Raw genomic sequence first — 144,179 nt, forward strand, 5'->3', positions numbered from 1 at the left:
ATGTGAAAGCCTTTTGACAACAGATGACAGAGGAATCCTAAATGTTTAACCAATACAACTGTCACCAGCTCACCATCCTGGAGTGCTTACTTCAGGCCGGTCACAATGATGCAAGTGAATCATCCCTTAGGTTCTCCTCTTCCCACAGATTTGTCCTGTCACACCAAACCGGAAGAACCAACACCAAGTCTCAAGTCCAGTTTGATGCCTTTTCCGCAGGCTATCGCTATTTCTTGGAACAAAACAAACAAACAAAAAAGTTAAATAAACAAAACTCCAATGCTTTGTATAGGCTTTTACATGGTCTTCACCAAAGGCTTGTAGTCCAGACAGTTATTCAATAAGTCCAGACTTTTTGAGTCATTTCCCTTTTGTTCAAGGCATTCAGCCAGGACCCCACTGGTCCACAGGTTGCTTTTCTTAGTCCACACACCATAGCTTTCTGCTGAATGTTTAAGAGTTCCTTCCTTTCATGTTCTATGCCTAGATCCAGGGATCCCTGCTAGAGGCTAAGGGCTTCCTGCAGTCTCCTTTCACCAGCACATCCTGGGACCCCTGCCCAAGCCATCCACTCTAGGCAACCCCCTCCTCCTTGTTCACAGGGAGGACCTGAAGAGTTTTCCATATCTGCAACATCTTCATCCTCTAGCCCCTTTGGGCTCCCCCTCCTCACTCCCTTAGCTGCCCTTCCTGATATTATTATCATTGTCCCTCATCAGGGCCACCTACTCCATCACAGGGGAGCTGAACCTGTTTCCCTTAAAGGGTCCTGTCACCCCTTAATAGAAACATGACATAAAAACAAAATGGAATTCACCAACTGCAAGGCCCTCAAGAGGAGAGTATCATTCACTTGACAGCTACATGTGTGACATTAACATCGACACTATAAATCCATATACAGCTCTATGTTCTCCACTAGCAGGGAAAAGCTTACCCAGGAGGCTTTCCAGAGGAGAGTAAATATTCCAAAAATGTCATGATACCATTTTACTGATAATATAGAAGGTAACAGACACAATTACGTTTGATTTGTGACCCTGCTTCACAACAGAGAACGCACCCCCTCACGCGTGTTTTCATGCAAAAGTGCTTACTGATAAAGGAAAGGAAAGAAATACAGAAAAACATGGACCTCTCCCTCCAAGAAACCAGTGGTAGCTGAGGGCTTTCTGGGCTTCCCAAAAAGCACTAGATACTTAAAGAATAGGGCATTGAGGTCACCACAATCCTAATTTTAAACCTCACTGAATGATTACCCATGTGAGCGAAGGGCCTGATCCAAAGCTGGCTAAGTCAACAGAAATCTTTCCAATGACTTCAGCGGGCATTGGAGCGGTGCCTAAATGTATATATTTTGTTAAAACACATAACCCTTAGTATTCCTGTATTCTTCTTCTCTGTAACTCATGTAACATCATGCCTGCTTAAATTAAGGAATATTTTGAAATAAGGAACTATTCTAGTCCTCAGTTCTGCTCCCACTGGAGGTTTTTATATATAAACATTTGTCTGTCACTTTACCAGTTCCCTATACTTCAGTGCTGGTATTGCAGACCTGCAGGTATAATAGGCTTTACAGACCAAATTTACAGACTTTTCTTAGGATGGTGTGTGTGATGCACTGTACCACTCACCAATATATATGCAGAACATTTTAAGAGTGTTCTCTGATGGATAGGAATTATTGCTTTTAATATCCCAGGATAGTTTTGCTAAAGTTACTTAAGAACCTTGTCAGTTGTGAGCTCTGGCTTTCATTGGAGTTACAATCCATTTTTATATCATGTACAGTGTATGATGCTGTGAGTTAAGGGAGGCAGCAAAAGAAGACCCATTTATGCTGAATTAAGGTCAGATCCTGTTCACACTGAAATCAATAATAAAACTGCCACTGACTTAATGACCATTGGGATTGCCTCTTCAGACAAAGCCCTCTGCTCCACTAGGGTGCTGGGTCTCTTGTTTTTCTAATCAGAAAAAACTGATTTTGCCTCAGTGGGTTTTCTTTTCTTCATTTTGTTCTTTCCTACAGGGAATCAATGGGTGCATCTCTGGATCTGCTGAGTGGCCACAAAATATTAGTGCGTGTGCCATATGGAAAGTGTTGAAATGCATTTGCATGTTTGCTTAGGGATTACACCACTGTTAGTTACAATTATTCCTGAAACATAACCCAAGAGCAAAATAAAAAAGATAGTTAAATTAAAACAGCTCTAAAGCAAACAGAGAATACATTTGCTTCCTGTTAATTGCACTTGCACAGAAAAATATTTGATGGAGATATTTGTGGAGGTTCTGTTTGCGTGATAACTAGCTCTTTGGAAGCCTTCAACGCCAACCCCACCCCACAGGTGTAAAGGTCACAAATGCAAGAACACAAAGGTCAAAAGAATAAATCTCAATAGCCATTTGAGATACGATCCCGCTCTGAAACAGACTGTCACAAAAAGTGACAAAATAGAAGCTATGAAATGATGGGGGGGGGGGAATTAAATAAAAACAGGGGTTACATAACCAGGACAAGATGTATGTGGGAGATGGGGGATGGAGAGAAATTGATCCATTGCATACACTCTGGCTTTTCATGCAGAAATGGATTAACTCAGCTGCAGAGGCCAAAACATTCAGCTATTTTGATGAATTCAAACATATACACAAAATTAACGTACTTCAGCAAAAAAACTCCCCTGGTACAGTTGGCTCATTGAACAACTGATTACTTAATGAAATGGGAGTCTTGGCATCTTGAAAAACATATTTCAATGCGTTTGTTTTTTAGATAAAGCAAAGGGTTGGTGTTGTTTGCAAATGACTTCATTAATCACTCCCTCAGCTCTGAGTCCAAAGGAGTTCCTACTACAGAAAAGCTTTGCCCGCGTTAACCTTCAGGCTGCCAGTGACACCCACAGACTCTCTTCCATCAAATCCATCTGTCCATCAAAATTGAAGAATGCTGGCAGCAAAATGGTTAAAGAGATGTAAAAATCCAGACACTACTGGTGGTGGTATTGTTGGTTGGTTTTGTTTGTTTGTTTGTTTGTTTTTTGAATGAACATACTTGAATAACTGCAGTGGAGGGGATTTTTGTTCCCACCTTCCACAGAGGGGAAAGACAAGGTGAAGACGTCATCAGAGCTTTTAAAACTAAGCCTCTTTCTTTTATTTAAAAAGGAAGATTTTTCTATTGCCTGCAGACAAATTCAGAATTCATCACTGTTGCCAGACCACCTGGGACATAGGGAGGATGGGAGCTTTCCAGATGGGTTTTAAGACAATTCATTTATATTTATATAGCCAGAATAAATGTTTTTCCTGAGATAGCATTTCCCTTTGCTGTATCTAGACCACCAACAAAAGAGGGAGGCACAGAAATTCTACAGCATTAATAGTCTTGGTGTTTACAGCTTTGGCATTTATTAACTTGTGGGAGCTGTTTATTGAGTCATAAACAGTACTAATGGGGATATTATCTCTATATTATAGAAGTATTACAGTATTTGGTTAGTTAAGAGAACAGTTTAAAGCAGTTACATAGTTTCAATTTATCACAATTACCAACATGATCCCATAATGGGAATTTAATTGCTAATTGTTGGCTTATACTATGAAAAAAATACAGTAATAACTTATGACATATAGCACATGCACATGAGTGCAGACCCAAATGTGCACACAGGCACACACGCACTTCTATAATACCTCCTTTCTATCCTATCTTCTAATATAATGTATTTTTATTACAGTGACTAAATTCACCAGGGCCTCTATTCAGCAGTCCATCCCCGTTCAACAAAGCATTTAAGCATGTGTGTCTGCTGCACTGTGTTCAATGAGATTTTTTAAAAAATGCTTAAATGGCTTTACTAAATAGAGATGGGCTTAAGGTCATGCTTAAATGCTTTGATGATCTGGGGTCTAGCAGTGCAACACAGTTAAGGAGAAAACCTGACTCCACTGAAGTCAATGTGAGCTTTGCTGTTGACGTCAATAAAGCAAGAATTTTATCTATGGTTACTACAGCTGGGATCTGATTCAAAGCTCACTGAAGACAATGGGTGTATTTCTATTGACTTCAGGGAGCTTATGGATCATGGTGACCATAATGGGAGCCCTGAGTTTCCTCTAATACATGCAAGTGGCAAGTTTGTACCACTGAACCTTCAAGACAATGTCATTCTTCCCTTTCATTGAGGACATTTTCTAAACTACCGTAGTTAACACTATGAACTTGTACTGTTAAAGAGTATTTCTACCAAGTTGCTTACCATTGGCTTACACCATGATCCTGAGAAGTGGCTGACTCTGAACTGGCTCCTCCACTTTTTACTATGGCTAATTCTCAATGTAAAACTATTAGCTAAACAAGGGAGAGAGGAAGTGGACAGATGGCTCAGCTGAAGGGTAGTGGAGGACAGCCAGTTTATTTACTGATAACATGTACCAAAACAAAACAAAACCTGGCAGATGTTTCAGACCATCCAGCTATACACAGTAACAGCCTATATAATCTTAATATGCTATACCTGGATGGAATTTCTTCCTCTCTCTTCCTTCCCGTCAAGATACTAGTTTTATTCTCCCAACTGTTGGATCACCCAGATGAGAAAAGTTTTTCTAATGGCTCCGTAATTCCTTATCAGGAACCGTGGGAGCATCTGATGGTGTTTAACCAGAAATAAGCTGGCAAGTTGCTATTGGTGAATGAGGGATGTTTCTCTCCTATTGTTGTTGAGTGACTAAACCTTCTGAAGCTTCAGACATCATGGTATTAAGATCTTTGTAGATCCTCCATGGGAAGTTTATACCTGGGGATACTGAATTGCCTTTTGAGCTAAAAGACAGACCAAAGAGAGGGTCTATCAGTTTGTTTTGGTGCGGGGGGGGGCTCCTTGTCATGACATGGAATCAGCTCCTTTGAGTGACACCTGATGTAATAATGAGGACGAGTGAGCTAAACACTAACTTCACACATCTGGGCAAAAATGACGCGGTAGCATGAAGGAGAGTGAATTGCACAAGGAGTCATTGGCACTGATCTGGGTGTACATGAAGGTGGTACAGTTGGCACTGCTGTCCACGAGAGCTGGTGTACTGAGCAGGGCATGGAAAAATGTTATGAGGAACATTTCGTGGTAAGTTGATGCTGGTTCATGACGACACTGTTTATGGGTGCCTGTTATACATGGTGACTGTACCAGACACCTTTACTGGAGACACACAGACGTGGATTGAAGGTGTTGGGGGAGACAGCATCTTAGCAATGCATTAGCTGCACCTGGTGGCGGGTAGCCCTGGCTGTCATATGACAAGTTGTTTCGCTGAAGCAGCTTTTTTGAGGAATACGTAGAATTCCCCTTCTGTCAGGTACCGCGGCGCTCGAACCCAGGTTGTGGGCGGGGAGGGGGAAAAGGGGGACGTGTCAAGCAAGAACCTTAGTCTCTGTGCCACGAGCTTACATGAGGAAAGTGCCGCTAACACCTCACCACCACAGACTACTGTCACTGACTCAGCTAGGTCAGGAGACGAGCAGCAGACTGCTGATTGGACACCACCAAGCATAAAGTTTCCCGTTCCTGTCTGACCTTTTGTCTGAGCAACTAGTTGCCAGGTCCACTGCTGACCAGACTCCTGATATCAAGCTCCTGACCCTTGTCCGTTACCATACCTTGGCCCTAGCTCCTGCCTTCTCAGCTGGTTCTGCTCCTGCTTCCTCACCTGAATTCCAGTGACTGACTCCGGCCTGACCCTCGGTCTGAGTTCTGACTCTGATTCTGGCTTACTCCTTTGCATGGCTACCGACTCCACCCTGGCCCTGACGGGTGGTTTGGCTTCTGATGCTGCCCCACTGTGGCCCCTGACACATTCTCAGGTACTGGGTTGAGCTAGTAAGTCAACATTGGGTCCTTTCAAGCTCCAGTCAGCATAGTGGGGTGAGGCAGTACCTCAGTGTGCATCTCTTAGCTACTGTCATGCAGAGCTGGGGTGTCTGTGGACAGAAGATATATTTACGATATGAGGGAGGCTCTTCTCCAGAGACTGTTCATTAAGATCAACGGTAAGGACTGCCTCCCACTTTATGTGATAAGTGCTTTAAAGTTGTGGCCTTATGCCATCTGGAAACATAATGTTATGAAATGGTCTTCATTCAGGCATCTCATTAGCAATGTGAAGAGAGAGAGGAACCTGGTGGCAGGATTAAGGGGTTGAAATAGTCAGGGGGGTTGTATGCTTTATGTTACATTATACAAACAATAAGGCTGGCTGATGATTGGCTGGGGCCTTTTCATTGCCACTTGTGAACAGAAGATCTGGTGAAAATTATTTGTACTATGTAGTTCCACACAACTTTGCCAGGCGCATTGTGAACATGGTGGCAAGGAATGAAAATCCTTACATGAACCTGCTATGCACCATTCCTAGTAGATTTTTCTGTGGTTATCCATGTTGCCTAGTGCATGAGAAAGAAAAGAAGGCACAGACAGAAGCAGGGAGAAAATTCAGTGAGTATTATTAAAAATACACAGAACAGCATTACAAAATAGTCAAAAGACAGAAAGATGGTAGTTCTCAACCTTTCTTTCCAAGAAAAACAAGTCTTGTTACTTATCTACACATAGATCTTGTCAGACATGTGAGAAGGCATTATCAAGTCTAAAATAGCTTAAGGAGTGACTTGATCACAGTTTATAAGTACCTACATAGGGAACAAAAATTTGGTAATAAGGGCTCCTCAATCTATCAGATAAAGGTATAACAGGATCCAATCCCTGGACGCTGAAGTTAGACAAATTCAGACTGGAAATAAGGTACACATTTTTAATGATTTGGAACAATTTACTAAGAGTTGTGGTGGATTTTCCATCACTGGCAATTTTTAAATCAAAATGGAATGTTTTTTCTGTAATATATGCTTTAGTTCAAACAGGAATTAATTCTGGGAAGCTCTGTGGCCTGTAGGACATTGGACTGAATGATCACAATGGCCCCTTTTGGCCTTGGAATCTATGACATTATGGAGTCTAATCTGTGTTTAAAATGTATGACCACAAAACAAATCTGATTTAAATGATCTATTAAACTTCTTTGTAATACAGAATCATAAAATAAGCTAAGTATTTGTCTTTCTAAATTAAGCACTTGTCCTTCTCCTTGAATTGCAATTTGAGATAAAAACCTGTCATCCTCAATCAAAGAATTTAATAATTTCACAAAAGTAACCAGAAAATACTAGTGCAGAGCTGAGAGTCAGGATCTTTTGAGTTCTAATCCCGGTTTTTCTACTGACTCACTATTGCCTTGGGCAAGTCCCTCCACACCTCTGACCCAGCTTCCCCACCCTTCTTAAACTGGAATAATACTTACCAGTTCACAGGGGTGTAGTGATAATGAAGGAATTCCTGTCTAAACATGGCTTTGAACTCGTACAGTGCTATATACGTACAAAGTACTGACAGGAACTCCACTTAATCATCACAATCTTGAACGATAAGCAGGGTATCAATTTGTTTCAGTTGGGAAAGTGCAGTTTTACACTGAGGACACCTGTTCACTAAGACTGGACTAAAACCACCAATTCATTTCACACAGATTCCCCAAATAAGTTTTGACGTCTATCGATTTAGGATGTATGTAAAGCAAAAATCAAGAGCTCAGAGTTTCTGTGTTACACTGCAAGATATTTACTTCTATATTGGTAGGCTGTAATTATCTCTGATACCAGGAAATGTTATGCTGTGCTAGAACCCCTCCATAAACTAACTGGCTTTGACATAAACAACACTTAAGATTCAGCAGGGATACATCAATATAAAACTAAGCAGCATGAAAAAAAATTGAAAAGAATATTAAATTATTGTGCTGATATAGTCTGACTTAATGTTGTCAGTGATAATTTTCGTTTGTTTGCAGATGAGAATGGTTTAGGGTCAGTCACACTTTGCTACATTTGATTCTCACTGTAAGATTTCTGAATATTTGTGCATTCTACATATAAGCAAACATGAAGTTCAGTTTAAAGGATATTTTTAATTGTGCTCATGTACTTACAGTACAGTACTTTGTATTTTGAAAGAATTACAAAAATTCATGAACTATATTTCTACATTGGAGTAAGAAATTTAAATTCAATAAAATCTATATCTGTGATTCTTTTATTTTTTAAGGAAAGTTTACAGTATCTGTCCAGACACGCTTGGTGAAGTTGCAACAGTAATTCAAAAGAAGTGACCTGCATAGACCAGATTATTCTTCAGTGCCAAAAACATCCTCTATTAGGGGTAAATATTTGATCCTTTTCACTGGAAGAGATGGTGGCTGCCCACTCCAGTCATCTTCATACTGAAAGTGATAAACAAGAGGATGAACTTAGAACTCCGTTTTGAAAACAGAAATAACTAGAAATGTCACAAAATAATGTTAAGCAAGTTATTTCATTTCTACATGCAAATCACCTGTGAAAAAAACAGATGTGTAAAGCATATCTTCCTAAAGAATATGGTGGTGTTGATTTTGATCAATGCTACTGAAGGTTTTATTAAAAATATCCCATCATCTCCACTTCTGCACAATTTTTTTTTAAAAATCAAAGACTAGTGTGTACTGTTTTGTTCAGTCACACAACTATACTTCAAAGACATGGAGGTCAGCTAAGAGAACAAGACATTTTGTAGGAATTGTCAGCTTTCAAACGAGTAGACAAAACAAAGAAGAAATGTAAGTTAGAAGATCAAAACTTCAGGACTACATCACTGAGTAAGAATACAAACTGAAATTTTGGTTTGTCAAATATAATCATCTTACACCTAGACAAAATTACTGTCGTGCATATTAAACCACAGCTCGGATAAAGATTCAGCTGAGAAAGTCAAAGAATCAATAAAAGGATTTACATTCCCTTTGGTATCTTCTCTTTCTTCTTTTCTCACTCATTTTTTCATTAAAATGTACTCATCTAAAATAAATTCATTATTATATATTACAGCTAACCATCAAAATAATAAATTGGATAAATAATGCCACCACAGCCAGCCTGGACATAATTTACTAACTTGTTTGTTCATTTACTATAGTGCAGGATATCTCAGTATGTTATAAAAACAGGAGTACTTGTGGCACCTTAGAGACTAACAAATTTATTTGAGCATAAGCTTTTGTGGACTAAAACCCACTTCATCGGATGCATGCAGTGGAAAATACAGTAGGAAGATTTTATATACACAGAGAACATGAAACAATGAGTGTTACCATGCACACTATAATGAGAGTGATCAGGTAAGGTGACCTATTACCAGCAGGAGAGAAAAAAAACCTTTTGTAGTGATAATCAAGTGATTCCCCCCTACTGTTCCTCACAGGTTCTTGTCAACTGCTGGAAATGGCCCATCTTGATTATCACTACAAAAGGGTTTTTTTCCTCTCCTGCTGGTAATAGCTCACCTTACCTGATCACTCTCGTTATAGTGTGTATGGCAACACCCATTGTTTCATGTTCTCTGTGTATATAAAATCTCACTCTATTTTCCACTGAATGCTTCCAATGAAGTGAGCTGTAGCTCACGAAAGCTAATGCTCAAATAAATTGGTTAGTCTCTAAGGTGCCACAAGGACTCCTGTTCTTTTTTGTGGATACAGACTAACTCAGCTAGCACTCTGAAATCAGTATGTTATGTAATTTCCAGCTTTTTTTTTTTTAAACAATGAATGCAGAAGTGATTCTCCTATCTAGTGGATAACTGAATACACCTCTGTGGCTTGGGGCAGGTTTTTTTTGTTCTGTGTTTGTAAAGTGCCTAGCACAATGGAGTCCTGCTCCAGGACTGAGGCTCCAAGGCACTACGGTAATGCAAATAATAAAATAAGAATATAACCAACAACTTCCATCTTTTTGGTCTTGTCTGCAACCTTGCTCCCCTTAAGTCCGTTCACTCTGCTGCCACTAAGATGGTCTTCCTAGCCTGTAGCTCTGTCAGCTCACTTTCTGTAAGCCCCTCCACTGGCTCTACTGCAAACACAAATGTCTTTTCCCGACCCTTTACAGTATAACCCTGCCCAAATTATCCCTGATATTTTATTATATTGATCACAGCCTTTGTTCCACTTAAGATGCCAATCCTAACTGACTTCTTGGTTCACAAGTGCCTTTGTCTTTTCTCCTTTGCTGTCCCATAGACACTGAAGAAATTCCCTGTCAAAATCCATAAAACCAATCCTCCCTCAAATCACCTCTGCCATGACGCCTACAAAACACTGTCATCTGATAACAGTGAGGCAAAGTGGCAAGCTGTGATCACAGCCACTGACTGGCTTATTATGACTACAAACAGCACATTGCCTCTCCTCACTACCACTCAGGTCCTCCATCCCCTCTTCAAGATTCACTTCAGGCACACCACCTACAAGAAATCCATCAGTGCTCAATGACTAGCCTGAGGCAGTTGGGCAGGCAGCCAATACAGCTAGGAGAAAAATATGAAATAAATAACGAGCCAACATATTTGTATATTTTTCTGCCTCTTTCACACACACATCCCCCCCTCACATGGTGCCCATCCTCGTAGTTTTGTAAGTGCTTTGGGTCAGAAACTGCACCTATCTGTTTGCACAGCACCTAGTACAACAGTGCCCTAATCCTGACAAGCATCACTGGATGCTATCACAACATAATCATTGAGTAGTATCTTTGAGTAGAATTCTGAACTCCCTGTTTGAAAAGTGCCCTCATCAAAACCTGGAGCACACACTTTTAAAATCTGAACACATATCCAGTATAATGTGGATGCTGTAAAAATATATACAGGATCTTGCTTAGAGGCATACAAGAAAATTTTTCTGAATTAAGGAATCCAAGAAAATGACACCCAGGAAATCTTAGCAACTCAGCAGCACTGTCCCCTCACTAGCCCCTATAGACAGTTTTATAGGCTCCAGAAGCTTGAGCAAGTAGTGAAGCCAGTATGTTGTCAGGATGAAAACACAGCACTTGTATATCACTGGTGAATATATGCAGCTGCTGAATTTAAAATGCAGTGAACCCTATGCTTCTAAACCAGCAGAAGCAGAGGAGACTAAATGAAACACATTCAATATCAGCAGTCAAGGGCTGGGTCAGAAAAGCAAAGTTATATGTGCGCTAAGATGCTTTGGATTTCTTTGCTGTGACATTTTTAAAAAAAGTCAATTTGACTAGCTTATGCACAATTCTATTTTAAACCATTCTATTCTCACACCAACACAAGACAGCCAGGTCAGATTAATCTTTGCCGTTTGCTGAAATGACATTTTTACTTACTCTAAGTACTAGGCTGAGAGAGACATATTAGTTGATTTCTCCATGCTACTCCCACTACCTACCAAGGAAGTGGTGTATTCTGTGCAAATTTCCACCGAGTTATAGGAAATTGTAGTTACATTTTGCAGAGTCAGTGGAATTTGTAGACTTTCCTGATAATTGTGACTTCTGAACATAAGGTTTGTGTAATAGAAAGTGTGAGCACCTAATAGTCATGCCCTTGTTCACAGGAGAGCACAGCCATTTTCCTTCCTATATTTCCCTAGAAATCCATTAGAGATGTGGCATCCACTGTGCACAAAAGAGCTACAGAGTTCCCCTGCTTTACACTGGTTCTCTGCTTCACCCAATACCTCACCACAGAAACAAACTGCTCAAAAAACCTGGGCAAGATCCATAAAGATCAAGTCCCAGATATTCTTTGTTGGATAAATCAATGGTGTTAATATGTTTTGACTTAATGACAGCAGCGGCAGCATGAAAGGAGCTTTCAAGTTTTGTGCACTGCTTTTTTATTTTAAACGTCTTAACTTTACCTTTATAGGAACCTTTATTGTCTGGAAAGTCGGAACTGGATTCTCTCTCCAATTCAGCCCATTGACAAACTTCTTATAATCTACTTGTTCCTTGCCATCTTCAAACCTAAAAGCAGAATATTTATATATATTTTGATTCAATTGTTACCTATTTTAATATACTTTGTCATATTTTACATCACACAACAAATTGCATATTTGATCATTAATTTAAAAAATATAGAAAATGGACAACTGGCTAAGGAGAAGACTCTGCAGAATATGTTTCTCTATTGTTCTATATATTACACTTCATATAAAACTTTACTCTTCATTATTGTCTGTCACATAAGACTTTTCATGGTCTTTAAAGTGTATGAGAGTTCAACTCATTTCAATTTTTTAAACATTACTATTAACCAATTTTTCTTCAATAAACGAAGGTTATGATCAGTGGCAGCCTTATAGTTTTGGGATAAGGAGTGAAAATGTTCTTGGAGGCACCCTGTAAAATCCTGTCTTTATGTCTAGAAGAGAACCTGCTGGTGCTATAGACACACAAAAATACAGCTGATCTGGTTTATTTTGCTACTTTGATTTATAATCCTTTCATAAAAATAAGCACCCATCCAAAATGCCCTGGGCACCCATTTTGTGATCACCAGTGCTGAGTATAGCAGGACAAATGCTTGCTTTCTTAATCAAAAAGTAGGAAGTATGTGCCATAAAAGTTGACTGGCATTAACCTTTGATTGCACATATTATTTTAATACGATCTATGGTGCACACACATTGAATTTCATAAGACTTACGACATGTGATTTGTTTTTATTACCAACCTGTAGTATTGCTTTAACCTTCTGAAGAAAAAGTTAGAGTACTACATTATGTTGACATCCTAAAACTTCATTGATTAGACCCTTTGAAGTTGTATGTTCTCAGTATAGGTTAGCCTTTTGCTGGTTTGTGGAAAGTCAAGATATAATCCACAGCACAGACTCAGAGTTCTACAGGTTAACCGAGCAGTTTTTTTATATACAGGAAAAGTGAAAGAATTTAATTACTTAAACCTATACTGGACCACTTTCATCTAAGACTGTATAGGTGCAATCCAGTGACTCCCACTGACTTCCACAAGCATTGGATTGGGGCCAAAGTCCTTTGATCTGACTGTGAAAGCACCCTGATCAGCTAGGAATGCCATCTCTGAACTAGTACCCTTAACTAGAGTGAAAATTTTCAAGCCTGGGTGATGAAAATTAGGCTCCTAAATCCATATTTAGGCAGCTATGTAAAAGTGGCTTGAAAATATTCCAAATTCATACTGGTATATAGTAGGTGGCTACAAAGCCCTTGACTCGCATGGACTGCACCTGCTTACACAAGTGAATTTGAATAAGGAGATGCCCTATTTCTGAGTTATGAGTTTGGAGTCAAAGGTACTAGATGGACTGGAAAGAGATGCCCTACATTTGAATGATCAGAGTTAATATGAGTAGATACTATAATGCTTTTCAGTAATAAAGGAAGTTAGATTTGCCTCTTCCAAAAGGAGACAACTAAGATCATGTGACACCTTGTCCCCCTTTAGTTTAGCTCTAGATCATCATCAAAGCATTTGAGGTTAGAATATGGTTTAAGAATCATTCCTCCCCACAACACTTGGAGAACAATTTTCTTCTTTCTTTGGCAGAAGACAGATAGCTCTTGTTTGTGGCCTCTGCAGAATGTGTTCGCCTTGGAATACCCCAACGTGTAGAAGCCTGCTTTATCAATTTATAAGAATGTAGTGCTGAATGACTCAACCTTTTTACAAATGTTTTTTTTTCCAGCCAGGAAAGTTGCAACCCAAGTGTTCTTTTTCTAGATAGCAATATTTACAGAACTTAAGTTCCTTTGTTTTGAAAAACACTTTATTAAAATGTTAATCTGATAGCCGTGGAAAGGGCTATGTCACTTTGACTTAACGGAATATTTGTTGAGTATGGCTGTGCTGCTACTTCAGTTTGTTTGATAGCTTCTGTATTTTCTGGGTATGAATAAGTGTTTAAGCTGGTTACAGGGAAAGATTAAAGGACTAACACAAGCTGGTTTGTACAACTGGTCAGTCTGAGCTGAGTAATGTTGGTGGCTAACCTGTGGTAAATATACTGATTAGCATGTACCTAACAAATGTATACCACACTACCTGTCTGTCATAGGGAACAGAAAAACCAAAAAAATGTTTGTAAAAAGTTAAGTTCTAAATATTGGTACCTGCGAGTTCCTTAAGGCCACAGTAGAGACAGGTGTGTCTAAGGTGCCAAACACACTGGGCTGGAGAGAGAGTATAGCAGGATGATTTAATTGGGGATTGGTCCTGCTTTGAGCAGGGGGTTGGACTAGATGACCTCCTGAGGTCCCTTCCAACCCTGATATTCTATGATTCTATGATGACCAGGGGAGCCTTTTGAGTCCTGCTGTCTGCCTCAAGATCTTTTTTGGTGTGGATGGGAAATTATGCCTACCCTCCTGGAGGGAGCATAGCACCCCCAAAATGTACAGAGTTTTGAGGATAGGTTCCTGGGTAAAAGTCACCAGGGCTCACGCACCAAGAGATAGCAAAAAAACAGAGAGGTCCTGGACTGTTGTGGGAGGGAAGTTCTAGGGACAGAATTATTCTGGCCCAAATCTCATTGCTCTGGCCCTTCTGAGGATCAAAGATGCCTGTTTGTCTTCTCCCTCTTTCTGTTAAGCCTGGGGAGGTGGGGTGCTCAGAGGAATGTGTGACCCTCGGGGTGGTACCATGTAAAAAGAAATTAACAGTTTTGCATTGTTCAAATTAAAATTGAAGCAAACCGTAACGGTTTCGTCGTGTGTTGGCTCATACACATGTGGAAACTTGGGGGCTATACAATGGAGCTAAAAAACAGCCAGCAAACAGCGGCAACCTGAAGGTGCTGCATTTTCCACAGCTCTACTCAAAATGCATCTAGTTTGCATAAAGTTAATCTTTGATGCATGCACTCTTCTACTGAATGTTCATCACTGCATCCCATATAGGGGTTACAGTAAATTTTGGAGTTACAGTGTGTGGGCCTCCTGGCACAAGGAGCAACCACTTGGGATATTAGGTTCCAGAGGCACACCCGCTCCAGCCCTCCCCAGCTTGGCAGCTGCCCCCACAGGCTTTCCTGAGTCACAGCTGCCAAGCCTCCATCTGCCCTAGAAGCCCACCACAACCACCTCACAGCAGCAGGGCTGAGAGAAACCACCCCGATGTGTCCTCCACAGCGATTATTTAGCATAAAATTTACCATTTTTTTAAAGCCACAAGATGCGTGCAGTATGGACAAACTAACTCATGAAGATAGCTCAGAGGTTTGAGCATTGGCCTGCTAAACCCAGGGTTGTGAGTTCACTCCTTGAGGGGACCATTTAAGGATCTGGGGCAAAAATTGGGGATTGGTCCTGCTTTGAGCAGGGGGTTGGACTAGATGACCTCCTGAGGTCCGTTCCAACCCTGACAGTCTATGATTCTATGATCTTATATTTGAAACCTTTGTCGTACATTCCCTCTCCCTGCTTCCTTTCCTCCATTTTATCTTTCCTCATTCACCATGTCCCTATTTAGTTTGTAAGCCCTTTTAAATTGTCTATTAGTGCACTGTTAGGTGCACAGTGAATAAATAAAAATAGGATCAAAAGAAAATACCAATTATTTCAAAATGCAAAATTTTATTTTTCAAGCATTTTAATTGTGCTTGTGTATTAAACAAGCTCATTGTTCCTTGTATGTTTGCATAAACTTAAAGAAATGCTATAATAAATGTTGCATTTTACTGGTAGAAACAAATAGGAAGCCTCTGCATATCTTAATACATCATGGTAAAAAATCTGCACCTGCTCTGTAATTTTAAAAAATATATTTATACCAGTGAGACACTAAGAATTGCCTTAGTACTTTCAATGCACTGTAACTTGACATTATTGGCCAGGATTCTCTCTTCACTTGCTTAGATTGGGATGCTCCTTGGAACAGAAATCATGGGTGAAATCTTGGGCTCACTGAAGCCAATAGCAAAACTCCTATTTACTTCAATGTGGCCTAAATCCTTACTCTGTTTGATAAGAGCCACCGACACCTGCGGCATTATATACAAATGTTAAATAATAGATATTTATGGGTATTACTTTTTGAATAGAAAATTAAAAGTTAACAATAAGTTATTTAGAAAAAAACTGCAAGCTGTAGGATATATACCCCCAGCTAATGCAGTAGCTAAAGTTGCCTGTGTTGTGGGATTTGCCTTATTTTCCTCCTTAATACATTTAATAAATTCAGAAATGTTCATTAGAAATACCCAGGGAAATAAAAATCAAATTTTTCCTCATCCATAAAAACAGGTGAAGGGACATCAGTGATAAGCGACACTGCTTTAGATTAAACAGTGGACTTTCCAGAAGTGAAACTGGCTTATCAGCAGCAATGCTACTATGTTAGATGTTTCATGGCTGTTCAACCTTCATGATAAATGGGGGGATGGAGGGACAAGATACTAAATATCCTTCAAACACTCCTATTACCTGCAAGGTAGAGTCTGAGGCCTCCCAATAAAATGGAAATTAATTCCAATTAAATCCGTTACAGGAAACATTTTCCTGACCACAAACCCAAATAAACAAAAGTCACTATTAAATACACATCCTTACTTAAGTGGTATCAACTACACAAGCCTTTGTTTAAGAATTTAAATACTTTCCTCTTATCTGTAATGTAAGGACTCGCTGTACACACTGACATCTTTCAATGCAACGAATCTTTATCTTATCACTCAAATTACTCGCAGTCCTTTATCATATAAAGCAACTTTTGGAACAAAGTGATCTTGCAATAGATATTAAGCATCCTCCTTGTCCTCTAAGATTGCATATTATTTTAATAATAATTTTAAATGAAAGGGGTTTGGTGGATTTTTGGTTCTGAAGTGACTCCATTCAGCCCTCCCTTACAAGAGAGGCTGTCAACTTTCAAAAGCTTTCCCTCATGCCAAACAAGACACATTTATTTTTGAAGCCTATGATGTATCAGGTCTGCCAGGTCTTCTTCGGTGTTAGTTAGTAAATAAAGGAAAACTCCACTTCATTCCTCCTCTAGTTGCATCTATTCAATCACAGTCTTTGAGACTATGAGAATTCTAACTCTAAATGCCAATTGTCCCGATGCACTTTTTCTGCTGGACAGCTTTGTGGGAGTTCTAAAAAAATGAATTTTATACGTCTTTTGACCAATGCTTGTGACCCAACCATCAGAAGTGATGAATGGCCAGCAATTTGTAGAAGGCATCCATCTGGCTACCACAGGAAACTCCTCTGAATGCTTTTGGTGCATAGACAAACTGGGCTTAAAAACAATGGTGCCTTAGGTTTCTTAAGGCAGACTTGCAGGTAAAGAGTGACTTTAAAAGATTTCTCCCCAAGCAGTGTCCTGTGAGCTTGGTGAAGTGTAGAGGGCTAGATTTGGGCATTAAGGATTTAAAGGTGGTCAAACTTTCCCTCACCTTCCTGTTTGAACAGAATCCTGTCATTCAATAGTAAATCCCTGAAGCATATATTGAACTTCCGCTAAAAGCTAGAAGCTTGCATGCATGAAAGCATCTATTCCTGACAAGAAATAAGACCTCCTCCTGCTTTTGACATGATGTTAAGAGGTCTCCATATTCTCAAAATAATTTTCTTAATGATTTCTAGTAGGGGAAAAAAAAGAGACCAAAGACTATATTCTAAAACTCAGACTAGACTGTTGGCCAGTTGGCTTAGCCCTGCTTCAAAGATGGGGCCTGGACTTGATAACTTCTCGAGGTCCCTTCCAGCCCAACATTTCTATGATTCTGTGGAGGCCTAGCAATCTGCGATGAGTGTTCAGATCACCAACTGGTAAACCTGTTTTTATTGTGAACTCTGCCCTCTAGAGTCTTGACACAAGGGCACTGAACATTTGTGCTTTTCTGTTCTTGTTCTGATCAGTGTAGCTGATCAAGAATTCTACTTCAAAGAATATATGTACAACCAAATTAACACTCCAAGAAAAAATACTGAAACTATTATGTAAATTCTGCTTTTGCCAATAATTTCTCTCCCTTTTCTAAAAAACTTAAAACATATATTTCAGGTAAGAACAACACCAAGAGTAATATAGAAATAACAAAGAAGGACTGTTGTATATATAGTGATACCATCTATTTGATTCATGAACTTTTCAACGTTATTCATCATGGCATCTTTCTCAGATAATATATATTGTACCTTCTTGAGATACTATGTTTTTTCCCCGAACCAATACACCGAGAAAGTGAATGTAAAAATGGGAATTCTCCACCCATTTATCCCAAGACAGTAAATATTAGTGGTTAATTCCTGTAAGCTTATTCAATCATAGTATTCATACATAGCCTAGGTGATTTTTTCTGCCAACCAAAAATGACAAAAATGCTGCAATTCTCTTCCTTGTTAATTGCAAATGTTTACCAGTATGAAGACTCAAAGAAATGCATGGAAAGAATCAGCACAATAGCACATACACAATTCTGTGAACTGCTGAAATTCTTAGGAAATATTTCTACAATTTATGTTGAATACTCACCTGCCATTAAACATACATTACATTACAGTGCAAGTGACTTGTACTCACACACTGCACTTTATCTGTCTATGACTTACATGGTCAGTAAAGCGTGCAGAAGATCATCAGCCAATGGCAATCTGAAGGACTTGCAAATAGTCCTGCATTTCTCATGGGGCAGCAACCCACATCTGCACAAATATAAAATGAAATGAAAAAATGTCCTTCATGTTGTCTATCTTCACAGGTTTAACAATATGGAAGCAAAATGTATATTTCGAATGCATGTTTTTGTGAGTAAGGAAATAATATAAAACTTGTTGAAAATCTAAGGGTAAAAGTGAAAATCACATTTCACAAAACTTCACTTTTGCATAATAGGAAAAACATCAACACATTTGTAAGCCCTCTTCCCCCAAAGTATTTAAGACACATGTATACTACAAGTGGAAGGTATACGTTTACAGATTTCTAATTCTAAATCTATGATCCACAAAACCCGAAGGACAAACAATTTATCTAAGTGATTATTTTGAAATGACTAAAAATCCCAGGTTTTTTATTTTTGATAAATGTCTATTTTTCCTCCAAGATTTTTTTAAAAAAAGTGTTTCTATGGTGACAGGGCCAGGAACATAACTATTTCACAGGCTACTCAATACATTTGAAATGATGGAGACTCCATCAGCAAATCAGAAAGGAAAAAAAAGAGGACAGAGAAGCAGTCTAGTTCTCATCCATCCTCACGTGGCTCCTACCAGAAACCAAATCCTTTGAATGTATTCATATGATATGCTAGGCAAGAGAGAGACAGAACCTGGGTCTCCAAATAGAGTTTTATCAAATTGTGAACCACCTTTAAAAAAAAAAGGAGTCAATTATTAGCTTGCATTAAATACAGAAACCTTACTTTTCACGGTCATTGTATACAAAGGTAGCAGACAGTTGTCCGAAATACTCAAAGCTATTTTTCTTTAGCTGTTCTTGAGCCACTGCAAGAAGGAAGTTGATGTCCATTTCAAACTCATTTTGCACGCTGTAATAACGTCCAATAGTCATAATTTCATGTTCTGACAATTTTCCACCAGTGATATTCACCATCAAATTTCTGTTAGCAAGAAACAAATAAATTAAATAGACAAAAATAAGCAAAACAGTCAATTTAAAGCAGAGTATTTAATGTAATTAAGAGTTCTGTGAAATTAGGTGATGAACTATGCTCAACTTGTGGTGCTGATATTAAGTCCATATAGTTTAACATGAACTCAAAACTACTCAAGAAACTGTTTTAGAAATTACCTAAATTGTAACTCTTTAGGGAAGAGACCATTTCTTCCTACCGATCTGTAAAATACCTCACACAATGCTGGTCCTATACAAATCTTTGTAATCTTTGAAGTACCTTTCCACAGCAATGTCCTATTGGAGTCATACTGAAGACAGTATTTATTGTATGATTGTCTATGTCCAACTACTGTATGTGATCTTATTTCATCTTCCACCCTACTTGATCAGATATTTGTAGACTATGAGCTAGCAATGCAACTGCACTTATGTCACGTACACAGAAAATACAGAAAATAGGGAAACAGGCGAGGATAGTGCCAAAAGGACAGAGTGATAGAGCTAGGCATGCAAATGGGGGAGAGGTGTGAAGTTCCACTCCCCAGCACAGAGGAAGTGCTGTGAAAGCTGGCCCCACCCCAGAAGCTCTGATTGGCAGACAGATGAAAAAACAAGGAGCTGGGCAGAGACATGTCAGGAGTATGGTGCATGGCTAAACCTTGCACAATTCTCTGATAATGTAGCCCTTAATAGTCAACAATTAATTCATAACACAAATACATACTGCCCCCCTCCCACACACACACAACTCTACCACAAATTTAACGGTTGTTTTATTTGTTTCGTTTAAATGATTTGCTTTTTGGGGAGCCCTGCCCAAATAAAGGTGTCAATCCAGGGCCTATGAAGTCTAAATTCTCAGAGCTATCCACTGAAGGATACTGAATACAATGTACTCTCTGCTTTGATTCAGCTGGTTCACTGTGAGCTGGACTTGTACTACGTAACACAGAAAGACTCTTTATTTACAATGACTGGAGATGAATATCAGGAGAGGACAAGGTATACAGAGCTCCAGATAAATCTTATTTCCAGACACAGGCAAACTGAGCATTTGTATTTGAATTGAATGCCCACCATGAAATTCAACACTATACCAAAGCTTGGTCCCTCCCTTGTTATTATGTGTTTTATGGTAATACTCAGAGGCCCCAATCAAAATTGAAGCCTTTTGTGCTGGGCACTATACTACCACCGTAGAGGACTATCCCTACCCCAAACGGCTTACGACTAAGACTCGGATCCTTCAATGATTTAAGCATATGCATAACCTTACACATATGAGTAGTCACTTTGACTTCAGTGAGTCTATTCACATGCACAACTTAACATCCATACTTAAATCTTTGCAGGATTAGGATCTAAATAAGTCCCTCCATATGTTTTCTCAACTCAGACAATGACAATCAAAGCACCAAAGATTTCCCCAGATGACATTATTTTCTCTTTTGGAATTTAAGGGACTTTCTAGGGTTACTATAATCTGAACAGTGCTGAAGACCCAAAATTCCAACTCAGAATTTTATTGACTTCTTCTGCCAGGAAACAATGTCAAGTAACCTGAATCTTCCCTGTACAGTATAGTTGTAGTTGTGTGGGTCCCAGGAAATTAGAGAGACAAGGTAGGTGAAGTAGGATCTTTTATTAGATCAGCTTCTATTGGTGAGAGGAACAAGCTTTCAAGCCACACGGAGCTGTGCGTGGCTCGAAAGCTTGTCTCTCCCACCAAACAGAAGTTGGTCCAATAAAAGATGTTACCTCAGCCACTTTGTCTCATGAATTTTCCCTGTAACTTAGTTTTCTTTTCTTTTAATTTTTTTATTCTATAAGAATGAAGCAGGTTGAGATTAGGAGGATCGGAGAAGAAATTATAATTAACTGCTCAAGAAAACTGTTTCATAAGATGGATGAAAGAGAAGCATCTTCATTAAGAATCCATGTGATTCTGCTTTGTCTCTCACAGCGAATGGCCCTGCATATCACCTTCTGAAAACCAGAGGTCAGGACAGGACTGAGACAGGGTGTTTAATTTTCCAGACTGCTCTTTGCTCTCTTTAACAAAGCTTCTCAATAGCATGACCAATACCTCTGCAGATACTTTCTGTATATTCCATTTATTTATTTCCTGTTTTCTATTCTGTATGATTTGGGGTTTGTAAACAAAATAAATAAATGCTATAATTAGAATTCTGCTTCACTGCATCACATCTAAGGGTGTATCTTCTCAGTGTAGCTTGAGGAAAAGTACACAAGAGAGGATCTGTGCATTATGGAGAAAGCTATTTTGACTCATTAACTAGGCAGACAGGAGTATATTTGAACTGTAAACTTCAGAGCACAGTAAAATTCTTGTCTCATTCTAAGACAAGCCAGGAAGACTGTAGTACTGGAGCATAAACTTAAGTGTCCCTTACAGCTTCAGACTGTCATGCAGGTGTGTGCATGTACTAAAAATATGCATTTTGTAAAGGCCTCTAATTGTGAAATGCTGTGAAAGATTAAAAGCAATAGTAACATATGAGAGAAAAATAAAATAAAAAACATATGTTCCCTCAAAAAAATTGACTTTTTATAGAAGCAGAGAGGTTTTCTGTTTGCTTTGGCATAAAAATATTTTCCCTCCGAATGATGGATATATTTCCAGGCAGTTCTATAGTAATGCATATATTGCAAAATGGAACAAGACGACTGGTTAAGATAGTTCAAATCTGTGGATACTCCCCGGTCAGAATTGGTGGGATTCCACTCCCACAAGGGGGTTCAGAAGGCCAGCAGTTGCAGGTGATGGGCACACCTTATGAGGTACAGCTCATCCCCACAGGAGCCCTCTGCACCTCAGCACACAGGAGGTATGAAGAGGTAGGCCTGAGGTGAACCATGTAAGAGAGGCGGCTAGAAGATCCACTGCTTTGTGCGTCCTCCCCTCCTCTCACATTTGTGGAGAAGGATACTGAAGCCTCGCTGCTTAAAGAAGGGCCACGGAGTGGCTCCACAGCCTTGGGGAGAGAGTGCATCTCATCCCGCGCCCCTCTCACACTGCCCTGCGCTTAGCACTCAGGCGGTTCACAGCGGCGCAGAATTCGGGCTTCAAAGACTACACAGTAAGCTTAAATGTAACAAAAGCTACACACCTCCCAAAATAAAAACCTTTTCCCACTAGACGTAAGTGCAGTCAGTCCTTCTAAAATCTGCCCCTCCAGTTTGGTAATACAAGTGCTAGAGACTTTGACACATTACCAATGCATGGCAGAGAACAACAAAATATTTCAGACCATTAGTGCAGAATTGGGACCAAAGCAAATATTTAATGATCAAGTTATTTGGTTTTTAAACAGATTACTGGGCATATGCAATAAACTGCTTACTCAAATAGTATGGTTTTTCAACATATACATCATCAACTAGGTTTTTTGCCCTTTCTTACTGTAGTAGTAAGACTAACCATCTCAATGCATTTAATGGTCTAATATCTTGACTTTGATCATGGACTGACACCTATTTGATCTCAGTAAAACTTCTAACACTGATCCCTGAGTACCTCGAGCAAAAAGAAGGTGCCAGTGGCACTGACTTCTCCTGGTATGACTCTTACCTCTCTAGATACCCATTTTTCATTACTGAAGATGGGTTTTCTTTCTTTCGCTGATACTTCTACTATGAAGTGTTACAAAGACCTGTCTTTGGCCCTTTTCTTCTCACCTATATATCTTCTAATATATTTCATCAGTAGTTTCTATCTGAGCTAACATTTCCCTATGGATGACATCCCATGGTACATCTCTTTATTTCCCATTTACCCACCCAACTTACCTCTGAAGTTCCTGATTATATCATCATATACTACTACTCAAAGTTTCAAAAACTGAAGTCCTAAGTAAAACAATCTTCCCTGTCCCACAGCTTTGACTTTACTACCACTCTCTTTAGCTCAGACCCCTTCTTTACCCCCAAAGCCAGAAATCTTGAAGCCAGCCTTGATCCTGAATTTAATTTCCCTTTCCATATATAACTTGCCTATAAATTCGTTCATTACCACCTATGGATCATTGCCAGAATCCAGACTTCCATTAATCCAGCCTCTGCTCAAATACTTATGCACGCTTTAATCACTGCCTGAGTGAACTACTACATTCCCCTCTTTTAAGATCTTCCCAGTTTGTTTCCTATACTTCAAGGGGCCTGGATTCAGTGACCAGGCTATCATCTTGCTCAAAGAATCAGGACTGAATTAACCCCATTCTCTCTTATTGTTTCCTATCCATCTCTGAATTCAACTCAAAGTTGCCTTCCTGATTTTCAGAACTTCCAGCTGACTTGGCTGACCCTACCTGTCTGCCCATACATTCACCTACTCCCCTGCCTATGCAGTCCTGATCTTATTCTCCTGTGGCCACATGGCTAACTCCACAGGGAACAGCCACATTCATTTGTGCTGTCCAAGCTATTCAAAAAATTCTCTCGGTCTAAGCCAGAATCACTTCCTTTTCTTTACATTTCACCTGAAAAACCTTTCATTGTATTGCATTTCACACAAAGTCCTAAAACTAGTGGAAATCAAATACAAGTCATCTATCACTTAACATTTAACACACAATTGTGCAAAGAGCTTCAAGAAACAGCAATGCTCTGTGCATTTCTCAAAAATCGTCCTCAGTAAACGTTAAAACTGAGAATCCCTCGTTCTTACCTGAAAGGGTTATATTCCATCACCTTGGTGTGTTCAGGGTCAGTGGCTGCAAAAATCTGCTTGATCTCTCTGGAACTAGGTTCTCCTATAGCCTTCAGTTTGTTCAGGATGAGGCTGATATTGGCCATTGGGAACTTAATGGAGGGCGGAGGACAGAAAATATATATTACATGCAGAAAGGCATTACTTAGTTAATGTATGCACAGTGTTATGGAGATGTACGGCACTGTGTAATTGCTAAGCATTATCATCTTCATTGTCTCCTCTCAAACGTGCAGTACATATCACAGCATTTTCTAGGTGAGTCTGAGACAAAGCCAACTGCTGAGAAAATTTGCTTTTTACTGAAAATGTTAAAATCTCACTAAATGTACTTATCTGTTACACCTTCAGAAAGCTTAAATTTCAGTGACTGAAACGCTGCCCAGTCTTGCTTCAATGCAACATCAAAGCAGGTAGAGGTACATTTTAAAGCACAAGTTTAAACAGTACCTTTGCCCTCACTGTCCACTGCTGCATCCCACTTAATCCTCATTTAATACAGATGATCAATTTAAAATAAATCTTTGTGTCCTTCGCTTTGGTGAACAGTTCATTGCAGTTCCAATGTATATGCTCAGTCATATAAACTTTTCATTCACACTAAGTTCAGCACAGATTGTATTATTAGGAACCAATTTTTCCCAGAACATAAGATGAACATTTATTTCAACAAGTGTCATTCTTCCCGATTAGGCCATTCCAATTAGACTTGAGCACTTGAGCTTCAAATCCAGCATTCAGTTTTGCTATGTTAAAACCCTGTACATAATTTGCTTGCTACTCTTAAAAGTGTGTAGTCAACAAGAATAAAACTTTGATTTTTATTTTTTGGAATAAACAGTCATTTAACAAATGCTGAATCAAAGTCAGACATGCTCTGCTGCAGAACATACAGTATAATGAAACAAGCTGAAAACTGTTTTCTCCCATTCAATACATGATGTTATTTTGAGTAGCAAATACTGAAATTAGATAAGGCTGGCAATTAAGGATCTAACCATAAGAGATGTTGGGCCCAACTCCCAGCTACACTTAGCATAACCAAGAGTCAGGTCCAGCGTCTCTTAGTCCTCTTCACATCACTCTGGTTGTGTTAAGGGCCCTAAAAGTGGGTGTACCTTAAGACCCTAGTAACATTGCCTGAGCAGCGCAAAGGGGCCTTAGTGTAATTAATAATCACCTGTTTGAATTAACCTACTTGCTAGACAGGACCTGCACGCTTTGTGACTTAGGGCTTGTCTACATGAATACTTACTTTGCAGCAAGCTGGAGTGTGACTCTACCGCGCACGAGTGCGTGGCAGGCTGGCTATCTGTCCGTGTGTACCTTGTTGACACACATTACCAGCTCCTTAATGTGCTTTCCTCTAGTCTCTTCAACCTGGCTAAAATATGTAGAGCTGTGTGGGAAGTGGAATTTCTAATGTGTGGGAAATTCCTCAGTGTCTAACTTTGTTTTCATTCCAAATCGAAACAAAACCAAACAATTTCACAATTTGCCACAAAATGACATTTTTGAAAATAATTCATTTTGGATCAATCAAAATGTTTCCTTTGATTATAACTTTTCAGATTTTTTTATTTTTTATAATATAAAAATAAACTAAATTTCAAAATGAAAATCAAAATGCTCTGTTTCAAAAATATAGAAATGGAACTTTATCAAAATGCCTTTAAAAAAATCTAAACAAAATTGCAACAAAAAATCAACAAATTTCTGCAGAAAGCTTCTGTTTTGGCACAATGGAATTTTGTAATGGAGAAATGGTCAGTCGGAACTTTTTTGACCAACTCTAAAAACAGATACTGATGAGGAAAGTGATCAAGGCAAAGGAAGGAAACAGAGAAGTAAAGTTTAAAGAAATATTGAATTTAAAAATAAAAGGATTAAGAATAATCTTAAAACTCTCTTCCTCTAGAATGTATTTATTTTTTATCTATTTATCTCCAACTTTTATTGGAGTTCCTTACATTTGCTCAGGTAAGTGAAGTACATGACTCCACCTGAAGAGGTGCATGAAGTACTCTCCCTGGACCACTGTGACGAACAAGTATACTTAATCCTAATATTCAGTATTCAAATACCATGTATAAATCACCTAGGCATCAATACAACAGTAAAGCTTATTCTCACCATCTGTTTTAAAGTCTTATCTGCACGAATAATAGTTTTCAAAACTCATTTTTAAAGGGCTGTTTTCTCAATGTTTCTTGTTCACATTCTGCAGATTATAATGCTGATATATGCATTCACTTAGTCTGAAAAACTAGGATCTCATTTATTTGCTTAGGGATTAATCAAATGCAAACAGCAGCTCCAAAGAACATTTGTAGTTTAATGGTGCACTGTATATTTTGGAGCAAGTTTGGTTATGATACTAGGAGTACAAACAAATTGCAGGGAATAAGAGGTATATATATAGCTTTATTTTTTATTAATACATAACAGTTAAAACACTTTATATCAACAAGCACTCTACAACAAATAATCCTTACTTCACCGAGTGAGGTAGACAATGTTAGTATCCTTATTTTACAAAGAAACAGAGGCTGAAAACCTGTTTGTCTCACTCAAATGAGTAGTGCATGGGGCCCAAAGGCATTAAGGGCTAGACTGTGTCTACTCTACCACGACTAGGTAGTGGAATAAGGATTTCCACCCTCCCACATGAAACAGTGTTAGGCTTACCCGCCCCTGGGATCTGGGACTTCGGCACAGCAGAGTCCTTGAATGGCTGCTTCTTGCCTGCCTTCCCTTTCAGTGAGCAGGTGGGCAGGGAATAGGTAAAGATCTGACTAGAGTGACAGTGCTCCCCCCCACCCCCACAAGATGGCAGGACACAAGGCTGGAGGGCAATCTCCTTTCTTATTAAGGACTGATTCCATGTATTCTTTGCCCCTCCTCACCTGCCACTTTGGGAAAGGGCAGCTTTGGAGAAATGATGACTCAGACACACTGAGTCTGAGGGCTTGTCTACACTGGCACTTTACAGCACTACAAGTTTCTCCCTCAAAGGTGTGAAAAAACACCCCCCTGAGCACGGCAAGTTTCAGCGCTGTAACATGCCAGCGTAGACGGTGCGCCAGCGCTCGGAGCCGCGCTCCCAGAGCTGGTATCTATGCCCCTCGTGGAGATGGTAGCGCTGTGAGAGAGCTCTAGCTCTAGCCGTGGCAGCGCTTCCACGTTGCCAGTGTGGCCAAGCGGAGACACATTTCTTTCTGGTGCTCCACCACAAGCAATGCAATTCATGCTTTGTATAGAGCTGTGCCTCAGGGCACCGTCTGGCCCTCAGGGCATTGCTCAAGGTGAGTATGGCAGAGCAGAGGTTGGAACTCAGGAGTTCCTGACGTCACATATTCTTCAAACACATTTTTAAATAATTTCAGAATAATGTTTTCAACACTTCAGAGAACAGACTTCCCAAATATGTACACCCACAGTTATAGTTATTTCATCAGAATCTTTGTAAGTGTATGCTTCTCTACAACATACCCAGCCCCGTAGTCCACCCATAATACCCTGCCATTCTTTTTAGCAGCTTGTTTTTATCTTCTCCTCCAAGTTACTATTTCTGCTAGTGCCTCATATGACCACTGCTGTTGGAAGATGCAGCCAGAACAACAACTATGAGATACTTTGTGGCTTTGGTTAACACTGACTCTGTTACCAGGACCAGATATAAATTAACTGGCACAGGAAAAGTATGTATCATCACTTTTTCCCCTCCTTCTGCTAATTATTGCTTTCCTTTCTGAAAACAATGCCAGTGTCAGCAGATCATGAAACTCAATGCAACTGAGAGCTTGAATCCCCAGCTGTGAAGGGAATGTGTGATATTTGTGACAAAGCAAATGATCAGAGATTGTATACACATGGGGGGGGGGCCTTGCAGAGGGGAACGAAATGATCAAATTGTTAAGATAAATAATTACATAATGATAGTTCAGTACACATTGTAGTGTGAAGAAACATGGTAAACCTGGTTCTGAGAAAATTATATAGATATGATACTCAATGCATAGTGCTGAAAGGCAAAATAAAGTAGCAAAAGCCCAATTCACCTCATCTGCATGCTTCTCCATATAGTTGAATGCATACTCATCAGCATCCACCAAAAGAAAGTTGTGACCATTGAAACAAACTTTGGCTCCAACAAACAGATCCTGAGCTTTGAAGTACTCAGATATCTCACTCTTAAAGAGCTCCTGCCCAGGCTTCTTAATACGACTTCTTTCCAGGAACTTCCCACCAAGTATCCCTGGAGGAACAGAATTGTAAATTATTAGCTGTACTTTGCTATTTTGTTTTTAAATATTAGTTTTCATCTTCAAGTTTCATCTCCCATACTCCCTCTCTCATTTCTGAAAAGGGCCATCTATATCAGTGCCCACAGCAACAATTACACTGTGCACCTTCCATGACACTCCTTTTAATGGCTGCCAAACACCTTCCTTTTTTCATGAAAATGTGACAGAAGTTTGTCTCTTCTCATGGTTTCCACAACCCACACACCAACACTCGGATCCTTGGGAGGGATACAACACAAGCAATTGCACTTGAACTGCGAAAGCCAAATACAATTTTGGATAAGGAGAACGTCCTAGTGATATATACTGAATTTTTGGTTTACCATTATTTCAACTTCTTTTTAAGAGCTTATGAATGTGAAGAACATAGCACTGAGGTAGCTCTAGCTTTCCCAAATAGCTCTTCCAATGCAACTTAATTCTGATCTGTTTTCCTTTGTAAACTTGATGTCCTCATGGTAATTTTGTTTTCATATATAATTATTTTATTCACGTCATGGGAATTGAGCACATGGTTGAAGGGCACTGTGTGACTTATACTATAGGGGGATTTTAAAATGTAAATTACATTTAAGTGCCAAGTACAAGTGCAAGTAGGGCAGAACGGGTACCGTTGTTTGTAAAGCTAAAGTGACTAGCATGTAAAACAGTAGAAGGAATAGGCTTTCTTTTGAATTGATTTACTATAGTTTTGCAATGCCCAGCAAATCTGCATCACATTTACCAAGTTCTAGAATACACTCTGTCAAAGTGTTCTGTTTTATCAAGATATGTTACGATGTTAAATGTGCACTATGCCAATTCCGTAGTGCCTGGGCTTCATTTCCTGTTTATATCTAACCTTTCAAACCAAAAGCCAAAAAGCATACTTTTGTAACTTTTTATGATGTCTTACATATTCTGTAGTGATGTAAGTCCAATAAAAGGCTGATGGACAGTGTAATAAAGTGCCATTTATAGTCAAAACTGTAAGTGAATGTGAAACCCAACTACTTATTAAACAAGAGTTTGGATCAGATATCTTACTTAATTGCTTTACTAACATCATAAAAATGACAGAAAAAAATACATTAAGGTAATGATCAGGGTCTAGCTTAAACCCCAATAAAGCATGAAAATTCAAAGTTAAGAATGGAACTCAACTTAACACATTCCTTTTCACCTAGGTATTACAACACATATGATACTTTAGATCATACACAGCTTTCAGAGTAGCAGCCGTGTTAGTCTGTATTCGCAAAAAGAAAAGGAGTACTTGTGGCACCTTAAAGACTAACATACAGTTTTAGAAGATGTATGCAATACTTAAGCACAACTGGCCACCATGAGATTGGAATTTCAGCCCTGACTGCACTTCCCTCATTCTGTGTGTTTAAATTAGAAATTTACCTTAATGTATTTTTCTGGGTTTTTTAAAAATGTTTAAAAGTAGTGCTTTTCTAGTAGTGCAAAGAAAAATGAAAATAACAATAAGGAACACCATTAGGTTAAGGACCTTAGGTTGAGATCAGATGAGCAATTTGGATTGCAGATGACCAAATGGAAATCTACAAGAAGCAGACTCAAAATAAACACCAAGGAAAAAGTCTTCCACTGAGATCAGATCAGCCTTTGCAGTTGTTTGTACAGCTGTTAGATTAGTATTAACACAAGGTGAAAAATGGGTTATAGTCTCCTGTATGGGGAGCCATAGGTCTCAGATTTTGCCCCCCTTTTCAACAGAAGCTTCAAAATGTCCAATTAAATTAAATTTCTAATCTAATTTGCAAAATATTAATATTGCGTTGCTTCTCCCCCTGTGATTTTCAGGATGCTGTAATGAGAAAAATAAGAACAACTTTAAGGTTTTAGTGTTAGCTTTGCAACTCCAAATAGTTTAACTTGCCTATTAACATCAATTTCTAAAATTAAAATAGGAATAATAAGCATATTGAATCTGAGTAAAAGAGGGGATGATCAGGCTTTCATTTAAAAAAAAAACAATTTACTGTTACTTCCTAACTCCCATCTGGTCTGAAGTCATCATTATTTCCCCCCTACTTAGCCCCATTTCAGCCCCACCTTGCTCCCTATGCCAAAGTGTCCCTCCCATTCTCCTCCTTCAGTCCCTGTCCCTTTGCCCTTATCCTCGCCCATCTGTGACCTCCGCCACCACTCCTCTCTCATTCTTAATCTTGATTCTCTCAGCTAGCTTCTTTTTCTTGGCCTTCAAACATACCTACTTCTCCGCATCTTGAGAAGTAAATCTTCCTCAGTTTCTCCCACCTTTCCAACTGCTACCCCGTCTCCCTAACCACATCCTAGCTCCTCCTGTTGCTTGTACTTCCTTTCACTCCTCTGTTCCACAGAGACTTCTCTCACTGAGTCAATCTCCAATTAGCTTTTCTTGGCCAAGTCCAAATCTCTCTTCTTCAGTTTCATCCTCCTTGACCTTTCCAGGCTCACCCTGCTTGACCTTTCTACTACCTTCAACACTGTTGACCACATCATCCTTCCTAACTCTCTTCTACTTTGTGTTTCTGAACTCATGTACTTTTATTTGACTTTCAGATACTTGATTTGGAGTGCTCCCTCTAGTATTTCCTCTGGAGGCACCACCTCTTCTTTACCCCCTCTCTACATCTGAATTCTGTCTTTGGCCCCTCTCCTCTTCATACTCTGCACTTTATGCCTGGGTAACCTCATCCACTCGATTTGAGCTATTATCTTTATGCTAGGTTTCAGAGTAGCAGCCATGTTAGTCTGTATTCACAAAAAGAAAAGGAGGACTTGTGGCACCTTAGAGACTAACCAATTTATTTGAGCATAAGCTTTCGTGAGCTACAGCTCACTTCATCGGATGCATACAGTGGGGAGATTTTATATACAGAGAGAACATGAAACAGTGGGTGTTACCATATACACTGTAGTGAGAGTGATCAGGTAAGGTGAGCTATTACCAGCAGGAGAGCGGGTGGTGGGGGGGACCTTTTGTAGTGATGATCAAGGTGGGCCTTGATTATCACTACAAAAGGTTTCCCCCCTCCCCACTGCCTCCCTTTCCCCCCTCCCCCGCTCTCCTGCTGGTAATTGTTGACCTTACCTTATCACTCTTGTTACAGTCTGTATGGTAACACCCATTGGTTTCATGTTCTCTGTGTATATATAAATCTCCCCACTGTATTTTCCACTGCATGCATCCGATGAAGTGAGCTGTAGCTCACGAAAGCTTCTGCTCAAACACATTGGTTAGTCTCTAAGGTGCCACCAGCCCTCCTTTTATGTTTATGCTGACTCTCTCTCTCTCTGCCAATGACTGATCCCCTTTTGTTCCCTTCTCGCACAAGTGCCTGTGTTCTCCTAAGTGCTGCCCTCCGAGCCTGAAGTGGCCTCACTGGTCTGGTAGGCCAAGCAATCTCCCTGAGAATACTTCTTCTCAAAACCCACTGCTTTTCACAATCCCTCAAACAACAATCCGCAAATTCCATTTAAACAATTTTTAAAGGCAATTAACAAAACAAAAAAGACCACCTAGGAACTACTACAATAGGTAATGTAGTACCCAAACAAACCCTTAACTTTATTCTGTGTATTTCTTCTTCCCTGCATCCCTCCATTTCCCTTGCTTGTTGTTCTCTTTCCAGTGTCTTCTTGTGTCAATTTAGCTGCCCGAGGTGAACATATCTTTATTTGCTATGTGAATTGCCATGCATGCCTATAGCACTATACACAAATGTTTCATAATAAAATAAGGAATAAACAGCAGCAGCAGCAACTGGAAGCATCAATGTGGATAAAGGATTTGTGTATGCAATATGCATCGCATACTATCTAAAATAAGCAAAAGCCAAAGCAATGGAAAGACACTGATATATTGTTCCACACTGTGGGATTTGTACCAGCATCCTCTCTCTATTGATATAACATATATGGAAGCAACTGTTTCAACAGACAGTTCTGTTATAACTAGTTATGGATCCAATATGTAGGATGGAACAGTAGAGTGTGAAAGCTAGAAGCTATGGAACACAGGTCCTTTCTACACCGAATTTTTGCCTCTACTCCAAGAGGGGAGGGGGAAGGGCGGTGGCAGGTCATGGAACATATATGGACAACACATCTCGAAGAACCAGTTACTGTAACTTACACGTAGCCATTTCTTCTTCTTTGAGAGCTTGTCCATAAACATTTCACTGTTGGTAACTCACAAGCAATGACCTAGGTTACAAGGAGGTGGGTGCTAGGAGTCTACCTAACCAGCGATTGTAGGACAGTCCTACCAAAATTAGCATCGGCTCTTGATGCTTCCATGATGGAATAATGCTGGGTGAATATGTGTATTGAGCCCAAAGTAGCTACCCTAGTATCTCCAAGTATGGGAACATTTATCAAAGAAGCAACAGAGGTTGTTTCTGCTCTGGTACACTGAGATGTTAGACCCACCTATGAGAGTATGTTTGCTAATTCATCACATCACTTGATGCAAGCAGAGATCCAGTTAGAACATCTGTGTTGAAAGGACTTGTCCTTTAACCCTGTCTGCATAAACTATCAATAATCTTAGAAATACCCTGAATGGCTTAGTCCTATCTACACAGCAGGAGAGCACTCTAAGAACTTCTGTAAGGTGTCCCATTTCACCTAACCTTTATTTGAATGTGGATGGGGGGGAAGTGTGAGAGACAGGTAGAGGGATGACCTGACTTAAGTGAAAGACAGAGACCACTTTCAGTAAAAATTTAGGGTGAGGTCTTACTGACACCCTGTCTTTATGGGGGGGCATGCCATCAAGTGCTTATATCTCCTCAACCCCTCAGGCCAGTGTTGCTGTCACAGAAAAGCTGTTTTAATAAAAAGTGGAAAGAGAGAACTTATTGCCATTGGCTCAAAAGGTGGGCCCATTAGCCCTAATCAGTCCAATATTTATAGTTCCTGAGGAGGGGGAGGTTCTCTGACTGGGGGATATAATTACCTAGCTACCAGAGGGTGTGAAAGTGTAAAATATCACTGAAGTGGAGGGCGGAAAACTGAGATGGCTGCTCGGTGAACCCTCTGGGAACTCACTGACAGTCCAGAGTTCTTTAAAGATAGAAGGTAGTCCAGTATGTCTGGAATCTATTCCAGGGATGGTGATAACTGATGCTGCACCCCGATTATGAATCTCTTCCATTTGGCAGCATAAGTATGCCTTGTAGAATCTTTTCTACTGCGGATTAGGATGTTTTGTACTTCAGATTAATAGGATCTTTCCACTCAGGTCAGCTAGCCAGCTCCCATGCCATAAGGTGCAGGGAACATGGATCCAGATGGAGAATCTGATAGTGCCTGAGATATTACTGGCTGGAGAGGCAATTGTATTGGAGGTTGGATGGAGAGATTCTTTAGGTGTAAGTACCAGAACTGTGTTAGCCATGCTGAAGCTATGATCATCCTGGCTGCATCTTGCCTGAACATTCTGAGAACACTCAGGATAAATGCAATGGTGCAGGAGTATAGAACTGCTAAGGATCTCAGTGTGGTATGTCAGTCCTTCAGAGAGCATAAGGCCTCATCTGCTTTAGCGCTGAGTTCACATTCCTTGAATGGGAGATCCTCAATTGTTATTTGAATCACTTTAGAGATCCCTAAAGAGCGAAGACCAGGGTGGATTTAATTTAAATCATGATTCAGGAAGACTATTCAACAGGTTAATCATTAATATTTGGAGGATTTTCTTGCCATGCAGTATTAGGAGGAGAACATCACCAGACAGACATTTAAATTGTTTTATTTAACTAAAACAACAACAACAACGTTATGTATTCTGGATTTTTTTCTTGAACAGCAACATGTAATATTTAACAAAACAAGCATATGAATTTTTGAATTTAGTTAAACATTCAAGTTTTTTAAAAATCAGGTTTGCTTTTGTTAAAATTGTTTTAAACTAAAATAATTAAATGAAACATTTTTTTAAAAACAAAAAACAAAAATTAAATTGACTAGGTCAGCCAAGGCAACATGAGAAACTTGAAATATTGGCTTCTGCAGCTCACTCAGTTGTCTTCACCTTCATTTTCCTGTTTGTTCATAATCTGGGAAAGAAAAACAAGCTTTCCTGCTTTTTCAGGTCCCAAATGATATCTCAGTTTGGAATGAATTAGTCCAAAGGAAGAAAATATTCTTTCTACACTGGCAGAAGAAGCTACTGCTGTTAAAAGTGAAATTATCACTTCAACAGTCTCTGAATCTAAGTGCTTAAGTGACTTCTACCAGTTCACTGGTGTGACTTTCTTTAAAACATCATCAGCAAACATATATTTCTTGAATGGTTCACCCTTAGCTCTGAAGTTTATTATAGTTGGCATTATGGAGGGATGATTGCTGGATGTCCATGTCATAGCCAGTTCCTCTTCTTCAGCAGTTAAGGTTTGACCCTGGTACCAAGTATTGAGAATATTTCATTTTCATTCCATTTCAATTTTCATTCTTGCAAGAAAATGAGCTGGAGATAGTGCTTGTCCCATTTATTTTTTTAATACTTGTAATTTAACTCTGTCATTGCATATTTCTCTTTTTAAGATCTCACTCAGTTCCTTCCAAATTTCGACAGTGTTAGCAATAAAACAGCCATTTCCCTGCATTTTGTTCCAGGCTACAGAAATAGACTTCAGGGTACTCAGCATGTGTTCAACATTTCTCTTAAGATCAACGTTGAGAACTTTGGCTGCGACAGTGCCATCTATTTTTTCATGATTTTGTTTATAAACTGTCATCAGATTAGGCCACTTCTTGATATAGTGCTCAAAACAGTCCACTACTGAGTTCCATCGCATGTCTTGTGGGAGAGTTAGCTTGGTTCTTCCCACTTTTTTCAGAGCAGCTGCTGCAAAGCGGTTGTTACGGAAGTATTTTGCAATTTCAACAATATTAGCCTCTATTTCCAGAACACTGAAGTCTTTGGCTAGGAGGTGCATCAAATGAGCTCTGCAACCGTATGTTATTAGCTTGGGACTCTCTTCACACTCTTCTAAATAATTTCTTCTCATCTTGGACACATTTGCAGCATTTTGTGTGACCAAGCCGCATACTAGACATTTATATTTTTTTCTCAGTTTGTTATAGCTTTTACTGCTACTTCTTGTAAGTATTCTGCTGTGTGTGCATTTCTTGATGTATCAAGTGTTTCTGTAAGGAAGACATTCCCTTCTTCTGTTGTCACACAAGCACATACAACAGGATCATTGTGGACATTGCTCAACCCATCAAGGCTCAGGTTAACAATTTTATCCTCTAGACCTTTTTACACACTGCTCAATTTCTCTTTCACACACTTTATCCAGCAATGTGCCTGCAACATCTGCTCTGTTGGTGGACTGTATCCTGGTCTTACTGACTGAACCATGTTAATGAAGTGTGGGCTCTCAATCATACGGAAATGAGAGTTTGTTGCATAAACAAATGGGGCAATTTTTTCATCAATTACCTCTTTCTGTAATCTGCTGGTTCTTATCACAAACTTATCTATGGCTGTTTCTGGATGATGGAGATTTTTGTTTTCTTTTTGCTACAGGTGATATACTGTGGCTATGTGACATACATGATGTGAGTGAAACACTATCACTGGCAGAAAACTCTGAAACTATAGAAAATGGTGGTGATCTTAAAGGTGGATAGTCTTCAGAATCCTGTATGTTGAGGATGAAGTCTCCTAAACAAAATAAGTCAATGCAGTTATTTAATTATTACCATACTGCTCATTTAGCATTACTCATTGCATTCCCTGACACTCAGTACTACTTTAAAGGTGAAATTGTAAAAGGAAGATCTGTCTATTTCAGCTACTTATTTTTTTATCACAACTGCATCTAAAATGATAATACCACTATATTTTTTGCTCAAACATGAGAATTCAAGAATAGTCCAGAAGGAAGACAGGCAGTCCTTAAGAAAGATTATGAAATAAAAGTTTACCAACCTGAAGATCCTGCATGTTCAGATATGTTCCTTTCATCATCTTCAACACAGCTTCCTCCTGAGAAGGAACACTTATAGAATCATAGAATATCAGGGCTGGAAGGGACCTCAGGAGGTCATCTAGTCCAACCCCCTGCTCAAAGCAGGACCAATTCCCAATTAAATCATCCCAGCCAGGCCTTTGTCAAGCCTGACCTTAAAAACCTCAAAGGAAGGAGATTCCACCACCTAACATATTCCAGTGCTTCACCACCTTCCTGGTGAAAAAGTTTTTTCCTAATATCCAAACTAAACCTCCCCCACTGCAACTTCAGACCATTACTCCTTGTTCTGTCATCTGCTACCACTGAGAACAGTCTAGATCCATCCTCTTTGGAACCCCTTTCAGATAGTTGAAAGCAGCTATCAAATCCCCCCTCATTCTTCTTTTCCGCAGACTAACCAATCCCAGTTCCCTCAGCCTCTCCTCGTAACTCATGTGTTCCAGTCCCCTAATCATTTTTGTTACCCTCCGCTGGACGCTTTCCAATTTTTTCACATCCTTCTTGTAGTGTGGGGCCCAAAACTGGACACAGTACTCCAGATGAGGCCTCACCAATGTCGAATAGAGGGGAACAATCATGTCCCTCAATCTGCTGGCAATGTCCCTACTTATACAGCCCAAAATGCCATTAGCCTTCTTGCAACAAGGGCACACTGTGGACTCATATCCAGCTTCTTGTTCACTGTTGGTCCTTTTCTGCAGAACTGCTCCCTAGCTATTCGGTCCCTAGTCTGTAGCGGTGCATGGGATTCTTCCGTCCTAAGTGCAGCACTCTGCACTTGTCCTTGTTGAACCTCATCAGATTTCTTTTGGCCCAATCCTCTAATTTGCCTAGGACCCTCTGTATCCTATCCCTACCCTCCAGCGTATCTACCTCTCCTCCCGGTTTAGTGTCATCTGCAAACTTGCTGAGGGTGCAGTCCACGCCATCCTCCAAATCATTAATGAAGATATTGAACAAAACCGGCCCGAGGACCGACCCTTGGGGCACTCCGCTTGATACCGGCTGCCTACTAGACATGGAGCCATTGATCACTACCTGTTGAGCCCGACGATCTAGCCAGCTTTCTATCCACATAAAAGTTCATTCATCCAGCCCATACTTCTTTAACTTGCTGGCAAGAATACTGTGAGAGAACGTGTCAAAAGCTTTGCTAAAGTCAAGGAACAACACGTCCACTGCTTTCCCCTCATCCACAGAGTCAGTTATCTTATCATAGAAGGCAATTAGATTAGTCAGGCATGACTTGCCCTTGGTGAATCCATGCTGACTGTTCCTGATCACTTTCCTCTCCTCTAAGTGCTTCAGAATTAATTCCTTGAGGACCTGCTCCATGATTTTTCCAGGGACTGAGGTGAGGCTGACTGATCTGTAGTTCCCCGGATCCCCCTTCTTCCCTTTTTTAAAGATGGGCACTACATCAGCCTTTTTCCAATTGTCCAGGACCTCCCCGATCGCCATGAGTTTTCAAAAATAATGGCCAATGACTCTGCAATCACATCCGCCAACTCCTTTAGCACTCTCAGATGCAGTGCATCTGGCCCCATGGACTTGTGCTCGTCCAGGTTTTCTAAATAGTCCCAAACCACTTCTTTCTCCACAGAGGGCTGGTCACCTCCTCCCCATGCTGTGCTGCCCAGTGCAGTAGTCTGGGAGCTGACCCTGTTCGTGAAGAAAGAGGCAAAAAAAGCATTGAGCACATTAGCTTTTTCCACATCCTCTGTCACTAGGTTGCCTCCCTCATTCAGGAAGGGACCCACACTTTCCTTGACTTTCTTCTTGTTGCTAACATACCTGAAGAAACCCTTCTCTTAACTCTTAACATCTCTTCCTAGCTGCAACTCCAAGTGTGATTTGGCCTTCCTGATTTCACTCCTGCATCCCCGAGCAATATTTTTATACTCCTCCCTGGTCATTTGTCCAATCTTCCATTTCTTGTAAGCTTCTTTTTTGTGTTTAAGATCAGCAAGGATTTCACTGTTAAGCCAAGCTGGTTGCCTGCCATATTTACTATTCTTTCTACATATTGGGATGGTTTGTTCCTGTAACCTCAATAAGGATTCTTTAAAATACTTCTCATGATGTTGTTTCATTCGGGCAACCAGGCTTTGCATTTCTTTCTTGCACTGTTTGCATTTTGCACGCATGCCTGTCTTACCCACAATATTCCCAAACTGGGTCTCTTTTACGACCTGCTGCCATTATGGGTTTTCCCGCCTAGTGAGAGAATATTATGGTAGATCTCAAATCAATGAAGGCTACACTCAGAGAGACATCAAGACTTCTGGAATATGCTGCTCAAACAGTTTCACATTTGTTTCTACTGCCTGTCCCTCCCTTCTCACATTTATCTTCAGACTTCTTCTCCTTGTCCAGGTCTATTCCACCCCCAACAATCTTCTAGTCATTGAACTTTTTGAAACTTTGCACTTTTAAAGAGAGGTAAGCGATTGATTCTGTGTACACAAATTTGCAGACAATAGGGTTGAGGTCTGTTATTTCTCACCTCTATATATTATTTATTTATTTATTTTAAAACATTTTTGCTGTTAACAAGCATGTTATCTCTGGAGACACAAATCCACAGTTTGAGAACTGCAAAACTAAGCATCTCTGATGGTACCTTCTAGACTGAGCACTATAGAAAGATTAACCTAAATAATCTATACAGAAGCCTCTGGAACCCCATAAGATTGGGTCCCTAGTCCATGAACTATTGGAACTCATTTACAAAACTTTTCTTAAACATTACATGAATATATTGTCTCATGCTAAAGGAATAGGGATTATAATTCATGATGAAATATCTTTGAGCTATAATGTATCTATCTTTACATAGGTTTTTTCCTCAAAAAGCATTTTATCAAAACAATCGGATTTAAATAAAAAAAAATCATTGATTTTTATCCACCCTGGCGGAGACATGAGGATCCCTTATAGGAATGAGGTGACCATAGATCTAGAAGCTATACCTGAAGCTTCACAAGCTGCTTGGAGCGATATGCATAACACATCCTCACCTTCAGCCACTTAAATTCTTCCCTACTGTCTTAAAGAAGCCTGTCTGCAAATTTAACCATGTAATCCCACTTCAGATAATTGTATTTTGCCAACCAGGCTTGGTAGTTAACAATTCTCATTTGGAGGTTTGATGTGGAGTAATTTTCCCCACCCAGAAAAAATTATTTTGGGGGGGTTCCTTGTCTTTTGATGTTGCTTTGTGTTGCCTTCCATGTGACCTCTCATTCACCACAAGAACCATCCATGATGCCAGCCAGTGTGTATAAAATTGCTCAATACCCTGGGAAGACAATAGGTGGAGATGATTATCTGAGCTCTTTGATGCTGATACCAAAGAGACAGGTGTCTGCCAGAGCAATTTAGCTGACTCTAGCAGTCCACCTTTGATGGGCAATGCAAGAGATCCAAGTATGGACTTGTGTAGGATGTCTAGAAGCTTCTGTGACTTTTCCTGTACTGCTTCAGCTGGAATCTCCAGCGGGTCAGCTATTCCTGGAACATCTTATAGCCCTCTGGGGTTGAGGTAGAGGACTCAGGGACTACAATCTCAGGCAGGGATGATGAGGACGTTTGAAAGTGGGTTAAGATGTCCTCTGCTTGGGATTCCTCACTGGAACCATTAATGTCTGTTCAGCTGGAGTGGAGCAGATTGGGTTGGTTGAGGCGAAGAAGGGGAGTTAATCCTGGATTGGGAGGCAGACACTGGCCTTCTAGCCTGATGATTTCCTCCCAGAGCCCAATACAGACAAAGGTACTGTTAAGCACAAGATACAAGTGGCCAAGGGAGAGGATACCAGATAATTCTATCCCTCTTTGAGCTTCTATGTCTAGGGTAATAAAACTCAACCCTTGACTCCCTCTCCATGGTATGCTGCCTGAATATCTGGACCCTGGGGAACAAATTGGTCCAACCTCCCTACTGCCTTCAGAACCTGAGGAGGAGAATGTATAGTCCTCCTGGAGAGGAAGAGCTATAGCAGCTAGTGTGCTAGGAGCACCTTTAGTCTGTGCTCTGGTTGGTACCACTAATGTACCTGGTACCAGTGTCAGAGCAGCAGTCAGCGCTGGAGGAGGCAGTTTCATTACTGCTAATAGTGGATAGTCCAGCACTGAAGAGACCAGTAGGTCTTTCAATGCTATATAGGATTTCGATACCAAATATGTTGGTATCAAAGACAGGTGAGTAGATGGTCATGGTGCCAGGGTTATTAGTGTGAGAGACATCAGGGCCTGGGTGCTGAGAGGTCTGTACTGAGAGATTTAAGCGTTACCAAGGGAGGCATAGTGACAAGTGCCAGACTGGGTGCCTTTTCTTCTGAAGTTGGAGAGGATTTATGGTTCCTTGAGGAAGAAGACAGAGATCTCTTTCCTTTGTGGGTCCCGTGCTCTTTCCTTCCTCTGTACCCTGAGATTTTATCAAACTAGAAATATGGATCTTTACAAGTAGCTATTGTTATTAATTATTAATCATGTTTATTTTGAACAGTGACTACCACAATCAGATCTTGGTCTATGACGGAGGTTTCTAGGTGCTACAGTAATAAATAAATAATATCATAGTGTCTAAGGGCCAACAAAGAATGGACCCCTCTTTGCGAGACACTGTACAAACCCAGAGGTGTAGGTGGTCCTTGCCCCAAAGAGCTTACAGTCTAAATAGACAAGACAAACAGAGAGTGGAGGAAGGAGTTGCTAACAATGGCAGAGTGAATAGTGTGATGGGAGCTAACATTAAACTAATTCCACAAGTTTTTTTTTTTGTGGGGGTGTTAGGGTGTTGATTTATTTAGGAAGAGATTGGTTAAATGGAAAGAAAAGGGAAAGGAGATGGGACACAGAAGGCCAGGGCATGAGGGAGACAGGATAAGAGGGACGGGTGTGGTGTGAAGCTGAGGTGAAAAGAATGGGTGGGAGGGAGGGAGGGAGGGAGAGGAGTGTGCTGGAACACCCAATCAAACACAGGGCAGAGAAAGTCCAGTTAAAACTTTGGTCATTTCTGCTCCAGCCGGCTGGAGACTCTGGTCAGCTAGGCCACATTATAAGGGAAAAGGGGAGGCACCACCTGGATCCTAGTGCCTCCAGAGTAGCGGGAAGTCTCCCCTGCATAGTTCACGGTTCAAGGAGATGCTATAGTCAGAGATCACCCCATGAGGCCCCATTTTACCCCACACCCAGTGCAGCATTCCCTAGTTTGGCTGCTTCTGCTCCCACTTTGACTCCAGGAGTTAAGGAGGCAGCCAGAGCACTTTGAGATGATGAGTGTTACGAAACTGCTGCTACAGGTGTCTCGGAGTTTGACTGGGATGCACTGACCTCTCCAGAGAGAATATTTTCAGAGGAGACTCCCTAGCTCTTTGGGTTCTCATAGAAAATGATTTACAGATGGTACGTGATTCTATTATAGAATCATAGAATATCAGGGTTGGAAGGGACCCCAGAAGGTCATCTAGTCCAACCCCCTGCTCAAAGCAGGACCAATTCCCAGTTAAATCATCCCAGCCAGGGCTTTGTCAAGCCTGACCTTAAAAACCTCTAAGGAAGGAGATTCTACCACCTCCCTAGGTAACGCATTCCAGTGTTTCACCACCCTCAGAGTGAAAAAGTTTTTCCTAATATCCAATCTAAACCTCCCCCACTGCAACTTGAGACCATTACTCCTCGTTCTGTCATCTGCTACCATTGAGAACAGTCTAGAGCCATCCTCTTTGGAACCCCCTTTCAGGTAGTTGAAAGCAGCTATCAAATCCCCCCTCATTCTTCTCTTCTGCAGGCTAAACAATCCCAGCTCCCTCAGCCTCTCCTCATAACTCATGTGTTCCAGTCCCCTAATCATTTTTGTTGCCCTTCGCTGGACTCTCTCCAATTTATCCACATCCTTCTTGAAGTGTGGGGCCCAAAACTGGACACAGTACTCCAGATGAGGCCTCACCAATGTCAAATAGAGGGGAACGATCACGTCCCTCGATCTGCTCGCTATGCCCCTACTTATACATCCCAAAATGCCATTGGCCTTCTTGGCAACAAGGGCACACTGCTGACTCATATCCAGCTTCTCGTCCACTGTCACCCCTAGGTCCTTTTCCGCAGAACTGCTGCCTAGCCATTCGGTCCCTAGTCTGTAGCTGTGCATTGGGTTCTTCCGTCCTAAGTGCAGGACCCTGCACTTATCCTTATTGAACCTCATCAGATTCCTTTTGGCCCAATCTTCCAATTGGTCTAGGTCCTTCTGTATCCTATCCCTCCCCTCCAGCGTATCTACCACTCCTCCCAGTTTAGTATCATCCGCAAATTTGCTGAGAGTGCAATCCACACCATCCTCCAGATCATTTATGAAGATATTGAATAAAACCGGCCCCAGGACCGACCCTTGGGGCACTCCACTTGATACTGGCTGCCAACTAGACATGGAGCCATTGATCACTACCCGTTGAGCCCGACAATTTAGCCAGCTTTCTACCCACCTTATAGTGCATTCATCCAGCCCATATTTCCTTAACTTGCTGACAAGAATACTGTGGGAGACCGTGTCAAAAGCTTTGCTAAAGTCAAGAAACAATACATCCACTGCTTTCCCTTCATACACAGAACCAGTAATCTCATCATGTGCACTTCATTATGTGCACTTCACCCAGACACAGCAAGCATCTAGTGTGCCCATCATTGGAAGGCATTACAGCCTTGCAGGAAGAGGAATTTTTGAAGGCTGGAGATTTCTGCTCAGCCATAATGACTGATCTGAGTACCAGAGCTAACTCACAGGAAAACAAAAAAAGTGAATTTCCTTCTAAAAGGAAGAAAGGAATTACTACCAAAAATCTGTAACAATAACACTATTAACTAACTAACTACTAAGCACCCCACTATTCAGAATTATTTACATGACAAAGAATAGGCCACATAATGAGCAAAGAAGCTTGGACACTGCAAGTTCCAACCCATACCCAGAGGAAGGGAGAAGGAAATGAAGGGTAGGGTCGCCCTGCCCTTTTGGCCCTCAGAGGCACCAGAATACTCAGGGCGCAGGCATGACCCCCAAAGAACATTGCTGGCCCAAAGTATCTGGACTTAATTGTATTGGATGCATGCTCACCAACAGTGAAATATATATGGACAAGAACTTGAAGCGTTCATCTCTAGAAAGGCTGGATGAGCTGTCTCCTCGAATTCAAATCAATGTCACTCTAGTAGGTCACTAGGACAGCTACTGGCACAAGACCAAATTTACCCTTCAAATGCCAATAAACTGTATATTGTTTAAGATATTGTTACATATATTAAAATAATTACAATGATTTTGTTTTTATACCGTGCCTTTATATAATGGAAAACATATAGCTAGAATAATAATATTGATCCTGCAAAACATAGAACTTACTGTATGATTTCCAATCTGTTATGTTTTCTATGGGTTTATCCCTATTTACCATCAATGACAACAATACAATTTCTATAAGTTACCTATAACAAAAGCAAGCTCCCCTGGATAAGATTTGCAAATAGAATATGTGCCACCATCTTTAGGAGCCAATAACTTTAAATGTTGTGAAGTGCTGTCTTACAACAAATGGTTTCATTCTGAGTATCACAGATTATAAATTAGCACAACAAACTACTATTAAGGTAAAACAGTAGACCTCTGTCAAGCCCAAAAGAAGCAAATGTAGATCTGACTGAATTCAAAAGGATTTGCACAGGCTTCCATTAGAACTGAGTTCTGCATTAGGGTTTAATGATCACTACATTTTAATCAAAGCAGCAGAGCTCTTGGAATATTTTCCAGAGGATTATTATCTCTTACCTGTATTTCGCTGTGGGGTCTCAAACACTGAAATTGTGTCATCACTCAGAAAATAAGAAATAATGAATTGCCGATCCTTGTCAATGGGATTATCAGTAATAAATTTTGCAAGAAAGCGCAGCAGGTTACTTTCGAGGCCTTTTCTATGAGGGCAGAAGAAGTGGCAAGAAATTCAGTATATAGAATGATGAACCTTTTCATCACTTGGAGACGCATTTTGTGAAATAAACTGTGTTATTCTTGGTCTGGACAGGAAATGGAATGAAGTTCCCTATTTTTTCAAAAATAATTTTCAGCTGGGGTTAACAAAGCTAAGCAGGGTCAGCCAGATAGAAAGGAATTATTTTTCAGGGCACAATTGGTTCTCTGATTACAGATTCTGATTGCATCTGTATTCAATCTCAATTGCAAATAAGGCTCAAAGTTTATTTCCAGAAATTTAATTGGGGGGGGAACATTTTTTAGATGTATTCATTTTCAAACCTAAATACAAATCAAAATACATGTCAGGACCCTCTCCAGGAAATTTGGCCAATCAGATTCTTTTCCCATGTGGCTATTTTTTTAAATGTGAAAACCAAATGAATTCAACAATAGTATATTTATTGATTTAGACGTTACTATTTTAAAATATACAGAGGTTATATAAATTATTAAAATTTTACCAAGTCTTCTAATAGCATTCTTCTTTTCTGAAGGCTCTACACGTGGGTTAATGAACCTCAGATCTGCAATGCAGCTTTGTTTTTTACTCAGGACTCATAAATCATGTCACAGTCTGTATAACCCACAACGGAAATAAAAGGTGCTAATGTTTTCATATTGCTATAGTACAACTGTGCATGAAAACCAGTCAACAAAGAAAAGAACTCTCAGGAAATCTCAAGAGAAACAAACGGGGGTTATATCATATTTGTGGATCTTCTGAAATTCTTTTTAGTTGTCTACACTTGGAGCTGGGGGAGGTGACTGCCAGCTCAAGTAGATATACTCACACTCTCACCCAGCTAGCATGCTACAAATAGTAGTGGAACAACGGTGACACCGGGAGTGGCAGCAGCAGTCCGGGCTAGCCACCCTGAGTATGTATCCACGGGGCCTGGTTGGCTCATAGTTGGGGCAGCTAGCCCCAACTACCTCTCACCACTGCATGTGCTACCACAGCTACATAACTTTTTTTTAGTACGATAGCTCAATGAGAGCTAGTGCAAATATGTCTACTCGAGATGGGAATCACACCCTAACTCCAAGTGTAGACATACCCTCAGAGCCTGATCCAATGCCAGATGAAGTCAAAGGAGTCTTTGTATTTATTTTAATGGGAATCAGATTAGACCCTAACTTCATAGAAGACCGTATTTGCCTAGTTCACAGAAATGCCGAATGCAATGTTGCTAACCAAGTCCTAATACACCTGGAAACTTACGTCAGGTAACCTTGAGATTTCACTTAACACCACTCTCCCCTGCAACTAGGAATTAAAAATATTGACTATGTGATACAGGTGGGCCAGGAAGCAGTGGTAGAGGGGAAATATATAAACCCTAGGCTAATTAAGGCGTGGTTCCCTGTAGACTAGGAAGGGTTGCTACAGGTTAATTGGAGCACCTGTAGTCAATTAAGCCCTGTCGGGAATCTAATAAAACCCCCTGCTTCAGGCAGTCAGGGGAGGAGGAGAAGGAGAGAGGACTGGAACTTGGAGATGTATTGTAAGATTTGAAAAAACAGAGAACTGAAGTAAGGGAGACCCGCCCCCGCAGGGGAGGGAGACTTCCTCCCCCAACATCTAAGGACCGAAGGTTCCTCACCCAAGGGGGAGGAGGGTAAGAACCCACAGGAGTTGAGAGGGGCTGGGGCTCAGAGTGAGGAGCAAACCCAGACCCCTCCCCTGCTTCCGTCCTCTACCACCTTCCCGGGCCACTGTTGGGGACCTCAGTGGCCCAAGAGCAGGGGCAAGAGGTGGCATCTTAGCCCCCTGCCAAGAAAAGCACAGGACCCACCATACTAACATCGGCCATCTTGCCACAACTGGGATTATCTTTCACTAAAATACCTGTCTTTCTCCAAGAATTTCTTGAAATCTTTCTGGGGAGGTTGGGGAAGAAGGCTCATGCAGGAGCCTAGAGAATCCTCTTCAGAGCCAAATCCAGTGTATGGTGGAAACTTCCTTTCTATTTTTGGAGGAGGTGGAGCCTTGAATGGAACTGGAGTAAAATCCTCTATAAGAAAATAAGATAGCAAGATTTTTTCTTCAGATAATGCTATTTTATTAAAGATATTGCATTTTCAGTATAGATGTCTATTAATATATCCGAGTAACAGAGCAGAACCTCTCTCTTTAAATCATGCTTGCTTCACTATTTATAGGGTGAAATGCAGGCCTTATTGAAATCAGTGGCAAAACTGCAATCATAATTTTGACAGGGCCAGGATTTCATCCATGCCCAGTAATGTTTGGCAGAAATCAGTCAATAGGAAGGGAAATATTATTCCTAAACAGAAGAACCAAATTTTTAAAACCACTTTTCAACTCTTACCCCTTGGGATCATTCCACAATTTAAATTCCTTACTTGTGATATTTTTCTCTGTTTTTTGTCAATTTCTATGTTTGTATTGGAAGAACTCAAATGTTTGTCAGTCTTGGCAAGTTGCCAATAAATTCAGTCTTATCCCAAATACATCCAAACTTTCTGAAGCTTTACTTTTATAGTCCTTCCCCTACCCTACTCTTATATATTGCCTTAGCTCCAGACTCACTCATCAGCATTATTCCACAACTATGATCCCTTTCTCCATATGAACATGACCAATAACCAATCTGTCCTCTCTTCACATATGCCTGTCAGCTCAACAAGCTGTTATAAGGTCCACCCTGATCCCTATATCTAGCAAAGATCCTGCTGCCCCAGTATCAGCTGCTGCTCTAGCGTGCCATAGTTGCTCCCCTGAACCTGTGTTTCCCAGTATTACAACTTGCAACAGCTATTGAGGCTTACAGCCGACATAAGAACCTAAACAGATACAGTTTTGATTATTATTTTCCCTGAAAATAAAGTTTATTAACATTGAAGCAACACTGATAGATGTTGGAAAACAAAAGGACAACGCACTAGGCAAATCACCAGCCAGAAGGATGTCACAGCATCCATGGTCCATGAAAGAACTGAGGGCCTCAGAAAGGCAGTGTACAACAATGGCCACAAACAAGAATGGGTTTTTTTTTTCTTCCCAAGCCTTGTCTCTTCTACCTGGAGTGGGAGAGATTTAATTCACTATTTTTTCCCTTTTCATTACCAAAACAAAAGTATCCAGTGAAAATGGTGAAATTTACACACAGTTCTATAGGAAGAAAAACTGATTGAATGAAGAATGAATTTTTTATCTGAAACATCCCCAACATTGTTGTACTGTAGGTTTGGTTTTGGCACATGTAGAGGAAAAGGGTGAAATTTGGGCCAATTCAAACTTTTCCTGAAGTGCTTTTTCAGTCTACATATCTATTTAAAATAGGGGTTCTCAAACTATGTCGGGGCCCCAAAGTAGGTCACAACCCCATTCTAATGGGAGCACCAGGGCTGGTGTTAGACTTGCTGGGGCCAAAGTCAAAGCCAGAGGGCTTCCACCCTGGGTGGTGGGGCTCATGTTTGGGCTTCAGTCCTGGGCGATGGAGATCAGGTTACAGGCCCTCTGCCCAGGTAGCAGGGCTCAGGCTTTGGTGGGCTCAGGCTGTGGTCCCCACTTCTGGGGTCATGTAGTACTTTTTGTTGTCAGAATGGGGTCGCAGCACAATGGAGTTTGAGCGCCGGTGATTTAGAACATGCTAATAAAGGAAGATCATAGCAACCTACTCTTTTAAATTCAGATTTATCTAACACAAGTTTGTTGTTGAAAAGTAGAGCAAGAATTCAGATGTCAGAATTTCTCCTAAGTATAAGTCCTAAACACAAGAAGCACCTTCTCCATGCTTCCTTCAGCAGTTACTTCTATTGCAACATATCCTGTTGAAAATAAGTTCTTAATGGAAAATCTAACGCCTCCTCTTGAACCAGTCAAGAGGAGTTTCTATAAAAACAAAGCTGCCAATGTATTTCCCTCAGAAGTTACACATGCCCTTTATATATACAGATATAGATATAGCGCAACTAGTCTGTGGGGGCTCAAATCCTAAATCAATACATAAAAAGAAGTCTCCTGCTAGGAAATTTTCAAATTTTACACCAAAAGCCATCACTGTAACAGAGTAGAATCATATAAGTAAACACATGACAAAATATTATTTTCTAAAAACATTATTTCTGGCAATATTGACCCTCTAGAAAATTTCAGTGTAGTGTGTGAGGAGTTACATGTCCGACTCTAGTTAAAAAACAAAACACTGTGTACATAAGTCTCTGCATATTGAGAGGGGGAAAAACCCCTATGTGAGTTTGTATGTTGAATTACAGGTGATCACACATGTATTCTCTAGTTGAAAAAGAACTATCAGATTTATAATGTTTATTATTCTCAATTACAGTAGCTTTAATTTGTGGGACCTACATAACAAATGGAACACGGATTAAGATCTTTCTTGCACTCCAAGAGTGCCACCTAGTGTATTTACTCAATTTAGTTTTACTCTCTTGGTACTCAGCAATTGTACACATGTTTCAATGTGTCGGTCATACCTGTAATCAACCATGCTTAATGTAGCACTAATAAGTCACGATATCAACAAAATACTATAGTATTCAATTGCTGTTGTATTTAGGTGTCCATTTTTTGTCTTCCCAGGTCCCGTTACATAAAGCCAGTCTAGATTGGGCTCTGTGTAATTATGTAATATTCCTGTATGGTCTTTAACTTTGGCCCTCAGAACCAATTCCTAAGAATTTAATGATTTGTTATCCCTGAATTCATATTTTATCTCTATTAAAGTCCTGAAAGTCTGTAACAAAACAGTTTAGCAGAAGTATTTTTGAACATTTGTAAATATGTCGCTTGCTGTAATAATCTGCAGAGTAACCCGATGTTCTTATATGTTCTTCACAAAAGAAATCTTGCAAATCATTAGGGACCAATACAGAAAATAAAGTAAGTAAAGTCCATTTATTCAAGTCTGACTACTCTTGATAGCATAGCAATATTTTCAGAATCCTTCTCAATCCATAGCTAACTTTGCACACACAGCAGTTGATCTTCCAGTGATCTGCTGCACAACATCTATCCATCTCCTCACTGGTCGTCCCCTACTATGATGACCTTGTACCATTCCTTGTAACACTTTAATGTGAATTTACTGTGGTATTGAAAGCCTGGGTAATGAAATCCTATTCATGGACAGGACAGGTACACCATAGGCACTGGCAGTCTTCTCCACCCTGCTGCATCAATGCAGCTCAATCTTGAAACTGAAGGATCATCTCGATGGGTATGTCTTCACTCCACAGTTAATCTGGATGATTGACATCTGGGTCTGAGCACCTGGGTTAGGTGCCCAAGTGTGAGTGCCCCCACTGCACAGTCCTACCCTACCCTACTTAATGTGTCATCACTGTTTCTGCCTTCGGCCATGCGTATCTGGAGGGATGGGAGGGAGGTATATCCCATACTCCTTTGCTGTAGGATTCATTCCCAGTCAGTTGAGGGAGAACTTGTCTGTCTGGAGGGACTGTGGGAAGGGCATCGGAGGACTACCAGAACATCAGTGATTTTGTCTACATCTTCACTGCCAAGTGGGTGGGTTCTAGCCGAAGTGAAAATGGGCTTTAACCCATGCCTCCAGCTGAGCAATGTAAGATAGCCTGGGCTTAAAGCACCCTCAGATCTGAGTCAGAGGATTTTCTATCTAGATATTAGGGAACTCGGGCTAAAACCCAGGTAAAAGCCTGCGTTATCTGTGTAGTGAAGACATACTCGATGCGTGAGAGAGCAGTTCAGTCTCCAGAGCAATTCAAGGAACCTAACTGTGGTGCTGGTTTTGGTGACCAGAACACCTACCCACTGACACCCTCAAATTCATTTCACATAACATACCAGTCACTACATTCTAACCACTTTCAATCACGAAACAAGATCTGAACCAGCAACATCAAGGCAAAAAACTTTATATCCCATTATTAATCCCCAGAGCCATCCAGTCCCCCTTAAGAATAAAAACAACTTGAATATTATGTAGTCTTCTCAGTAGCAAAACTGGTGATAAGGACCAGTTTGGTGGCATAGCAAAAGCATTATGCTGGCAAGAAATCAGCTTTCAAATTTGAGATTTCATCTTTTGCTTCCAATTTCAATGGAGTTTTAAAAGTACCAGTGAAGGGGTACTTGCAATTCCCTTGGACTAAACACAGATGACTAGTACTGGTCATAATGCTAGGTTCATGCATTTGCCAACAACCAACAGGTATAGAAGAGGCCTCCCCTAGTTTCCAACTTTATTTTAGTGACATGAGATCCTGCTTCACAGTTCACCTACCAAGTAAAACAAAGAGGCAATGCCTCCTTTTCTCCTGCCTTCCAAAAGGAATATTACAAGAGCACCTATTTGTCACATGGTTGGCAGTGCAACCAAAAATGTGACACTATTTAATTTTGGCTCACAAGAATAATAGGAGGCCCTCTTCCCCCTCCACATACTTTTCTATTATTTATTAATTAAATATTATTTATGAAAGGACACTTCTTACTCTACTTCTGTGCTATGATGAGACAGTAAGTAAAAAGCATAAATATAGTTCTCCTCAGAGACACACTCAAGAGTATGTTTCCCATTTCATTTGGGCATTCATTGTCTATAATGTATATGTGGCCATTGCTGCATTCAGATCATCCTTCTCTTTCTATGCAGCTGCATTAGCAAAATTTAGGCAGACTATATCCGACATTAAGGTGTCTTTCTCTTGCATTCAGACCAGTGCTGCATGCATCCATAATAATGTCAGGCTTCCCGCTGAAGGGCATGAGCTATCGTTTACAAAGCTGCTGTCCTTTGAAAACTTTCCCTTTGCTTTCACAAATATTATGCAGAGCAAAACAGGCAGAAACATTGGAAACATATTGATTATCATAACAACTGCACTTCAAGAGAAATCTCCTTGTCCTCCTAAAAGGCAATTCTATTAGCATACAACTCCTGCTGAAGCCATGTAGTCAAATAAATGCTTGAACAAAGAACAGCAAGAGGTAAGATGGGTAACTCGAAGTCGCAACAGCACCAGTGAGCTTGGTCCTAGAAGGTGCTGAGCACTCTGGTCCCAATTTAACAAAACACTTAAGCAAGTGCTTAACCTTTGCCAAGGGCACAGTCCTACTGAAGACAAGTTAAAACTAAGCATGTGCTTAAATGCTTTTCTGGATCAGGAACAGAGTGCTGCGCACATTGCATGATCAAGCCCACAGAGGTATTTCTGCCCGCTCCAAATAAAGTCTGCACAAGCTCCATGGAGGACAAACATACCCTCTTCCTGGGGTTTGAATTTATTGGTAACTCACAAACAACAAAACATAAACCCCAACCTTGAGTTTTCTCCCCCACCCTACCTGTTCCAAGAATTACCCACAGGACCTCCTTGTCTCTACCCTTAGTCCCCTCTGACTAAAAGGTCACTCCTTTTTATATCCTGATAAGGTATCCAGGGGGTTAACACGTCACGGTACGTCAGCAGAACTTAGCAGCTTTATGCAAGGTTCTAACCCCTGCTAACAAAGTGGGTCATATTGAGATGCCTGCATTTCTACATAGAATCATAGATCCTACCACCCTAATACACACTATTTATTTTTCTGATATTTGCATGGGAAACAGTGTGCCATTCTGCCCTCTCATAAACTTGCCCAACTAGCTGAAGTTAATATCCATAAACTAGTACCAGCAGTCAACCAGCCACTATTACGCTAGAGAAACAACCTTTGCAGCCGTAATATTTAGCTGTATTACTTGGTGGGCAGATAATAGTTGTGTGTGTTTCATTTACCACACCACCCCAATTACAGAAGCCCCATTCACCATTCCAGCAATCACGGTATGGACATTCTTCATTTTAACAACATGTTCTGATAGGGTCTTGTTTAATGTCTGGCATATTTGCACCAGTATTGTTCCAACTGTTTTTTTTTTTCTAATGCCAACAAGTGAGGCAAGCAGCAGTATTCAATATGTGTAGTTAGCTTCAATAAAGGCTTCTACTGTAATAGTGGGCCAAGCTCCAGAGAAATAAAAAGGTGGCCTTCCTCCTTCTGATGTTTTTCAGTCATTTGCTGCTGTCATTCTACAGCACTACAGTACCTCATTCCACCAAGGAGTTAATTGGACTTTGGTCCAAACTCTGTGTTCCATCTGGTCATGAGTCTGGGTCACAAACAAGTCTACCCTGATATCTGGTTTCACATGTCAGGAAAGGGTTGTAGCAGCACTTTTGTCACCACTTTTGAGCAGTCCAGATACATGTTAGTATCTATTCACTGGATAACTAAATTGATGGTAGGATAAACTGCTCTTCCAAGGAGACACCCATACTAAAAACAGCTCTGATTCTGAATGGGGAATTCTGGGATTGCTAAACTAAATCCCATACTCCCAGAATGTTTTCCCATCTTGGAGACAAACCCCGATTGTTTTCCAAAATTCAGTGTCCCAGTTTGCAATTCTTGAGGCTTTATGGGATAGCTGCTGTGATGTTCCAGACTGCACAGATTCTGTATAGTAGAGAGCATTAAATGTAGATTTGCCAGCATCATTGTGCAGGAAAACACAATCGTTGTGAGGATGCACTGAATCATCTCAAGGGAGACAAACATCTAAACTCAGCTACCATTTTCAGAAAATAGATCATCTGACATCTTTACAAAATGCAGTGTGATGGGGAAGAATATGAAATCAGTGTACACACATGTTCAGATGTACATTCTTTTACATACTTTGACTGAAGGTACGGATATCAGAACAGGGAAGTGGAAGAATCAATAGCCTTTATGTAGGATCATTTTATTGTTCTGGTTTTGAAATAAAAACAGTCAAGGGCATAACATGCAAATCTGGGTTGGCTTTAAATAGATCACACAAGATAACCCATATTCAAGAAAGATGAATTCAAACTGGCACAGGTGTAGAAAAGGGTTACTAGGATGATGAGGGAAATGGAGACCCTACCTTACAAGGGGAGGCTAAAAGAGCTTGGTTTTTTTAGATTAGCAAAACAAAGGCTGGGAGGGAATATCATTGCTCTCTCTAAATACAGGGAGAGCAAAGAGCTATTTAAGCTATGAGGCAATGTTGGCACAAGAATAAATGGGTATAAATTGACCATGAATAAATTTAGGCGGGAAATTTGAAGAAGGTTTCTAACCATCAGAAGGGTGAGAATCTGGAACAGCCTCCCAACAGGAATTGTGGGGGCAAACAACCTAATTAGGTTTAAGATAATTTATGAAGTAGGATTGTATGACAGGGTTTCCTGCACTGAGAGAGGACTGGGCTAGGCACCTCTGGACATCTCTTACAGTTCATGCCTTATGTTCCTAAAATCTCACACTTCAGGGGCTTCTGGTGGGTCTCACTCATATGCTCAGGGTCTAACTGACCACCATATCCAAGGATGGGAAGCAACATTCCCACAAGTCAAATGGGCACAGACATTGGGCATTTTTTGCCTTCTTCTGCAGAATGGATCACAGGTCACTTGCTAGGATCATCTGGGTATATCTTACTAAATCAATTCCCTGCCATTGCATCGGTGCACCTCAGTCCTGTTCACTGACTTTGGCACACAATAGTTCAGTTTCCTGAAGACTGTAACACTTTGGTCTAATGCTGGTTGTTGGGCTTGGTCTGGATGTGGTTGGGTGGTGTTTAGTGGTCTGTGATGTGCAGGAATTCAGACGGGTGGTCCTTTCTGGCCTTGACTCTATAACAACTCCACTGGGACCCCTGCAAAACTACTATTTTGCTGTTAGCTACTTAAAGCAGGTTATAGCTCCCGGTTTCTAATTAAAAAAAAAAATAAAAGGGTTGCTATTAATAGATTCTTTTAAATTCAAAGTTTAAAAGCGGGCACAGAAAAGGATAAATATAACTACTTACTGATTCCATACTTTGTCGTATAATATTCTTTAGTAAATTCATCACAGTCACAGAGTTTTACCCTCCTTCCCCAAACATTGATCACTGCCCCTATTGTCAGGTCAGAGTCTTTGTAAAATTCCTGATGCACAGTTCCTGTCTAAGAAAAGAAAAAAAAAAGATTTAAGAAGCACCTCTATGAATCTCAGAATAAAATGGAACTTTCTAAAAAAAACAAACTGTTGGAATTTTACATAAATATTTGATCTTTAACAAAAAAAACCCTCCATATTTCACATTTTAGATGTTTTTACTCCCATTCCAAGCTAAAGCTTTTTCTAAACATTTTCACAAACACTGCATATTAAATTTCAACACTGCTCATTTAAGCAGTTCTACAGTGACACCACCATTCTTACAAATAACCTTCTTTGTTTTAGATAAGCAGGATTTTAGAAACGATAAAACAACTATAATTATGTTAGATGGCCTGAGGTATTCAAAAATATCTGACCTTACGATTGTCCAGAATGTAACGGCCTTTGTTTCCTACTAAGCCTCCAAACACATTGAGAACTGTGCGATCTGTGATTGCACCAGGCTGATACAGCCCTGCTGGAGCATACTGCAAGGAAAGAGAACAGATGCTTCAGAACTGCATCTAATAAAGCAAAAAACAGAGACTTCAGTTACCAAACAAAACCAGTGGTTGTATGAGATAATTTTTATATGACTGTTTTTGTGTGAACATTTTTAGTGAGCATAATGAGGCGTGCTTATATTACTGACCTCCAAAGCCACTCTGCTGTTCAAACTATACATTCAGAGTCCTATTGTGCACCTAAGGGTACAGTCTCTTTCTCCGAAGTAACTGGAAAGCAAAGGTTAGCACAACTAAAGTATTGTATACCTATAAAATTCTGCTCTGAGGATTATTATTATTGCTGGTAGTTATTATTATATTATTGTAGCATGTAAAAGCTGCAAACGGGATTGGGGCCCCATTGTGCTGGGTGCTGCACAAATATAGAAGAGAGCTAATCAGCCTATTCTATTGTGATGAATGTTATAATAAATGTTCCTATAGTAGGTTTTTAATTTATACCAGTAATTTATTCTAGTTATAACCAAAAAAAAAAAACCAAAAAACATTTTTAAATGAAGAATCAACTAGATGTGCACATAACTAAAACAGATTTTATTATTTTTTAATGTAACCCCAGTCCCTCCTGTATACCATCCCCATTTTGGGTAATCTTTTGCTGCCCTTTCTCTAACTTCCATCGACTTCAGAGAGAAGTAGACACTTGAATCCCAATCCTTCAATGAGCAGTGCATGGGTATAGGGTCTGCTAAGTCAGCACTCACTGCAAGACCAGGGTCCCAGACTGTTGGCTCTTCAAGGCAGGGATCGGTTGTTTTTTTTTAAATTGGCCTATAAACACCTATGGCCTATAAACACCTATGGCTTACAGAATTAAATATTATAACAAATATTAAAAGCAAAGGAGGGGGGAAATAATTCAACACTGAATTACTCCAGACCTACAGTGATGCAAGTCTATCACCAGTATAAGAATGGAATGACACAAAGGTGATTCATGCTCATTGTGTTTAAATTCTAAAATGGTAAGTAAGTTATGGAGGACTAAACTAATTAGTAGACCCCCTCTAAGGGCCTGATCTAATATCGATTGAAGTCAGTGGAATGACTCCCATTGACTTCAATTTGGCTTTGGATTAGACCCGACTCTAAGAATTCAAGTTAAAGCAATGATACTGTAGCTGCTAGCAACAATTTACATTGCTGAATCTTGAAACTGGACTTTTTCTAAGGACTTAGGAAAAAATCATGGCCCAATTCTGAATGCACATCATTTTTATGATGGTGTAACTCCACGGATTTCAATGGACTTACACTGATTTACACGGGTGTGCTGGGGTATTAAACTATTAAACTTAAACTTCTCCATTAGTATAAAATTATAAGGAAAAGGAAATTGTAGAATACAAACCTATTAGTTCGCCCATCTGAATTTTCTCTCTTCTTGATTTAAGTACAGCATTCCCAAGCCTAATTATTTTTTATAATTTTTGTACCTATTGTGTGATCAAATACATGGGCAAGAAAAAAAATCTCGTAATTGTGGTCATACTCAGTCATTTTGATAATATACTGTAATTAACATTATACTCCTAATACAGGAATTTGAAAATAATGCATTTACGCTTTTAGTTGGCAAAAAAACAAAGTATGCTGCATTTTTTATTCTTCACCTTTGGTAGCTTCTTCCTATTGAGGAAAAGTGGAACAGCATCCCGGCCCGAGTTTACTGGTATCACTTCTTTTATTTCAATAGTATCATCAGCCAAAAAATAGTGCAGAATAAGTTCTCGTGGGTCCCCAAACATGGATTCTGTATCATCCCACATACAGTAAAAACGTAAAACGTGTCCATCGTACTCCAGAAACTGTCTCAGAGTGTCAAAGCGCTCATAAGGGCGCAAGGGCTTCATACTATCCGCAATCTGAAGATCAAGGAGAAATGAAAGAGAGCATTTTTAAAATGACGTGTTCTCAAGTGCAGGAAAAAAACACAGGGTAAAGACATGTTATCAGATTAGTTTCAAGGGTTTCAAATTATGTAATTTAGCTATGGTAAATCACACACCACATAGCCAAAGCACTATTTGAAAAAAGAGGATACTCTCAGTATATTTTTGAAAAGATCAATTATTTTTAGACTTTTCAATCCTTGTTTCTCCTGCTATAAACAGTCCTTCCAATCAGAAAATTGTCAACACGTTTTTAACTATAAGATATTAATAACCTGTGCCACACAAGTTTCAACAACTGGTTGAAGTTTCAATTGGTACCTATATGGCTACGTTTCATGATAATCACCACCCTCTTTGATTTTTTCAAAGATATTTTATATCAGTAATTAACTACTGTAAAATGGTTGCTGAAAAAAGCAGAGGTTGCAGTCAAAGAGATGATGTAAACCATGGTGTTTGAAATGAAAAAGCTGTTGATCTGGCATTTTCAAGGCTTCTGGGGAGCTTACGTGATTGTTTTAGAAAAGGACTAAACTTGATGAATCAAGACAAGTTTTTGATGGCTTACATGTAGACGCATCCTTTGACCTTTACATCATTTAGATGGAACAACTTTGGGATATTTTCTTCTCCTTAAGGGGAACTTGAAAACTTTCTAGAACGTGACCCTAAGCTTTGCATATCCATGTCAAACCCAACCAGCACCAGCACTTCCATCATAGCCACCACCATCCCCCAATGTTGGAATGCAGGAATTTACCACCACACAATTTGGCATTCTTTTCCCTAGACCTCCAAGGTGCTGTGACCAGACTAAACAAGAGGAGGGAACTAGGCAACATTACTTTTTCTGCAAAAAGAAAAGGAGTACTTGTGGCACCTTAGAGACTAACAAATTTATTTGAGCATGAGCTTTCGTGAGCTACAGTTCACTTCATCGGATGCACGAGCAGTAGCTCACGAAAGCTTATGCTCAAATTGGTTAGTCTCTAAGGTGCCACAAGTACTACTTTTCTTTTTGCGGATACAGACTAAATACGGCTGCTACTCTGAAACCTGTCATTACTTTTTCCAAGGCTGCGTTGAGCAACTGCAGAGATGTGAATCTAACGTTCCTACTGCACCTTTTTTGTGTAGTATTTTCCATCCCCACCTTATTCCTCCTGCTTCTTTCATATCTTTCTCTTTTTGCCATCTGCTTATTTAGAGCCTGGTTTAGCTAACCAAGAGAGGCTTCACCTTGTTCAAAGTGGTCCTGAGCAGCCCAATCATAGTAAAATAAAATATTTGTCTTCCACGGACTAGTTACAGAAAAACAAGAGCCACAAAGTCAGCTGGAATTTGCACTACCACTGTGTGTATGATTTTCCAGTAGCTGCACTGCAAATATCAAAAGAGAGAAGCTGCATTTTTTTGTCTTTGGTATTCTTCTCTCTCTCCCCATTTGAGTGAGTTTATTTTGCATTGTCTTAAAAGAAATAGGATTGACCTTTACCAATAAAAGCTGAGAGCTATCTGGCAAAGACACCCACTACCAACTAAGAGCTCATCAACACTGGGAAAATACATCTTGGGTGTGTTTTCACAAAGGTGTATTCTACAGGGTCAGATTAAGACAAGGGGATAAGCCCAATACCCGAAGTCATGTGATGAGTTCAAAAATTCCGTTTTCATTTGACAAAAAAATAAAGGAAGTTTCTTTCTAGCCCTTGTAGTTATGGTGAAAAGCTTGTAAACATCAAAGGACAACTAATGCACAGATGTCTGCCTGAGGCTGCAGACAGCCTGACACAGCTTCCAAGATGTGCAGGCTGCCTCATATATCTTTATGGGGTGTTAAATCCCATTGTCACTGCTGAGCACTGTCACAGAGGAGCCTCAACAACAGAAAGGGAGAGGCAGACATGTGGGGTCTGTACTAATTGCTGCTTCCATGGATGCTCGCTGGACCCCTGACAACTGTCTGCAAACCCCTGACCACAACTCCCAAGGGGGCAGGTCAGAAAAAAAGCACAATGCCTCCTCTTCTTCATACTGGTGAGGAAGAAAAGGAGACTTGGCCCTCAAGAAAGTGACCAGGGAAAAATCTCTTGTTGCTACTCCCACTGCTCTTCCCTGATTTGTGGGGAGACGGATCCCAAGCCCTGCAGAAAACAAGTGCCCAAACAAATGAATCTACAGTCACACTTGTGCTTGGACCATAGAATCATAGGGTTAGAAGGGAGCGTAAGGGTGATCTAGTCTAACCCTCTGCCAAGTTGCAGGATTTGTTGGGTCTAAACCATCCAAGACAGGTGACTATCCCTATCCAGAATCCCTTTGAAAACCTCCAGTGAAGGAGCTTCCACAACCTCCCTAGGCAGTCTGTTCCATTGTCCTACAGTTCTTACAGTTAGGACATTTTTCCTGAAATTTAATCTAAATCTGCTATGCTGTAGTTTGAACCCACTGTCTCTTCTCCTGCCCTCTGTGGAAGAGAGAACAACTTTTCTCCATCTTTTTTAATGGTAAACTTTCAAGTATTTGAAGACCACTATCACATCGCTTCTGAATCTCCTCTTTTCCAAATTAAACATACCCAGTTCCTTTAGCTTTTGCTCACATGGCTTGCATTCCATCCCTTGGATCATCTTTGTTGCTCACCTATGGATCCTTTACAGTTTCTCTACATCCTTTCTATACATTGGTGACCAAAACTGGACACAGCACTCCAGCTGAGACCTAACCAGCGCCGAGTACAGTAGTACTATCACCGTTCATGACTTGCATGCTATGCCTCTGTTAATGCAACCTAAAATTGCATTTTCTCTTTTTTCCCCAACAGTATCGCACTGCTGACTCATGCTGAGGTTGTGATCCACCAAAACTCCCAGATCCTTCTCAGCAGTGCTGCTGCCAAGCCAGTTATTCCCCACTCTGTATTTGTGCACTTGATTTTTCTTCCCTAAATGTAGCACCTTACATTTCTCTTCATTGAATTTAATTTTGTCGTCTATAGCCCAGTTCTCCAATTTATCAACATACCTCTGAATTATAGCTCTATTGTCCAACGTATTGGTAGACCCCCATGATCCCAATTAAATCTACCTTTAAAAATGTTAGGGAGACAAGGTGGGTGAGGTAATATCTTTTATTGGACCAACTTCTATTGGTGAGAGAGACAAGCTTTCAAGCTTACACAGAGCTCTTTTTTAAGTCTGGGAAATGTACTCTGAGTGTCACAGTTAAATATAAAGTGGAACAGATTGTTTGGCACAAGCAGTTAACCCATATTTCAAGGGACTATTAAAGGTGAAGTGGCAGGGGGAGGAGGAAGCTGGGAGGGGGTTATTAATGGGTTACAGATTGTTGTAATAAGCCATAAATCCAATGTTTCTATTCAGTCCATGTTTTTTAGCGTCTACCAAAGTTCTGAATGCAAGTTTCCAGGCTCGTCTTTTGAAAAAGTGTTGTGCAGGTTTCCTCTTAGGATGAGGACTAATAGGTTTATTAGTATTCATTCAGCCTAAGCAATATCATAAGCAGGATGTTGTGACTGGGTATACAAACCCCACGCTGAACAACACAGGGTTAAAGACATACTCTGGGCTCAGGCAGCTCCGCCTGCTAAACTTGCAAAGCGTTCACAGGCTGAAGGAGAAGCTTAACAGCAGCTCATTTGTGGGCATACCTGCAAAGAGGACAGACAGTCAATGCTCAGCCCCTGAGGAAAGGGCTGACTGAAGGCAGGAGCTTCCCCGACAACCACTGCCTGAAGCCTTCCCTGAGGGAAGTGAGGGCCAGACTCTGACACACTCTGAGATGGAGTCATTCCCCTCTGTCTCTTATTAATTCAGTTTATTTGCATTAATTCCCTAAGTTTTTTGCTCATGGACCACCCCACCCCAGAAGTGAAGGGACTGTGAAGTGACCTCGCTGGAGGACCAAGTCATAGGAAGAAGGAGATCACCACAGAGAAGCAACCATCGCCAGGAGATACCCAGCGGGGAGAGAGCTGCTATGCCATGCCTCACCACAAGTAGGCACCATCAGTGAGTCAACCCCTTCACAACTGCTGAAGAATGCAGGACTCCTCCCCACCCCTGGAGAGGATGAAGACTGATTGACCCAGATGGTCAAACACCCTACACCTCTACAGGTCTGAGTTGGTAGGTCAGACAACATGGATCTCAAGCATCTTCTCAAGTGCATGACAGAGAATCAGCAGCAGCAACAGGCAGCAGAAGCCGCAACTCCTGCAGCAAGTGGCAGCCCAACAGCAACAGCTGGCCTGGGCCCTAGAGGCACAACCGCAGGAACAGCAGCAAAGGCTGGTCAACAATTAAGGGTCTGATGCAGCTCAGGGTCTCCCAGGAGTTTCCCCTCCAGAGCCCATAGGCCTCACCAGTCAGTGAAACTCACTAAGATGAGACCTGAGGATGGACCCAGAGGGTTTCCTGGCAATGTTTGAGTGAGTAGCAACAGCAGCCCAGTAGCCACCTGACCTGACAGGACAGGCATAGGCTGACAGGACAGGCACAGGCTACATATCAGGGGCTGGACTTTGTGTGTGCCCAAGACTACATACAAGTGAAAGCAGCTATACTCACCTACCCTGACATCATGGAGAAGACCTTCTGACAGAGGTTCCATGGGGAGAAATACCCCCAGGGAGCCTGACCTTACATGGTTGCCCAGAAATTGAGACCTATGCTGAAGGTATTTAAAGCCAGAGATTTGGACAGGAGTTCAGCTGGCTGAGCTCATCATGGGTGGAGCAGTTTGCCCACATGCTTCCAGCTCGGGGTAGGCACTAGGTGCTCAAACACCAGCCAGAGTCCCTAGCCGAGGCTGTCTGGCTGATGGAAGATGATCTAGCTGCTGAAGTGGCTCTGGCAGCATCACACAAGAACCTGCCTGACGCCGAGGGAGCCCCTCGACTCACCAGGGGTATTTGCGATCAGGCAGTATGGTCTCAGAAGCACTAGCCTCTAAGGGGCCCCGGGCTGTCCCTGTTGGGAAACCACAGCATCTCAGCTCAACAAAGGTCACTGGGAGCCCCATAGACTCCTCTGCAGGAAAGCCAAGGTATGGGAGCAGACAAGCCACATAAGGAAAGGCGACCTCAAATATTAGACTTAGGGCCAGTGCCCACTCAGCCAGCAGTGGGAGTTTGCTTTTCATGTGGGCAGTCCCCCCCGCCAAATTTTATTCACTGATATTTTTAGTAAAACTCACGGACAGGTCATGAATTTCTGTCTACTGCCCATGACCTGTCCGTGACTTTTACTAAAAATACACATGACTAAAACATCGCCTTAGTTATAACACCATTAAATTTCAGATTTAAATATCTGAAATCATGAAATTTCAGATTTTTAAAATCCTGTGATCATGAAATTGACCAAAAATGGCCTGTGAATTTGGTAGGACCCCATTTACAGCCAACTGCCAGTGGTGAACAGGTAGGTGATAGACCCTCAACAAGCACAGCCAGTGGCAGATTTAGAGTTAGTGGGGCCCTGTGCTCAGCTTCATTTTTGGGGCTCCTCCTTGGGACGCAGCCAAGAAAAAGAACATTCTCTCTTATTGCCCCCTTGCCCCCATTTTTCATTCTTTTTTTCTTCATCTTCCTCCTATAAGTAATAGGAAGTAAATGAAAATAAAGTGAGGTACCTTGATTGTTCTTGTAGTCTAACTTATTTTTCCACCGACCACTTGAAAATCACTGAGGGTCTTGGCAGACCACTTAATGATCTTTCCCAATATTGTTTGTACCATTAGCTAACGATTGTAAAGCACTTTGGATAAGAGCGCTCGATGAAAAAAAAATGTAAAAAAACATTGGGGTGAGGGATCTAGCCAGGACTTAGGGTGCGGGAGGGGGCTCGGGGCTGGGGATGCAGGGTCTGGGAGGGAGTTAGGGTGCAGGAGCAGGCTGGGAGTTGGGGTGCAGGAGGGGGCTCAGGGCTGGGGCAGGAGAGTGGCGCGCTTACCTGGGGCGGCTCCCCTTTGGTGTGGGGGGTGCAGGAGTCAGGGTGGGCAGGGGGTGTAGGGTCTGGCCAGGAGTTAGGATGCACGAGGGGGCTCAGGGTTGGGGCAGGAGGTTGGGGTGTGGAGCACTTACCTGGGGCAGCTCCCATTTGGTGCAAGGGGTGCAGGAGCTCCCATTTGGTGCTCAGGGTAGGGGTGTGGATGGGGGGGTGCAGGAGTCAGGGCTGGGGTCATGGAAGTGCTCCCAGCCCCCTGCCCTGAGCAGCTCATGGCAGGGGGCTGGGGAGGGTGTAGGTGTAGGGGGAGTGTGGGGGCCCTGCCTTTGCTCCACCCTGCCCTGATTCCACCCCCTTCCCAAAGGCCCTGCCCCCGCCTCTTCTCCGCCTCCTCCCCCGAGCGCGCTGCAGCCCTGCTCCTCCTCGTCCCTCCCAGAGCAACCTGAGCGCCTGCAAACAGCTGTTTGGCAGCGGGGGAAGTGCTGGGAGGGAGAGGGAGGGGGAGGGGGAGGAGGAGGAGGAGGGGCAGGAACGCAGCACACTTGGAGGGAAAGGTCGGGGAGGGGGGACCTTGGCTGCCTTACCGCACCTTGGTGGGTGCGGAGCCTGCAGCAGGAGCCCCAGGAGCTGGCAGGACCAAGATTGCACTCTCAGCAAATTTGCGGATGATACTAAACTGGGAGGAGTGGTAGATACGCTGGAGGGGAGGGATAGGATACAGAAGGACCTAGACCAATTGGAAGATTGGGCCAAAAGGAATCTGATGAGGTTCAATAAGGATAAGTGCAGGGTCCTGCACTTAGGACGGAAGAACCCAATGCACAGCTACAGACTAGGGACCGAATGGCTAGGCAGCAGTTCTGCGGAAAAGGACCTAGGGGTGACAGTGGACGAGAAGCTGGATATGAGTCAGCAGTGTGCCCTTGTTGCCAAGAAGGCCAATGGCATTTTGGGATGTATAAGTAGGGGCATAGCGAGCAGATCGAGGGACGTGATCGTTCCCCTCTATTCGACATTGGTGAGGCCTCATCTGGAGTACTGTGTCCAGTTTTGGGCCCCACACTTCAAGAAGGATGTGGATAAATTGGAGAGAGTCCAGCGAAGGGCAACAAAAATGATTAGGGGACTGGAACACATGAGTTATGAGGAGAGGCTGAGGGAGCTGGGATTGTTTAGCCTGCAGAAGAGAAGAATGAGGGGGGATTTGATAGCTGCTTTCAACTACCTGAAAGGGGGTTCCAAAGAGGATGGCTCTAGACTGTTCTCAATGGTAGCAGATGACAGAACGAGGAGTAATGGTCTCAAGTTGCAGTGGGGGAGGTTTAGATTGGATATTAGGAAAAACTTTTTCACTCTGAGGGTGGTGAAACACTGGAATGCGTTACCTAGGGAGGTGGTAGAATCTCCTTCCTTAGAGGTTTTTAAGGTCAGGCTTGACAAAGCCCTGGCTGGGATGATTTAACTGGGAATTGGTCCTGCTTTGAGCAGGGGGTTGGACTAGATGACCTTCTGGGGTCCCTTCCAACCCTGATATTCTATGATTCTATGATTCTATGATTCTGTCCCCGCAACTGCCCGGCTCTGGGGGGCCCTGTTGTTGGGGGGCCCCGTGGCAGGGCACCCTGTGTTTCACTGTAAATCCGCCTCTGAGCAGAGCAGTACCCCTAGTTTGAGCTCCAGGCAGAGCAACTGTACCAACTGGAGAAAGACCAACTGACAGGTGAAGTTCAGTTGCAACTCCTCATTCCCCGGCCTCATAGGTGCGAGGTTATGCGACTGGCTCACAACACCCTCTCTGCGGGTTACCTCAATCATGAGAAGACCCTGTCAGGATTCTGGATCACATTTTTTGGGCTCAGAATTCACCAAGAAGTCAAAGGCTCCTGCCCCACATGCCAGCAGGTAGGACCTAAAGGAGTGACAAAAGCCCCCTGTGGTCTGACTCCCCATAGTAAGCATCCCATTTGAAAGACTCAGCATGGAACTCATAGGGCCTTTAGAAAAAAGTGCCGCTGGGTGCAAACACGTATTAGTTACAGTGGATTACGCAATCCGCTATCCTGACGCAATCCCACTGCATGCCCTCAATGCAAAGATTATTACAGCAGAACTGCTAAAAATCTTTGCCAGAGTAAGGAGTACCTAAGGAGAGTCTTACTGATCAAGGCACCAACTTTATGCCTTGGCTACTGAAGTGTGATCTACTAAAACGAAAGACTCTATATATGTCTATCTATCATCCGCCAATGGACGGTCTGGTTGAAGAATTCAACCAGACTCTGAAAACGATGTTAAAGTTTATTGCTGAGGGCCCACATTACTTGGATCATCTGATTCCTCCCCTGTTTGCTATTTGAGAAGTTCCCCGATCATCTCCTAGATTCTCCCCATTTGAGCGCTTATGTGGGAAATAACCATGAGGAATTCTTGCTACTTTTCAGCAGAGGGGAGGCATCTGGGAAACAGCTAGCACAGTATTACAGTTAATATCTATATAAAAAGAGTTACTTCCAATCCTACACGTGGTGAATCAGATTTATAAGAGACAATCTCGTTCTTTATACTAAGTCTCTAATAATTCTGATTCACTACATATAGGGCTGGAAGCAACTCATTTTATACAGATATTAAATGTAATATTGTGCAGTTACATGCACACAAATATTGAAGACAATTTCACTCCTGTGTTCTTACAATTTTTAGTAACAGATAAGAACTGTTTTATCAAGGAAATACACACAACAGATATTGCTTTTATCATAAGACTTTCTCATGCTAGCTATTCCCCAAATGCTTCCCCTCTGCTTCAAAGTAGATGGGCACATCAACAGGAAAATTGACTTGTCTGGGACTATATTACATGCTATTGCTTGTGATAGTGAGTCAAAGTATACCAAATTGGTGTTTTCTTTTTTGCTTTATTTTTTGGTACTAATTCCAAATTTAATTAACATATATTAAAATAGTTACTTGGACGCATTTTTAATTTGCTGGGGAAATGTTCTTTGCATATGAATTCACAGAGGCTTTTGTGTTTGTAAAATTAGATTTTCACCATCACTGTCTTGCCTTACCTTTTGCCGGGCTCTGGTGTATGGATCTTCTGGATGATATGCTGGAGGATTTAATCGAACTCCCAGCTTCCTCAAAAAATTTTTTGTGAATTGATCACAATCTACAATCTTATACCTTTGGGCATAAAAGATTACTTCTGTATTGATGTTGAAATAATCTACAGTATAAAACTGATCTTCATTAGGAGGTGGAAGTGGAATTCGATGACGCCGGACAATAGTTCCTGTAGCAAAATGATAAGGTAAGTATCTTTTGCTCCAAGGATCCAATTTCACATTAACCTAGTAGGCTTGTTTGATTTTTAAAAAAATGGAAGAACCCCCATAAAATAAAAAATCAGAGAAACTGAGACAACTATTCCTTTGTTCAACAAAGATTGTGCATATAACTATATGTAAAGGGGGATCTTTTTTCTTCTTATAATTATATTAATACTAATAATTAATAATAATACTTTGCATTCATCACCTTCAGAAGGTCACAAATCATTCTCCAAATACTGAGGTCAAACACACCTCTGTGATGCAAGTAAAGAAAATCATTACCTTCTGAGACCAAGATTTACAAGTATGTTATTGGAACAGATTCCCAGCTTGTGGCCCTTAGATCTCAGGACATGACTGGCGGGTATTTTCTTAGCAGCATTCTAAACTGGATGACCATCCAAAGGGTGGGGTGGTCTTTGCCACTTCTATTAAGAAGCTATGGCAGCCCCTACTGCCTTTTATGACCAGTTATTTTCTAAAGAGAAAGGTGAAAAGTCACTCAAAAACCAAATGGCTAAAACTCTATGGAGGTGGACAGCTGGATGACACAGTCTGGGAAACAAAGGATGGCAGAGATGGGATGTCCCTATACAACACTCTACAGGGTGAGAACAGTAATCCATCACTGTGATAAGAGAAGACAACTGTCCTGCCCAGGAGAAACAGCCTGAACTTCCAAGCATGGAGGGAGGGGCCTTCAGCTTAAGGTCACTGAGAAGTAAGTTGAAAGCAGGGGCAATATTGAACTGATTGGCTTCCAGTAGGGAAATGCAGACCACTGACTTGGAGAACAGACTCAGGGCTCACCAATCTGACAACCTAGACAAATTTGGGACTTGCTTTTATTCTTTATAATACCTTAAGCAAAGGACCACCTCCCTGGGAGCAAGGTAACTGCTAATATCCACACTTAAGAAAGGGAATCATTATTGTTTTATCAGCCAAACACCGGGGGACCAGTATATATCTTACATTTTCTATTATTCACAATCCTAGTACTTTGTGCGTTCTCAAAAGACTTTAGGTTAGTTCACTAATATCTGTAAACACCACTCCATCCATGAAGAATCCATCAACTGATAGCCATCAACTGAAACAAAGGTTAAATTACTTTCCTGAGGCCTCAGTTTTGCCACAGATAGTCTGTGACAAGAACCCAGAACTCCTGACTCCACCTCCTGTGCTGCAGCCACAAGATAAGGCATTCATTGATTATATATACACAACACCAGGAGGACTGGGGTTACTAACTATCGGAATCTCTTTCCAGAGGTTCTGAACATGATTAAATCCTAGTAACCTTCAAACTGCTTGTTGCCCCATTTCTTGTTACACAGAGCCAGCCATAATCAGCTGATTGCCCAATTACCCATTATTATTTATATTATGTAGTACATAGGTGCCCTAATCAGGAAGCAGGACCCAATTGTGCTAGGCACTGTACAAATACATAACAAAGAAATGGTCCCTGCCTCAGTGAGCTTACAATCTAAATATGAAATGAGTGATAACAAGCACAAACCACCACCAGGTACGGGAAGCACCAGGTAACAATGAGACAAATTAAATACAGAACAATAAGCAGTGGTCACAGCACACCAGCTGCCTAACCATAGTTGGCCCATCCACAGCAGCCTTAGTTTTGCTTTTACAAGTCTAACCTCCTTTCCCCACCCAACCCCTCAAAATAAACTCTGTCATATTTCAGCCTTTTGCTATACCCATGGGTGCCTGCAAGCATCTATCCTTGAGACCATTGCTCTCCATGCTGAATCATGGAAGTCAAAAAACGGATACAACTGATAACAGACAATGCCACCTCCAAGCCCTCACAGATAATATTGTTCCCTTCTTCCATCCCTTGTCTGGATACTTGTCCCTCTCGGGCTGGTAATTCCCAACAGGCACTCCCAACATTGAGAATGACAAACTTTACAACCATCACACTGCAAGTTTTACATTGGTTTTTCCTTTAGATATTTATGCCTGGAAAACCAGACTCTCAGGGGAAGAGTGGAATGAACAGCAGATGGTGTCCTGTAGTATACAAGTCTCATTTACACTAATGCACTGTTACACTGTTAGCAGCGCGCAAAGGGACCTTAAAGTGGGCGTAAATTGTCTTCAATGGGACTATTCCTGTTTAAGTTAGACGTGTTTAAGTACATTGCTGAATTGGGCACTGTGCATTGTGGTGATAAATGCCCTAAAATTACATATTATTCACAGTACTTAAGAAGCAGTTTGTAGCCTACTGCTCAAGTAATGTGCTGCAGTTAGGCATGTATACATTAGGACCCACAATGATTATTTTTCTCTTCTGAGTGAATTTAGTGTTTATAACAAGTGGTGAAAAGACAACAGATGACTTTAGTCCAAGGATTTATCCACATAGGAACACCAGCATGGGCAATAGTAAAAAGGAAAGCTCTCTCACACTAATGTTTCTCAACTCATTACTGAGAAACCATCTCTAGGGAATGAGAAGGTAGCCAAGCCTTCATGTCCTTTCAATCTTTGCCTCCCTGAGGAGCCTAGCAACAAAGGTACTACTTTGTGGCAATAATTTTGCAATGAGGACATCTATTGGCTAGGACTGGAATAATATCACCAACTCATTCAATCAAAAATTGTAAACTGTTATAATCACTACTTACAGCTACATAGTTCTTTTACCACTGTTGGTTCCCAATGTGCATTACAATACTAATAAAGATGTAACAATATTCAAACAGTTCTAGTACTTAAGTGAGTACTGTGTAAGTGTGTGTCATATACAATATCTCAGGGGTCTTGTCCCTAGTCTTTGCGCAAGTAGGAGGTCTCTTCCCAATATCTTTCAGCTGTGCATCTTGCACTCTACTTGTTACCACCTGAATCCCTTTTTGATATTTCTCCAGTGTTGAGAAGTGGTAATTTGGCTGGGATTTTTCTTGTGTGTTCCTGTTTGGTGTGTGAATTGCTCTGTTTCTTAGTTAGCCCATGGAAACTCTTTATTGGATATCTTATTTCCCTGGGTTTGGTTCTAGATGGGTTACATTCCAGCCCTGTATTATCAGAGTTATTTGTCAAATATTCACTCCTGTTCTTAAAAGATGCCAATTTCTTCTAATTTTCAGGGTAGTTAACCGAATAAATAAATTTCCCAGTGTTTTCCCCCTACTTTCATTCTACAATTTAAGACCCAGTTATGTCACACATATATCATATCTGTGTCACTGACCTCTCATTGGAAAATAATTATGAGCTACTATCTAGCTAGTCCAACACCAGGTTTGGATACCCACGATAGACAAAGCCTGCTCTATGGAGCCATACAATGAGTTGCAAAGATACTCCTCAGGGATTATGATGTATCAATATACTACCCATGTGCACGTTTAGACCATGTCTCCGCTAAGACAACAAATCATAACACATATTCTAATTAACATTATGTAAAACACTACTTAGTACCAACTGTACACAGGCACGGGTTGTGTTTAAAAAATGTTAACTGGTCATGGTTAACACCTGGGTCTTGTGAGGTAATCTCTCAGCCAGAGCCTGCAATGACTCATCCCCCAGGCATGCTGCAACAGCCAACACACAAGCCAGGACCAAGTCAGATGACCCCTGTGGACAGCTATTTACCCCACAGAAAGAGCAGTCAGCCAGTCTGTGCAACGCACCACTTGGCTGGGAACTCTCCCTCTGCCTTGTGGTGTTACAGACTGCTTTGGCTTCCAGCATGCATGGCTCCTGCCTCAGGCTTTCAGCTGGCCCTACACTAGCATCCACCTGCACCTGCCCAAATGAGCTCCACCTCTGCTTCACTGAGTCACCCAGTGACCACCCTGACAGGTCTCCCCCTGGGTTAACCATGACCTGCTACATATTTTTAAACACAACTATCTTTACCCATATAAGGGGCAAAATCATGTTTAATTAGCATTTTAGTTAAAATGCATTAGTTGATGGTTTTCTAACATGATACATCTTCCCAGTGTAGTCAAAAGACTCCGAGAGTCGGTTTTCAACTAGTTTTTCATGGATACTGTGTCTGACTGGGATACACATTTCATCTTGGTGCTATGTAGGTAAGAATTTCTTTGCCACTGAAAAATGTCTTGTGCAGAGGGTGTCAAAAGCACCCTTTTAAAAAAATTAGATATTGTTATGCCTGATCAGGTTCATTTCTTCACATGTACTGTAGATCAATGGTTCTCAAAGCTGGTCCGCCGCTTGTTCAGGGAAAGCCCCTGGTGGGCCGGACCGGTTTGTTTACATGCTGCGTCTGCAGGTTTGGCCATTCATGGCTCCCACTGGCCGCGGTTTGCTGCTCCAGGCCAATGGGGGCTGCGGGAAGGGTGGCCAGCACATCCCTTGCCCCACGCCGCTTCCCGCAGCCCCCATTGGCCTAGAGCAGTGAACCACGGCCAGTGGGAGCCGCGATCGGCTGAACCTGCGAACGCGGCAGGTAAACAAACCGGTCCGGCCCACTAGGGGCTTTCCCTGAACAAGCGGCAGATCGGCTTTGAGAACCACTGCTGTAGAGGATAAATCTCAAATTCACCAGTCTAAAGTTTAATAGACATTGTTCAGCACAGATTAGGTTTTTATTATCCTACTTTCATCGGGGGGGGGTGGGGGAAAACCATTTCCGCATCAAAAAAAATTGCCATAAGAATCCATTTTAAGAGGACCTGTGTATGCATGCTCAGCCAATCAGATCACTCAGAATGAGTGAACATTCTGACACCTCTTTCAGTAGATGTTACTTCATACAGTGCAGCATCCACCAGACTATTCTACTGCATTACTGATTTTTTTTTTTTTGTAATCTCCTTCTGTTCAGTAGGGCCAACCCTCTTCTTCATTATACTCATTTTGCTACCTGGAATATAGCTTCTCTTCTGTACCAGCCTATGGTGCTGGCATTTATTTTCACTATATGCTTACTCCAGGAGCCAGAACATATTATCTTTTCTGGCATGACTGGTGGACTGACTTTCCACGATCCTAGTTGGAGTGTGAGCGACAGGAAGTTATTGATATATTTATAGAGCACCCATGCCTGTGTCTCTTTAAAGTATGCTTTTATTTTTGATTTGGACACGTCCAATGACATCTTACAAGAGATCTTTAATACCAAAAAGGGATGCAAGGAAGCCTTGAGGTTAGATTGTGTAAGCAGAGTCAGGATGAGCTCCACCCTGACATCTGGTGGTGAGGTGTGGCAAGTTGTGGAAAAGAACTTCAGGGGCTGATCTCATTTGTATAGGCACACCCACCCCACCTAGAATGAGGCCATAGCTGCCCAAATGGTCACTTTGGCTGCTGTGGGATCCCCAGCGTCTCTGTTATTGGGGCAGGAAGAATAAATTGTTATTACCCTGATTATGGGAATCAAGGACAGGGAACTGTACTTGGCCTTTTGTTATGATGGAGGGACACGCCATCAGCTAAGTAGCACTTACTAGGCAAGGGACATGGGTTCCAAAACTCTGTGAATTGAGAGAGGCTGGGAACAGGTATTAATACCTGGTGGCATGGGCCCCCTGGTGTGGGCCTTACATGCTAATTGCACTTCTTCCTCTCTCCACTGTGGAATATCAGAGCTAATTTTGACTCCATTAGGAGTCTAGTTACAGGATGCTGAGCTGAATTCACTTTGGGCTAATGGTGCAGCAGCACTGTGGCTCCCCTGCTACAAGCTGAAATCACAAAAGAGCTGAAATCACTGAGTGTTGTGTTAAGTAGTGGGGGAGACTGAAGCTATATGGTAGAGCTGTTTGCAGCACGGTGAGTGGAGCGGCTGGCGGAGCAGTTTGCAGGACAGCAAGTGGAGTGGCTGGCGGAGCAGAGCAGTTTGCGGGACAGCGAGCGGAGCCCCAGGGAGAGGTGGGGCCATCAGTGTTGGACCACATAAGGTGCCCTTTAACACCCCCCCCCATCCTCCACCCAGGTTGGGAGGTAAAAACTCTGCAGATAAACGTTTGAACTCTGGGGCTGCCCTGACCAGGGACAGAGACTTTTGGGTCGTTGGACTTTTGGGACTTTGAGTGATTTTGGGTTGCTGGATTCAAGAACCAAAGGGAAAGGACATGCCCCAATTTGCTTGGGGTGGGTTTCGCTTGTGGGTTGTGTTATGAATCCTGTTGGTGGTGTTTCCCCAACATAATGCCATATTGCTTCTCTCTGTTATTAAAAGGCTTTTTGCTACACTCAGACTATGTGCTTGCGAGAGGGGAAGTATTGCCTCTTGGAGGCGCCCAGCGGGGGTGGTATATATTTGTCCCAGGTCACTGGGTGGGGGCTCGAGCCGGTTTTGCATTGTGTTATTGGAATGGAACCCCTAGATATTGAACCTGGCCCTTGTTGCTGCCAACTCTGACAGGCAGAAGGGTTACAATTGTAATCTTGCTGAGCAGAGCAGGGAACAAATTATGTCAAAATTGAGTCTCCACTTCCTCCCTAACTCCACAGAGAAAGTAAACAGCACCAGCACTCTTCCTGGTATATCTTACCTCCCATACACACTAGCTCAGCTGTGTTGGCCCATGCATCGAGTAAAGGGAGGCAGAAAGAAATGAGTGAAGCCCTCACTCCACTCACTCAAAGCAACCTTCACAGAACAGGGGAGTAGCACCCCAGGAGCCTCTACTCACCCCACAATAGAAAAAGCAAGCATGGAGGAGTAAGAGGGCTCCTTATATCCACTCACCTGTGTAAGCATGCAGCAAGGGCATGATCTGGCCCTGAATAGAATCATAGAATATCAGGGTTGGAAGGGACCTCAGGAGGTCATCTAGTCCAACCCCCTGCTCAAAACAGGACCAATCCCCAATTAAATCATCCCAGCCAGGGCTTTGTCAAGCCTGACCTTAAAAAATAAACATGACAGAATCCTGATTATCTAAACGTTCCAGGAAACATCAAATAACTTTAGATAATCAGATTCAGTTAAATTGGAGGAGCTAACTGCAACCTCGCTTGCCTGATTGCACTTTCCTCTTCAGCCAGCTGGCCTTGGGGAAGCCAGCCAGCAGGCAGCTCCACTCTCCTTTTCAGCTGGCTGACCTTGGGGAAGCCAGCCAGCTGCTTAACTGTGCTCTAGATTGTGGGACCTAAGCTGCACTGGAAACTACAGTTAACCCCATGGGACATAAATGACTTTCATAACAGAAAGCGTCAGCTAGCCAGGGTTCAAGTTAGCTGGGGATTATGAAATGTATATTAGAATCACCCTAACTTGTCTCCTCTGCACATGGAGGATTTCTTGTTACTGCTCTGCAGTAAAACTCTGACCCTGGAAAGATTTAGGTAGAGGTTTTTTTTGTGTTTTCAAAATTATTGATCTCTCCTTCACTCTGTGCCCCCATAGCCTTACTTAGTTTTGTGTATTTTGATTGTCCTGGTATTTTTTAGCTTTGGTTCCAGTTTCTCCAAAGTCAGTTTCAAATTGGCCTGGCAAAACATGAATGAATGTATTTGTTTCTCTGTTTGGATAGCTTTCTTCTAATGCTTCTAAGGGCTTGTATACACAGTGGGGTAACACTCTACACGAACGAGATTTCTACAAAGCACTAATGTGTTGTGTATTAATTGGTCCACGTAGACCCCGCTGGTGTGCAGTAAAGGTTCCCTGATGTGCTTTAATGCAGTTCTGCTTCAAACAGCACTACATTAAAGAGCACCAGCAGGGTCTATATGAACCATTTAATGGGCAACATGTTGGTGAGCTTTAGAAACACATCTCCATGGAGCACATTACCCTGCTGTGTAAAATAAACCCGAAGGTTTTTTTCCTCCTTTAGTATTGTAAGTTCAAATTTTAGCAATTCATCTTCCAGCATTAAATCAAGTTTACAATTTTAGTTCCGTCACAGCAACCTTATTTATATTTTGTAGATATTCACATCCCTGTATTGTTGCCAATTTCACAGAAACTTTTTTCAAGTCTCTGAAAATCATTTCTGGAAATCCTTTACTCTTAGGGGGTTTTGACTACTGGTAAACACACATTTTCTGCTGTTTTGTTTGTGAGCTAATTCTTTTACATTTGTAAACTCATAATTTTTGCTTCAGAAAAACTCTTTTTCAAGTGTGTCTACCTTGAAATGTTCTCTCGGTATGTGAGTTTATATAATACTCTTTTGCCAAAGCAGCCAGCACTAGCCACAAGAGAGAGCACAGTGGGTAACTCACAACCCTCCATGATCCCACCATACCCAGAGAGACCCACACAGGACACCACCCCCTATCTACACTACATGGGATACAGCAGAAGCTGGAGAGATCTCACAGGGAATGGACAATAGAAAACCCAAGCCTCTTCACTGAAGCAACCATCTGCAGCTGAAAGCGTAGGGGATAAGTCAAGGCCCTCCAGCCACCCTAGCAGTACTACACCCAGAAAGACCCTCTGAATCACCCTCCTATATCCTCTCCAAATGAAAAACAGGATCAGTCAGCAGGAGCCTTTTCAGTCTTCTACCACCATTCTATCAACCCTGACACTTGGCCTGGAGACTTCTTTCGCCTCATTTACCTCTATTGCCATTGTTCGCTGTTTCTCCCTCATTCTGCCCCTTTCCTATCACTGCAGCCCTTTAGCTACCCAGCTTGATTCTCCATGACTGTTATCTTTCTTACACCCCCCTCTGCTTTCTTTCCCCTCACCCCTCCAACTTCCCCCCACTCCGTTATCCTCTCACTTAATCCACTCCCCTTACTCCAACAATCCCTTCTCCTGCAATTCAACCTTGAGCGCTGCCCCCCCCCAAAAAAAATCCATACATTTTCAGTAATAATTAAATGCCTTTTTTTAAAATCACCAGAAGGATGTTTTTGTAGTTAACACACTGGAGTGGGATTTAGAGACTCGGGTTCACTTCTTCGTTCGGCCAGACTTCTTGTGTGACTATGCACAAGACACTTAATCTCTGTGCCTCCATTCCCCAATTGTATAATGAGGATAATTTTACTTCCCTTCTTAACAGAGGTATTGAGAGGTTAAATCAATTAACACTGGAAGTCTCTGGAGGCGAAGGGAGAACCTGATGAACAGAGTGGCCATTTCCTTAGGAGTGCACGCTGAGCTTGTGCAAGAAAATACACACAGCCCCCTTGATATTTTACAAACCCCTGCCTTCAACAATGAAGCCTTGTTGGAGCTGGCAAAAACCATCTGGCAGAACCTCACCTCTATACCAAGTCGAATGGATGGACAAATGTTGTCAAGTCCCTCAGCTGGACTTAAATTACTTTTTCACCCAACCAGTTCCCAATTCCTTGGTGGTCATGGCTGCTCTTGACAGTCCCATCCTAAAGCCACTCCCAAAGACAAGCAGTTCAAGAGACTGGATTTATATGGCCAGAAGGCTTATTCTACCACTACTCCCTCAGAGTGGCCAACTATCAAACTCTCTTATCTAAGCATACTTTTATTATTTTTTGCAAAATTTCTAAATTTGATGACAAGTTGCCGCAAGAATATAAGGAACAGTTCCTGGCTCTGGTTTCAAAAGGACACCTCACACCCTGAACACCCTTCCAGGCAGCCACCGATGACGTTGATGGGACCTTGCATGGCCACGTCCATCTCCATGAGTGCTTTTCCTAGCTGCAGGCTTCTGGCATTCCAAAGAAGCTGCAAAATACAATCAAGGACTTGCTCTTCATAGGGTCTAAGCTATGTCCCCCAAAAAACAGATGGTGCTATGCACAGCCTGAAAGACTCCCATGTAATGCTTCCTACGCTAAGAGTTTACACCCCAATGACAGAGGAAACAATTTCAGCATCATCCGTACTATAGGATTCATGAATGTTACAAGATTCCATGAAGAGAAGGTCTAGAACAGCTTGATTTTGCCAGTCAACCTTGTCTACAGCTGGCCCTTCTCACCAGACATCTTCAACTTCCAAGCATTCATTTTGACTGCTTGATCAAGGACAGCACACTGACCATATCTTCTTCCTCCAGAAGACACCTCTCTCTTTCACTGTGCTTGGAAAGACTTCACATCAGACAAGTAGGTGCTCAGCACTGTAAAGGAGGGATATGTTATCCACTTCACCACCGCTCTCAGAAGCAGGGCAAGTCTCTTCTACATCCCAGCCTCTAGTCTCCCCACTTCATGGATGATCCCTGGTTGAAAACTCATGAGAGATTGTGCTCCCAGGATAGTTAAACCATCTTGTTAAACAGAAAAATCCAGCAGAGATGCAGCAAAGATCCACGTATGCAGCAAAGTTTCGGTTTATGACTTGGGCATAATCACAACATTTATTGCCCCATCAAACAGTCCAGTACGTGTCTAAATTCTATCTGTTGCACCTGAAATCATGTGGCTTTCAGTTAGTTCTGGGAAAGTCCACCTGGCTTCCATATCTCACTACAACCAGCAATAGATAGATTTTCTGTTTTCTCTCACCCTTTTGGTATCCAGATATCTAGAAGGTCTGCTGAATGTTTACCCATCTGTGTCTAGTCCCCTACCTGAATGGGATCTCTAGACTAATGGGATCCTCCTACGAACTTATGGCTACAACCTCACTACCTCTACTGTCTATGAAGATGGCATTTCTGGCTACCATCACTTCTGCAAGGAGAGTTTCAGAACTTCAAGCTCTTCTGGGTGACCCTCTTTTCATGGTCTTTCATAAAGCCAAAGTTTCTCTTAGGCCACACCCCAAGTTTACTCCAAAGGTAGTGTCAACTTTCCACCTGAACCAAACTGTTCATCTTCTGGTGTTCTTCCCGAAACCCCCTTCTTCTCCAAAGCTGAAGAAAGACTCCACACCTTCGATGTTTGTAGAGCTTTGGCGTTCTACCTGGACCATATTAGATCTTTTTGAGCCTCTCCCAGGGTTTTTGTAGCCTACGGTGTGAGAGTTAAAGGCCAATTAGGGTATGTCTACACTGCAATTAAAAACCCGTGGCTGGCCCTTGCCCACCAACTTGGGCTTAGGGTAAGGGGGTGTTTAATTGCGATGTAGAGCTGGAGCCGAGTTCTATGACCCTGCGAGGTGGGAGGGTCCCAGAGCTCAGGCTGCAGCATGAGCCCAAATATTTACAGTGCAATTAAACAGCCCCTTAGCCCGAGCCCACAAGCCCAAGTCAGTTGGCATGGGCCAGCCATAGATGTCTAACTGCAGTATAGACATACCTTTCATGTCAGCTCAGTGAATCTTTCACTGGATTTCTGACCGCATTAAGAACTGCTACAGTCCTGCTAACATCTGTCCTCCACCGAGAATAACGGCTTACTCCATCAGGGCTCAGTCCACTTCATCAGCCCTTCTGAGCAATATCCTGATAGCAGACGTCTATGTGCAGCAATGTGGTTGTCTGTACATACCTTTTCCAGATATTACACCATTACTCAAGCTTCTTGTGACAATGCTAACTCTAGCAAGTCAGCATTACAGTCTCTGTTCAGGTGATCTGAATTTGTACCATCTGTATTGGAGCTGCTGATGAGTCACCTGCAGTGGAATGTACATGTGCACAATCACCTGAAGGAAAAAAAGGTTACTTACTTGTACAGTAAGTGTTGCGCTTCAAGATGCGTTGTATGCATGAACTTTCCACAATCCTCCCACCTTCCCCACTACTTTGGGCATTAGATAGCAGCAAGAAGGAATGAAGAGGAAGGCAGCAGACGAGCTTGTTTTATGCCCTAAGCTGGGTGTATGAGGAGAGCAGGGGCTCATGTGCCACCTAATGGTCCTGCTGGCAAAAGTCTCTGACTCGAATGTTTTTGGCACACATACACCGCAGTGGCATGCATATGTGCACAACACATTTCACAGAACAACCATTAACTTACAGGTAAGTAACTGTTTCGCCCCCATCATGGCAGAATCTGAGCACCTCACAAATGTTGAGGTTAATAACTCCGAAGTCCTCTGTGGGGAAGACGTGGAATCTGGACTGACTGCTTCATCAGGAGAAGAGGATGAGATATGGGGGGGAGAAGAGAAGAACGTCTAGGAGCTCCTTCATTATTTCTCCTTTCCAGATTTTGTTGAATCCAGTAAGTTAAGGGATGGTAGCAGGAGCCTGACCAGAGGTTTCCTGTACTGGAGTGGGAGGAATCCTCCCCTCAGATTGTGATTGTGGTCTCGAATCCCTCAGAGCAGCCCAAGATCAGTAAAGCTAGGAGGGATACTACAATGTCTGAGTAGCCCAGGGTGGAAAACCAGTCCTGATTCTTAGGACCCATAACCCCCATGTAAGAGGGCTATAAAGGTGATCTAAAAGACCTTCAAAGTGATACAAGTTCCTCCCTTTCAAAGTCTGAAGAAGAAATGTAGGTTTCTTCAGAAAAGGGAGGGGCAGTCCCCCTTGGAGTCTGTAGTGGTCAGGGTATGGAGGACACCAGCAGATCCAAAGAAACCAAGGGACAAGATGGCCGGAGTACCAACAAGGTGATTGGTACTGGCAGAACCAATGGTGCTGGCATAATAATGTGGAGAGACATGCTGTCTGCCCAGACTACATCAAAGGCGCTGGCATTGCTGAGCAGGCTGGTGGTGCTGATCGTATCAACTGTGCCAAAGATACTGAGTTGCCCCAACTGGAGCCGGGTATAACAATGGAAAGTCTGGTAAGGGGAGACACAGATTCCTTTGCAGACAGGAATGCCTGAGGAGCCAGTGGGACCAAGACAGGTAAGACTTCAGCTAGGATAGTTGGACAGCCAGCAGTGCCAATAGGGTCTGAATCAGCTTTACTGACCATGTACCAAGTAAGGATGAAGAGACTACTCTCAATGGCCCCAAAGGAGCCGAAGTTGACACTGTCACCAAAAATGGAGCCCGTGAGTGCTTATGACACCTCAAACCAGTAGTGGAGTGCTTACTGGAAGCCTTCTTATGAGATGAAGGATCAGAATGCTGGGAGTGCTCTGAGGAGGCTGGGGAGGAGGGTGAAGAGTGACGTTTTCCCATCAATTTCTGCTTGGGATCCCAGGTAGCAAAAGGAGTACTTCTTGTCGACTTGATTTAATTATTTTGTTGTTGGGGTCCAGTTAGGAAAAGGGATGCATTACCCTGCTTCAGCAGGGCTTTGAGGCGGAAATCCCTCAGTCTCTTAGTCCTGGTAGGGAAGGAGGTACAAGTACAGCGCATGTCCCTTACCAAGGCAAATCAAGAAGCTTTTATGCCTGCCTGTCACACGGAAAACAGCTCTGCATGTGGTACATTGCTTGAATCCTGATGATTTTTCTTCATTCCAAATGAACAGTTTTTTCCTAAACTAGAACTGAGTAATTACATTAACTTATAGCTACACTAGAACTACCTATACATAGCTATATACAAAACAATTATTTAGAAAGCTGGCAAACCTAAGCTAAAGGTATGGGGAGCTCCAGCTCTTGCCACGGGTTGCGTGAAGGAACTAAGAGGGAGGCAGTGGATCAGCCCTTTTTATGCCCTTGGCTAGGTGTACAAGATGGGAGAGGGCACATGCAGCACCTAGTGGTACTACTGGCAAAAGTCTCTGACTCGAGTGCATTGGGTGCACGTACACCTGCAGTGTAACGTGTAAGTGCACAGTCACTCAAAAGAGAATATGTAAGTATGAACAAAAATAAGTGTATAAAAATAACTACATGCAACTAACATAGAGCCATTGTTACCAGGATCTGTTCATTTATTTGCTGTAATTCTTTCCCACGCCCTTTGTCTGTTCTCCCTTCCTCCTCCTTTTCAAGATTAAGCTCTTCTAGGTAAGGACTGAGTTTTCTCATATCTCTACTGAACCTAATGCAGTGTGGCCCGAGTCCTGAACGGGTTCTGAGGGTTACCAGCATATAAGTATGATTAACAACATTAGACCACTGTTGTATCTACAACTGAATGTACTTGGCAACTAGTGATTTTGGATTTTTTTTTTAAATAGTGTTTTTAAAATGTTGTCTTTGCTTAAGTACTTTTAATGTGCTCAGGCTAAACAATACATCAGTAATAGACATTTTCACATATACCAGTAATAGAAGTCTTCTGTAAAATCTTCTGTAAAATCTAGTTTCTCACCTTTTCAAAAAGCCAAGTTAATGCATGCTTCTTACCTTTCCTGGATATTTAACACAAAATATAAATTCCTTATGGACACATTGTATTTTGCAGTTTACCTACATCAGGCAACTGAAAGCTCACCAGCCGCCATGAAATTTAGAACACTTAAAATCCTCATTTTGTCTTTATGGACTATTTTATTCAAATGACTTGGCTGAAATCCGTAATCTGGTTGGCTGAAGAGGTTTTCTATCCATATCATCTCTCTATAGACCAGCGGTTTTCAAACTATTTGAGCTGAGCCCCCCCATTTGAGTTACAATTTTTGATTGCAGACCCCCGCCATACCTGCCCCTCCCTCCCTTGGGTTTTCAGGGTAGGGGAAGGTGCATGTGATGGTCTCTAGGGGCAGAGCGAGCACTGGGCATGTATATGCTGACACTGACCCATAGGCTGGGTGGCCTGCTGAGGTGAGTCATGGGTAGAGATGGCACTCCCTGCCCAACACCCCCCACACACACCCACGCATGGCTGACCCGAGCCCCCCTGAATATTTCTCCATGGCCCCCTCTGGAGGCATGCCCCACGGTCTGAAAAACTCTGCTATAGACACACTGAAATCATAAAGCCTCTTCACCAACACAAGTGGCAACAGAGAGTTAGACAGTTTTTAAAAAAAATCTCAGAGTAGTCCTTTTGAATTAATTTTAACGCTTCAAGAGTTGTTGTATGCAGTGTTGTAGCCTTATCAGCCCCAGAATATTAGAAAGACAAGGTGGCTGAGGTACTCTCTCTTATTGGGCCAACTTCTATTGGTGAGAGAGACAAACTTTCGAAAGTTTGTCTCTCTCACCAACAGAAGTTGGCCCAATAAAAGAGATTACCTCACCCACCTTGTCTCTCAAGAATAGTTGCTAATTCTGTAGTAAAGAATCAGGACTGAGTTGTATAAGCCATAAAGTTCTTCCAGATACACCTGTATAGTGCATTGAAAATATTTTTGCTTCTCTACAATAATGTTCAAGGTAAGTTACAGTATCTAAAACCAAAAGAAAAAAAAATAAAGTACTCCAATAGCAGTTAGCACTAGCTTCAATCAAGTATGTAAGAGATCAGTCAGAGTCCTCCAGTCCCCACTGGAACCTGAGCAAACAGCGTGGGACTCTAAGCCCAGCAGCCTAGCCTCTCCAACCCCTACCACTACACGGGCAATAGGGATACATATTTGCTCCAACACCTAACTCCAATGGAATGGAGAGTGGTCTTCTCTATCTTTCTTTAGTGAAACAAGCCTGCAACAAGCCTCATAGTGGCACCCTATGTTGTATTGCAGGCTCTCAAGCTTCAGGTGCACCAGCTGTTGAAGATCATTCTAGTAGCCAAGAAAGGCTGTGAACATCTAACCCAGAAGTAGCTTCTCACATTTCTGTATCACATGAACCAAGGAACAGATTTCCGGGCTGCTATCTCCAATCACAGACGGAGGGTTTAAATTCTTCATATTTTCCCACGTTAAAAGAATCAGAGATTTGACAAGCCTTCATCCAGAGCCTGATAGAGCATTTGCCCAGGTAGGACTAGGAGTGCCTACTGAAACCAGAGCCAGCTCCTCTGCTGAACAGCCAGTGAGACCTCTGATCACAAGGAGGGGCCACTCAACACCAAGAGAGGCAGTGTCATTCAGTACACAAAGCACTGTCTAAAGGAAAAGGGACTCCTGGATTTTATTTCACCCCTAACACTGATAAGTAGAGCCCTGTGCATATATAAAAATTTGGATCCCCTTGGAAAACTAAGAGTTTATGCAACTGTGCTGACAGACCCATAATCATGTAATTTCAATCATAGCTGTGTAAAAATAGGGACTTTGTCCAGCAGCTTGGTCACAGAATGTTCTTTCAAAAACAGGAGGGTCGTCAACTAGACCTGGATCCTCTCAACCAGAGGTGGGCAAACTACGGCCTGCAGGACCGTCCTGCCCGGACCTTGAGCTCCCAGACGGGGAGGCTAGACCACGGCCCCTCCCCCGCAGCCTCAGCTCGCTGTGCTGCCAGCACTCTGGGCAGCGGGGCTGTGAGCTCCTGCCGGGCATCGCGGCGGCATGGCTGGCTCCAGCTGGGCAGTGCGGCTGCCAGTCCTGCTGCTCTGAGCAGCATGGTAAGTGGGTGGGGAGCAGGGGGGTTGGATAAGGGGCAGGAAGTCCTGGGGGGCAGTCAGGGGACAAGGGGAGGGTGGATGGGGCAGAGGTTCTGGGCGGGGACGGTCCCAGAATGGGGAACGGGGGGGGGGGGGGGTTGGATAGGTGTCGGAGTCCCAGGGGGCCTGTCAGGCCGAGGGACAGGGTCCTGGGGAGGGCACTTAGGGGTGCAGGGTCCCCGGAGAGGGTGGTCAGGGGACAAGGAACAGGTGAGGTTGGATGGGTGGGAGCTTCTGCGGGGGGCAGTCAGGGGGCGGGAAGAGGGAGGGAACAGGGCCAGGCTGTTTGGGGAGGCACAGACTTCCCTACCCAGCCCTCCAAACAGTTTCGGAACCCCGATGTGGCCCTCAGGCCAAAAAGTTTGCCCATCCCTGCTCTAAACTTCCTCACAGGCTTCAGTACTCATTAATGGCCATAGCAAGAAAAGGAATTTTATCTATAGTCCGTCATAGATTTGTACTCAAAATTAGCTACACTATGGACTTGTCTACATTACAAAGACTTGGCCAGCATAGCTACGCCAGCAGAGCCCCCTAGTATAGAAGTGGCATAAGCCAGCATAAGTTCTTTTCCCAGCATAGTTGCACCATCTCCACAAACATTAACTATGCTGACAGAAGCTAATACCTGCCCCTCTGTCAGCAGAGCAGTGAGGGCTTTGCCAGGAGAGCTATGTCAGGTAGGAGGTGTGATTTTTTTCACACTCCTAGTGGACATAACTATGCTAGCAAAACTTTGTAGTGTAGAACAGGCCTATGTAAGCAGACACTTTAGGTATCCTTTTAGACGGACAAAGACTTCAATAAGGAAAAGATTAGAGGTGAAGAAACAAAGGAAGGTTATTATAAATAGGTACCTTGTGGTATTCCACTATTTTTGACTTGGGGTTCAACCACTTGAATTGTGTCATCTTCAAGATAGAAGTATATTTTACAATGTCTTATTCTATATAGCTCTTGATTTTTTTCAGGCACTTCTTCACCAAAATAGGCATCAAAAGACAATACCTACAAAAAAGCATAAATAAATAAATATAAAGAAGCGAAGTCTTTACCCAGTGTGTTTGCAATAAAAAAAGATGTCAATAAAGGGAAGTTGTACAGATGCACAATTAATTATAAAGATAACAAAATGTGTGCATTTCAGCAGGTAGATTTACTTTTCAGAAATATAAGAATACGAATCCACATGAAATCGCATATTTTTATATTCTTTTGGGTGGCATTTTTATCACCAAATCTGAGTAGAGAAGGGAAAAAAAATCAAATATTAAGCTATCAGCAGACTACTGTCACAGAGAAACCCCATATAAGCTTCCTAAAACTGGGTGCCATTTAGGGCTGTACAAAACAATCACTTCAAAACTTACCGGGTTTTGTGTTTCAGTGAGTGTGTGAACCTCAGGGAAGGCTGGGGCTGGCCTCGCCAAACACAAATCTAGATCCTCCCTTCCTTTAACTTACACTAGTAGTAATCCTAAAATAATGTTTGTGAGTGCACTGCTCAGTAGTTTACTACAGCAGCTTTCACCTCTGGAGACCCTGACCTCTTCCATATGGTTACATGTACTAGTGAGTTTTGCTCATCTATTACTACTCATTTGTGCACATAGCAAAACTACTCAACAACTTGGCACCATTTATTGTCTTTATTCGTGAGGTCAAGCTTGGGGAAAATTGTAAAAAATGTTTGTATATGGACCAAGAGGAAAGTAAGCACAGCACAAACAGGCAAGAAAACACGAAGGAAACTTGCATAGTTTTCCCTATCATGTCCAGCTCAAACCAGTGCTAACTAGTACCTCTTTCATAAGCATTATATTTTCAAGATTTACGTAATGAAAGAATGCATTTTTAATCTGGAATCCATTGATAAAATTGACCAATGGAAGAAAGACCCTATCTATCCATTCTTCATGCCATACGGGTACTGATGGATGTCTGACTGAAGTAGGCTTCGAAATTTTTTAAAGATGTCAAAATTCTCTACATAACATAACACATAATTGCTAATAATTTGCCTTTCTTTAGCATTTCCACCAGAGACACTCAAAGTACTTTTTCAAATAGTAATTAAGTAGACTTGAGCACATCCCTGGGCAGGTATCAATCTCCATTTTTACAGCTGGGGAAATTGAGGCAGAGAAGGGCCAAGTGCACTGTCTAAGATCACACAGGAAGTTCTATGGCAAATCTCCTGGCTCCCAGTCCTGTTTCTTAATTGGGCTGTCCTTCCTGCTCTGCTGAAGAAGGATGTAACTGCAAGAGTGGAGAATCTCTCTTTACAGAAAAGGGGTTAAAATTTACCCTGAAGGAACAAAGACCTGGGCAGCTTGCAGCACTTGAACAGTACATGATAATGCCCTTCTGACTTCCACCCTTTCCCTGGCCCAAAAAAACAAAAAAATCTTAAGAACTTTAGTAACCTTGATTGCAAGTTAACAAATGAGTTAACACTTAAGCTTCAGGACAATAACATTAGGAGTTAAAAACATAACAAATCTGTAAGTTATCAGTTAAGGTTGTCTAAATAGTAAAATATAGTCTCCGATCAACTTTGAGTTGATATAGTTAAAAAATAAGGCCAAAATTCTCACACTTGGTGCCTAAGTTGGGCATTTATACAGTTTTCTAATCATGGATTTAAGTGCCTCACCTTAGGCACCCAGATGTGAAAATACTAGCTAAAATTTTTGGTGGTCAGTGAAGTAAACATAAACAATCTTAACTTTGCCCAATACCCCTCAACCATCAACCATTTCAGATGACATTACTTATGTCTTAACAAAACTGGATGTATTGTGATTCAATGGACAAGGAGACCTGTTCCATTCCTGGCTCTGCTGCTGACTGGCTGCGTGTCCACAGACAACTTTCTTCAACGCTCTGCCTCAGTTTTCCCATACGGGGACACTAATGCCCACTCATTTGTAAAGCGCTTTCATGCAAATGCTATATAAACATAATTTTATTATTACTTATTTTTAATTCTGTAGAAGCTTAAATCTTACCTCTGGCAGCAAGAATAACCATGGGAGGTGACTGGGCAGCTTGACATATGTATAGCTAGCATCTCAAAGAAGGCATGTTAAATGATGAATGAGAATTCCTCCAAGGAGGGAAAAGGGTAAGGTAAGAACCAGAGAATGGTTTGGGCTGATACTATTCCCCCATCCTCTTTTTCCTCTCTCTGTGGGAAGTGTCTTCCCCAGCTTCATTCCTGACATTCCCGACAGCCCTCCAGAACCCATCCCTTTCCAAGCCTTCAAGCCTGTCTGCCTTGGTTATTCTCATCTCCACTCAAGCTTTTCTAGCAAACCAGTGCTTGTACTTCCACTTAAATAAAGCTGGAACTAGGCTAATTGTGCAGGGCACCTGGACCATGAGGCTGCCAGTGGCTGGTATGTTCTCCAACCCCATTCGGTTCTTTACACAGTAGTGTGTTCTGTGTGCCAGAAAAACCCTTGTCTCATACATTTAGTGGAAAAGTACTTCTGTCATGGTTCCCTCTGAAGTCATGGTTCCATCATTTTCTATTTTTTCCTGTAAGTCATACAATGGTCCATTAACTAAGGCTAAAGAGGGAAAGGTTGGTAACAGCAAAGGGCAAAGAAAGATTCTGCCTTTACTTGCCGAATCCACTGCAGGAGTGGTGTAGATAAAGAATCATCTGCCTTTTGGGAAGGGGTCCTGTTGAGACAAAGTTGCTTCTGAAAGGAGAAGACTTTTGGAGGCATGGTGCATCAGACACATCAACATTGAGAACAGAAGAGAGATTTCATCTCCCCTCCCTCCCCACATCTGGACAGCACATTTCCACAGAGCACCCTTCTTCTCAGAGCTTGTAAGTGCCCAAAGGAGACATTCCACCACCAACCCCCAGGAGCATCATTGTCCCAGAGAGGAGCATGAAGAAGCTGCCGTGGCTCAGGGAGAATTTAAAACTAAGTCAATATTTCCGTTATATACACTCCAAAAAGTATTAGTTATTTTTGTTATATTACAAAAGTAGGGGGAATTTTTACTTGCTTCTTACTGAAAATGAGTTTTATCTAGATCCTTCAGACTTGGCAAAATAAACTCCTCTTGCCATAGAGTAAGCATGTCACATTTTCAGCTTCTTGATTAAACAGATGTGATTAGGTTACATTAGGGTTTATAATGAGAAGACTGTTTGCAAGCCTACCTCTGGGGCAGAGCCATTGGTCCCATAATAATGGGATGCATTATGTGCTGACACACCTCTCTACTTTAATATCCTGATCCGCACAGGAATCCAGGCAGCTGGTCCCTTGTGCCCAAATGGAATCTCACTGACCCCCATGAGAATCCGTCTAGATGGAAGAGCCCACATGCAAGGACCTCTATGCAAGATCAGGTCCTAAATAACCATTCATTACTGTACTCATATGCCCAATTGCTTTTCACTTTGTAATACTAGTTTGATCAATTAAGCTTTTTGCTCCACAAACATTGTTTCTCTTTATACCCTTGTATATGAATATGCTTATGCTTTGTAAGACTGAAATATATGTAATTGCTAAGTCATCCATTTCAATAATGCAAAATCATTTAGAAAGGATGGGGCAGAGGGGAAGAGAAAAGGAGATTACCTTAAACTGAAAAATGACTAGTTATGTTTTAAGAATAAACACAATTTAGGGTGACAAATCAAATAACTCATTTTTTCTATTGGATATTAAACATCTTAAAATATTTTGGTAGTCTATCTATCACAAAAGGAATCAATCCAATCAAACCCTTACACCCATCTGGAGTTCCAGGGAAATCAATGGCGTTTCGCACAGGTATAAAGGTCTAGATAGGCGAATTGCTTTGTAGAAGCAGAGCCTCAATTCTGTTCCAGTGGGTCTCTGAACCATACATAGCTCACCACTGGACAGGGATAGAAGTTATCAATTACATCTTGTAACTTTTCATATATGAGCTCCACTGATGTTTTTTAAGATAACCAGATAATTTCTTGGTCCCTATATATTTCACTAAAAAGAAATATATCATTGTCCTTCCTTATACTTTATGTCCTGCAAAATTCACACTGTATCCTCCAATCCCCAGTTAGGAACTTTGTGGTGGACTATTTAGACAGTTGCAGTTAGTATATCGATCAATGTAGCTACACTTAATACTGTGGAAAAATAAATGTCAACCATTGCTGTGCAGAAAATATTTTCTTTTTCTTTTAAGTTCTACCCACTTTATACTTTTTTAGCATAAATTAACCACTTGCAAAAACACTTTTATATCAGAGATCGACTTCTACATACCTGTTTATCAAATGCTACCCATGAAGGAGCATCACTTCCCACACCTCTGGGAAACACAGTATATTTAGGTTTCAGCTTTTGTCCACGCAAAGGTTCACCTCCTATTCCAGGTTTATCTTCTCCCACCAACATAGCAATTTTATTGCAGTAACCCCAATGCTGAGACTTATGAAACTTTTCTTTCCCTAGCTGTAAACAGATTGGAAAAAAGAGAATACGCCATTACTAAATAATCGTAAAAAGATGTATTTAAATCAACAGCTTAAAAACTTCCCTCAAATTAATTTTAAATGGAAATTCTAAAAATATATCATAACCAGAATACTGCCAGTCAAGTGAACCAATCCAGCTGGTCAATTCTCAATACCCATCTTACAGATAGGGATATTTGTATCCTTGATATATTTGATCATATGTAGATGAGCACGCATGAACACACACACACACACACACAAACTTTTATAGTATAAACGTAGGACATAGTACTAGTGAGGGGATTTGGGAAGAGGGGGAATTGTGCTCATCTGTGGAACCAGTTCCTTGTTCGGTCCAACTGTTGGACAAAAATTACTCCACTGGTCCTCCCTCATCTTCTTGTGTGCAGTTGCCCCTATGCCTGTAGAAGGGTGAATAGATCTCTCCTTTCCATTCTTTCCCTGCTTCTGGCAATAGGAATGTATACCCATATGTTCAGTGAGAAGCGAAGTATTGTTTAAGTGTATAAGGAGCATGTTCATGGTCAAGGAAGCATAATGAAAGCAACTAAAGAAGTACTCCTTTATAACACAGTGCATCTTCCTCTGAAGCATCTGATGCTGGCTACCTTCAGAAATGGGACATGGGTGGACCACAGGTCTGATCCAGTATGGCAATTTCTTTGTAAAAGGTTTGCGGGTTGCTACTTTTATTCTCCGTCTTTTTTTTCTGATGCTGGTCAACGGCTCTCTTGTTCTGTGTCCTTATTTTCTTATCTTAGTAGCTCCTCACCAAACTGGGAAAGGTGGTGTGGAGGAGACATAGCAGGAGAAAGCTTTCTACATTTGAGTTCAAATGGGAAATAAATATAATAAAGCTGAATTTAAAAAGATAAATTTGCAGGCAAAAATGGCTGATTTATACCAAAGGGCTCTACAGAATAGCACCACTTTGGGCACATCTAATATTTCTTATTTTTTCCCCCTCTATTACTGAAGCAATAGCTGGGGAGAAAAACACAGTTGTCAAAACCATGGCCAATAAGTGAGGGAAGTATTTTATCTAGGTAAAGGAAAACAGCTCTCAAAACTAGGTGTTGTGTATCTCGAGCCTGTCCTGAGACAGCCTTCCTGTTGTTCTGTCTGTTTTTTATTTTGGTTAGTTGTGTCTTAAATTGTTAAGTGATCAAGATTTGCTCCCATAGGAATTCTTCCGGAAATGTAACTTTTTTATGAAAACCAAATGGCCGAATAATTAAATTCCATCATGAATCTTTCACTGTCTGCTGCAAAATCATAGAGGGTTCTACATAAAGAACACTTAAAAATGGTTATATGCAGAATCATTATTAGAAGCAAACTAACCTTAAAAGGTTCTGCGAACAATAAACTTTTCAAACAAACAGTGTGTATGTGCCAGCATATTCCTTTAAGTAAGAAAGGAAGAAAAGCACAAAGGTCTCTTTACACATATACTTTGTTGGTTGCTTTGACCAAACACTGGAAGTGAATACATATGGTATACACTGTGGCAGTGACATCACTCTGACATTCAGGTTCTCTCTGGAAATAATGGATGACCAGGAAACTGAGGGATAAGCAAAGCAACAGAAGTTGCCACAATATCTATTGGCAATTTCTCTCACCATGTTAGACCTTACGGCTATAACAAAGAAGGCAAATTTAAGCTGACCATTTTCTAGCCATGTACCATCCAAGACTTCCTGCAGATTATCCAATATGTTTAGGGATGTGTGGTATTTGTTGAGGAGAATAACACGAAGAAACAGTGATGCACTAGTTCTGGTGGCACTGACTGGAGAGTACAGTGTTGCCAACACTCATCTCATGATGACGTGAGAAGCTGCAGCCCCCTTGTGAAGTTCAGCCCTGCAGGAAGCCAGCAGAGTCTTACTCCTCTGCTTGCTGGACTCTCAGGAGGGGTGAAGGAAGGAGGGAACAAAAAGCCCAGCAGCTCAATGCAGCTCCACTTCCTCCTCCCACTGTGAGAAACACGGACAGGACAGTGCCTCTGATCCACCCCCTCCCCCTGCAGCACCCAGCCTGGGAAGGGGTAGAGGGGTGGGAAGAGTCCATGGACCTGCCCCAACAGCCTGGAAGGGAGAGATGGCCCCCACCCCACAGGCCTGGAAAAGAGGAATGAAGAGAAGGACCAGAGGTGAGGCTGGGAGGGACAGGATTAATCGCTGCATAGTGGATATGCAGATGTGGGGGTGAGAGCTCCTACAGCAGGGGCCAAAATCCTCTTACCCAGTACATTTGGGAGAGTGGGCAGCACTAATTGTCACATAGACACACTGGGGATGGGCAGGGGGTGCTCAAAACCAGTCCACCGCTTGTTCAGGGAAAGCCCCTGGCGGGCCGGACCGGTTTGTTTACCGGCTGCGTCCGCAGGTTCAGCCGATGGCGGCTCCCACTGGCCGCAATTCGCCGCTCCAGGCCAATGGGGGCTGTGGGAAGCGGCACGGGCCAAGGGACGTGCTGGCCACCCTTCCCGCAGCCCCCATTGGCCTGGAGCGGCGAACCACAGCCAGTGGGAGCCGCAATTGGCCGAACCTGCGGACGCGGCAGGTAAACAAACCGGTCCAGCCCGCCAGGGGCTTTCCCTGAACAAGCAGTGGACCGGCTTTGAGAACCACTGCCATACACAATGTAATTTTTTTTTTTTTAAATCTCATGATTTTGGGGGGGGGCAACTTTTGATCTCTTGAGGTTGGCAACATTGGAGAAGTAGCAGAGAATGCATGAGGCAGCAATTGTCATGGTAACAATAGCAACATTAGCATCATTGAGGGTAATTCCAGTAAGCTGTTGAAGTCAGAGGTGCATGCATGGAATTTGAGCTGTTCCAAACATTAGTGGCACAGAAGATGAGACCTTCCCCCCCACCTTCCCCCTTCTTCTCAGGTCTGTAAACTCACTTTCAGGTCTTCTGAGAAGTACCAGGCAGAACTGTTTGAGAAAAGATGCATCTCAATAGGATCTCAAACTTTTGGAACAAAAATTCATTGGTCAGCTAAAATCCAGCTTTCTCCCTTTCACCCCACTAATTTAAAAGGGCTGCATGCCCACTGTCATCATCTCAGCTGTGTGATCAGCTGCATGGTGGGGTGTGCTTGATCTTGGTATTAAAGCACTGCATGATTGGAACAATAATAGGCATTCATGTTGCTACCACCAATTTAGGTTGGGGGTTTTTTTTGCCCTTAGCCCCAGTGGAGAAGAGAACAGAGAATACAAGTGATGGTACTGCTACCTTGAATGGAGGCAGATGGGACAGTACTAACAGCAGGAGAGTAGGATGACAGAGGGAGATAGTGCCAGGCATGCCACTGCACCACTTTCCTTACCCATTCTGGACTCAAAACAGCTTGTGCATTCTTTTTGCTGTACTTGGGCATACTCTCATGCACTAAATTGGGACATCCATTACACAGAAGATTCAACAGATGGATCATAGTTATCAGGCTTCACAAGTTTCTGTCCCAGCAAACAACATTCCCAAAGTGTATGCCTACAGCTTGTGTGGCACTGACTATATGAAGCTCAAAATGCTGCCATTCTACATGGATTAAAAATCAACCACCACATTAACAATAGCAATGCTAGTTGGCCTTTGAGACTTCCTGCTCCTGAAGCTGTGCTTGCTTGTCCTGTTGCTGTAACTACTACTAAGACATCATTGGTTCTTAATTAATCCTGGCCTCACTAGCAGGATCAGGAAAACGGAATTGCACAATATATTTTCCCCTGTTTTTCAATGGAGCATGATAAGTGCCTTAAAAGAAAAAGAAGAAGGAGGGGGCAGGGAGGCGAGTTCCTCCCTTTTCCAGCAGTGAATGTTTCAAGCTTCTGCTGCCTCCTGATCCGTTTCTACCAGAAATCATCCTACCCTCTGCAGCAAATGAAACATCAAAAGTTGCACGGTTTCTGTTAGTTCTGCTGTTTCATCCAGTGAAAAGAGGGCACTAGGGTGGATACTGTAAAAATCTATCTTTAGGTATTTATAAGGTGTATATATAAGGATTTATATATAATCCTTGAGTCTAATTAACTCGGGTGCCCAAATGGTTAGACATTGGTCTCGATTAAGTAGAATGGTCACTAACAGCATAAGCCATTTCAGTAGTAATACTGTTTTCTGGGAAGCTGCCAAGTTGGAAGGAGGCACTATTTACAGTAGGACAGGGACAGGGAATGCTACCTACCAAGTGCCAGCAACAGGGGCAGCTGTGAGATGTCCATCTTAGCAATCTATTGTGTACAGTTGATATGGAAAGAGGAAACAAGCAGAGATGAAACCTTTCTGTATGTGTCATAGCTAAGGAGAGACTGAATGCTGCTGATAGATAAATTTTGACAAATATAGAACCAGAAGGAGACTGAGACATACACAAAGATCTAAGCATCATGAAATCACTTTACAAGCCCCAATTTTAACAAATTCATCATCTCCACTGAGCTAGAATAATTGCCAAAAATCACAAAGCTCAACCAGTACCCCTGAGAGACATCCTAGTTCGGCAAATTTGCTGATTACACATGTACAAATCAAATAAAATGGGTACTTTCACCTCTCCATCCACACTTCTTCTTGCCCTTCACATAGGCATAGTAACTGGCATAACAGTAGCAGTGGGAACAGAAGAGAATGGTCATTGTAGTAGTGTTGACAACAGCAACAGGAAGCGGAATGATGGAATTAACAGCAGAAAAAAAAATAAGCCAAGAGCTAACAGGAATAGCAAGGACAAAGCCACTAATCCTTCTTATTTTGTAGGTGCTACTGCTGGAACTAGATTTCTCCACAAAAGATGAGGCACTGGTGGTAGTGCTCCTAGTAGTAACCAATGTGGTTTTTATGTTTTCCAGTATATAGAAGCAGCAACCCCCAAAAACATCCAGAACACTGCTACTGTTGCTGCTCTGCACCTGTTGTTCTCATGGTGAAGATAAGAGAAGGGAAGGCAGCTGTGGCAGGAATGGTCCAAACCTTTTTGTTAGTCTGTATATAGTATATAAAAGTATATAAAAGCAGCAACCTCCAAAAACATGCCTCTCAGCAAAATTAAGCATCACTGCTACACTACAGCAAGCATAGCCTTGGAAGACCACCTTAGTGCTGTGAGCATGGTACCATCTGGCTCTGTTGTGTTCTGTACTGTCTTGTACTAACTGTGACTTAATTTTTGAAAATGATGCATATAATTAGATCTCTCTGGACTATGTGTGTGTGTGTGTATGTACACGTATATATAATTCAATGAGTTCTAACTATATATATATATATATATATATATATATATATATTCATACACACACCATATATATATGTTCCTTATCTAGACCTTTAGTATATAAAGCCAAGTACTGTATCTAATCTGTGATAAAGTAGAACCTTCACGGTTCTCAAAGTCTGTTCAAAACTTCACAGAAGCAATAGAGACAACTCCTAACATTTCTCCACCAAGAAAGAAACCTTTACCGATTAAGCTAAAAGGAGCTCCCCTATTAGAAAGAAGATATAGTACACAATTGAGCAGTTCTGCTTCCATCCAGTGGATAGAGATGGTACACATCTATGTAGGTATTTCTAATGCATCCAGGGTTGCTGGAACTATTTGTATCATAGGGGTGCTGAGAGCCTTTGAATCAAACCGTAAACCCCTGTACATCGGGGTAGCCACCCTGTGGCTCCGGAGCCATATGCGGCTCTTCAGAGGTTAATATGTGGCTCCTTGCATAGGCACCAACTCCGGGACTGGAGCTATAGGCGCCAACTTTCCAATGTGCTACAAAGTGCTCACTGCTCAACCCCTGGCTCTGCCCCAGGCCCCAGCCCCACTCCACTCCACTCCTTCCCCCAATACCCCCAGCCCTTCTCCTGAGTCTGCCACACCCTTGCTCCTCTTCCTCCCCCCACCCTTCCCCTGAGCCTCCTGCACACCACAAAACAGCTGATTGCAGCAGGTGGGAGGCACAGGGACGGAGGGTTAGGTGCTTCTGGCAGGTGGGAGACACTGGAGGCGGGAGGGAGAGCTGACGGGGAGCCTGATACTGGGGCTCTTTGGTAATGCACATTGGTAAATTCTGGCTCCTTCTCAGGCTCAGGTTGGCCAGCCCTGCTGTATATGATAGAAATCACTTCAAGCCAGGGGGTGCACCAGCACCTATGAATGCACTCATCACCAGAGTATCTGAGGAATCATATACACACCAGCCAGTTCATTACAAAATGAAAACACAGTAGGCCAACTGTAGTAGTTGAGATAAAGTGGCTCATGACAAAAATTTTAGAGTGAGATTTACACCCCACATCCCACCTCCTAGTCTTCTCCAAGAAAAGGGCACTGAGAACAGCAAAAGCTAGCAATAACAACCAGCAGCTAAAATATCTGAAGAATGATTACAAAATAGATAAATGAGGCCACATGACTAAGTAGAATATTCTCATGAAGATTTAACTCTCTCTCTCTAGCCTTTGAACCTGAACTTCATTTTGGCACACTCACTTCCGAGTATTTACCTACTGATGTTCAAAAATATTTGATAATATTTGTGCTATTCAGCAAATTTATTATTTAAATTTCCCCATCCTTAATGGACAGATCTGAAAAAGTGGTGGCTGTCTAAACTCTATTTTCTTTTATTTTAGAGTTCATGGTAAGAACCTTGTCCTTCTACATATTTACAAACAGCCATGAATACTTATGGAACTATATAAATAATGCTGTTGTCAGCTATGAATGATGTATTATCGTTCTTAACTTTGTTTATCCCTGAAGTGTCCTGGTTTTGATTTTGGTGTTTTTTTTTAAACAGTGTATTTGTCTTTCCATTTTCCTTTGTTACATAAATAAGCAAAGTTCAAACTGTCCTAAAAACTACTGGTTGGTTACTCAGTTCTTCCTTGCTTGCTAAATACGTTCATTTTTTACTTTAGCCTTCAAAAAGAAGAATTGTTATAAATGTAACACTATTTTACTTTTGCTCAATAAATGTGTAATGAGAAGGTAGCAAACTCCAGAATTTAAGTTAAGTCTGCTTGTGACAACTACTGTGGAGCCCAATCCTACTGCCAAACAAGTCAACAGGAGTCTTGCCATGGACTTCAATGGAAGCAGAAGAAAGCACCTATGACATACCTATGTTGGAATTTTTTTTGATGTACTAGAGGTCAGTTCCCCCCCTTCTCTCCCCCAAGTCCCAGATTTGCTACAAATGTTTTAAAGGCATACTTTATATCTTTTTTTGTTTGCCGTACTGTAAGCAAGTCTGAATAAAGTTGTTCTTAGTCAATGCTAGCTTGCAGTATTACAGTATTCATGAAATTGAGAAGCACTAAAACTAGTTTGTAAATGATAATTAGTCCTCCCATCACTGACCCCTGAGGGCAATGTGCTTACTTTACAGCTGTGGGTGGATGCACAGATAAGTGCAAGTGAAATATAATTGATAGTGTGGACACTGTAGTAGTATACCACTTACGCTGGGCCCAGACTAATATTTTAATCACACACTATATAATTCTCCAGTGCAGACAAGGCCAGAGAGGATAAGTGTATTGGAAGCAAAGCCTCATATACACAGAGAAAAATACCTATTGCTGACGACAGGTACAGCTGAAACATTGTTTACCAGCAAGTATAGACAAGGACAAGTTGTGTTTGTCCTCATCTACACTTGCTGCTAGAACACATTTGTAGCAATATTTCCTCAGGTGCAAATGCTGCCAACACCTGATGTTGGCAATAAACATTTTTCTAACAATCTTCTGAAAATTAGACTTACACTCCCTTCTCCCCTGGGATAAGCACAGTCATTTCAAATGTATGGGTTTCTAGGAACATGATAAGTATAAGAGAGACAGTGTGAAGCAATCACATCTTGAGTTCAATCAAGAGCTATACTTGTGTATATTGAGAGAATACTGGAAGTTTCAGAGTAGCAGCCGTGTTAGTCTGTATCCGCAAAAAGAAAAGGAGGACTTGTGGCACCTTAGAGACTAACAAACTTATTTGAGCATAAGCTTTCGTGAGCTACAGCTCACTTCATCAGATGCATGCCTTCATTGGGGCTATGCATGCATCCAATGAAACGAGCTGTAGTCCCGAAAGTTTATGCTCAAATAAATTTGTTAGTCTCTAAGGTGCCACAAGTCCTCCTTTTCTTCATACTGGAAGTGATAATGCTGAAGGGTATGTTGTGGAAGAATATTGGGGGAGCCTGGAGTTCATTAGGGTGCACTTGGGAAGTACGTTGCAGGGGAGCAACAACACCACTTGGCTCTTTCAGAGCATTTTTCATCAGTAGATCTCAAAAGCTTTTTATCAAGGGAGCAAAGTATCATTGTCCCTATTTCCCCGCACATAAGAAAACAAAGGCATTGAACACCTGCATGGTAGATTAGTATGGTATGCTGGGGAGATACCTAGGGAGCATATAGAGAGGAACAAAGGGGGAGTTGGGAGTGTGTGGGTAGGTGGGGGTTGATTAGAAAGAATATCTAGGGGTTGTTGCATTCATGGGGCAGGTGCCAGGAGAGGGGTGCAGGGGGAGGTTGCTAGGTGCAGGAGCTACAAGGTGTGTGAGGGTACCAGAAGGTAGAAGCAGTGCAGATGGGGCTCTGATGCAGACCCAGGCGCTTGTGCAGTTGCTAGGTGCCAGGAGTGCTGGGTCAGGGGTAGGGACTCTGTGAAAGGTAGGTGTGATGGGTAAAGAGTACAGGTGAAGGGGCCGAGTGGGATTGCTAGATACAAGGGGCTCTGGTGCAGGCGTTCCTAGGTGCAAGGGAGTACAAGGGGTAGGTGGTGCAGGAGAGGGGCGATGCAGGGTGGTAGGTGCAGGGGAGGGGCTATGTGAGGTTGCCAGGGGCTATGCAGGGTTGCTGGGGAAAGAGCTATGCAAGGAGGGCAGGGTGGGAGGTACTGGGGGGGAAACCGGGGGTGGCTGGGGCAGAGTGGGTGGGGGAGGGCTAGGGGCAGGGGCTATGCACAGGGCTGCTGTGGGAAGGGGACAGGAGGGTAGCGGTGCAGGATGATGGGGAAGGGGGAGTGCCGAGGGGGCTCTGCAGGGTGGGCAGGGGCAGGGGGCTGGGCGGGATGGCAAAGGACCGGGAGGGGAGGGCGAGGAGCGGGGGCACAGGATGCGGCTGGGGGCGGGGTCTCGGGGGCGGGGCTGCCGCTGTCACTCACGCTGCGGTTGAAGGAGTTCCCGGGCAGGAGCGGTAGCGCCATGCTCGTGCCGGTCTCGAGCCCGATGCCGCCCCGGGGCTGGTGTTGCTGCCCGGACCCCGGCCGCTCGCGCCCCCCGCGCTGCCAGGCGGAGAGGAAACGTGAACGCGCTGTTTGGGCTTCTGTTGCCTAGAGACCTGCGTCTGACATCACAGGGGGAGGTGTCATGGCATCGGGGCGGGGCCCGGCCGAGGAGTGCCGGCTCTCGGCTGCCCCCTGCGGCTTTGGGGCGGTCACTGCACGTGCCCCTGCCGGCTGCCCCGCCCCTGTGGACCCAGCGCCCAGCCTGGGCTCCTGCTGCTGGTTTCCCTGGGCCGGGGACTCCTCGGGGTTTGTAGCGGGGGGCGGGGTGCTTCCCTTAAAGCGCCAGCTCCGGGAGTCAGGGGATCGGGGCGGCATTTCCGCCTGTCTTCCCCGCTTACGGGCGCTCAGTGACCAACCCTGGTGGCTGTGGAGAAAAGCTTGGAAACGTGGCCCCCTGGAAGGTGCAAAACGCACCCCCTAAAGAGAGAATCTCGTACCTTTTTTGTTTGATCTTGCACGTTACACGGTTCTATCACCAGCAGGAGAGTGAATTTGTGTGGGGGGGTGGAGGGTGAGAAAACCTGGATTTGTGCTGGAAATGGCCCAACCTGATGATCACTTTAGATAAGCTATTACCAGCAGGACAGTGGGGTGGGAGGAGGTATTGTTTCATATTCTCTGTGTGTATATAAAGTCTGCTGCAGTTTCCACGGTATGCATCCGATGAAGTGAGCTGTAGCTCACGAAAGCTCATGCTCAAATAAATTGGTTAGTGTCTAAGGTGCCACAAGTACTCCTTTTCTTTTTGCAAATACAGACTAACACGGCTGTTACTCTGAAACCTGGTTCTGACCATGAAATTTAGCTCAGTGGATTTCATTTTCTGCTTCCCATGCACTGGCCCCATGCCCACTATTTGCATTTACAGGATTAAGTGGCAATATGTAAACATTTTTAAACCGTTTTCATTGACATTAAAAAGAAAAACGTCATGATGATGTTTTACTCAAGACCTTCACTATAAGTAGTGGCGAGCACGGTTCTGAGCACAAACTTTAAGCTGATAGTGCCCAAGGGAGGTTTAATTTTTCCCCGTAAATAGGACACCCTCTTCGGGGCATTCTGGATGCTCAGTGCACGTCCAAAACATAGTCCAGAAAAGCAGCAGCTGAATGGCCTGCCTGTCCTTGTGTTTCACGTATGGATGGTCTAGCACTGTTTCATCAAAACTGTTTTTCCACAGAAAACTGGATTTTTGCCAAAAAAAAAAAATTCAGAAAGTTCTGCTTTCCACAGCAGATTTCAATTTTTTATAAAAAAAACTGGACTGCCTAGATCCAAAAAGATTTTGATTTTTGGCCAATAGCTGAAATATTTTAGCCAAAAAAACAAATATTTTGACTCTGATCTGCCACCACAGTGCCTGCTCGGCACTGTAGTTCAGTTGCTTCCTATCTGTATCCTCCATGGGTCAGACTCTGCAGGCAGGTGTCAGTTCTCCTTGTGCACCATAATCATGAGACTCCCATAATGCACTGCCTCCCTTCACCGGGGGCGGGGGGGGGGATCACAGGCTATATTGTCTGATCAGGGAGCCCAGCCTGTAGAGAAAAATGGGAATATGAGGCATCCAAACAACAACTCAAAGAATCCCCACAGCAGCATTTCCTGATCAAATTACTTTGATTGTTGGTAGAAATATTTCAGTTTTTGACGTTTTGCAGAAAAGTTGAAATTTTCCTTGGGGGAAATAACCTGTTTTGTTACCACCTCTGGTTTCAAAGAAGTTTTGCAAAAAGCTGTACAACTTTTGAAGGTGCCATTGTGTGTATGTAGCACTAGTACCACGCATATGACTAACCCCTTTCTGTGCTGACTGAAGTTCTAAGAACACCCCTACGATACAGGTACCTTCTATATCTATTTCAATGTGTCTTTACCTTTTATTTATCTGTATAGTCCTCAGGAAACACTGTGTATATTCAAGCAGCAAAACTTTCAATGTTAGTAGCTTTCATTTGAAAGAGAGGGTCTGGAGGACATTGACACAAAGCATCTTGGAATGCTTACATGCCAATATGCTCCTACTCTTTTCATGATTATTGAACTAGCATAGAAGCTTCTTTTCACTTCCATAGATCCAGCATCATAAATCCTATCTGAAAGCAAGAGGGGGACTATCAAAAATAGACTCAGATAATCCAATTAAAAGGTCTACATTCATATACATTTCACTGTTAATTCATGGTGAGAAATTATTTCTACTTTTTAAAATTTCTAAGCAAAATAGAGTTTTCTGTTCAGTCTCTGTTGCAGGTATGAGCCCCATTCCATACTACATAAGTTAACCACAGGGAAAGCTTAAATGGACTAGTGCAATTTCATAATAACTACTCATGGACACTTCTTGTATTGACCAATAGGCTGATGAAATGATATTACTACATTAGTAAAATACCTTTTAATACCTCAGTTTTCAACTCAGAAAGAATTGAGAAAGTACTGCAGAGTTTATCCTAAATTAGGTCGGGACAATTCTATAAAGATGTGAAAATACAGAAGTGAGCATGGCTTTTCCATCAGCATGAACTCCTGCCATTATTAAGATGATTTTTAAAAAAGTGAACGGTAGAGAGTTTAAGCACAGAAGTTTCTGGTTATCAGGGAATAACGTACAGATTAGCAAGGGGTGAAAAGTTTGGTTTAACATAGGATGGTGTGAGGAATACATAATCTGCGATATCCTCGCTTGGGGGTAAAAGGTTGACGGGTCAAAGTACAAACATTGAGATATGAGGTTACGTTGTTCATATAATGGCTATGTTCAGGTGTGGAGTATAATGAGTGGATACGATGATGAGGATGGATTGACCCTCATTTGGTGAGATTTAATATTCAGTGAGTTTATGGTTCCAGTTCATATGGTCCAATGGAAAAAGTCTCTTGGTCCCTTTCTTGTAGTCGATGCACAATGTTATTAAAGCCCTATCGGATCCAAGACAAATAAACAAAAATGCAAACTTTCCTCCTACATACTTTACTTTTGAAATAATGTCCTTAACTTTCTCATCTCAAATCATCAGTGTTACCAGCTTTGCCCATTACTTTGCGGTATGCTCATTTATTAGGGTTACTCTTCTGGGGGTGGGAGGGTTTCTGTACTTCTACCCATGTACTGCTTGTGTCACTTGTGTTCCCATATGGAGCTCTACTTCTCCCTGCTGCAAGTTCCCTCTCAATGGAGCTATCCTGCAGGACCTAGGTTCCCCAGGGCTGAATTCTTCCAGCCCCAGAATCAGAGGAACACACACACATTAACAGAGCGTGTCTGAGAGGACTGGGTTAATCAGCACTCCCAAGCTGACCCCTTATATGTCCCTGGATTCAGCGGGCTGGATCAAACAGCACCTCCAAGCTGTCCCCCTCCTATGCCATGGGCACCACTCCAGAATAGAGCGCGCCTGAGCAGGCTGGGTCAAGCAGCACTTTCAATCTGCCACCCTCCTATGTCCCAGGTTCAGCACTTCCCTATCCCCACTTTCACGTTACGATTGTTCTGGTAGTAACCTACCTGATGAGCAAACCCCACAGGATTTTTTGGGCGCTGCAGGGATCTTTTAGCTTAGGTACGAGAAGCGTTGCTGCAGAGCGAATGAGGAAACCAAAAAACACCTGGGGGACGGTGGGTGGGGGAGAGAGAGAGAGAGAAGCAACCAGCTCAGTCATGAAAGTTATTTATTGCCAGGTAATAACCATAGGGGAGCCAAACAAACAAAACAGTTATAATATTAAATCTAGCTTAAATTTGATTATAAAAGTGAGGTTTAGAAAACTGTAACTGCCCACACAAGTCAGGGTCAGAAGGCTATACCTAGAGAGAGAGAAAGAGCTGGGTTCTCACCACTCCGTGAAGCTTGAATCGCTCGGGGGGGGGGCCAGGTAGTGGTGGTAGCTGAGGGTCCGGAGTGCTGGAGACAGGCAGAGCCTCCAACACGATCAGTCAGGAGAAGATGAAGTCCTAATGAAACTGCTGCAGATTTTGGATCCAGGTATCAGAACACTTACCTGAGCATGGGTAGCAGTTTTTTGTAGAGAAACAACAATGGTTCAAGGGAGAACACTAGATTTGTTTATGTGTAAACTGATAGCTCATGGGAGTATACCAAAGTTGTTTTGTTCAGGTTAGACAATCGGAGCTGATCATTCCTGGCAATGGGTGGTGTTCCTTGGATGGAGCTCACAATGCAATTAGGGAGCTTCACTATTTTGGATACCAATAAAGGATTTATTACTAGAATTGGTCTGAATAGCTACTGAGCTGGGTGTATGCAGGCCTGGGTTGGATCATTAACATCTGGAGCAGAGATCCCCCATGATGCAGTGCTACTCTGCTTTTCTGGTCCCAGAGTTCCTTGAGGTTCTTGCCTTGGAATCTCTGTTCTCCATTCTGTATGTTAATGGAGATGCCTCCTTGTCCCATCTTTGATGCAAATGAGGCTAGGGGAGTTTCCTTAATCCTGTCACCCTTATCCCAGTGGTTTAGGTGTGTATCTCACTGCCCTTTCATTGCTTTTTGTAAGTCTTTCTTCTGATCGATTTTGGTTCAAGCAGAGGCTGGGCGGGGGGTGGGGAAGAGGGTGAAAGGTCTTTTGTGAGTCAGACAGGCTGGGTACTGTACCCTGGTTTCCCAAGAACACAGAGCTGCTAGGTAACATCGGATTGTAAATATATTTTGAAAGTGTACAAAAATCAGTTTCCTCTCTGTAGCTGAAGGAATGTGTGCTTTCATCTGTCACAAGCAACAAGAGATGGTTTTATACTACAGTATTATCAGCATCCTATTAAAAATCATAAGTAAATTCCAAGTGAGGTTTTGAAAGCCATACTTAGCACAATTAACACTCTGCAAAAACATGTTATTCACTGTGGGCCATATGCTTCTCTGCCTGTGTAAAAATGCACAGAGTGTAAACACAGCCCTCAAAGTTGCAGGACTTTCAAAAAGCTGCCACTCTCCTGACTTCTGAATAGAGCAGGAGCCCAGGACGAATATGTAACTAGAATTTTTCATTCACCCAGAGATTTACAGGGATACCCAGGGAACACCCTTCAGATCTCAGGCTATATAAGGGTTTCCTTATATGAGGGCTTGTCTTCACTAGAAACTTAGGTCACGTTAGAACATGACTTTGAGGTGACATGTTAACTAACATGATGTCAAACAGACTTTGCAACCAATATCGGCAGGGACTGTTGTGTTTAATATTGTGTCAGATGGTCATGGAACTATACATTTAACCGCAACCAGCTGACATGTTGTTAAACATAACTTGTACAAATCTACACCAGTTGCAAAATTGTGTTTAACATCCCGTTAGTTAACATGAACCCACAACGTTGGGTTTAACTTGATCTAAATTTCCAATATAGGCAAGACTTGTGTTGTTCTTGCCTTCCAGATAGCAATGGAAGTCTGACTCACACAGCTATAGCCCAAAAAGAGCTCACACTTCTTCCTACTTCTTTTGTGCATCTCACTAGGAAAACTGGCAGCCATATTTCACCTTTAGTGTAGCTCCATCAGAGGTAGTAAGAGTGGGAGTCATATTGTAGACAGGATTCAGACCTTTTTGCTACCATGTCATGTAACACAACACAGAGCAAGATTAGACAACATGGTGATAAAAATGCCTCAGCCCTTACTATTGTATCAGATGACATCATTGCAAAGTACAATTCACTAACAAGGGAACATCCACAGTGAACAGTCCCATGACTTCTTCCTCACATTCTGGCCAAGCTTTTCTTAGCTGCATGGAAATTAGCTCCTGCATAGTGGCCTTGGAGGGGCCAGAGGCAGCTGTGGAGGGGAACACATACAGAATTGCTGCTTTCCCTCCACATCATCCCTCACCCTGCACAATTACTCAGCACAGTTAGGACTTTACTCTTGGCCTACATGATGTAACAGGTGAGAGAAGCATATGCTTTGTTTCAGGGATTCTCAAACTTCATTGCACTGTGACCCCCTTCTGATGACAAAAATTACTACACGACCTGGGCAGGGAGTGGGGTCTTGGGCTTCAGCTTTGGCTTGGGCTTTGGCCACAGACCCCAGCTAGTCTAATATCAGCCCTGACAACCCCATTAAAATGGGGTTGTAACCCACTTTGGGGTCCTGACCCACAGTTTGAGAACTGCTGTAAGAACATAACACACAATTGCAAACATTTTCTATCTACTCTTCAGTCACATTTTGCTTTCAGAAGTGGAGGAGCAATATATCCTGTCTAGAATCATTGATTCTGTTACAACATCCAGTTTTCTTTGAGAATGATTTATCATGGCTATCTTTTGTTCCTCACTTTTTATATTCATTTGAGAATATGGCCAAAACAAAACCAGATTCATTAGTACCATTACTGAAAAAGTGTTAAAAGAAAATATTTTTTAATAAAATCTTTATATTAAATGAAGATTTTAATGACAAAGGACAGTAATATTAAATTAATATCAGAGTGGTAGCCGTGTCAGTCTGTATCAGCAAAAAGAACGAGGAGTACTTGTAGCACCTTAGAGACTAACAAATTTATCTGAGCATAAGCTTTTGTGGGCTAAAACCTACTTCATCGGATGCATGCAGTGAAAAATACAGTAGGAAGATATATATACACATAGAACATGAAAAAATGGGTGTTGCCATACACACTATAACGAGAGTGATCAGTTAAGGTGAGCTATTATCAGCAGGAGAAAAAAAACCTTTTGTAGTGATAATCAGGATTGCCCATTTCCAACAGTTGACAAAAAGGTGTGAGTAACAGTAGGGGGGGAAATAAGCATGGGGAAATAGTTTTACTTTGTGTAATGACCCATCTACTCCCAGTCTTTATTCAAGCCTAATTTAATGGTCTCCAGTTTGCAAATTAATTCCAATTCAGCAGTCTCTCCTTGGAGTCTGTTTTTGAAGTTTTTTGTTGAAGAATTGCCGCTTTTAGGTCTGTAATAGAGTGACCAGGGAGATTGAAGTGTTCTCCAACTGGTTTTTGAATGTTATAATTCTTGACATCTGATTTGTATCCCTTTATTCTTTTACATAGAGACTGTCCGGTTTGGCCAATGTACATGGCAGAGGGGCATTGCTGGCACATGATGGCATATATCACATTGGTAGATGTGCAGGTGAACGAGCCTCTGATGGTGTGGCTGATGTGATTAGGTCCTATGATGGTGTCCCCTGAATAGAGATGTGGACAGAGTTGTACATCCTGACAGCAACAGAGAGTTATAATGGCAAACGTACATCAGACACTGTATTGGTTCTATAGTACAAGGAGGAAGAAGGCAGAAAGGAAGCCAAAGGGCTAAAAAAAATACAATATATTATTACCATGGTGAAAAGAGAAACGTAGTGATTCTAATCTGTATTGGGACTGTTTTTCAAGCAATATTCAAACTATGATCTCCTGATTTGCTTTGAACAAAACTACTCACCACTTGGGCAGTTTTGTCACAAAGGGCCTAATTTTCCTCTCATTTATATTGGTTTTACACTGAAGTAATTACATTTCCTTCAATGAAGTTACACTTGATTCACACCAGTATAGATGAGTAGAGAACTCGGTCCCAGGAATGCATTTCATCTATATATCCTTCATGTTTGCAAAATCTTCACGTAATTGGAGCATCTACGATATAGCGGTCGGAAAGAGCCATGGCACATGGACCATAATCCCCTTCTCCCAGCCATACGGCCTATGCCAGCTTCAGAGAGAGGGACGGTTTAAGAGCAGCTATGCCAATTTTAAACTACTGGCAGATCCCCCTACATTGAAGTGACCTTCCTGTGGCTAGTTACTTTGGCTAAGCTGCCCTAATACAGGGAAGAATCTGAGCTTGTATGTGAAATACTTCATAGTAAAAGCTTGCCGTTTCATAATAATGAGTATGAATATGAGATAGACTAGGATGTAAAGTTACATCAGGTACAGTGGTACTTTTAAAGTGTCTCTACAGGTTTTGAAGTTCTTACCAGTTTGATATACATACTGTGTACATGTAGGTAGAAGTGATCAGAAGAAGTCAGCATGTCTGCCATTGAAATCAGTGGGAATTTCATCACTGACTTTAAAAAAAGCAGAGTTAGACCTACATGGAGTGCATTTGAAAATCATACCCATACTGGGGATCACCAGTAAAAGCAGCAAAAACTTTCCAACTGACAGAAACTTTTAAAGTGCAACCACTGTATATATTCAGTGTGACCTGGGATATGCTGTAAGCGTGCAGCTTCTACTCACCCCCACATCATGGGCCAACGCGAGATGCATGTGAAAGTAAAGCACGTGAAATAGTATGCGTGTGAAAGTAAAGCATCCGATTAAACTCAGAGCTGGAATGCTCTGTTTTTCCAGGAAAACTGTAGACACACTTTTACTAAAACACACAGCAACTGCTGGGAAGACTAGGAAAGCTCTAGCCCCCTGTGACATGACATACACAAGCAACGAAGGGAAGTATGAATACACTGCTCAGCAGCAATAACCATTTTTCATCATTTACTGAGGCCTCCCTGTTATATTTTCTCATACACAAAGCATGCATTTCTCAATCTAGGTGACATTTATTTTAGATTTAGAAACTGCACAGAAAGAACTAATATAAAGTCACCATAAGGCGGGAGAGCCCTGTGACTCCCTCTGTGACATTCTGCAACTGAACTGAAATGCAAAATGGCAATCTGTCCCCCAGCCAACCCTGCAGCTGCCAGGGAGAGGCCTCTATATTTAAAGGTGCAGTACCTAAAAAACAGAATGGCAACGTCAGAGTTTAAAGTAGAATGAAAGAGGAGGAGGAACTCTCACTGCACCAACCAAGGAGGAGTGGGGAGCTGTACTTTGCTTATATACACTTCCTTTTACTTTAATCACTGGGTAACATGTCCCTTCAGTGATAGGACACAAAACTACACACAGCACATGCATCTTGTGAATTTCTGCAGTGTCTGTGTGCTGTGCCCAAGTAACAAAACTTACAGATTTGGCCCAGAGGAAGTGCCCAGAGAAATTTATTCTTGTTTCCACCCTTGGTTACTTGTCTGCAGCCTGAATACTCTATTGTAAACACTATGAAATATAATAACTGAAATACAGCAAGTTGCTTAAAAGCCCAGTTGCTGTCTCTGCTCATCAAGGGTGGTTAACCTGCTGCCTACTGTCTTTGACAATGTCCCAGGCATTTCTCCAAGTTTCCCCTTAGGAAGAAGGCTGCCTTGAAGCTTTGACATCAGTTGGAGCTGCATGAAGGAATTACCAGTTCCCTCTCTCCTCCAAATTCTGCATTTCCCAGCTTAATCTTTTAGGCTGATGGATAAAAAGAAAAACATTTTAAAAAATTTCCAAGCCCATGTTTAAGCTTCCTTTTTCCAGTCAGTCTTGAGACTGTAATATTGATCAAGGCTTTTCTAAGGATGTACTTATACTCCACCCTCATGCTACTGGTACACTGTGTCCTAGATTCAGCATCTATTTCAATTAAGAAAATAGAGGAGGAAATGCCATTTATTTTTAAAATAAAAAGCTTTCAAGCTATCCTTGCAGGCTGCTTTGAGGATCTGGTATTGATCAAAGCTGCTTTGAGGAATCATCTGTTTTGCCTGGAATAGGATAGCATATTGTCCATACAGACTGTTAATACAGTGTAAGATATTAAAACAGCTGGTACATTTTTGCATTAGAAGCAGTGCTGGGAGAAACTCTAAGGATTCAAAAATCTGTGAACGAATAAAATCAGATGTTTCAGAGCCCCATCTCTTTTCACGCTGCCTTTCATTTTGTCATCTTTTTGTTTTCTTATTTTTGCACTTCTTCCTGTCTCTTTTTGTCCTCTTCCCCCTTTGTCTTGTATTTTTGTCGGCTTTCTTACATTCCCTTCTTCCCTCCCCACAACATCCCTTTCCTGGCTTCTTCTTGATCCTCCTTATTCTCACGGCCTCTTTTGTATTTCTTCCCATTGACCATCCATATCTTCTCATCTGCTGCATGTTTTGCTTGTATGTCTGTCAGTCCTCCTCATACTTTTTGCCAAGCCACCCATTCCCATTTCTAAATCAGTTCTTCCAGAAGCAGCACTGCCTGCCTTTCAGTGACTGACAAGAGGTGTGGGCCTAAACTCCTCTCACTTAATGTCACTGAAGTTAGTGGACTTACACTGGTGGAAAACCAATGTAAGTGAGAAGAGAATCAGGCCCCCTGCTTCCAAAGCTGTTGGAAGCATGTTGAACATGCTGAAGAACAAGTGGCCATGCAGGAAATAGGAGAGGCTGTGTAGGTTAGAATTATTGAACTGGAAGCTTCAGTAGAAATTTCTGGTTTCGCTCAGGAAATCCAATCTTGTCAAGTGTGAGGAGAATTTGTAGTTGCTCAGCTGTATTTCTACTCTTCAGTTCACTGAACTGGTTTGTTCAGTTCCAATTTAAATATAGTGCTGTGAGGGTCTTTTGTATTATAGAGTGTAGTATATGTAAAAGGGTTAATTTGGAAATAAACAGCTATGAGAAACTGCCAGAAATGGTTTCATGCCCTCAGAGCATGATTCACCAATGCGAGATTGTTCTGATGATGTAATGCTGCTAACTTGTATTTCATTGATGGAGGGTATTGTCTTGTGAATTGCTGCTCCAGAGTTGTTATTGTTTTGGGGGCTGCGATGGGGAGGGGGGAAAGATTAAAGAAGTTTCTTTCTCCAACTTGCAATTCTATTCAAGTTCACCTACAGGCTCCCAATTGCTATGGTTCCAAACTAAAAATGGGACAGGCTCAAGATCGTGTCAATAAAAAGGATAGAGAGGGTTAAAATAAAACTTGTCCTTCTGGCACCATAGGACACAAATATCAGACTGCCTGCAGTGCACTCCACAACACAGTAGGTCCAGTCTTTTTTTTTTTTTCCATGTTAAATGCTGTAGCAAGGATATTTAAAAAAAAATAAAACTGAGCAGAATTCTTAAGGGAATTGCAATTAACTGGAACAACAACTAATGTGAAAGTTAAGAACTTAACAGCCATGACAGTGTCCCTTTAAATTACACTTGTTCAGTACAATGGAACTAAAGTGTTCTGTGCTTATGCATATCTTTCTAACAAATGAGTGCACAAATATTTGGCTCTTAACTATGAACTAAATGGTATGACATTTGCCTGGGAAAATTAATTACTTTAACATGTGTTGTATAAAATATGGGATAATCATGTACCGTATTTGGATGCTGCAGAATGTTTCTCAGTTATCAAGTTATTACCAAAGGAAATTTATGTGAAATAAACAAGAAATACAGATAGATGCTGTAAATGTCATGTTATGCTCAAGGGCCTTTTGCGGCTGAATAACTTTTATGTGGATGAGGAGGCCAGGATCATGCTGATCCTCAAGCCCAAACAATAAGTCAAGTTACTACCGGTTAATTTTTACATGTACACGTAATTTTGTTGTTATATAATGTATCTGGGACATCTCTGTTTCAAGCTGTAGTGCCCGATAAAGACATCTAAATATAAGGAGTAAGACAGGATCAAATCAGATTAACCTTAGGGATGCTGAATATGCTTGATACAGAATTTAAAACTGTTTGGATGTGAGGGAAGGAAGTGGAAAAAATAAGGTAACTGTTATTGATATTATAGGTGATAGGATAGGGAAAGTGCTAACTTACTACTGTTTGGGGTTTTTTGAGATAGTGGAGAAATCTTCCTCATAGATTTTCCACACAAATGGGCCCCTCCCTGCAGGTCTGTCACATCTCCCAAGTGAAGAAGGTTCAGTCACTTCCACAACACTGTCCTCCCATCAGAGTCCAGGCCCCCACCACCAGAGGGGGCAGCCCTGAGCCTGTGGCAGCAGAGACGGTGTCTTGCAAGAGTAGGTAACATTTCTTTCTAATCCACTCATTTAAAAGTTAGGTTAGGTTCTGAAGCAGGAGGGTTTTTGTCTCTTCAAATCTTTCGGATTTTTAAAATGTAATCTTTACTAATGTAAATCTGGATGTTCTCATCATCCATATAAATGTCCAGTCCTTCTTTGAATCCTGCTAAGCTCTTAGCCTCTTGTGGCAATGAGCTCCATAGGTTAATTGTGTATTGCTTGGAAAAGTATTTCCTCCTGTCATTTTGAAATGTGTTGCCTTTCAGTTTCATTTAATGTCCCTTTGTTCTTGCATTATTAGAAAAAAAAATGTGACCTACTTTCTGTAGACAATTAATTATTTTGTATACTCCTCGTATTCATCTCCTCTCTTAATTAAACATTCCATCTCTGAATGTTCTTACATACCTATGGTCACTTTCATTTACAGCTTGTGAATCTCCTCTACATATCATATCCTTGTAAAGGTAGGGTGACCAGAACTGAACACACTATACCATGAAATTATAATGTGGTTGAGGTAATATCTCTTACTGGGCCAACTTCTGGACCTGAAGAGAAGCTGTGTAAGCTTGAAAGCTTGCTTGTCTCACCAACAAAAGTTGGTCCAATAAAAGATATTACCCTACCTTGTCTCCCTAATAGCCTAGGACCAACACGGCTACAACACTGCATACATGAAATTATGACAGTGTTATTTTCCATCACATTCCTTATGTATCCTAACAGCTGCTTTGCTTTTTTTGACCAGTGGTTTTCACTGAGCTATCCACAGAGATATTCAGGTCATTTTCCTGACTTCCTACAGTTAATTTAGGAACTAGCAATGTTTGTGACAGTTCAGATTATTCCCTCCAATGTACATTACTTGGCATTTATCAACATTGACATACTTTTACTATTGTGTTGTCTACTCACCTAAATTGGTTAGAGCTTTCTGGAATTGCTCAATCTTCTCTTGATTTGAGGAACCTAAATAATTTGGTGTCATCTGCAAATTTTGCGACCACATTGCTCCCGCCTTTTTCCAAATAATGACAGTTAAACAACATTGGTCCTAGTGTGATACCTCATGGTATTATCATTTTCATATTACATCCCCAAAAATGACATTACAAGAATGTTAAGGTTGCAAAGTCAAGCCCTCAAAATTTAGGAAATTCCAGAATTAAGGCTACCTGTGCCCTCTTGTGTGTATGCATTATGAATAGACTTTAATTACATGATCACATACTGTTTTTCCACAGGACTTCTGCCTCATTTAGTGCACTGGATAGATGGTGCTCACTGAATGCATCCAATGAAGTGAGCTGTAGCTCACGAAAGCTTATGCTCAAATAAATTTGTTAGTCTCTAAGATGCTACACGTACTCCTTTTCTTTTTACTGAATAGATAGCCATTCAATATTTCTGATCCACGAAATAGCCCAATGTACTTATTATCTAAGTAGATGGTCAACATAAACTGCACTGGGAGACCTAAAAGAAGCATTATATTTGTTTTAATTTCAGGTCTATTTAGTCTTATGGGTAGGTGACAGTAATTTTATTGAGTTGGGTTATTGTCTGTGGGCTTCACAGAGGAGAGGGGTTGTAGAGTTTAAATAGTTTAAAGGTGCAACACATCAGGGGTTTAATCTATACACCAGCCACAATTCAATTTTAGAAAAATTGAAGGCTTTACATTTTTCCTTTTTTTCTTCCTATTGTAAATTAGCTTGATGATCAGACAGAGCATTATACATGAAAAAATTAGTGACTTCTGCAATTAGTTTTTCATTTAACAATGACAGCTTTCTATAGTGAGGCAGAGTAAAAGAACTGTAAACTATGAAGTATTTGTTGGATGTTTCCTATTACATAGCCTCTGCATCTATTTTATTCATATTAAATGAAATTCCTTTTGATAGATAACATCATTAAGAGCTGAACTGAAATGACTAACCTTTGCAATAAGGTATTCCTAATTCAACAAAAATTGGTACAAATGGGCTCAAACTGAAGCTCCAGATCCAAAGACCATCTAAACTTGGTGTCAGTTCACATCCAGACCCTGACTTTACTTATGGCCCCATCTTTATAATGAGGCATACTAAAACACCAGATCTAAATACCACCGGTCTTTGGGGAAGTTTGAATCCAGAACCAAATTTTGTAGGTCAGGCACAAAGCCATGCTCCCAGGTATCTCAAGAACTCACCGTAGGGAGGTTTTCAGAAGTGTGGAGGAGGAACCTGCATTAGTCAATGCTGATTCTAATTGCCATTGTTGGAATGCATTTTTCAGAAACTGGTTTGATATTACCTCCTCAGTTTAGCACCTAGAAGCCAACAAACCACCTTTCAATGTCATCAGTGAAGAGGACATTTTTGTGTGTCTATCCAGCCAAGTCTGTTGCTCATGCTTATGCTGTGATTAACCACTGCAATGACTACACAAATGTCAGTGTTCTATTCACCTGGGGATTATCTTCTTCTGATAACAATGAGAAGCTATTCATATGAATGCCTATTAACAAATTATAAAGCCATATGGTTCCTGCAAATAAATGCATGCTCAAGCTCTATTGGGAATACAGTCCTAGATTGCCTGAGGTGTACCCCAGTCTAGCCCTTCCTCTCTATACATGATGAAAGCATGTACTTTGTACCAATCTGTTTCCAATGGAAGAGATTTACTTTAGTTTTGTATCTATACAAGTGGGATTGGAAAAAGGCCATCAAGATGAGTCCTTTTATTCTGGCTTTTCTTTTAAATAAATAGTGAAGCTGCCGTCCTTAAGAGAAAGGTAAAAGCGTGTTGATTTTGCTCTGTGCATGCTTGGTTCTAGTAATACATTAGGAAATATAGAGATGTGGGATGCCTGGTAGCTGTAGCAGTAAACTATTACAATCAACCATTACATTTGTCTGTCTTGTATAATTTACAAAAACATAGCCCATACAGATTAGTAAAAATTAAAAATATCAGCTGTGTGTAGTAAAATATTGTGTTGTTATTATTACCTCATGCATCTATGAACTTTTTGTTTTGAATGTCCGCTGTTCAAAGGAAAACAATGAGGTGTGCAATCACAATTAATTCCAGAGATTAATGTTACATGTCCACACAAAGAGAAACACGGCACAGAGGCCATTCATTGCAATTATGAAGTAAATTATTAATGTTTCTAATTAAAGGGATTTTTGAAATAATAATACACAACAGAAGTTTGGTTACATACACATAGAAAAGTCACCTCAGATCAACTCCATGAAAGTCATGGGAGCTCCATCCCTAATGGCATATAGAACCTGAGAAGAAGGAGCAGTATTATAATGACAAATTTTAACAGATTTTTCATTTTACACTGTTCTATGGAAAGTTAAAGAGATGGCCTACAGTGCCAGTTTATCCTCTTATATCTGCTTACAAAGCCTGTGTCATTCTTTATATATGTGTTTTTCCCAAGCCAATGACTGACTATGCTTTTTTCTAAAATAAAATAAAAAGCATTACTACTAGGCCAACACTGCTAAGCAACCTTGCAACAACAAACCAAAAAACCATCTTAAAATGGCTAAAGATAGCCAGTGGAGAATTCCCTTGCACAGGGGAACTTTCTCTGTGGAAAGACAACAGAGATCACTCTGCCACCTCCTATGCCAGCTGTCTCTCTCCCCCTCATGCACTCTCCTCTATTCATGGGGTATGTCAGGCATGTTACATGGATGGGTTATAGACAGAGCAAGACAGAAGAACGTGCGGTGGAGCAAAGCTCCATTAAGCCTGATCCTTCACTGTTGAAAGTTCTATTACCAGCAGCAGATGTTAGAGTTGGGGAGGGCTACTCTAACTTCCACTGGAGTTGGGCAGCTAAGGATCAAGGAGCTCCCTATCGCCACCACTCTCCTGTATACATGTGCAGTTCAACTATAGTGGAGAATCAGGGCCCTCCATCTCAAATTTCCAAGGGGACATTATAGACACAAATGAGGTTATGATTAAATAAGGGAGGGTTTTTTAGATTGGGTGTCCCACTGAAATAAAATAACCTCTTTGAAACAAAACCAGATTGGACATCGTGCTTCCTTGCCTGGGAATATTTCAGGTAGAGCACTGGGAACTCCATGAGCTGATACGTGCAGCGTTTCCTCATAATACTTCTATTGCAGGGGGTGGAGAAGGTTTGAAATGGCAATAGCTCAGCAGCCTACAGGTTTCCAAGGTGCCACCAGAAGCCAAGGCCCTCTGCACAGATGCTCTGTTCCTCTGCCCTGACTCCTGCTTCCTGAGGCTCCTTAGCTGTTGGGCTTCTAAGAAACTCTGCGTCCAGGAACTCCCCATAAGAACATAAGAATGGCCATACTGGGTCCGACCAAAGGTCCATCCATCCCAGTATCCTGTCTATGGACAGTGGCCAATGCCAGGTGCCCCAGAGGGAGTGAACCTAACAGCTAATGATCAAGTCATCTCTCCTGCCGTCCACCCTCTGACAAACAGAGGCTAAGGACACCATTCCTTACCCAGCCTGGCTAATAGCCATTAATGGACTTAACCTCCATTAATTTATCCAGTTCTCTTTTAAACGCTGTTATAGTGCTAGTCTTTACAACCTCCTCAGGCAAGGAGTTCCACAGGTTGACTGTGTGCTGAGAGAAGAAGAACTTCCTTTTATTCCTATTATTTTAAACCTGCTACCCATTAATTTCATTTGGTGGCCCATAGCTCTTATATTATGGGAACAAGTAAATAACTTTTTCTTATTCACTTTCTCCACACCACTCATGATTTTATATATCTCTATCATATCCCCCCTTAGTCTCCTCTTTTCCAAGCTGAAAAGTCCTAGCCTCTTTAATCTCTCCTCATATGGGACCTGTTCCAAACCCTTAATCATTTTAGTTGCTCTTTTCTGAACCTTTTTTAATGGTATATCTTTTTTGAGATGAGGGGACCACATCTGTACGCAATATTCAAGATGTGGGCGTACATGGATTTATATAAGGGCAATAAGATATTCTCTGTCTTATTCTCTATCCCTTTTTTAATGATTCCTAACATCCCATTTGCTTTTTTGACTGCCACTGCACACTGCATGGATGTCTTCAGAGAACTATCCACGATGACTCCAAGATCATTCTCCTGATTAGTTGTAGCTAAATTAGCTTCCATCATATTGTATGTATAGTTGGGGTTATTTTTTCCACTGTGCATTACTTTACATTTATCCACATTACATTTCATTTGCCATTTTGTTGCCCAATCATGAGATCTTTTTGAAGTTCTTCACAGTCTACTTTGGTCTTAACTTCTATCTTGAGCAGTTTAGTATCATCTGCAAATTTTGCCACCTCACTTTTTACCGCTTCCTCCAGATCATTTATGAATAAGTTGAATAGGATTGGTCCTAGGACTGACCCTTGGAGAACACCACTAGTTACCCCTCTCCATTCTGAAAATTTACCATTTATTCCTACCCTTTGTTCCCTGTCTTTTAACCAGTTCTCAATCCAGGAAAGGATCTTCCCTCTTATCCCATGACAACTTAATTTACATAAGCGCCTTTGGTAAGGGACCTTGTCAAAGGCTTTCTGGAAATCTAAGTACACTGGATCCCCCTTGTCCACATGTTTGTTGATCCCTTCAAAGAACTCTAATAGATTAGTAAGACATGATCTCCCTTTACAGACACCATATTGACTTTTGCGCAACAATTTATGTTCTTCTATGTGTCTGACAATTCTATTCTTTATTATTGTTTCAAATAATTTGCCTGGTACTGACATTAGACTTACCGGTCTCTAATTGCCAGGATCACCTCTAGAGCCTCTCTTAAATATTGGCGTTACATTAGCTATCTTCCAGTCATTGGGTACAATAGCTGATTTAAAGGACAGGTTACAAACCATAGTTAATAGTTCCGCAATTTCACATTTGAGTTCTTTCAGAACTCTTGGGTGAATGCCATCTGGTCCCGGTGACTTGTTAAGTTTCTCAATTAATTCCAAAACCTTCTCTAGTGACACTTCAATCTGTGACAATTCCTCAGATTTGTCACCTACAAAAGACGGCTCAGGTTTGGAAATCTCCCAAACATCCTCAACCATGAAGACTGAAGCAAAGAATTCATTTAGTTTCTCTGCAATGTCTTTAAGTGCTCCTTTTATATCTACATCATCCAGGGGCCCCACTGGTTGTTTAGCAGGCTTCCTGCTGCTGATGTACTAAAAAACATTTTGTTATTACCTTTTGAGTTTTTGGCTTGCTGTTCTTCAAACTCCTTTTTGGCTTTTCTTATTACATTTTTTACACTTAATTTGCAGTGTTTATGCTCCTTCCTATTTACCCACTAGGATTTGACTTCCACTTTTTAAAAGATGCCTTTTTATCTCTAACTGCTTCTTTTACATGGTTGTTAAGCCACGGTGGCTCTTTTTTAGTTCTTTTACTGTGTTTTTTAATTTGAGGTATACATTTAAGTTGAGCCTCTATTATGGTGTCTTTGAAAAGTGTCCATGAAGCTAGCAGGGATTTCACTCTAGTCACTCTACCTTTTAATTTCTGTTTAACTAACCTCCTCATTTTTGCATAGTTTCTTTTTCTGAAATTAAATGCCACACTGTTGGGCTGTTGAGGTGTTCTTCCCACCACAGGAATGTTAAATGTTATTATATTATGGTCACTATTTCCAAGTGGTCCTGTTATAGTTACCTCTTGGACCAGATCCTGCGCTCCACTCAGGACTAGATCGAGAGTTGCCTCTCCCCTTGTGGGTTCCTGGACCTGCTGCTCCAAGAAGCAGTCATTTAAAACAGTGGTTCTCAAAGCCGGTCCGCCGCTTGTTCAGGGAAAGCCTCTGGTGCGCTGGACCGGTTTGTTTACCTGCCACGTTCGCAGGTTTGGTCGATTGCGGCTCCCACTGGCCGCGGCTCGCCATTCCAGGCCAATGGGGGCTGCGGGAAGGGCAGCCAGCATGTCCCTTGGCCCGCACCACTTCCCGCAGCCCCCATTGGCCTGGAGCAACGAACCGCGGCCAGTGGGAGCCGCGATTGGCTGAACCTGCGAACGCGGCAGATAAACAAACCAGCCCAGCGCGCCAGGGGCTTTCCCTGAACAAGTGGCGGACTGGCTTTGAGAACCACTGATTTAAAGTATCAAGACATTTTGTCTCTGCATTTCGTCCTGAGGTAACATGTACCCAGTCAATATGGGGATAATTGAAATCCCCCACTATTATTGAGTTTTTTATTTTGATGCCTCTCTAATCTCCCTTAGCATTTCATCGTCACTATCACTGTCCTGGTCAGGTGGTCGATAATAGATCCCTACTGTTATATTCTTATTAGAGCATGGAATTACTATCCATAGAGATTCTATGGAACATGCAGATTCATTTAAGATTTTTATTTCATTTGATTCTACATTTTCTTTCACATATAGTGCCACTCCCCCACCCGCACGACCTGTTCTGTCCTTCCGATATTTTTTGTACTCCAGAATGATTGTGTCCCATTGATTGTCCTCACTCCACCAGGTTTCTGTGATGCCTATTATATCAATATCCTCCTTTAACACGAGGCATTCTAGTTCACCCATCTTATTATTTAGACTTCTAGCATTTGTGTATCAGCACTTTAAAAACTTTTCACTGTTTATTTGTCTGCCCTTTTCTGATGTCAGATTCTTTATGTGAATGTTTCTTGTCTGATCTGGCCCATACTTTGTCCTCTTCCATCCCCTCGTCCTGACTAAAACCTAGAGAATCTCTATCAATAGACTCTCCTCTAAGAGAAGTCTCTGTCCGATCCACGTGCACCTCTGCAGCAATCAGCTTTCCCCCATCTCTTAATTTAAAAACTGCTCTGCAATCTTTTTTATGTTAAGTGCCAGCAGTTTGGATCCACTTTGGTTTAAGTGGAGCCCATCCTTCCTGTATAGGCTCCCCCATCCCAAAAGTTTCCCCAGTTCCTAATAAATCTAAACCACTCCTCTTTACACCATCGTCTCATCCACGCATGGAGACTCTGAAGCTCTGCCTGCCTACCTGGCCCTGCACGTGGAACTGGAAGCATTTCTGAGAATGCCACCATAGAGGTCCTGGATTTCAGTCTCTTTCCTAGCAGCCTAAATTTGGCCTCCAGGACGTCTCTCCTACCCTTCCCTACGTCACTGGTACCTACATGTATCATGACCACCAGCTCCTCCCGAGCACTTCACATAAGTCTCTCTAGATGCCTCCAGAGATCCGCAACCTTCGCAACAGGCAGGCGAGTCACCATACGGTTCTCCCGGTCATCACGAACCCAGCTATCTCTGTTTCTAATGATCGAATCTCCCATTACTAACACCTGCCTTTTCCTAATGACTGGAGTTCCCTCCACCAGAGAGGTAACCTCGTGCAAGAGGATACCCCAACATCATCTAGAAGGAAGGTCCCAACTATAGGAAGACTTCTGTCTGTTCCCGTTGACTGCTCTCCTTCTCTGGGCCTTTCATCCTCCTTAACAGCGGAGGGGCTGTCTGACCGGAGGTGGGACAAATCTACAGTGTCCCGGAAAGCCTCATCAACATACCTCTCTGCCTCCCTTAACTCCTCTGGTTCCATAAACGGTCTCTGAGGGCCAGGAGCTCCTTGCACCGAATGCACACATACGCCACCCGCCCACAGGGCAGGTAATCATACATGCTACACTGAGAGCAATAAACAAGATAGCCCCCACTCTGCTGCTGGGCTTCTGCCTGCATTTTCTCCTACAGCTACCTAGGTTAATGATAGGGTTTTTGTTTAAATCATGAAGTTTTGATTATAGTTTAGTTTAAAGGTTTTAAAGAATGGCAAGTGTACCTCACCCCCTTTCCACTCCCTTTCCCAACTCCCTCTTGAAACTCCCTGTTAGTGGTCCCTGTTTGCAAAGCTCCCTGGTCGCTTGCTCACTGCTTTATAAAGCCCTGGCCTTCTTGATAGCCCCATCCCTGACTAAGGCTCAGCCAATGAACAGAGGCTTCTAGATTTCAAACCTTATCATCCCTGCCCCTGGAATTCCCCCTCGCAATAGGTTTTCCAATATGTAACGGGAATTGGCACATGTTAATGCTGACTCAGTCAGTGAGAGCTTGTGCTACTTGGCCCCATGTAAATGGGGTGGAGGAATGATGTCATTGTACAACAGGCCCACAGTCACAACCCCATCCTACCTTTGGTGTTCCCCCACCTGAGCAGTGGAGTCCAAACCCCATGAAGGAAGAGAGGAGTTCCTGTGTAGTCTGGGGAACTAGAAGAACATGCACTCCACTTCCACGCCCCTGGATAGACATCAAGAGGTTCCAGTTTCCTTCTGCTCCTGTAAGTGGATGGGAGCATTTGACCTCTAAAATGTAGTCATGTTGCTCTCAAACTGGGCTTCTTATCTATCAAGTTTGCATTACTTGTACGTTCTGTATTGGGGCTTGGGTCAGGGTTGACCCTCTTGGGGTATGAAAATGACTAGTAGTTCTATTAAGTGTTAAAATTTCCTGGAAACACTCAGCTTTATATAAAGATGTGAAGAAAATCTCTCTGGAAATAAGTGCCAAAACACTGAGCCATCAAATTAATGCAATGAAATGTGGTAGAATTCATTGAAAAGAGAATGCTGCAAATTCTAAGCCCTTGCAATTTTTGTTGGTCTGAGAAAGGGAAAATGTGCACCTGAGAAATTTATCATCAAAGTGACAGCTTCTTTTTCTATGTTAATTTTTTTAAACCAGACCTATTTACTTGTCAATTGAAAATTAAATCAGTGAGAGAGATTCAATTAACGCATTACGCTATTCCCTGTGAGTACAAACATGACTCACAGCAATTCATACAGAAGACCAGCTCTTGCTTAGTTTAGCTACATGATCTGCTTAGTTTTAAAGGGACCCTGTCAGCCAAAACAAAGCTTAAAAATTTCAATTTAAAGTAGTTTCAGGTACCAACCCTGCAAAGGGCCCCTCTGCCAATTTCTGTAGTTCCACAATCATATTTTCCTATTTATTTTTAAGGTTACTGCTCTCCTATTGCACCATGAAAGATTATCTCCACTAGAAAATTAGCTTGTGTCAGAACATGACCTTGAGGAGTTGTGTTAACTAACACAATGTTAAAGAAAATTGTGCAATCTTAACATAGGGATAAGTCATGTTCAACATTGTATCAACCGGTTATGGAAAACCAGTGTAATACTGAGCAGTTTCCTGAAAACCACTTCTCAACATAATTTGTCCTTGTCCATAGTGCTCAATCAGTCATGGTCGGGATTGTGTCACTTGTGTTCAAAGACAATAGGCTGCATGGCAGGGCAGAGCTAAGCTATGTGAACTGAGAGGTTTCCCTGGTTGCACATGCAAGGGCTGCGATATCAGTGGCAGGCTAGTTTGTGTTGGAGAGAGAAAAAAGTCATAAGAAGGATTTATGAGCATGACACTGAGAGGAAGCAGAGAGACATGGCTTTTTGATTGCAGAATTCATTGGAGTAGCAGACTTGGGGATTTCTGAACAAGAAAACTGCCTGGTGTTGTTTGTTTATACCACATTCAGGGAAACAGGGCTCTGTTTATATTTTTGTTGTAAAAACACAAGATTACACCAGAAATATACGTGACTCATATCATGAATTTCATATCCTAACAGAGACAACCTGACCACTCAGACCAAAGCGGTAATGATAGATAGATTCTATTAGTGTGTTTAGCCTAAGAATTTTTCTTTTAATTTTAAATATTAATCTTATGTTTCTGTGGTTACTTTGAAGGATGAAAGGGGGGCATTGTAGTACAGCGTCAGGCTTTTTGAAAATAAATTTTATTTAATATAAATTATTTGAGTTGCGACACTTTCCCAGATTTTGATAAGCAATGTGGGATTTTTGTTTGTTTTTAAATATCACATTGTAGTCAATGAAAATGTATAGCATTAATGGATTTGTATCAATCTTCTGAGAGCACTTGCGCAGTCTTTCTATCCTCAGGGGAACTCTTCCATATTGTTTTCCTTTTGTTTTAGTTGGACACAAGATCGCTTTGATTATTTTCATAAAAAGAAGAGACGGAATATACCTAATTGATTATCATCTCCATCCCTCTGCAAATGCAGCATTTAATCCTTTGACAGGAGACATGTCAGACATTAAATTGATACTTCATTTATCAGTGCCATGTATAATCTGTAAATCCTTCTAATGAGATAAAGGTCTGCAGTTTGGTTCCAATAAAAATATTTGGAACATTTAATTGACTTTTGCCTCTGATCCCTTATTGGACTTGTAGAGGCCTGTGTGATTTGTTGCTGAGTCAAAGAAGGCGACATTAGGTAATCTTGGATATTAAGGCAATAGATTGTCCATCTCCAATAAGGTTAATTAGAGATTAGAAGAAGCAAAATGGATGATCAAGGAGATCAAAACACATTGAGATATAGTCTTGAGCAGTCACTCCATTACTCAGCATTACCTCATCCACCAGGAACCAATGTTGTTGCTTCTGCCATACCTTTTTGGACTCTTCTTATTCTTGTAGATCATGCTGCTCATTTCTATGCCCAAGATTGTCTCTTCTTCTCTCTTCAAAAACACGTCTGCAAAACACTTGGGTGTGTTTTTCTGTTTTGAAAAATAAGACATGTTTATCACAGAAATTGAAATCTGTCTGATTTGCTAAAGCCCAGAATTAAGTTGGCACTATTTTCATTGATTTGTGAGAGATGTTTGTCACCTTTCAAAAAGAAGCAAAAAATTGCAGACTTTTAATTCTATCATTTTAGTGTTTGGTTTATTGAATAAGGGAGATCAGTTCATGCCATTGATGCTACCATTAAAGGGACTAGTTTGGCAAAGGAATATGAAGTAAAGGTGACTATTTATCTCCTGAGTCTGAACAAAATAATTCATATTTTTCATTTACCTTTTGCTCCATTCAATGGCATTAAGTTGGCCAATATTCACATCATGGCTGAGGACCTATGTTCACAGTACCAAAGTATTTTTTTTTTGGAGGGTTGAATTTATTTAATACTTAATACAAAAAAGTATACAGATGATTTCCAAAGTGTAGTTGTTTCATGATGCAAACAGAATCAGCACAGGTTCAATCTTTAACCTTTCTTCCTCCAACAAAAGAAATTGCAAGGAAAATATCTGAAAACAAGTTTTCCCCACAGGGCTCAGATGAAACTTACTACCCTTTGTGACCTGCTCTGCTTCTTGGTAAATTCACTCCTTCCTTTTTATCACTGGCCTCTTTGGGCCTTGATGTAGCCAGGAGAAATACAGGATTTTCTTTTGATTACAGAATTTACTGAACAAACTGGCCAGAGCCTAACTTGTGTCCTAAGGTAAGGAGCCCACAGCAGGACTGCTTCAATTTAAAGTCTCAGTAACTGCTCACTGCATGAACTGATTGGATATAAGGAAAAACTTGTGACCTCTGGAGGGGAAGCTACAGGGAGAAGCCCATCCAAAAAAAAAAAAAAAGTCCAAGAGCGGGGATTTTGCCCCATTATGGATAGGTCGGTGTCCCAAAGTTTTTAAAAAAAGGTGCAGGGGGAATGCCCAGCCTGACAAACCAACAGTTCAGATGAATCAATGTTGAGGTCTCCCCATGTGATATGGATCTGAAGGAGCTTTTAGAAGTTAGGTAGGCATTCCTGAGCAAGAAATGAAGTAGCCCGATTGGACTCAACATATCCAACCCCCAGCACTGCAGCTTCACATGCTCTACCTGCAAAGTACACAGGGGAGCAGGTCTGGTGGGTCCTGAAAGATACTCCAGGAGAAGAGCTGGAATAACAGAGACTGCACATCAGGGCCTTTGGCAAATCCCTTTATGGAAATATGCATGTGCAAGTTTCACTCAGAAAACACCAACTTTGTAATGTATGTACCACATGACATTTATTAGCACTATACAACATCAATGGAGCACACATTAAATGGATTAAGAGCTGGCTAACTGATGGATCTCAAAAAGTAGTTGTCAATGGATAATCATTATGCAATGGGGGTATTTCTAGGGGGGTTCTGCAGGGATCAGTACTAGGCTCAACACTCTTCCAACACTTCCATCAATGAACGGGGAGTAAATATAAAATCACAGTTGATAAAATTTGCAGGTGACAGAAAGATCAGCTGAATGATAAATAACGATGAGGACAGAGCAATCTGGATCACTTGGTAAGCTGGGCCAGAGACAGTGGGAGGGCTGAGATTTGGAGCCGGGGGTGGGTATGCCAAGGAGCCCAGGGTGCAGAGGGAGCTCAGGCACTGCCAGGGCTTTGGCAGTGGTGGGCAGGCACTCACCTTGGCCTCAGAGAGGCATGGCAGGAAGAGGAAGTGGAGTGGTGAGGGTATCTGTGGCAGAATAGTATCCCGGCATCCCGCTCCAGGCCTCCAGATACCCCAGCTCCCTACCCTGATTGCTGCTTTTACATAAATGTCAGTGGGTTCTGCCCTGCTGGGAAAACAGCCCTCCCTCTGTCCCCAAAAGGTGCAGCTCCTTCCCTGCCCGGTCCACCTCCAGCCCCACCTCCAAGCACCCCCTTTCCCTGGCACTGCGGGGCCTCGGCTGGAGAAGGAGCAGGATCTCACACCCCCCCCAGCTACAGAGGAAATATTGTGGGGAGAGGGGGGAAATAGCTCCCACAATATTTCTATTGTGGGCACATTAGCCCCCACTGTCCTACTAGGACTCCCACATCTGAGCTGGGCCCATTCAAACAAAAGGCCTTTTAATACAGTCAAATACAAAGTTACACATCTAGGAACAAGGAATGCAGGCCATAGATACAGAAGGAGGACTGTATCCTGGAAAGCAGTTCCTCTGAAAAGGATTTCGCGGGGAGGGATAGCTCAGTGGTTTGAGCATTGGCCTGCTAAACCCAGGGTTGTGAGTTCAATCCTTGAGGGGGCCATTTAGGGATCTGGGGCAAAAATTGGGGGTTGGTCCTGCTTTGAGCAGGGGTTGGACTAGATGACCTCTTGAGGTCCCTTCCAACCTTGATATTCTATGATTCTATGATTAAATGTCATGGTAGACAAACAACTGAAAATGAGCTCCCAGTGGGATGCTGTGGAAAAAAGGGCTAATGCAATCCTTGGATGTATGAACAGAGGAGTAGTGAGTAAGAAGGTGATTTTACCTCTGTATACAGCTGTCAGGGTTCCTTCCCCACTCTGAACTCTAGGGTACAGATGTGGGGACCTGCATGAAGACCCACTAAGCTTATTCTTACCAGCTTAGGTTAAAAACTTCCCCAAGGTACAAACTTTGCCTTGTCCTTGAACAGTATGCTGCCACCACCAAGCGTGTAAGATATCTACCAAACTCTTCTGTGATATTGGTATATTTTTGTCATGAGAAAAATAAATTCCTTTGCTAGAGGGCATGTAGGAATATTCGCTGTGGTTTGCTTAGACTTAATGTTATAGTTTTTGTCAAATGCCATTTCTGTAGAAGATGAAGAGAGCTACAGAAGTAAGAGTAAAACCAGATGACTTTTTCTGTCTCCACAAAGCAGTTGCAGTTCCTGTTAAATACTGAGCAAAGAAAGATAATCTGTCTCCAAACTTCTTAAAAAAAAGTCACAAAAAAGTTGATTTAAGATTTGCATTTGTACGTAAGAAACACGTTTATAATATGGGGCAGCAGAGCCACTTGGTGTATAGGTCACAGTTTGTTTGGTTTTTAACACACATGATTCCTACAGTATTTGCTCCCCCTACCTTTTTTTCCCCACCCCTGCAGCTCTGCGCCTTGAGCAGCTGCCTCACTTGCCCCGCACTGGTTATGGCTTTGGATTCCTAAACTACATTTAAAAATAGTAAATTGGAGTGGGATATATACCACAAAACCCACTATGAGGAAAGCAAGACTATGGAAAGCACATATATAAAAGGGTAGAATACTGACAAAGAAGATTAAAATTGCAAATAAAAAAAGGAAAAAAAAATGACATTAAATAACCAAATGTACAAAGTTGCTAGGGGCCTTTGGGATGCAGGAATAGATGGATGAGGTTGATAACACAGAGGCCCTAAAGGAATTCTTCGCCCCAGTAATCACAGAAGTAACAGAAGGTAATATCCTGGGAATTGGGATACATTTTCCTGGGGGGAAGGAAGTGAAATATCAAAAGGTTTTACTATTGCACTAGAGTGGATAATAAGGCAATAAGAACTATTAAAAGTTGATGAAGCACTGGGCCCAGAATGATAAATCACATCCTAGAATTCTAAAGAAAGCAGATGAAATTGGAAAGCTTTTATGCAACATTTTTGATAGCTTCTTAAAAACAGGGTTATTAAATGCTGATGAGTAGTTAATGTAGTTTATACTCCGAAATGAATGAGAGAGGATACAAATCCAAGAATTTATAGACCTGTGAGATTGCCTTTGGTTCTACAGAAGAAACTGGAAATGTTGATGAGTCATGACTGTATAATTTAGTAAGTGACAGCATGGATACATAAACAGAATATATTATTTAAACATAAGTGTCACTGGAAATGTAAACGATGCAAATAGAGTATAGTCTATCATTGTACAAAGAATTTACATGCATAATTCCTATTAACATAAATGGGAGTAACCTATGCAAATCCCTTCCTACTGATGCAAGAACAAATTTCAATATTAAACTTTACTGTTACTCTTCCAATAATGTCTACCGTTTAGTTTATTTCAAATGGTTTTCTACATTTATACATTTTATAGTGAAGTTTGAAGTAACACTTTTTAGTCCTCTCTAAAACTATTAATCCACTCTGCCACAAATAATTTGTTTCAGTATAGTATCCTAGTTGTAGTTTATCATCAGCATTTTTAATTACAATTTTTGGACAAAAATATGGAATGTTCTGGATGATATACGCTCCAGTCAACTCTCTAGGTCTAATCTATATAGAGGTGTTTTTTTTAACAGTATACCTATTTCAGATAGAGGTGTGATTTTTTATGAAATAATTAAATGGGTATAAATTCAAGTGTGGATGCAGTTAAACCAGTATAAAAGAGCATTATACTGGTATAGTTTATTCCTCTTTCCATATGGGAATAAGCCAAACCAGTATAAGCAAAAATTCTTAACCTGGGGCTCATACCCTCCCTTTCTTTATGGCTGAGAGAGAGAGAGAGGTGTAAATTAGTGGCAGGGGCATCCCAAAACCTTTTTCTGTTATAATGTGGGGTCATATCATAGAAAGGGCGGAGAGCCACTGCTCTAACTCATTCATTGTAGAATATGCTTTTTCTCCCATTTCTGCTTCTCTCAACTCATTGTCTTCACCCCAGCCAAGTATGTTCTCAGGTGCCTGAGCTACTTGAATAAAAGTCTGTAAGCTGCTTCCATGACTCATCTCTGCTTACCAGCTGTACCTCTGTAACAGCACTTTAATTGTTTTGCTCTGATCTAAATAGAGGAGATTCGTGTTTTGTTTGTATGGCTTTTTTAAAAAAAAAAAGGTAAGTGAAGCTGATTCTCCTGAGAGAGTCAGAGAGCTGGTCAGAGCCAACATAGCTTAGATTGGAGCTGTCCAAGAATCCCACCCATTTCTGCCAATGCACTCTCCTTCTAACCTGTGGCTAGATTGACCCAGCTCCTGTCTTGTACCTCTGCGGTGTATAGAACAGCCAGCATCCTCAAAAAGTGGGTTGGGTTGTGATTTGATGAGGTGTATAGTCCTCCTCCTCATTCAAGTGAATCTGAGATGATTTCTCTTGTGAGCTAATTTTTACCCATTTAGAAATGAACAGCGCTAGCATTTTCTTTATTTTGTTACACAACTTCTTAAATCCCTGCTCATGTTGCCAGCTAACAAAGAGAAAGAAGATCTGGCTTCATGGATGTGGAACCACTCCTGAGCCAGCTGTTTCACATGGAATCAGAGTGGCAAAATGAGTATTGATGCCATTTGTTGTGCCATATATCTAACCACATAGATTGGTTTTTTGGTTTGGCTTGCCGCAATACATACCAAGGACTTCTTCAGAACAACAGAAGATGATCTAATCTATCACAGTTTATGCATTTCTAATGTGCCTATACTTAAGCATCATTTATGATAATAGTAATAAATAAAAATCCTTAGCTCTTACACAGCACTTTTACTTGGTACATCTCAAAGTGCTTTACAAAAGGTGTAAGTATTATTAGATGGAAAGGAATTTATGAAAAGATACTGGGTAGGAAGACAGTCAGAAACTATGGACAGCATTCTGTTTACCTTTGGTAGCTTTGCAAACAGAACCTAGCTGGAATTGCATAGATTACTAGGGAAGCAGAGAAACAAAGGGAGGGGCTAGAAGAGTATGTAGCTCCTCTAGCCAATGTCCTCAGCATGTAATAGCTGAAGAGTCAATCCCTGGTGTGGATAGTAGGAGTAAATTTATGCAATAAGATGTGGCAATATAAAACACATGCCCATAGAATACAGTGATCAGCACAATGGTTGTACAGCATGGAGCACAATGGGGGCCTGGCCCGTGACTGGGGCTCATAGTCACTACTTTAATAATCAATAATAAAGAGAACCAAGTAAGGGATGGCTGGGAACTTGAGCATACATTGCATGCTCCACACATCACGCTCTTTTATTATGGCTAAACACCTTTCCACTGATGCCTTGGTTATGCAGGAGGCAGCTATGTGGGAGTGACAATGCTAAATGATCCTGGGTAGAACTTCAGTGTTCAGCAACAACATCTGGAGCAACACAGCTGTGCACTGTGAGTGCTATCCAGGTGAGATCCATAAAATGTGTGGCAGATGGTATTGGTCCAGGGAACTATGTGCATGTCCAGGCTAAGCCCATGTTCTGACACCTCAAATGCCTGTGCTGGAAGAATGCCCTGTCCATCCAAGTTGCTTTTCTTCCTGGTGCCATAGCTAACACCAACATGTCCATGCACCCCTGATTACACTGGACTGTACCCACACTTCCTTATACTAACATAACATCACACTTCCATTGTGGTACAAAATACCTTCTGTGTAGTGGGAATGGTTGGAATGTTAAGCATGCCTATCATTTCCGTGCAGTAGGATGGTTCATGGCTACACCTGTGTGGTCTCACTGACATCCTCAACCCATGTAAGCTGATGAGATCACTATGCTGCCCGGACCATGTCCTTGTGTGGTGTCAATTGCACAAGTAAATAATTATACATCCTGATACACTGCCTGGGGGATAGCAAGCCACATGCACTGTTGCTACTTGATGGGAGTGAAGACTATGAATTTGCAAGGGGACATTAATTCTGAAGTATGGCAGTAATGGACAGTGGTCTCGATTTCTATTTGCTAAGGTGACCTGCAAAGTACATACCAATGCCTGCTATACTCGCCTGCTCCCCAAACTGCCACATTGCTGAGGAATTACATACATTCATAGAGTTTAAGTCTAGAAGGGACATTAGATCATCTAGTCTGACCTCCTGGATGCTGCAGGTCATTACATTTCAACGAGATACCCCTGTATTGAGCCCAATAATTTGTGTTTGACTAAAGCACAACTTGTGTTAGGCTAAATCATAGTTTCCAGAAAGGCCTCCAGTTTTTATTTGAAGACATAAAGAAATAGAGAATCCACCACTTCTCCTTTGGCAGTTTGCTCCAATTGTTAATCACACTCACTTAAAAAATTGTGCCTTATTTTCAAGTTGAGTTTGTCTGACTTCAGCTTCCAGCCATTTGATCTTGTTCTACTTTTCTCTGCTAGATTAGAAAGCCCTTTGGTACCCTGTATTTTCTCCCCAGATGGTACTTATTCCCTGTAATCAAGTCATCTCTCAGTCTTCTTTTTGGTAAACTAATCAGATTGACCTCTTTAAGTCCTTCACTGTAAGGCATTTTTTCCAGCCTTTGAATAATTTTGGTGGCTCTTTTCTGCACTCTCTCCAGCTTTTCACTATCCTTTTAAAAATGTGGACATCAGACCTGTATGCAGTACTCTAGTATCACACTTACCAGTGCTGTTGTCATAAAGAGAAGGGTAACCACCTTTCAGTATACAGTGCTATAAAATCCCTCCTGGTCAGAGGCAAAACCCCTTCACCTGTAAAGGGTTAAGAAGCTAAGATAACCTCGCTGGCACCTGACCCAAAGGACCAATAAGGGGACAAGATACTTTCAAATCTTGGGCAGGGGAAGGCTTTTGTTTGTGCTCTTTGTTTACGTGGTTGTTCTCTCTTGGGACTGAGAGAGGCCAGACAGAAATCCATCTTTTCCAACCCATCCTAATCCAAGTCTCCAATATTGCAACCAGTATAGGTAAGCCAGGCAAGGCGAATTAGTTTATTTTACACTCTAAACTTTTATACAATGAACTCCCCCTTTTTAAAAAAAAAGACCTAAAACTAGTTATAATATCATAATATGCCCTCAGTACCTATTTATTCTGGTCAGTATGAGACTCATGAGTATGAGGATACTAACCATAAGAATATCTTTTATTCTATACACTCAGAAATACAAGCACTTAGGGCCTGATGTTGTACCCACTGAAGTTAATGGAAAGACTTTGTCTGAAAATACATGGAAGCAGGTAACCTATGAAAAACACATGCATAAAATAAATGTAACTACATCATCCTCTATACAATGTTTCATGTGGGGGGAACTAAGCCATGGACTTGATTGCTTTTTTTTTTTTTTCAGGAACACACAAGAATGGAAGGTAGAATAAAGGGGAATAATATGGACTTTTTCAGATTTTTGTACATTGGCAATTCCAAAATGCACCTCAGCCTTCTACAGTACTACTGCAACGTTATCAACCTTTCCCACTACTGAAAGATGAGTTAATTCATTTCAAGAATCACTGGAGGTAGTGAACTGAAAAAAGCCCCCAAAACACTGCCACCTGCAACTTGATAATATATACTAGTAGTGTTGACTTCAATTGAAAATGTGAAATACTTAACAGCTCGATAAACACAGAAGGCCAGCTAGTCAATAGTCAAGTCGGTTAAACCTTACTTTGTAAGAGTGTGGCTCATTCATTACTCCAAACCCCTTAATTCTTCTATTTTTCCTCAATAGATGGTATCATTTCTGTTGGTTTTGTGATCCACATAAGAAAGCTCTACAGACCACTTGAAGGCCATCGACACCAGTTTGTGAAGAAATGAGCTTCATTGTTGAAAGAGAAAAAAATGTGTAGCTGGCAAGTTACCTCTTCCAACTTAAAAGTTTTACTGTTATCAACCTTCATTTAAATCTCATCCATTTAAGCCCCGATCATGCAGACTCTTTAGCATGGGCTTTACTTTACTTACATAACCAGTCAAATTGAAGTCAGTGAGACTACTCGTGCTCAAAATCAAGCACATACATAAGTGTCTCCAGGATCAGGGCCTTAGATAGTACATTCTGTGGGGCAGGGGAAACTGTATGTTTATAAACCAGTAATCACATTTGATGCTATATAAATAACAACAGCCTTAATTTAAAATGCTGTAATTTCCAGAGAAATTTGTTATCCTTGACAATCACACGCAACTGTGGGAACATACGGTGGAGTACATTATTAATACTTAAGATTCATTCTTTTTATTTCAAAGGAAAACTGAAAAAATGTCTGGATTTATCAGCTGTAGGTTTTTCTTGTAAAAATTTGGTTAGATGAAGTGTGGCATCTTCAATATTCAGTGTTTAACCACCAAGACATTTGGACTGACTCATTGCAGTGAATTTAAAATCTCAAAATAAAACCATCTTCACTTTTTTTTTTTATTACATTGAAAGTTTGTTGTTCCTTAACTATATGAGAAAATTGGGTAACCTTCCCATCCCAATTTATGTATAGTTTGAGAAAGTATGAAGTTTTATTAACAATCATTACAAGACACACTGGTTCTGTCTTTTGTTGAATCAATACTGGCAAGCATATGTAGACAACCTCTGCTTGAAATGGAAGTTCTTCAAAGCATCTATTGTAAATGGGATTCGTGATTTAATACTTATTCACTGATTTCTTGATACTATTTTCTATTAAGGATTTGAAAAATGTACACTGCATGTACGCAGAAATGTTTGCACATGTATTAAAGACCATTCTGCTCATTTCTGGGAAGGAGAAAGGAGTTCTAGTGTACCTCTATCACCACAACATTTGGGTCACAATCAGCCAGCTGCAGATACTTCCATTGAATAGCTCAGTGGTTTGAGCATTGGCCTACTAAATCCAGGGTTGTGAGTTCAATCCTTGAGGGGGCCATTTGGGATCTGGGGCAAAAATTGGGGATTGGTCCTGCTTTGAGCAGGGGGTTGGACTAGATGACCTCCTGAGGTCCCTTCCAACCCTGATATTCTATGATTCTATGAAATATACATGAGCATTGCAAATAAAAACAGCACTCAACTGTGAAAACACTCTTCTGCTTAGTTCCCCCTCATCTTTAGATGTGAATAAAGGTCTCTAGGATATATTGTGATGCTTCCTTCTCAGCACTGGAAATTACAGACTTTATGAAACATCTTGAAGTACTACTGTTTAAAGAGCAACATTTTCTCCTTCTGTGTTTAATTTTGGTAGCTTCTCCATTTCTAAAGACTACTGCATGCTTATGCCTTTAGTCTTAAGACAAAGACACTTGAAAACTGCTGCACTGTTGAATATCTGCTGTATGTTTAATTTCAGTGCTGCCATTTCAGTTTGCATGAAAATGGCCTCCACAGACAATGAGACAAATTCTGATCCCTGAAAATTCAATAGCAAAACTCCCATTGATTTCATTGGGAAGAGAACTAGGGTCAGTATGAATGACAAACAATTGCTTGACGTTGGTTTAGCTACCTAGAAATAACTGTTGAAGTGTTGATTACCAAGTTATACATATACAAATTGAATAGACAACTTATTAAAGAGCTCTCTCAAAACCCACTATGCAGAAAACTAAATTATGTTCATTATATAGGATATATATATAGGGATATAGGAATTGCCATACTGGATCAGCCCTGTGGTCTGTCTGGTCAGTATGCAGTCTCCAACAGTGGCCAGCATCAGATGCTACAGAGGAACATGCACAAAACCCACCAGGAAGCAGATGTGGTTTAATCAGCTCCTCATTAAGGTGTCATCCTAATCCTTAATAGACAAATATTAATTTAAGTCTTTAAACATGAAGTTTTAGAACTTTTCCAAAAAATGTGTTAGAATTAACTATTATAACTCGGGATAGTCTTGTTATTCATATAAATGTCCAGTCCCTCTGTCAAGGTTCCTTCCACACTCTGAACTCTAGGGTACAGATGTGGGGACCTGCATAAAAGACCCCCTAAGCTTATTATTACTAGCTTAGGTTAAAAACTTTCTCAAGGTACAAACTTTGCCTTGTCCTTGAATCCTATGCTGCCACCACCAAGCATGTTAAACAAAGAACAGGGAAAGAGCCCACTTGGAGACATCTTCCCGCAAAATATCCTCCAAAGCCCGACATCCCCTTTCCTGGGGAAGGCTTGATAAAAATCCTCACCAATATGTACAGGTGAACACAGAACCAAACCCTTGGATCTTAAGAACAATGAAAAAATAATCAGGTTCTTAAAAGAAGAATTTTAATTAAAGAAAAGGTAAAAAGAATCACCTCTGTAAAATCAGGATGGTAAATACCTGAGAGGGTAATCAGATTCAAAACCTAGAGAATCCCTCTAGGCAAAACCTTAAGTTACAAAAAGACACAAAAACAGGAATATACATTCCATTAAGCACAGCCTATTTTACCAGCCATTAAACAAGAGGAAATTTAATGCCTTTCTAGCTAGATTACTTACTAACTTTTTACAGGAGTTCTGAGCTGCATTCCTGATCTGTTCCCAGCAAAAGCATCACACAGACAGACAGAACCTTTGTTCCGCCCCCCTCCAGCTTTGAAAGAATCTTGTCTCCTCATTGGTCATTTTGGTCAGGTGCCAGCGAGGTTATCTTAGCTTCTTAACGCTTTACAGGTGAAAGGGTTTTGCCTCTGGGCAGGAGGGATTTTATAGCACCGTATACAGAAAGGTGGTTACCCTTCCCTTTATATTTATGATGCCCCCCAAATCAAAGATAGGGTGAAACACTGGCTGTGATTTCTTCCTGGAGCTCTAGGAGAAAACAGAGTTAATAAGACACATGCACCTCTAAATATACTACCAAGTATATAAAGACTAACAATATTTTCCACATCTCAAGGACGATTTTAACCAGTTGATTCTGGGAAACTTTCACGGGAGAGTGCATCAGCCACTTTGTTAGAAGCTCCTGAGATGTGTTGGATGTCGAAATCAAAATCTTGGAGAGCTAAACTCCACCGAAGAAGTTTTTTGTTATTTCCCCAGGTGGTATGAAGCCATTGTAGCACAGCATGGTCGGTTTGCAGGTGGAAACGCCGTCCCCAAACATATGGGCGTAGCTTTTCCAGAGCGTAGACAATGGCATAACATTCTTTTTCACTGACTGACCAGTTGCTTTCCCTCTCAGACAGCTTCTCGCTGAGAAACACTACAGGGTGAAATTCTTGATCTGGTCCTTCCTGCATTAAAACTGCTCCCACACCACGCTTGGACGCATCTGTGGTTAGTAGGAACGGTTTGTCAAACTCTGGGGCCCTTAGTACAGGGTCAGACATGAGTGTCACTTTAAGCTGGTTAAAGGCCTTCTGACACTCTTCAGTCCACTGAACGGCATTTGGCTGTTTCTTTTTGGTTAGGTCTGTCAGTGGGGCGGCGATTTGGCTGTAGTGTGGTACAAATCGCCTGTAATAAGCAGCCAAGCCTAAGAAGGATTGAATCTGTTTCTTTGACTTTGGGACAGGCCACGTTTGGATAGCATCCACTTTGGCCTGTAGGGGGTTGACAGTTCCTTGACCCACCTGGTGTCCAAGGTAAGTCACTCTGTTTAGGCCTATTTGACACTTCTTAGCCTTAACAGTCAGTCCTGCCTCCCTTATGCGCTCAAAGACTTTTTGTAGATGTTCCAGGTGTTCTGCCCACGAATCTGAAAATAAGGCCACATTATCAAGGTAGGCGACTGCATATTCTCCTAATCCCACTAGGAGACCATCTACAAGTCTTTGGAAGGTGGTAGGTGCATTTCGCAGCCCGAAAGGGAGTATATTAAATTCATACAGCCCGACATGGGTGGTGAAGGCTGATCTTTCCTTGGCGAATTCATCTAGCGGTACCTGCCAGTACTCCTTGGTTAAGTCCAAGGTAGAGATGAACTGGGCCTGTCCCAGTTTCTCTAATAGTTCATCTGTGCGTGGCATTGGATAGTTGTCTGGGCGAGTTACAGCATTTAGCTTATGGTAGTCCACACAAAAACATATCTCCCCATCTGGTTTGGGAACTAGAACCACTGGAGATGCCCATGCACTGCCAGAGGGGCGGATTACCTCCATCTGTAGCATATCCTGGATCTCCCGTTCTATAGCAGTGTTAGCTTGAGGAGACACCGGTAAGGTTGGGCTTTAATTGGGTGAGTATTACCTGTGTCAATGGAGTGGTATGCCCGTTCAGTCAGTCCTGGGGTGGCTGAGAACGTTGGCACGTAGCTAGTGCACAGCTCCTTGATCTGCTGTCTCTGCATATGCCCAAGGGTCATGAGAGGTTCACCTCTTCCACACCACCAGCACTTTTCCCTTCGTAGTCGACACCTTCCAGCCACTCAGTGTCATCTCCTCCCTGGGCTATAAACTGACAAACCTTTAATTCTCTGGAATGAATTAACCCTCCAGCTTTGAAAGTATCTTGTCTCCTCATTGGTCATTTTGGTCAGGTGCCAGCGAGGTTATCTTAGCTTCTTAACCCTTTACAGGTGAAGGGATTTTGCCTCTGGCCAGGAGGGATTTTATAGCACTGCATACAGAAAGGTGGTTACCCTTCCCTTTATATTTATGATACCCTCCTTGATAATCACTGAATTCTTGGCTTCAATGACTTTCTAGAGCAATGAGTTCCACAATCCAAATATGCACTGAATGAAAATGTATTTCCCTTTTCCAGTTCTGAATTTTTTACATTTCAATTTCTTTGAATATCCCTTTGTTGTTAAATTACATGAGGGAAAACAGAAAATCCTGAAATACCTTCTCTAAACCATGCATTATGTTACATATTTTTATCCTGTTCCCTGCTATTGTTTCCTTTCTAAGGTGAACAATCCTAAATCTTTTCACTCTCTCTTTATATGAGTTTTCCCATCCCTTAACATTGTCACCTTTCTCTGGAGCCCCTCTAGTTCTGCAACATCCTTTTTGAGATGGGGTGACATATATGCACATTGTATTCTAAATGGTTGTATACTACTGATTTGTATAATGACAATATATTTCTACATTATTCTCCATCCTGTTCCTGCAGCATCCTAACACCCTGTTTGCTTTTTCTGACCACAATTGCACATTGAGAGGACTTAGCTGAGCTGTCTACAGCAGTGGTCTCCAACCATTCGACGCACAAGATAACTTTTTGAATTTAAGTGCAACCCAGGATCTACCCAGCCCCTTCCCTACAGCCTTGCCCCACTCACTCCATCCCCCCCCTCCTTCTGTCATTCACTCTCCTCTCACTCATTTTCACCGGGCTGGGGAGGGGGCATGGGCTCGGGGCTGGGGCTGAGGCGTTTGGAGTGTGGGAGGGGGCGCCAGGCTGAGCCTGGGGCAGAGGGTTGCAGTGCAGGAGGGGGTGAGGGGTGCAAGCTCTAGGAGGAAGTTCAGGGTGCAGGAGGGGGTTCAGGATGCAGGAGGGAGTATGGAATGCTGGCTCCAGGAAGGGGCTCAGGGCTGGGGTGCGGACTCCCGCCAGGCAGCACTCACCTCAGGCAGCTCCTGGGGGGCAGTGCAGCATAGCTAAGACAGGCACCCTGCTTGTCCCAGCCCCACGCCACTCCCGAAAGGAGCAGACCTTGGGGGGAGTGCAGGGTTCTCTGCACGCTGCTCCTGCCTGCAAGCACTGCCCCTGCAGCTCCCATTTACCAGGAATGGGGAACTGTGGCTAATGGAAGCTGCGGGGGAGGTGCCTGCAGAGAGGGGCAGCTCGCAGAGCCACATGCCCCTTCCTCCCCGGAGCCACACTGGCTGCTTATGGGAGCAGCATGGGGCCAGCACAGGCAGGGAACCTGCCTTAGTGGCATCTCTGCTACACCACTGGACTTTTAGTGGTCGGAGATCATGATCGACTGGGAGAATCTCCAGGATTGACCAGTCAATCGCGATCAATGGGTTGGTGACCAGTGGTCTACAGTAACATCCGGATCCCTTTCCTTGGCTGCTACTGTTAATTTAAAATCCTATGTGATATATGAGTAGTTGAAATGTTTGCCTTCAGTGTGCAGTACTTCGTACTCATCAACACTGAACTCCATCTGACCTCATGGTGCCCATTCACCTAGCTTGTTAGTCTCTCAAATTCCTCAGTTGTCTCTGGACTTGACTAACTTTAGGTTGGTTGGTTGCAAATTTTGCTAACTGATTGATCACTCCCCTTTTCAGATCACTAATACATTAGTGCAAATTCTTGATGTAGCCCACTGTTCACCTTTTCCCATGACAATTTATTCTTACTCAGTTTCCTGCATGAGCCAGCTTTTGATCCATGAAAATGTTGCCTCTCATCCCATTGCTAATTAATTTCTGCAGTAGCCTCTTGCAAGGAACCTTGCCGAAGTCAATTTGGAAGCCCAAATAACTTATGTCAACCATCTCTCCTTTTGACATTTCTTTACTGACATATCCAAATAATTTTAATAGCTTAGTCAGATACTGAAACTGTGCTGGTTAGACACTAACATATCACTATCTGGCAGGTGTTCTATTTTTAATTATAATTTCAACCACATTACCATATATAAAACATAAAGCTATGTGGTATGTACTTTCATGGCTTGCCCCTCCAGCCCTTTAAAAATATATGTACATTTGCTATCCTCAAAATCTTTCTGTAATGTAGCGATTAACAAAAAAACAAAAACAAAAAACTCTCAGATGTATACCATCTAGGCCTTGTGACTTATTTTTTAAAATTATCAGTTTGTTCCAATATCTTGTATTCTGACACCTCAGACTCAGATAGCACCTCATCTTTATTACTAGAAAGGAGGTCCAGTAGAGGAATCTTTCTAACATCCTCTGGCATGAAGGTTAATACAAATAAATCATTTAGGGTCCTTATCCTCCTTAATTGCTCTTTAACCTCTAGTGATACTAAGGACCCACAGATTTTTTCATTCTAATAGAAGCAGGAAGCTAATATATTGTGTTCTCTCTTTAGATATTTACTCTTCAAAATCTATTTTGGCCCTCTTACATATTACCTGCTTTAATTTATGCTTCTAGTGATTGGTTTCTCTATGGTTAGATTTCTGCATTTTGAAGAGTCTCTGGCTCAGATAGCCTTCTAAGCTTGCCATGTAGTCATAGTTTACTTCCTACTTTCCTTGTTCCCTTGTATTCAGAAGCAAGCATACATAGCCCACATATCACACATGCTGTCTTACATGTGGGGCTCCCCACTGTGTATTCTAAAAATATATTGGGCCATTCAACATATTAGCAAAGGAAAATGGGTTACATGTTCAGGGCTGGTTCATCGGATATAAACCAGACACTGTGGCTGAACCTGGATGAAACAGACTCAATCCAAGAAATAAGTGAGAAAATGCTTATCGGTATGGTTGGAAGCAGAGAGTAACTAGGAGAATTGGTAAATATGACATCTCCTTTGCTTGAAGGGATCTGCCTGCTCTTTGTGATACACGTTCACAAGTTTGAGGGCCAGGGCAGGTCCTGAAGTTGGTAGATCTGTTAGGAATAAAGAGATAACAGCAGACAAATACTTTTTTTTAAATCTCTGCTTGGGTGGAAGGTTGCAAATTCACTGTCAGATGTAGACCTCCCTCCCTTTAGAACTTGCTTCCTGCTTTGGTCTGACACAGCCTCAAGTGTGCTGACTTATGGAGCATGCTGTAAGACTCATTTTCTTTCCCAGATTTTTGAGATCAGGATGAGGTAGGAATTTGTTGCCAATAGACTGATGGTAACAAAACAGGGATTCGCCTCCTCCAATTTATAGTTTTTGATTACTTAATATTGGATGAGTACATTTCTACAAATCAAAGTAAGTGACTCGCCTTCTACTAAAAACCTCAGATAGAACACACCAGCAATATAAGCTTTGTTTAGTTCCAGGGGTTAACATGGAAGTGAAGTGAATAATTATTGCCTACTGAAACTGACTGTGGCAAGTGCTTTTGGATTACTCAAATTACACTGTATGACATGCTTTAAAGTTCAACTAAACATTTTCAATGTTAAACGGAAACCTCAACACTTGAGATTTCCAACAGGTGGATTAAATGAGCTGTTCTCCCTGGATTACAAAATATAAAAATGTAATTTTAAGTGTCAAAGGTTTAAAGAGTACATATTTACATAATAAATACGTGTATTTCAATTGTAACTATCTGCAAGTTTATGAATGATATGCATTTGATGAAATAATGTGTGTACTGTTTGTACAATACAGTAATTTGTATGCAAATACCTGCGCCATATCCCTGAATGTTAAAAGATGTGGGAAGTTTATAGAATAAAGTACAAAAAGACCCCCATCAAGGTTTGATTTTCACCTTTAATATGATCATGATTCTTTGTTACTTAATACTTCTGTAAAAAGTTATTACAGGTTTATAGATTATTGCAGTGATTTCTAAGGAAGATTGTCAGCCCTCCAGCTGAAGCTACATATTGTATACATTATTAGTAATTGGCACTATTTACTACAGCATGAAGGACAATACCTTTTAAATAAAGATAAAGCAACATTTATCTGGAAAACATTCAGATTGAAAATGGAGCTTTCCTTCTTACATTACCGTAGCATAGCGATATCCCACAAATTACATTTTGAAAATGCTATTTTCTGAATGGTCACAGAATAAAAAAGTCATGATGAAAATTAACCAGTTTTGTCCAAAAAATGCTATTATGAGCACACTGCAGTTTTTCAGCAAATCTTATGCCAAGCGTCAGAAGGCAAAAGCCTAAAACATAAAAGCTTCCAGTTTGTCTGGCTAGTCCATTCTCCTTGCTCTGGAGTGATCAGTGACCCACACTGCTTTGCTTTAAGACAGTGCACTAATCACTACTACTGTTCTTTGTTGTGGTTGATGCCATCAGGAAGACAAATTCAGGTCCTTAAGATGCAAGTCCTAACAAAAAGCCTCCAACAAATCCACTGGATACTACTATATTCTGTTTGATAAATTCTGTTGACTGAAAAAGAAAATAGTTTTTAGTGATCTGTGTAAAACCATTACACCTAATGGGAACATTTAGTATTTTTATGATTAAATAAGAACAGAGGTTTTTACTATTTTTCAAAACCTGTTAGTTTAGCAGATATAGCACATGCTGGAGTCAGGTATAGTGCACGCTGACTCTGCAGACTTTAACATCACACTTCATTCTTGACTTGTAGCATGGCTCTTATGCCAATACTGGCCTTCTTCTGTGCAGAAACTCTGCACTGTACACTTCCTTTGTAAAAATGTGAGAGCTAGGGTAACACCACTAAACTCATTTCTGTTTTAACCAGACACAGGGAATTAATTATAATTAGATTAATTATAATCTCAAGGTCACTTCTTTCTGATCCACACTTTTGTAATCTTTAATGCTGTAAATCATATACCAGAGGAAAGCATCGTACTATATCAACAGATGTTTGGATACAAGTAGTAACACAATATAATCTGTGGGTTATGACAGGTATGCAAAATAAATGTGATTTACATCTTTACTATGATGTAATCGGCATTTTGTAAACCAACAACATTAGATATTTCAGGCAACAGAGTAGTGTACAATTTTAAAATCAAAGTCATTTGAACACTATTTTCAATTCCTCCGGGGTCCACCCCTCAGCCTGTCAAAAGAGACTGATTAAATTACATCTGATTTAGAGAGCTGTATACCAAGTTTCAGACTGGAATTAAAATTATAAAAACAATTTGGAAATGAAGGTATAATTTTATATAGGTTATGTTGGAGATACCAACATCTTTAACTACAGAGACACCAGTGTGGGCATTGCTATGATTCTCTGCAGCATAACAAACGTCAGACTTCAAGACAAGTAGTCAGAAAAAGCCCATACATCTCCAGGCAAAAAAGACTCACTTTTTCTAATATTCTGTTGGTAAAGGGAAGTCCTCGAATGAGAAGCTATTCCTAAAACTAAATGGGCCTCAGCTATATTAGAAAAATGTTGGTAATTCCTCTTGAGTGCATCAATATTATGCACACCACAGACACGTTTTGGAGAGGGACACTCGCTAAACTGGTTCAAGGAACGAGGTGGACAACTTCATGCAATCTAAAGCATAATTCCCATTACTTGTACATAGGCAAACTTATTCCTCATTTTAAAGTCAATATGAAAACACTTAGGGGTTAATTACTTTTAGTACAGTACTCCACCAGCAATTAGAGATTCTCTGCATTTATTTGGTTGAGAGTATAGCAGGGGACAGTAAAGCCTTGTAGATGGATGTTTGCACCACCAGTCCGTTATCCAGATGTGACAAGAAGCTCAAAGATTACAAACACCTAAGGATTCAATACCAGCTCCAAAATGCTTTTACTTCATTCAAAAAGGGGGAAAGGGTAATTTTTTTCAAAATCATAATTTTGAGCTGCAACACCACCACCAAAAAGCAACTTTATTTTACTCAAGTAAAGTGATAAGCAACCAATATACTGGGATGTTAATTGGCCTTACAGTAGGATGCAAATTCCCAGAACTGGCACATGGCTGTTGTACCTCTCTATTTTATGAAGACAAGCCCTGAAGCCTGATCAGCATAAGGCAAGAAGTAATTGTTATGGTCTGGCATGAGAACAAAAAATCTCACCTGGAAGTGACCATTAATATAACAAATAGGTACTGGGCTGTCCTGCAGGACTGCTAACATTTATTAAAACATAGAACTATGTTCTGTTGATAAGATTGTGTAAGTCTTCCTGAAGAAGCGGGACTATGCTCGCACAAGTTTTCAAATGCTGCCTAGAATTTTAGTTATCAGGCATAACTATGATCAGTGGAAGGCCAGAAACCTCAATCAATGTAATCTTAACCGAAATGAAACAGCACACAGTTCAGAACAATTTATTTTTTAAAAACATCTTACCTCTTCAATGAGGGTGCTGATTTCAGGTGCTGCCCTGTTTGCACGTTTTTTTATCTGCCTTTTTGCTTTGTTTACATCTTTTTCAACTCTCTTCCAGTCAACTTGCACATACCCACTATGACTGGCAATCTAGGGCAATTAAAAAAGTATTAAGTAAGAATAATTACACTAACCAACATCCAAAGAGTCAAATCACACGATGTTTGTGTCTACCCAATTTTAAAAACTGTTTTGGGTTTGCTTTTTCTAGAGAAAGACAACCATAGAAGTTCAGGTCCTTTAATTACAGATGCTACAGATATTGTGTTTTAACATGCCAGAAATTATTTCTGTAATAAATCAAAAATATACTTTGAAAAAGAACTGGCAAGGTTCAATAGATTCTCATTTCTTTCCTTCCTTTTCTACTTTTTATTTTATACTATGCTTGAGATTAATTTACAGGTTAATTTATATAGGTCAATTTATATACTCAATATTTATTACTGCTTTACTTGCTGCAAAACAGAAACTGAAAGCACTTTTATCAAAGGACTAAAAGGCAGCTTTGTTTCATTTTAGTTTCTTTCAGCATCCCTGTTGAAATTTTAATTTAGGACAGGGCGCTCAGAGAATCTGTTATCTAAACCTCACACAGAAATAGAGAGAACTATCCTCTTGTCTTTAGTGTTATAAATTGTTCAGCATAATAAGAACCTAATACTATAGGATTCTAGCCCTCTCCACATCACTAAGCCCCAAATAAATGGTACAAGTATCAGTGAATAACATGAACCACTTCTACCATAATGCCAACAAGATATTAGGCAACTAATTATGGGCAAATAGAGGAGCAGTTGCAGACAAGTTCACCCTAACTTTAAAAAACAATCCTCAAACAGCCAAAAAAAAAATCCCACATTTTTTACTATGAATGATTTATCCCTTTCCCCCATATTTTTGTTATTAGGCACTGAACTGTAAACACTTACGCAGCTGTGTAACTTGACACACACAAATAGTCCCACTGAAGTCGATGGGACTACTCACATGAGTAAAGTAATGTACATTTAAGTGGCTGTAGGATGAGGGCCATAGATTGCAAAATTTTTAGGGCAGAGACTGCATTTTCTTGTAAGAGTGGAGAACACATTGTGGACAATGACTTACTACAAATAATTCCTCTTAATTGGAAAACACCACAATTAATCAAGAAAGGAAAATCAAGGCTACAAAGATCTGCAACTGTCTTTTAAACGTTGGGTAAATCAGTCTATATATCCATTAATTATATATATTATCCATAAACTTTATGGGTAAGTTTTGTTTTTAATATGAACTCAAAATCTGAGATTCATCTAGTGAGAAAGTCATACGATGGAACCCTGTTCACAATCTTAAGTATGGGGCCAGGAATAACTCCTCCATGATGTCTTGAACTTAAACACCACATTTTAATTTGAAGTCACTGGGTTCTGCTGAAGTCATTAACTCAAAAGAATCTTCTTAGCTAGATTACCTTGCTGCAGTTACTCGCATGGGCTGTGAACACCTTTGTTATGGAACACAATAAAGAAAATGCAGAAGCAGATGGAATAGGAAGAGCGGACTAAAGAACCAGCTTCTCCAACAGGAAGTTTCACTCACATTAAACCAACCAACATGAGGAAGTGCTTGTTACCATTAAATAGCATTCAGTTAGTTTTACAACAGAAAATGCTTAAAGTTTACCCTGTTCCAGATTCATAAATCTGATACTTAAACAGGCAGCATTACCTACCACACGTGTATACTTTAACAAGGTGTTTAAAACACTAATTTTTATCATACAGGAGTTAACAAATGAACTAAAAGAAACAGAGAAGGTAAATCTTCCTTTTGAAGACTTAAACTCTAGGGATTAGATCCTCAGATAGTGCCATTAAAAAAAATCACTAGTTTACACACGCTAAGGATCTGACCCAAAATATTTCTACTAAAACTTGTCAGACCTAATGCATTTGCTTAAAGGCAAATTTCCAATATAAAATTCTATTTGCTTTGGCAGTTCTGTTGAATGCCCCTCTCAAACGGTGCACAAAACTGTGAAGTCGGATATTCAACACAAGAATTTGAGAAACCCTCACCTTTTTATCCCCCCGTAGCATTTTGCCCTCTCCTAACTTCATTGAGATGTCCCAGCATGCATCATGCCGCAATATCATAGCTACCACAGAACCTCAGTGAAGTACGTAGACCAGAGTAGGCCAGCTAAATCCTAGTGTTATTTTTGCACCTTGTATGGTTTTCAAAGGTTCCATTTGTTACAGAATCATTTGAGTGAAAACATGAACCCATCAATGGTGTTTTAAATGGAATGAGTCCAAATATGGAAAAGAAATAATAAATAAATTACTACAGATAAAACTTATGATTAAATAACGGCTAACAAAAGATTGACTCAGACACAGACCTTAGTCTAACAAGAGCAAAGAGCAGTAAAAACATTTTGCCACTGAACTGAACAGATATGACTAATATACAGAAGTAAAGGGGCATGCTCCATCAACATCCTCAGATGCCCCAGGAACCTCTCAGACTCTCACTGCTAGGTGGCAACTTTGCATGATTTATTTACATTTCCATCACCACTACAGTCCCATGTAGCAATATTTTATATACAGTGATTCTCTACCTTTAGCCCTTTCCTGCAGGGCCAGGAAAAAACAGAGGTCTCCCTTCTTTGAGATCTTGGCACACATTGGGCTCAGCTAGTCCTAGTTACTCCCTTTCTATAGTTCCTTCCTATGTCCTCCTTACACCCCTCTATTAGTGGACAAATTGGCTGATCAGAGGTCTCCCTTCTTTGAGATCTTGGCACACATTGGGCTCAGCTAGTCCTAGTTACTCCCTTTCTATAGTTCCTTCCTATGTCCTCCTTACACCCCTCTATTAGTGGACAAATTGGCCTGATCAGCCAATTAGCTGATTGATGCCTAAGTGATCAGAGTGTTGGCTCACTTACTAGCTCCCAGCACTCTGTCTCAAGAAACAGATCTTTCAAGTGACAAAGTGCTTTAAAAAAAACCCCAAAATAAACAAACAAAAAAACCTAACCCAAAGTCACTTTTCAGAGGGGAACCACATTTTAAGGATTTGGCATGTTTCTCCATAGTTCTCCCTACTATAAGGAACCAGTTAATCTAAAGGCTATAAAACAGGGGTGGGCAAATTACGGCCCACGGGACCGTCCTGCCAAGCCCCTGAGCTCCTGGCCAGGGAGGCTAGTCCCCAGCCTCTCACCCGCTGTCCCCCAACCCCTGCAGCCATGCCACTGTGCGAGCTGCGCAGCTTGTGCCCACCCACCTCCCAGGCTTTCAAATAAGCCTGTCCTGCCGCTCTGAGTGGCATGGTAAGGGTAAGGGGGGGGGGGGGCGCGGTTGGATGGGATGGAGGTGGGGGGGGGGGGTGCACGGTCAGGAGACAGGGAACAGGGGAGGTTGGATGGGAGGAGTCCTGGGGGGGGACAGGCAGCATGGGGGTTGGATAGGGGATGGGGTCCTGGGGGGGGGGCAGTTAGGGACGGGGGTCCTGGAAGGGGGCGGTCAGGGGACAAGGAGTGGGGGAGGGATGGATGGGTCAGGGGTCCCTGTGGGGCTGTCAGGGGGTGGGGGTGTGGATAGGGTGTCGGGGCAGTCAGGGGACATGGGGCAGGGGGTTTTGGATAGGGTGTGGGGTCCCGGGGGGGGCCGGTTAGGGGCGCGGGGGGTCCCAGGAGGGGGCGGGAAGTGGGAGGGGATGGGGCCAGGCTGTTTGGGGAGGCACAGCCTTCCCTACTGGCCTCCATACCATTTCGCAACCCCGATGTATCCCTCGGGCCAAAAAGTTTGCCCACCC

The 144,179-nt window shown here is 41.6% G+C and overlaps 2 protein-coding genes across 7 annotated transcripts in view; both read right to left on the minus strand.

Annotated features, from left to right (window-relative positions):
* Positions 1–6,498: 6,498 nt before the first annotated feature.
* EFHC2 (EF-hand domain containing 2) lies at positions 6,499–97,326 on the minus strand. Of its 6 annotated transcripts, none has more exons than XM_073358880.1 (16): positions 97,176–97,326; positions 87,767–87,955; positions 83,336–83,486; positions 66,005–66,228; positions 56,680–56,931; positions 54,917–55,027; positions 54,424–54,562; positions 47,477–47,614; positions 46,419–46,584; positions 44,366–44,508; positions 28,322–28,518; positions 24,219–24,352; positions 19,317–19,514; positions 18,505–18,597; positions 11,827–11,932; positions 6,500–8,340 (listed from the first exon to the last, which is right to left on the minus strand). In XM_073358880.1, exons 1-16 carry the CDS (start codon positions 97,215–97,217, stop codon positions 8,245–8,247), a joined length of 2,379 nt encoding a protein of 792 aa, XP_073214981.1. In that variant the 5' UTR covers positions 97,218–97,326; the 3' UTR covers positions 6,500–8,244. The 6 variants fall into 6 exon arrangements, with proteins under 6 accessions (XP_073214994.1, XP_073214981.1, XP_073214987.1 ...); XM_073358913.1 differs by lacking the exons at positions 66,005–66,228; positions 97,176–97,326 and adding exons at positions 85,490–85,587; positions 86,108–86,168 and having other exon boundaries at positions 6,501–8,340; positions 87,767–87,851; XM_073358886.1 differs by lacking the exon at positions 47,477–47,614.
* Positions 97,327–137,746: 40,420 nt separating this feature from the next.
* Positions 137,747–144,179, minus strand: part of FUNDC1 (FUN14 domain containing 1) — a 13,848-nt gene continuing 7,415 nt past the window's right edge. Inside the window, exons 4-5 of the mRNA XM_073358928.1 lie at positions 140,325–140,453; positions 137,747–138,408 (exon numbers count right to left, since the gene is read on the minus strand). Coding sequence (XP_073215029.1) covers positions 138,331–138,408; positions 140,325–140,453 — 207 coding nt within the window. The 3' untranslated portion in view covers positions 137,747–138,330. The remainder of the gene's footprint in view (positions 138,409–140,324; positions 140,454–144,179) is intronic.

Source organism: Lepidochelys kempii, chromosome 1, assembly GCF_965140265.1.
Source record: "Lepidochelys kempii isolate rLepKem1 chromosome 1, rLepKem1.hap2, whole genome shotgun sequence".
Taxonomy (NCBI): domain Eukaryota; kingdom Metazoa; phylum Chordata; order Testudines; family Cheloniidae; genus Lepidochelys; species Lepidochelys kempii.

Bases quoted from the DNA above. Each gene is read 5' to 3' on its own strand.
- EFHC2 (XM_073358880.1), bottom strand. From the start codon at position 97,217: ATGGCGCTACCGCTCCTGCCCGGGAACTCCTTCAACCGCAGC. The intron at 47,615-54,423 runs GTAAGTAGTTAT...CTCCCACTCCAG, and splicing joins TACGACAAAGTATGGAATCA to GTAGAAGAGACAAGGCTTGG. The intron at 44,509-46,418 runs GTATTTTAGTGA...CTGCCCTCATAG, and splicing joins AAATTCTTGGAGAAAGACAG to AAAAGGCCTCGAAAGTAACC.